This window comes from Hibiscus syriacus, unplaced genomic scaffold, assembly GCF_006381635.1.
Source record: "Hibiscus syriacus cultivar Baekdansim isolate YM2019G1 unplaced genomic scaffold, ASM638163v2 tig00112043_pilon, whole genome shotgun sequence".
NCBI classification, from domain to species: domain Eukaryota; kingdom Viridiplantae; phylum Streptophyta; class Magnoliopsida; order Malvales; family Malvaceae; genus Hibiscus; species Hibiscus syriacus.
In genome coordinates, this window is record NW_024063241.1 from 12,004 (window position 1) to 156,182 (window position 144,179).

General features: G+C 32.5%; 13 protein-coding genes, 1 long non-coding RNA gene, 1 other non-coding gene and 3 pseudogenes across 15 annotated transcripts; 6 read left to right on the forward strand and 12 right to left on the reverse strand.

Moving 5' to 3' along the window:
* Positions 1 to 950: 950 nt before the first annotated feature.
* Positions 951 to 49,697, reverse strand: LOC120174218. The gene is made up of 16 exons (XM_039181145.1): positions 49,643 to 49,697; positions 46,507 to 49,360; positions 45,795 to 46,199; positions 44,489 to 44,893; positions 43,196 to 43,597; positions 42,631 to 43,032; positions 42,044 to 42,448; positions 8,103 to 8,507; positions 6,785 to 7,189; positions 6,220 to 6,621; positions 5,081 to 5,185; positions 4,783 to 5,031; positions 2,032 to 2,457; positions 1,690 to 1,796; positions 1,301 to 1,500; positions 951 to 1,211 (listed from the first exon to the last, which is right to left on the reverse strand). Exons 2-14 carry the CDS (start codon positions 49,051 to 49,053, stop codon positions 1,746 to 1,748), a joined length of 6,609 nt encoding a protein of 2,202 aa, XP_039037076.1. The 5' UTR covers positions 49,054 to 49,360; positions 49,643 to 49,697; the 3' UTR covers positions 951 to 1,211; positions 1,301 to 1,500; positions 1,690 to 1,745.
* On the reverse strand, positions 9,315 to 11,699 carry LOC120174210 (probable disease resistance protein At4g27220). Its single transcript, XM_039181140.1, has one exon. It carries the CDS (start codon positions 11,630 to 11,632, stop codon positions 9,455 to 9,457), a length of 2,178 nt encoding a protein of 725 aa, XP_039037071.1. The 5' UTR covers positions 11,633 to 11,699; the 3' UTR covers positions 9,315 to 9,454.
* Positions 15,429 to 16,212, forward strand: LOC120174217. Its single transcript, XR_005521148.1, has 3 exons — positions 15,429 to 15,617; positions 15,773 to 15,892; positions 16,006 to 16,212. It is a non-coding gene; the product is annotated as an uncharacterized LOC120174217 (long non-coding RNA).
* LOC120174215 (probable ribose-5-phosphate isomerase 3, chloroplastic) lies at positions 26,274 to 27,097 on the forward strand. The gene is given in 2 exon segments (XM_039181144.1): positions 26,274 to 26,455; positions 26,458 to 27,097. Coding segments are annotated over 2 exon segments (639 nt in total). The 5' UTR covers positions 26,274 to 26,391; the 3' UTR covers positions 27,033 to 27,097.
* A 6,345-nt stretch (positions 49,698 to 56,042) lies between the features above and the next one.
* On the reverse strand, positions 56,043 to 56,115 carry TRNAK-CUU. The gene has a single exon. It is a non-coding gene; the product is annotated as a tRNA-Lys (tRNA).
* Positions 56,116 to 61,250: 5,135 nt separating this feature from the next.
* LOC120174212 (pentatricopeptide repeat-containing protein At1g05600-like) lies at positions 61,251 to 63,001 on the forward strand. The gene is given in 3 exon segments (XM_039181141.1): positions 61,251 to 62,024; positions 62,026 to 62,673; positions 62,675 to 63,001. Coding segments are annotated over 3 exon segments (1,497 nt in total). The 5' UTR covers positions 61,251 to 61,466; the 3' UTR covers positions 62,966 to 63,001.
* Positions 63,002 to 66,040: 3,039 nt separating this feature from the next.
* Positions 66,041 to 67,036, reverse strand: LOC120174220 (disease resistance protein SUMM2-like). The gene has a single exon (XM_039181146.1). The coding sequence runs from the start codon at positions 66,677 to 66,679 to the stop codon at positions 66,041 to 66,043; it is 639 nt and encodes a 212-aa protein (XP_039037077.1). The 5' UTR covers positions 66,680 to 67,036.
* Positions 67,037 to 71,648: 4,612 nt separating this feature from the next.
* LOC120174213 (5'-3' exoribonuclease 4-like) lies at positions 71,649 to 73,650 on the forward strand. The gene is made up of 6 exons (XM_039181142.1): positions 71,649 to 71,969; positions 72,544 to 72,646; positions 72,730 to 72,806; positions 72,885 to 73,076; positions 73,232 to 73,351; positions 73,465 to 73,650. Exons 1-6 carry the CDS (start codon positions 71,766 to 71,768, stop codon positions 73,501 to 73,503), a joined length of 735 nt encoding a protein of 244 aa, XP_039037073.1. The 5' UTR covers positions 71,649 to 71,765; the 3' UTR covers positions 73,504 to 73,650.
* On the reverse strand, positions 73,476 to 75,121 carry LOC120174214 (PITH domain-containing protein At3g04780-like). The gene is made up of 7 exons (XM_039181143.1): positions 74,984 to 75,121; positions 74,634 to 74,720; positions 74,384 to 74,507; positions 74,155 to 74,203; positions 74,009 to 74,066; positions 73,847 to 73,893; positions 73,476 to 73,756 (listed from the first exon to the last, which is right to left on the reverse strand). The coding sequence occupies exons 1-7, from the start codon at positions 75,023 to 75,025 to the stop codon at positions 73,675 to 73,677; spliced, it is 489 nt and encodes a 162-aa protein (XP_039037074.1). The 5' UTR covers positions 75,026 to 75,121; the 3' UTR covers positions 73,476 to 73,674.
* A 484-nt stretch (positions 75,122 to 75,605) lies between these two features.
* On the forward strand, positions 75,606 to 76,388 carry LOC120174216 (annotated as a pseudogene).
* A 1,869-nt stretch (positions 76,389 to 78,257) lies between these two features.
* On the reverse strand, positions 78,258 to 85,334 carry LOC120174221. The gene is made up of 9 exons (XM_039181147.1): positions 84,078 to 85,334; positions 83,366 to 83,770; positions 82,799 to 83,200; positions 81,397 to 81,801; positions 80,147 to 80,443; positions 80,031 to 80,056; positions 79,420 to 79,582; positions 78,563 to 78,988; positions 78,258 to 78,329 (listed from the first exon to the last, which is right to left on the reverse strand). The coding sequence occupies exons 1-9, from the start codon at positions 85,332 to 85,334 to the stop codon at positions 78,258 to 78,260; spliced, it is 3,453 nt and encodes a 1,150-aa protein (XP_039037078.1).
* Positions 85,335 to 85,396: 62 nt separating this feature from the next.
* LOC120174222 (probable disease resistance protein At4g27220) lies at positions 85,397 to 86,890 on the reverse strand. Its single transcript, XM_039181148.1, has one exon. It carries the CDS (start codon positions 86,888 to 86,890, stop codon positions 85,397 to 85,399), a length of 1,494 nt encoding a protein of 497 aa, XP_039037079.1.
* Positions 86,891 to 91,419: 4,529 nt separating this feature from the next.
* On the forward strand, positions 91,420 to 100,129 carry LOC120174226 (annotated as a pseudogene).
* Positions 100,130 to 100,290: 161 nt separating this feature from the next.
* Positions 100,291 to 101,030, reverse strand: LOC120174229 (rubredoxin-like). Its single transcript, XM_039181151.1, has one exon. The coding sequence runs from the start codon at positions 100,945 to 100,947 to the stop codon at positions 100,357 to 100,359; it is 591 nt and encodes a 196-aa protein (XP_039037082.1). The 5' UTR covers positions 100,948 to 101,030; the 3' UTR covers positions 100,291 to 100,356.
* A 7,803-nt stretch (positions 101,031 to 108,833) lies between these two features.
* On the reverse strand, positions 108,834 to 111,330 carry LOC120174208 (guanosine deaminase-like). The gene is made up of 5 exons (XM_039181139.1): positions 111,208 to 111,330; positions 110,784 to 110,843; positions 109,829 to 110,019; positions 109,201 to 109,305; positions 108,834 to 109,070 (listed from the first exon to the last, which is right to left on the reverse strand). Exons 1-5 carry the CDS (start codon positions 111,221 to 111,223, stop codon positions 108,882 to 108,884), a joined length of 561 nt encoding a protein of 186 aa, XP_039037070.1. The 5' UTR covers positions 111,224 to 111,330; the 3' UTR covers positions 108,834 to 108,881.
* Positions 111,331 to 113,741: 2,411 nt separating this feature from the next.
* Positions 113,742 to 116,103, reverse strand: LOC120174206 (40S ribosomal protein S24-1-like). Its single transcript, XM_039181138.1, has 5 exons — positions 115,863 to 116,103; positions 115,385 to 115,426; positions 115,104 to 115,274; positions 113,986 to 114,072; positions 113,742 to 113,884 (listed from the first exon to the last, which is right to left on the reverse strand). Exons 1-5 carry the CDS (start codon positions 115,932 to 115,934, stop codon positions 113,852 to 113,854), a joined length of 405 nt encoding a protein of 134 aa, XP_039037069.1. The 5' UTR covers positions 115,935 to 116,103; the 3' UTR covers positions 113,742 to 113,851.
* A 5,378-nt stretch (positions 116,104 to 121,481) lies between these two features.
* Positions 121,482 to 124,641, reverse strand: LOC120174228 (annotated as a pseudogene).
* A 14,242-nt stretch (positions 124,642 to 138,883) lies between these two features.
* LOC120174223 lies at positions 138,884 to 139,471 on the reverse strand. The gene has a single exon (XM_039181149.1). It carries the CDS (start codon positions 139,469 to 139,471, stop codon positions 138,884 to 138,886), a length of 588 nt encoding a protein of 195 aa, XP_039037080.1.
* Between the last annotated feature and the right edge of the window lie 4,708 nt (positions 139,472 to 144,179).

Here is a 144,179-nt window from a genome sequence, read left to right on the forward strand (position 1 = left end):
TTTTTAACCAAAATCAGATGGCTTACATGTGTAAATAACTTTGTTTGCTCTTTTACTATCCACTGCCACCAATCTTTTACAATGTACATTTTGATGTTCAATTTGGTACTTAAAATTTATTTTTGTTAAATTTAGATACTAAATTGAACTTTAAAATTAAGTTCAAGTACCAAAATGAATATTTTCCCTTGAAGATAACTTTGTATGTTTCAAACTCAAGATTTTTAAAGGCAGGATCAATTCCAAGAGTAAAAGATCCTATGGAAAACAAATCAGATGAACTGAAAGACTCAAACTTAATTTTCCTTCATCTCCTTTCAGGCTCAATGTTCCTCTATCTTCTTCAACCCCTTCATGTCTGTCGTTTCCACCCTGCGTTACAAACAATATATCAACAGATTTTACACTCAATATATATGTCTGTGTGTATATAATGGAAGTCGGATCTCATAACCGCTGCAACAATGAGAGAAAAAGCAAATGCTATATACTCTAAGCCAATCATTATTTTCCTCAAGGACAATAAATTATACGTTTAGTACATAAACAATTAATTTTGATCTATTTTAGCACTTAAATTTTTATTTTTTTAAATTATACATAATGTTTAGTTTTTGTTTCATTTTAGTACCCCGCCGTTAGAAACTAATCGGATGAGCTCGTGCCGTGTCTATAGTCATCGGTCATCCATCCGTCAATCAATGAAACCCAAACTTTCCAACCCACACCTTTTCGACTCCAGGGAAACGCCTCAATATCTCCAAATCGACGGACTCTTCTATTTCTTAATTCTTCGATCTCCACCGTTCTGATTAGTCATTCGTCCATCGAAACTATGCCATGTCATCCTGTTCGTTAATTTTTAACGGATGGATATTAAAATGAAACAAAAACTAAATGTTATGCATAATTTTAAAAGAAAACGAAAGTTTGTGTACTAAAACTGATAATTTAAGTAGTAGTTTACCCTTAAAATTATTGGTCTAGTATGTATTTCAAATGATATTTACACCAACAATATTTCAAACACTAGCTGATTGTAATAACCAAAGTGAATACAATAATCAAGCAAACTTGATTGTTTCATTCCGGTTGTAAGAAACCCTCCATGGCCATCTTCATTGCTTGAACTTAGCAATATTTGTATCCATTACACCAGGATCAGCACACGAAAACAAAGCAGACCTGAAATAGATTGTTTAACCTGAAATCTGACAAGAAAAGAAAATCTGGTTTTACCACACATGGCTAATATAAAACAATCCCATCGTCAAAAGCTTTAATCTAGTGAAGGGATCACCTTTTAACACTCCATCATTTCACCTTCAAACACAGATTCATTACTCGAAAGCCATCAAGCCGATCAGCATTTTTAATCAAGACAAAAAGGGGGATCCAAGCAACGCATCACAGCATATGAGAAGAGTAGGAAGGCAGCATTGGCATTGACTGTCAAACTTTAGGCTTAAGCTAATCATCTCTACCAATTTCATTAATGTCCTACAGCAAATTAACTGTCAAGACTAAGAAGTAAGAAATGTATATCTTCACAATTATTTTATATCCATTAACCCACTAAATTCAATCTTACAGATTCTTAGACTAATATAGTCTTTCTCTAAAAAGATTAATATTAGTCATGAAAGAGAAGAGAAAAGCAATAAGAAATTAGGATGAGTATAAGCTTACTTGGGCATTAGAAGTTGAATGATTTCTTTGTTCTTCAGTGATCTTAGATTCTTCTATTATGTCATTCTATCATTCTTCAGAGTGTTGTATTCTTCTGTCATGTCATTCTGTAATGATTAATAAGTGTGAAGAAGTAATTATAATTTATCAAATAATATATAATAGCATCTTCCAATATAAACAAATATAGTTCTATCATCATTATTCTTTTATATCCATTAAATAGAACCTTTAGAAGTCGTTCTTCTCATTGTAATTCTTTGGTTTTGCTTGCACAACAGAGTTTAGAGTGAAGTGAAGAACCAATCGTTGATAAGGATATTTGGAAAAATATAAATTTACCTTTTCTCGAAAGAGCTGTTGTATGGTGTGATTAAGGCTGCCTTCCCAACGCCATTCATCTGGCCACTTATTTAGTGTAACTTTATGTAACATTGGGGTGTTTGAGTGTCCTCGAGAGAACGTCTTCATCTTTGGGCATTCATACACAAGTACAGTTTGTAAGGATGGAAACCCAAAGTTATAATTCCCTGATGAGCAGAAACTCTCCAGCTTTTGTAGATTTTCAAATCTCAAAATGTTGAGTTGGGGGAAACTGATTTCATCATCATCATTATCCCCACCTTGTATTACCTCTTCCATTTCATCACATTGTAAAATAAAAAGTTCTTTGATTTGGACAAAGGTTTTAACTGTAGATGAAGTAAATACATACTTCAACTTATCACAATACCATACCAGCAACTTCTCCAAGACAGGACATGAAATCTGCCAATAAAAATTAAATTAAGATTAGATTAGATAGGGTAAAATAAATTAAACCAAGAGTCAAGAATGAGTCGTGGAGAAAATGATTTCATAACACCACTGTTTGCCTTCTTGGAATTGAGATTCTGATTCAAATCTTATTTCTGAAATATTTCTATTCTTATTTTTATGTTGTATTATCACCGAAACCAATAATTATTTATAGAAAATTTTTAATTAATATTATTATTTGATTAAATATTCAAGTACTAATTTTTGTTTTCATGTAAACACCCAAGGTTCTTTTAGGTTATTTAAATATTTTTTTGTTGTTGCAAAAACCTTAGTAATATTCCATCTTAGAGTTTAATCATATATACACTAGTTTTTTTTATTAATACAATTTTTTGTTTTGTTTTTTTTGAACGAATTCTACCTATGAGGAGGGAAGGGGGAATTTTTTTTTATATTGAACCCACGACCTAGGGGAGAGGAAATGTGTCAACTGAGAGCTTTCATTCACTTGCTCTAGATATTGTTGACCAAAATTTCAAAGTTTAAATTTAAAATATAAATAAATCTAAGAAAAATTTTATAAGATTTATTTATAATATAAATTTTTATTATAAAGATTTATTTTTTATATGAATTTAAATATGAATATTTAAATATGAGTGCTATAATATTTTATAATGATAATCTATAATTAGTTTTCATAATAAATATATATATATATATATATATTCAAATAGGTACTAATTCTATGAAGTTGATTTTCCTATAAAAAATAATTTTTACAATATAATTATAAAATTTATGATTATCGAGTAAATTATCATAATTCAGTAGTTTGTTATAAATGGTTAAACTACAATTTATCCATAATTTATTCTAATATTATTAATTTATCATCTCCATCTTTTTAATTATTTTCTAGTATATTAATAAATTATAATGTTTTAATAAATTAAAGGTTTTAATTTAGAATTATTAAACATACATGTTGATAAGATTGTGAATTAACAATTACAATAACCTGCTACAAAACATTCAATGTTGGGATGTTTATTATTTGGACACTCTAGCCCACTCATCTAAAACACTAAGAGTCTGTTTGTTTAGCTGTAATTGGTTTTCCAGAAAATGAATTACTAGAATTTGAATTACTGGAATTTGAATTACTGGAAAATGAATTACTAGAATTTGAATTCTGGAAAATGAATTACATTTCTGTAAAATGAATTACATTTCTGGAAAATGAATTACATTTCTGGAAAACATCTGGAAAACGTTTTATGATGTTTGGAAGATGTTATTTAAACATTTTTTCGGTATATTTTAGTGAAATAAAATTTTATAAATTATATTAATTATTTATTAAAGTAATAGTACTATATTATATTTTAAAAATATTAATTAGTATATTTTAATATCTTTACTAAAATATTATTGAAATATATAAATAATATTATTCATTATTAAATATATAAAAAAATTTATTATATATTATTAAAATAAAAATATAATATCTTATATTATTATAATATAATTGATTATTTTATATAATATTAAAAATATAATATTATATTACTATAAATATTAATAAATATATTTTAAATATTTTAATAATTAATATTTTGATGAAAATGATATTAAATATTTTATTAATATTAAATTCATAAAATAAAATTATTTTGAGTATTTTTGCTTTGAAGTGAAAAGTTCGAAAAATGACTTACGGAAAATGAATCCGTAAGTCATTTTACAGAAAACACAAAGGAAATTCTGTTACTAGGAAAATGAATTACATTCCGGAAAACGAATTACGTGAAATAAACACGGGAAAACGTTTTCCGGAAAACGAATTACGTGAAACAAATACGGGAAAATATTTTCCGGAAAACGAATTACGTGAAACAAACACGGGAATTCGGGGAAAACCAATTCCGTAATTCCAATTACGGGAAACAAACAGACCCTAAATTGCATTGACTATTTATAAGATTAATTATTTAATAAGAAAGAAAATTTGTATAACAACAATCTTCTGAATGTTACCATCTTAAATAATATACTATTGCAACTTAATTATGAGTTACCATCTTAAATTACAACAATTTTAAAAATATTGGCAAACTATTTTAAAATTTAATGTTTAATTGTCGTTGTATCCACTAATGTTACCTTTTTTTCTTAGATTCTCACCAAAAATAAAATTTAAATTTTCAAAGATTAAATTATCATATTAATCGTTTTAAATTTTCAAAAATAATAATATTTATAATAAATATTGATCACCATAATTAGTTAGATGAGATTTAACTAAGATTGGATATTAATACATACCTTTTCATGGAAGAGATGTTGTGGCTGATCAAGTGAGATGTTACCGCTGCTCTTTCCATCAATATTTGTACTATTCCAATGGAAAATGTCCAAGCCACGACATTGTCGTATATCTAATTTTTTTAGAGAGGTAAATCCAATCGAAATATCAGTTCCACTGCAAAACCTTCTGAGTTTGGGAAGTTTGTCGAGGTTCAAGGAATCAAGTTTAGGAAACAGACTTATGCAGCTGCTAATCCTTTTCTTCTCCTAATACTCCTTGTATTGCCTCTTCCATTTCAACACAATCAGAAACTACAAGTTCTTTGAGTTGAACAAAGCTTTTAACCATAGATGAACTAAACACACACTTCAACTTATGGCATCCCATCACTCTCAATGTCTCCAAGGCAGGACATGAAACCTGCAAATGAAAAATATATTTATTTATGTATTATCACTGAAATCGATAATTATTTCTATCAATTTTTCTTTAATTATAATATTAAGTACTAGTTTTTGCTGTCATTGAAATATCCAAGATTCTTTTACGTTATTTAAATATTTTTGGCAACAACAAATTAAGTACATAAATTGTTCAGCTCAGTTGTGTGCTACTTATTCTTTCCAACCAATATATAATTTCAAAGTTTAAATTTAAAATATAAATAAATCTAAGAAAATTTTAAACCTTGATAGCAATAGAAATTTTTATTATAATTTTTTTATCTGAATTTAAATGAGTACTATAACATTCTATAATAATAATATTTAATTAGTTTTCATAATAAATATATATTTTTTCAAATATGTACTAATTCTATGAAGTTGATTTTTCTATAAAAAATAATTTTTACATGTTTATAATTTATCCATAATTTATTCTAATATTATTAATTTACCATCTCCATCTTTTTAATTATTTTCTAGTATATTAATAATTTATAATGTGTTAAAAAATTAAAGGTTTTAATTTAGAATTATGAAACATACATGTGTATAAGATTGTGAAGTAATAATTACAATAACTTGCTACAAAGCATTCACTTTTTGGATGTTCTTAAGTCGTTTTTATAATTATAATTATCAATTCGACTATTATATTTATTAATAAGTTTATTTTAATAACAAATTTTAATTTAAAAGAATGTATTATGAGGGTATGGTAGATAGCAGCAAACAAACTATCACAACTAAAAATAACAATATATAGATATACGTAAAAAACTAGTAGTTCATTATTTGCACACTATTAAAAAATTTCAACATCTATTAAAAGTCATACTTCTTTTTTACCTTTTTTTTATTGATTCTCACCAAAAATTAAATTTCAAATTTCAAAGCTTAAATTATCATATTAGTCGTTTTAAATTTTCAAAAATAATAATATTTATAATAAATACCAATCACCATAATTAGATAGATGAGATTTAACTAAGATTGGATATTAATACATACCTTTTCATGGAAGAGATGTTGTGGCTGATCAAGTGAGATGTTACCGCTGCTCTTTCCAACAACATCTGTACTATTCAAATGGAAAGTGCTCAAACCACTACATTCCCTTATACGTAAATACCTTAGAGAGGTAAATTCAATCGAATTATCAGTTCCACTGCAAAACCTTTTGAGCTTGGGAAGTTTATTGAGACCTAAGGAGCCGAGTTTAGGAAACAGACTTATGAAGCTGCTAATCCTTTCTTCTCCTAATACTCCTTGTATTACCTCTTCCAGTTCATCACAAAAAGAAACTTGAAGTTCTTTGAGTTGAACAAAGCTTTTAACCGTAGATGAAATAAATACATACTTCAGCTTATGCAATTCCAACACTTTCACAATCTCCAAGGCATGACATAAAACCTGCAAATGAAAAATATATTTATTTCTGTATTATCACAGAAAACGATACTTATTTATATCAATTTTTTTAATTAAAATAGTAAGTACTAGTTTTTACTATCATTGAAATATCCAAGATTCTTTTACGTTATTTAAATATCCAAGATTGGATTTTAATGCATACCTTTTCATTAAAGAGATGTTGTGGCTGATCAAGTGAGATGTTACCGCTACTCTTTCCAACAATATTTGTACTATTCAAATGGAAAGTGCTCAAACCACGACAACTCCATATATATAAATACCTTAGCGAGGTAAATTCAATCGAAATACCAGTTCCACTGCAAAACCTTCTGAGTTTGGGAAGTTGAACGAGCCGCAAGTAGACGAGCTTAGGAAACAGACTTATGCAGCTGCTAATCCTTTCTTCTTCTCCTAATATTCCTTGTATCACCTCTTCCAGTTCATCACAATAAAAAACTTCAAGTGTTTTGAGTTGAACAAAGCTTTTAACCATAGATGAAATAAATAAATACTTCAACTTATGGCATTCCTTCACTCTCATCGTCTCCAAGGCAGGACATGAAACCTGCAAAGAAAAATATATTTATTTTTGTATTATCACTGAAAACGATAATTATTTATATCAAATTTTCTTTAATTAAAATATTAAGTACTAGTTTTTGCTATCAATGAAATATCCAAGATTCTTTTATGTTATTTAAATATTTTTGGCAGCAACAAATTAAGTACATAAATTGTTCAGCTCAGTTGTGTGCTACTCATTCTTTCCAACCAATATATCTGAAGCCAATGTTAAGGCAAACATTTAAAACCAAAGCCACAATATATCTGAAGGTTTTAATTTAGAATTATTAAACATACATGTTGATAAGATTGTGAATTAACAATTACAATAACTTGCTACAAAACATTCAATGTTTGGATGTTTATTATTTGCACACTCTAACCCACACATCCAAAACACTAAATTGTATTGACTATTTATAAGATTAATTATTTAATAACAAAGAAAAATTGTATAACAAGAATCTTCTGAATGTTACCATCTTAAATATACTATTGCAACTTAATAATGAGTTACCATCTTAAATTACAACAATTTAAACAACAATTTTAAAACTTAATGTTTAATAGTCGTTGTATCCACTAATGTAAAATTATTTTATTATATATTCATTTGCTATAATTTTATTTACAAATTATTAATCATTTATAATTGTAAATTGTTGTTCGCTCACTTTTAAGTTTTTAAATTGTCTCATTCAAATTATCACTTTAAAAAACTCAACATCTATTAAAAGTTATAGTTCTTTTTTACATTTTTTCTTAGATTCTCACTAAAAATAAAATTTAAATTTGAAAGATTAAATTATCATATTAATCGTTTTAAATTTTCAAAAATAAAAATATTTATAATAAATACTTATCACCATAATTAGATAGATGAGATTTAACTAAGATTGGATATTAATACATACCTTTTCATGGAAGAGATATTGTGGCTGACCAAGTGAGATGTTACCGCTGCTCTTTCCAACAACATTTGTACTATTCAAATGAAAAGTGCTCAAACCACGACATCCCCTTATACGTAAATACCTTAGAGAGGTAAATTCAATCGAAATATCAGTTCCACTACAAAACCTTCTGAGTTTGGGAAGGTCGACGAGATCCAAGGAGTCGAGCTTAGGAAACAGACTTATGCAGCTACTAATCCTTTCTTCTCCTCCTAATATTCCTTGTATCACCTCTTCCATTTCATCGCAATCAGAAACTACAAGATCTTCGAGTTGAACAAAGCTTTTAACCATAGATGAAGTAAACACACTCTTCAACTTATGGCACCCCTCCACTCTCAACGTCTCCAAGGCAGGACATGAAACCTGCAAATGAAAAATATATTTACTTTTGTATTATCATTGAAAGCGATAATTATTTATATCAATTTTTCTTTAATTAAAATATTAAGTACTAGTTTTTGCTATCATTGAAATATCCAAGATTCTTTTACGTTATTTAAATATTTTTGGCAGCAACAAATTAAGTACATAAATTGTTCAGCTCAGTTGTGTGCTACTCATTCTTTCCAACCAATATATCTGAAGCCAATGTTAAGGCAAACATTTAAAACCAAAGCCACGATTCTCATGTAAATTGTAAAAAACCCAGAAATTATGAGTATAATGGATACCTTTGGGTTGAAGAGCGGAATGGGTTTAGATTCTGTATTACTATGGCTGGATGAAGAGGAAGCTGTTGTCTCCTGGGAATAAAAGCTTTTGAAATTTGGCAAATTGATCAGTTGCAAAGATTTTAAGCAACAAAACTCTAGGATGTCATTCTCGTCATTGTCTTCCATCCGTTCCCCTGCAACAATCTCCGTGATGTTCTCGCAATCATCTACAGTTATTTGTTGCAGTTGGTTGAGATTTCTGGCTATGGAGAACGGAAACAGGTTCTTCAGTCTATCACAACTGTGAATTGTTACGGTTGTTAGGTGGCTAAGTGACTCTGTTTTGATGAATTTACCATGGCATATCTTATCCAGATTACGCAGACCATAGAGAACCATTGTCTCTAAAGCAGGGAATACTTTACGCGGAGCCAATCCCATGGACATGGAGTTAATGATCCATTTAATCTCCGAGGACCCTTGCTCTCTAATAGTAAGATACTTGAGATATGGAAAACCGTCTGTATCTAATAACTCAAAAGACATATCCTTGGCACCTTTCAATCCCTCTATGCGTAACTCTTCAGCAATCTTTATCAACATTTCCATCCCTTTATCTAAGCCGTTGCCAATGTCTAACTCAAGTTGCAACGTTTTTTAAGCTTTACTCTTAGTAATGAAAATGGAACGCTCATGAAATTCTCCTATAACAATCTTGTATCTTTCCAACTTTCTCAAGAACAAGTCTTCTTTTGGCATAATTCTGGCATCCGGAATGGATACATCTAATGCTGACAAAGAAGATAAGTTATTCAACTCTTCAAGTCGAGCATTACCTCCAACATTCCATTCACGAAAGCTATTGCCAACAAGTAGCTCTTCTAATCTATACAATTTTGCTAGGACATTTTCTGGGATGACTTCAAGTTTAGAACATTCACTCAAATCTAATAACTTTAGTTGGGTCAATTGTGCAATCTCTATTGGCAATTTCGTAATGGTGGAACCTTGAAAGCTGAGTATATCTAATTTCTTCAGCTTCTCTACGATGGCTATCTCAGACAACTCGCATTCACATAAACGCAAAGTTTGAAGGTTTGTTAATGAACGAAAAGATGAAGGCAGAGAATATGGAAAACTCATACCAGTTACGCTTAACACCTTCAGCTTATACATATCTTTGAAAAAAGTTTCCGAGACTCTGAAAGATGGATCTTTATTCAGAAACATGAGTAACTCCAAATTCGAACAGTCCACATCAGAAAGGTCAGCCATGTTGCTGTGTGGCAACGAGATAGCTGTGCAACCATTGAGATTCCCCTTCTTCAACAATTCCTTCAGATGATTTGCATCCCTTATGACCCACATTCCCTTGTTTTTTGATGCAATTGAAATGGAAACATCTCGTATAAGATCATGCATTTTCACCCATTTGTAACCTTTTCCCTCAAGTAGTAAGCTAGAATCTTTGAGCTTATGAACTAGTGCATCTATCCTTTTTCTTGCTTCTTCCATCGTGTAGATGCCTTCCAAAAGATCTAGACCAAAGCTATATTGCAGCAAATCAAAGACACGGATATCAAAACTCTGAGGATGCAGGCCGCATATCAGGAACAAAGATTGTGCTTCCTCATTTCTCAGCCATTTGTAACTCAACTCGATGGTAGAATATACATTTTTTTGCATCCCCTCTATGTTTGATGGATTTGACCGTCGTAGCTGCAGCAAGGCATCATCCCAAGACGTGAGATCCTTACCTTTCAAAGCATTTGCAATTGCTAAGATAGCGACAGGCAACCCTTCACATTTTTTCACCAATTCATTCACTCTGCGTTCATAATCACCAGATATGTCACCCACTGTTTTTGCAAAAAGAATCATCGATTCTTCTTGTGATAAAATTTCAACTTTGAAACTCTTCTCAGCACGCATGATGCAAAGCACGTCAAATCTTCTGGAAGTCAGCAGTATTTTGCATCCTGCGATAGAAGATCCTTTAGCAGCTTGATCCTCAAACGAGATACCAACCTCTTCGAGGTCAAGTTTCTGCCATAGGTCATCCAAAACTATGAGGATCCTTTTGTCGGTCTTCAACCGCTCGCGTAGCTCCATTGCTCTTCCGCTAACAGTCTCCTTCTCATAATGCAGGCCTAACATGTCAGCAATTTCTCCTTGAATTTTTCTTATGTCTGGATTATGAGTGACAGTGGTCATTGCAAATTCGTCGAACAAGTGCTCCTCCTTTACTCTGGCAGCAACTTCTTCTTTGGCAAGCGTGGTCTTGCCTACGCCAGCCATCCCGTATATTCCAACAATTCGAACACTTGATTCATTTAAGGCCTCCATAATCCCCTTCAAGGTTGTTGTTCTCGATTCAAAGGCCTTGTAACCTTTGGTCACTATCCCCTCTATAGGAGGAGAATACGAAACTTTGTCGAATTTCCCTTGTTCCAGGAGTTCACTGATAGCATGCTTCTCGTCCACCGCTTTCTTGCTGACTAGGTAGCGAGACTTGACATTCGGACACAGAGCAAAGAAACATTTATTCTTTGCTTTCTCCTCATCTTCCTTCAATTTCTCCTCAACGTTTTCAGTCAACTTCTTATCAACGTTGGCCAACCATTTAAGGACATCCGCTTCAATCTTCTCTGCATTCCTTATGGCCCGATCGACAGAATGCTGCACTCTTTCTCGAGCATCTTCCAGCTTTCCAACTTGCTCCTTCAGATCCTGGACATTGCTGTCAACATATATTAAGTACCCAAACCCACGTTTGATGACACCAAACGTGTATTCGGCAACTGTACTGGCAGCACTGCTTACAATAGATTCCATTTTTTCTTCTTCTTTAAGCTAGAAGAGAAAGACAACTATGGAATAAGCCAAATGACAAAACACCTTCAAAAATATTCCTTTAAAAATAAACCTTTCTAATACTTCAAACACCTTAAATAGAACCTGGACAAATCAAATATACCTTTAAAAATCCAAATATTAATCAATCTAATCAAATCCCTTAAAAACTCATTTTACCAATTTATCATTAATTCACCAATCTCTTAATTTCTAATCATCTTTAAGCTTCCTTAAGCTTCTATACCACCCAAGAACTAGAACCCAACTCAAAAATGCAAGAAACAAACAACTTTAAAATCTCTTACCTTAGCGATGGTTTTCACGGTAGAAACTAGAAAGGAAGGAGAAGATGAAGATACTCTCTGACTTTTCTTTCCCTTACCTCTAATTCATTTCCTGCTAAAAGAGCATTATGTCCTTTTATCGTTTAATCTTTGATAATAAGTCTTAGACAAAATTTTCCAAATTAGTCCTTAAACAATTCACTTAATAAAAATTAAATCGCTAAATTTTAAATTATTACACTTTAGTTACTGATCAAATGTTTGAGGTATTCACTTGGGGCTTGGCTCTCGGCCTTTTCGACCGCATGAAGGAAAGAGGGAGATAATAGAGTGAGGGAGGTGGCTAAGTGATTAGTTTAGGTTACATTTTTACTTAGTTTTAGGTTTTTATTAAAGTTTAGGGTCTAATCGTGTTTAGGCCTCCGATGATTCGTCATATTTTTTCATCTTGGTCACTAATTTAGGGGCTATTTTGGTTTTATTTCGAATAGTAGGGTTTATTTGTGATATTTCTCCTTATTACTTGGTTCAGAATATGCTTAGGTTTGAAACCGGGTAAATCACGTTTTAGTCCCCTAGTTTAACCACATAATTACATGTTAGTCACTAAAGTCACATTTTAATTATCTTTTTTTATTTTGGGCATATTAATTTATTTTATTTTGTTTTGGTCACTTTTTACATTTTATTTATTTTAAAATTGACATGCTTGTTTCATTTCGCTTACCTAACCCAAAAGGTCTTTGGTGACTCCAAAACATTTCTTCACAAAATCGAATTTTTCACAAATAAGTCGAGACTCGTTCCGAACTTAAGGGACGATTACAACAGTTATAGATTTGATATATTACAACTGATTATTATTTTTTTAAAACTTTATATTAACCGATTATATTTTAAACTCCTCTAATATATACTTTTGTTAACATACACATACGGTGTTTTACCAATCAACTGTTCATTTCAAACCCGACAATATTACCAATGTTTTAGCAATTGTATTCTTAAATTAAACAAAAATAAAAAATCCATTAATGAATATGAAAAATAGCTTACTTCAGCGATGTCTTTGGATAATAAAGTAAATAATAGTTTGATATCAATTTTGTTTTCAGTTTAGGATAGGATTTGAAACAGACAAGAGTTTTCGAACCACATTAGTAGTTAAGAAATTTATTATTATCCCTTGAAATATAATATCGTACATACTAAAAATATAAGTGTTCATTATTAAAAGATTAAGAGTCTTTAAACAAATATTATTCTATATTCGTCCAGATTTATGAAAAAAAATAAGACTTTTTGAAGAAATAGAGGGGAGAAGAAATAGAGAAAGTGTTATATAATTAGGATTAAGTTTATATGATATTTAAATGACGTAAATTATTTTTTAGAATTAAAATTAAATTAACTTAAAATATAAAATTTAAGTATTAATTTTTTATGATGCCAAATTTAATAACTATCACCTTTCCTTTCTTCTTTTAATGAAAAAAGACCTTGTAACTTCAAACTAATTAGAGGGATCATTTTGTTTTTATTTATTATAGGGAGATTAAAATAAAAATGTGTTATAGTTTAGAGACTATATGAGTAGTTTACCCTTTAAAATTTTAAAACTATGTTTATTCTTTTCGGCCCAATTGAATAATGCCACCTTCCTCTTGTTCCCACCATATTGGATGGCAATTTAGTCATTTACAAGCCACGCTCATAAAATACATGCCTATTAAAGACCGTACAACTTCGCCGTCACACATAGGGCTGTAAATGAGACGAGACAGATCGCGAGTTATTCAAGATTGACTCTATCAAAGTTCGATAAATACTCGGATCGAATGGACTCGACTCGAACTCGAGCTCGACTCGAGTTCTTAACGAGCCGAAACGAGCTACTCGATATTCGACTCGAAAAGCTCGTGAGCAACTCGAAAATATAATATATTAAGATTTTATTTTTTTAGAAATAAATTATTAATAATATTAATATTTATGTATTGATTTTTTTATAAAAAAAATACAGTAAGATTTCTTGTATTTAAGGTTCATGTTCGAGTTTGAGTTTGAGGCTTCAATCGAGTTAAATTTAATAATTTTTTTTCATTTCGAGCCTTTTTGAGCTGCTCACGAGCTTCAGTTTAGGATTTCGAGTTCGAGTCGAGCTTGAAAATTTAAGCTCGCGAGTTTTCGAATCGAGTCGAGCTTCATTTCAAAGTTTTCGAGTCGAGTCGAGCTCAACAATACTAGAGCTCGACTCGGCTCGTTTACACCCCTAGTCACACACATATCTCGAATTCTCTAATTATTTCTATTTCCGATAGGGGGAAAAAGAAAAGCCCGAGACCTCAGTCGACCGGAGCAACCGCTTCACCGCGCAGCCATGGGAGTACCGGCGTTTTACAGGTGGTTAGCTGATCGGTACCCGCAATCGATCGTCGACATAATAGAGGAAGAGACGAAAGAATACGAAAATGGAAATCAAATACCGATCGACGTCTCTAAACCTAACCCTAACGGCCTCGAATTTGATAATCTTTATCTCGATATGAACGGGATCATTCATCCCTGTTTTCACCCCGAGGGCAAGGTATTTAGAAGAAGAAAAAACCTCTTTAGAATTTCCTTTCCTGTGGACTATTTTAATTGATTTATTTTGTTTGTTGTTAGTGAATTCATTATGAAAATTGAGTTCCGAGCTGTTTGGAAACGTGCTTTTTGAGTGTGTTTTAGTTTGCTAAGTGTAATCGCCTATCGGGTAAATTGACATTGCTTCAGAAGGGAATTATGATGCTAGAGTTAGCTTTTAGGAAGGAGAAGGTTGTAAGTGTGGTCTATTTTTGCAATGTGTATCAAAATACAAATTTTATTGAAAGCAAGTTTCCGGGTAATCAAGTGGTGGATTGACAGACTATTGTTATTGTATGATTTTGATGGTCGCAGCTGAAAATGCATTTGCCTTGAATGTGTTTCTTTGTGTGTCAGGAAGTTGTAATATGCTTTCCTTTCTTACTATGATCTAGATTACCATGGATCTGAAAGCATTGTCTTCGATGATTGGTGCATCAACCTTTTTTGTGGTCCATGAGTTGGAATATTGTTTTTATTTCTGGTCTGGCCCTGATTTTTAACGGATATCACTTGTTTTATTTATTTTGCATACAGCCGGCACCTGCCACTTATGATGATGTATTTAAATCAATCTTCGACTATATTGACCATCTCTTCTCATTGGTTCGTCCTAGAAAGCTTCTCTATATGGCAATCGGTAGGATTTATTCCATTTTTATTGCATTTTCTTTCTTATTTAGTTGTTTCTTTAATTCAATCTTGTATATTTAATTTTTGTAGATGGTAAAATGAACCAGCAACGTAGTCGACGCTTTAGAGCCGCAAAAGATGCTGCTGAGGCAGCAAGTCTTTGCATTATTTAGTGGATCCTAATTGTTGGGTTTATTTGATTTTTCTCTTGGTTGTTTATTGCATGATAGGCAGCTGAAGAAGAGAGATTGAGGAAAGAGTTCGAGGCTGAGGGGAAAGCTTTGTCCCCCAAGGAAAAACTTGAAACATGCGACTCAAATGTTATTACTCCTGGCACTTCATTTATGGCTGTGTTGTCTGTAGCTCTGCAGTATTATATACAATCTAGGTTGAATCACAATCCTGGCTGGCGAAATACAAAGGTGTGAAGGACATTATCCTTCTTTGGCTTCAGAGATTGGATGATTCCTTGCAAAATGGAGTTATCCTTTCAGTATAATTTCCCCATGCACGTTTTACTTTCTGGATACTTTGTCTCTAAATTTATTTATGGGGCTGCATTGGTGATTATTTGAAGGTTATTCTTTCTGATGCGAATGTTCCCGGTGAGGGAGAGCACAAGATTATGTCATAAATTCGGTTACAACGTAACCTTCCTGGCTTTAATCCAAACACGCGGCATTGTCTGTATGGTCTGGTGAGAGTCAATTCCAAAGCTAGCCCCTTGTACCAAGTACTTCTGATTTTTTACAGCTCTAATAAATATTTTGGTTGTAGTGCTAATTTAGGCATTTTATTTGTCATAATCAGGATGCTGATTTGATCATGTTGTCCTTAGCTCGGGTGTGACAGAGACAACACAATACAAAAGAAACACAATGTGACTAAAGCACAAGTTCATGGCTTGAACAATATGTTGATGCTGAGAAGGAACCAGTAAACTAGAATTTATTGAAGTCCAGCAACATTAAAGATGAAAATGACATCAAATAATGCAGAGAACGGCGATTAAGAATTATTAAGAACTTACGTTGATCCATATAAAGCGATCTTCTGAACTTTAGTGATTTCAGAACCCGATTGGTTGTCCTCGATAAATATCGTCAAGCTGATAAACATGATAAAGTAAAATTAACATTATTTTACTTGATGAAGATAAAACTAAACGCGGTACTTAGTGCATAAACTATAAACATACCTACGAACATTCTGAAACTTGACATACTTCACGACTACAGGTTTGCCCTGCACAAAAAAGAGAGAGAAAGAATGTTATAAGATTTATCGATTCACGACGAATTTGTAAAATACCCTTACTGCATTGTAGCTCCTGACAATGGAAAGACAGCCAGAGAAGAGCTACCTTCAGATTATCTGGCGATAAAACAGCAGTGTCGCTTGGAGGGAAGTCATTGATATTACTGCATTAAGTACAACGAAATACCATCAATGAAATGTTCTTAAACTTAATAAACCGATTCCGAGAATGTGATCATTCCTTGAAATGACCTAAACCCCATATGCTCCCTGTTTGTAAAAAGTTTCACCGTCTTAGGACCTGCAAAAGACAATCTTCATGGTGAAATACTATACCACAATCAACAACCTCTAAAGAAAAATTCGTAGGGCGCAATTTCGGACTGGTGTTCGTCATAAGCCATAGAACTTGGCTTCAACGAGATCGAATCCATGATCAGATATTCAGATGCATAAATGTACAAGTTAAAAGATACATTACCTTCCTCTTCGGATCCCTTAACGACAATGGAATGTAGTTTAACGACTTGAGTGAAAGGGATATATATCAAAAGTTGTTCGTCTGCATCACTCTCTAGATTCAAGCCTTCATCTTCTCTATAACCCTAATTCATGACCTTCAAACTAAATTATTTCATAGCCCCACAAAGTTTGACAAGATAAATACATTGGACAATAAAGTAAACCCTAAATAATTCAATACCAAACAAGAATTGCTAGAAGAGAGTTACCTGCTTGAGAGCATTGGTTAAGGCATTCGACTCCAGACCAATCAATGAAGTCCAAGAGATCAACCTAACCATAAAAAAATGTTTCCCAATCAAGTTCAAGGTTTCAAAGAATCTTTCTTACAATACACCCAAAAAAAACACATGTTATGAAAAGCTTCATGATACATAGTAACAAACGAATCTTTAAAAGGAAAACCATCCAAAAGATAATCAGTTGTCAAGATTCCTTGCTTTCCCACCAAACTTCTCAAGTTTTCTCAGAAACCAAACAAAGGGTATCCAGAAAGGCAGAAACTTTCAAGATTGCAATACTCACTTGGTTTCTTTGAATTGCAGTAGCTGATTCAGCAGTAGCCATGGTCTAAGAGGTTAATGAGATTGCTGATATAAAAATTGTCTTGACAAAGAAAAAGAAGCACCAAGAGAATAATTGGAGACAAAGTTAAAGACAAATCTTTATAGTGGTCAAGCTCTACGGAGAATTTTTAGAGAAGAAAGAAGGCTCTTTTATTTAGACATCTTCACTATATCCAACCCAAATTCCCAAACCCCAAGGCCCAATCCGACAAGCAAAGCAAGTCCCCACCAACCAAGAAAGAATTCATTTAACAAAGTAAACCAACCAAATCTCATCAACCCCTTTTCCCCTCTCCTTCAATCTTCAACTTTTTCACCAAACACCAAACAAACAAAGATTTTATAGATCATAGCAATACAATAACCACTGACCACAAACAATCCAAATTCCAAAAGCCACTTTTTTTCCACTGCTTTGGGTCTTTTCCTTTCCTTTTACCAAAAACAAAAACAAAAACAATGGTTTCCTTATCCCTCCACCTATCCTCACTCCACAGCTCCACCAACCCTCTTATCCTGTACCGCGGCTATTTGACCAAACTGACACGATTTTTCCTAATATTTACCTTTTTAGCACCGTTTGATATATATTTTCCGAAGTGGCATCCTTTCGGCTGAGCTGGCGAAAGGCGCATCCCCGGGGACGCGCCTTCACGGGATTCTGATGACTCGGCTGCCACGTGTGGAAGGCGCATCCCCGGGGACGCACCTTCCATTAAATACCATAAATACCCCTATCCGTTTTCCCCAACTACTCCTCATCCTCTCCTATATAAACCCCTCAACCCTTCCTCATTCTTCACACCAAAATCATATTCTCCTCTCTTCTATAACTCAAATTCTCCAACTATTTGAGTTTTAAATTTCTTATTAGTGGTAAGAAATTTATTTTTATGTTAGTATTTTTTTAAATAGTTATTATATTTTATATTAATATAATTATATAAATATTATTTTTTATTAAAATAATATTTATATAATTATAATTTATTTAGAATTATTAATTATTTTTTTGTGCTAATTATATTATTTTGTCTACAGTTATAATGGAAAACGAAATGCTACTGCGATTTGATGCTGACCATATCTCCAGACATTTTAGCAATATGGTAATATTTTTTATAATTAATGTTAATATTTAAATTTATTTTTAATTTGAAGTTATTATGAATTTATATTAATTTTAATTTTTTATAATGCATATTATTTAGGATATTGATCGTATTTTAGAGACTTTTATTAAAAATCCACGTATACCGACACCGGAACGTATTTTGCCATATTTGGCTTCTGTCGGGTTCGGGTATATTGCAACAATTATTGGAGGTTGCAAACTCGAACCTGTCCTAATTTCTGCACTGATTGAGAGGTGGAGGCCCGAGACACACACTTTTCACCTTCCATGTGGAGAGGCTACAATTACATTAGAGGATGTCTCTATGCATCTCGGACTTCCTGTCGACGGAAATATAATGTGTGGTGTGGCGGATGGTGATTGGCAGTCAATTTGCATGGAGTATCTTGGAGCTGCTCCGCCAGAGTTTAATGGAGGTAGAATAACTTTATCTTGGTTGAAAGCTAATTTTGAGGTTTTAAATGAAAATGCTTCAGAGGATCAAGTAAAGGCATGTGCTCGGGCATATATTCTACGAATAATTGGAGGAATTTTGATGCCCGACAAATCACGCAACCAGGTGCATTGTATGTGGTTGCGGCATTTGATCGATTTTGATGAAGCTGGGAGATATAGTTGGGGCGCTGCTGTTTTGCCATTTCTCTTTAGAGAAATGTGTCGGGCGATAAATTATAAGAAAACTGCTATCGGTGGATGTCTCATGCTTCTGCAATCATGGGCGTGGTTCCGCATGTCTTTCTTATGTCCGATCGTGAATGAACCATACGTATTCCCATTATTATTGAGGTAATTTTCGAAGTAAATTTTGATTTAAATATTTTTAACTAAATAGGGTGATATTTAGTTTATATTATATTTCATAGGTGGTCGATGAAAAGAAAGGACCATAAAAGTATACCTACTGGGTTAGAGGAAATTCGTTTACTTATTGATACGAAAGCTGGGTTTGAGGTATGTTTTTAAATCTGTTTAAATATTAATATTTTAATTTAAAATTCTAGATATAATTAGAATATTTTATTTATTTGAATTGTATATTTATATTTCAGTTTCAGTGGATACCTTATGCGAGCGATGAAGTGAAGGCTTGCATCCCACCCCACCTTAGTGGGTCATTAGAGGTTTGGATGTCGGTTACACCTCTTATATGTTATGCTATTATTGAGTGGCATCCAGTTGATCGCGTGCTCCGTTAGTATGCTTGTACGCAATATATTCCTGGAGCACCTAGGAATTTAGACGACGTGCATAACATCGATAGACGAGGAAAAAAAGATGTTAGCTTGGTGGTGAGACACAGAGATTGGATTGCGCTTTGGGAGAACCGGTATGCACAGTTGGTCCCTCGTCAATATTACGCTGAAACTGGTCATATGGTTACGGATAACTATATGAACTGGTTTAATGAAAATGGGAAGTCGTTTCTACTTTCGGCGGAAGCACGAGGGGTTAGCATTCCTAGGCGCCGAGAAAGACGTCAACCGTCTCAATATCATCGTCCCCCGACGCGTGGACGGAGAGAAGGCGCTACCGGTTCCGCATCAGTCCCACCACAACATCCTTATCCGCTGATGCCGCAGGGGTACATGCCCAGCCCTCCACTTCATATGCCAAGCCCACCAGTTCATATGCCATCTCCGCAGGGTTACATTCCGAGCCCGCAAGGTTACATTCCTAGCCCGCCAGGTTACATTCCGAGCCCGCAGGGTTACATTCCTAGCCCGCAGGGTTTTATACCATATGGAGGTGCATATACGACTATGTTTAATGATCCAGCATATGGTTCATATGCATCTTATTTGGTTGGTGGTGCTTCTCCACAGACACCTCAATCTTCATCTGGATCACAGACATCGATGTCAATGTTTCTACAGTTTTCACAATTCCCGGGGAGCGGTGGGATTGTTACTAGCACTCCTCCAGGGTCGTTATTTTATACAGGTCCTTCAGCCCCTTCAGCGTCATCTACACCAAATGAAGAAAATGATGATGATGATGATAGTGAAGATGAGGAGACTGAAGAACAAATTCCATGAAGAAATCCTCCGCGAAATAGACAACCACCGCCATGTGGAACTCATTCGAGAAGACGACATCGGTGATCCAGTTGTATTTTAATGTTATTTAAATAGTTATATTTCAGAATTTTATGTAATTTGGTTATGTTATTTAAATGTTTCATGGTTGATACATATTTTTAATGTTATTTTTTATTCACATTTAACATTAAATGTTTGATAAATGTTTTAAAAATACAAATTATATTATTCAAAATTTAAAATAAAAATAAAAATAATATTATTCGAAATTTAAAATTAAAATATAAATTATAGTATTCGAAATTTAACATTAAATTTCAACTTAATATTCCAATTGTATTCGAAATTAAAAGTTATATTCCAATTATAGTTCACAATACTTAAATTGAAATTAAATTTATCCATACATATGATTTTATCATTAACATATATATTAAAACGTATACATTAAAATCAACTTATCACTTCACATTTATTTGTAAAAACATCTCGATGCTCATTCCATACAATTTCAATGTCACAATCAACTTATCACTTCACATTTATTCAATTTATCCATAACATTTTATTTAATTTATTCAAACTTCACCTAACGTTTTAATTTAAGTTATGAACTTAAATTAATCTATATGTATAATTTTATTCTTAACTTGCTGAACTTTCAAAAAAAGTTAAATTTTGGTTATAATTTACCTGATTTCACAATCCATCTATAGTTCCCGGGGGACATAAGTGACATAATAGGCAATGATAACATATTCTCTGACAAAATAATGGAAGTCGCACCCCCGGGAACGCGCCTTCAAGTCCCCTGAGAAATAATAGGTACTGATATGAATAGTATCCCCGAAGGACATGAGTGACATAATAGGGCAATGATTACATATTCTCTGACAAAATAATGGAAAACGCACCCCCGAGTACGCGCCTTCAAGTCCCCTGAGAAATAATAGGTACTGATATGAATAGTGTCCCCGAAGGATATGAATGACATAATAGGGCAATGATAACATATTCTCTGACAAAATAATGGAAGGCGCACCCCCGGGAACGCGCCTTCAAGTCCCTTGAGAAATAATAGGTACTGATATGAATAGTGTCCCCGAAGGACATGAATGACATAATAGGGCAATGATAACATATTCTCTGACAAAATAATGGAAGGCGCACCCCCGGGAACGCGTCTTCAAGTCTCCTGAGAAATAATAGGTACTTATATGAATAGTGTCCCCGAGGGACATGAGTGACATAATAGGGCAATGATAACATATTCTCTGACAAAATAATGGAAGGCGCACCCCCGGGAACGTGCCTTCAAGTCCCCTGAGAAATAATAGGTACTGATATGAATAGTGTCCCCGAAGGACATGAATGTCATAATAGGGCAATGATAACATATTCTCTGACAAAATAATGGAAGGCGCACCCCCGGGAATGCGCCTTCAAGTCCCCTGAGAAATAATAGGTACTGATATGAATAGTGTCCCCGAGGGACATGAGTGACATAATAGGGCAATGATAACATATTCTCTGACAAAAAAAATGAAAGGCGCACCCCCGGGAACGCGCCTTCAAGTCCCCTGAGAAATAATAGGTACTGATATGAATAGTGTCCCCGAGGGACATGAGTGACATAATAGGGCAATGATAACATATTCTCTGACAGAATAATGGAAGTCGCACCCCCGGGAACGCGCCTTCAAGTGAATAATACCCCGAGTATAGACACTATTATATGCAACATATTATAAACTTTCAAAACAAACTTCAGTTCACAAGCTTTCAAATTCTCAAATTCCCAAACTCTAAATTCTCAAATTCTTTGAAAATGAGTCGTCTTTCTGCTGTTGTTTTGTATGATGGAGAAATTAAGGAAGCTGATGAGGGGGTTGTTTTTGAATCAGATCATTATATCCCCTTAACCTTGAAGAGAAACATCACAATTAAGGAGTTAATCACAAAAATTTCATTAAAGATTCGTGTAGCAGGCCAGAGAAGACTATCTTCACTTCAGTACAGATTTCCTACTGAACTTTTTCCGCTCACGTATACATCATTTCAGCTTTCAAACGATGATGATGTTTCTATGATGGTTGATGCTCATATGGGGAGTTCACAATCTCTTATTGAAATGTATGCCACTTTTATTGAGGTTCGTGCTTCTCGTGGTCTCTCATATTCCTCTCACTTTGGCATTGCATATCAAACTGATCAAGTTGATAGTCCAACACAACTGATCTGTACTGATTTCACATCATTAATGGCGGATCCAACTTCAATAGGAAGGCATTCATCTGCAACTGCTTATGATCTCAACCCACATGGCTTCACCAATAATCCATATGGCAACATCTCTTCTACTTCAAGGGGCAGACATTCATATGCCAATGTTTTCGACTTACATATGGAAATGCCAACGAGACGACAGTCTATTCACATCCCACATGATACAATGACCTCAAGTTCAAGGGGAGGACACGCAAGCGAGAACTTATTTGACCTCAACATTGGATTACCGGAGGAACCCTCATCTCCACCAGAAGAACCTCTTCGGGAGCCAGGTGCAGCTGGTGCTGAAACGGGATTATTCGTTGAACCTGACTCACCATAGTTTAACGTACATTCTGATGATGACGAGGATGACGTTTCGATAAATACAACACCAGCCGAACTTCCTGCACATATGTATGAGGCTGATTATGATGCAATGTATGAGCCTGAATTTCCAGAACTTCCTGATGTTGGCAACTATGGACTTCAATCATCAGTCAATGACGATAATTTACATATTGGAATGGAGTTCGCATCGAAGGAGGAAGCAATGTTGGCAATAAAGAGTTACAATATTCGTAACTCAGTTCAGTCCCGAGTTGATCGATCTAACACGGAGAAATATGTCTGCTACTGCGTCCAACGTGACAACGGATGTCAATGGATGGTCCGTGTATCAAAGAGGAAGAAGAAGAACAACTTATGGGAACTAACCAGATACAACGGTCCTCATACATGTTGTGCAAGAGGTATAAACCAGGATCATCCCAACTTGGACTCCAACATTATTTGCCAAGCAATCATGCTCATTGTGAAGCAAAGCTCTCATATAGCTGTTGCAGTGTTGATTTCTGCTATACAGTCACAATATGGGTACACCGTCTCATATAAAAAAGCGTGGTTGGCAAAACAGAATGCCATTTGCAAACTTCATGGCGAATGAGATTCCTCTTACAACGAGCTGCCCAGTTGGTTTCATGTTGTGCAAAGACTCAATCCCGGGACAATTGTTGAGTTCGAAACTCAACATCATTACGTGAATGATCGAATGGTTCGCGATCGCTGCCAATTTTACCGTGTCTTTTGGACTTACCCTCAGTGTATTAATGCAGTCAAGTACTGTAAACCAGTTGTCCAAATTGATGGTACTTTCTTGTATGGGAAATACAAGCAAGTTTTATTATTGGCTGTGGTCCAAGATGGAAACCGCAATATTCTTCCTGTTGCGTTTGCCCTCGTTCAAGGAGAAGACACTGTGTCTTGGGCTTTTTTCCTTAAAAATTTACGTTTACATGTTGTCACCAGGGAACGAGTATGCATTATTTCAGACCGAGGAGCCGGGATAAAAGCAGCAATGGACTCTTTGGGTACAATGTATAGACCTCCACATGTTCAACATCGTTATTGTGTCCGTCATATTGCTACAAACTATTACGGAAAATACAAGAAAAACGATGAACGTCAGTTAGTCGTGCGGATGGGTATGTTACTTTTCCCCAATTTTTCTATCAATTTCTTATTACTTATTTATACTTCATATTAATTATTACATATTCCTAATGGCTTAGGTTACGAACTCTTACCTCAAAGGTTTGAGTCGATGCTACAAGAGCTGTTTGGCAAAAATAAGAAGGAGTGCGAGTACATTATGGACATCAACAAAGAAATGTGGACAAATGCTTATGACGGAGGGTATCGCTATGGTCATATGACAACAAACTTGGCTGAAGCAATAAATTCAACCTTAAAGGGGGCGCGTCATTTACCAGTCACGGCGTTGGTTAAAACGACTTATTTTCGTTTGAGTCAACTCTTTGCAAAGCTCGGTGGACAAGCTCTTACTTGGATGCAAAACGACCATATTTACCACCCAAGACTAGTAGCTGATTTACAGAAAAAAGTGGCTGCATCAAATGGGATGTTAGTTACAAATTTTTCTCACACCCGTGAATTGTTTCGTGTAACCGAAATGCCACGTCCGCTGCAAGGGATTGAAGCTAACTCTTTCAGAGTTAATCTGCAAGAGAGGTGGTGCGATTGTGGTTTCTTTCAAGCACTCAAATATCCATGCTCTCATGCCATTGCAGCTTGCTCACATTCGCAATTGGACTACAAAAATTATGTTGATACCGTATACCAACTTTCACAAGTATTCAAGGTATATGAATTTGAGTTTCCGCCCATAGGAAACGAAAGAGACCCAAATGAGATTTAAACTTGGCTTACAATTGTACCAGATCCATTGTTATTGAGGGACTCAGGTCGTCCAAAATCTACTAGAATACATTGTGATATGGATATTCGGGAGAAGTCAACAGAACAAAAACGATGTGGGCATTGTAGAAACATCGGGCACAATAGAAAAAATTGTCCAGCTCTGTTATCATCATATAACCGTTAACTCTTATGTAATTAATATTTTATTTAAATGAATGTTTTTGTTTCTAATAATTTAATGTTATTGCATTTTATATAATTTCTCAATGTATGTACACCTAAATAATTTTTTTTAACTTTTAAATACATAAATATTTTCAATATATTTATTTAATATAATAATTAATATATTTATTCAATATATTTTCATGTTCTGATTGGAGGATTAAATTTATTAAATTAAATTTTCAATAAGACTAAATTCATATAATATGTAAGTCTTGAATATTAAATGTGTAATTATACTAATTTATTAACTTATGAATCAATATTTTCGTTAAATATTGATAAGAGATGACTAGATTGATAACATTTAAATATTTAACTCATAAAATTAATAGATCAATAATCAAAATAAAAAATAATAATACAAACATATGTGTAATATTATAATTTCATACATTTTTCCTATAACTACAATAAAATCAAAACTGGTTTTCATATATTGTTCTATCATATTAATGTAGATAATTCACTCCACCTTTAACACACACTAACAAAATACATTTGATAATTCTTACATTATAATCGAAACACTTTACATAATATATTACTAATTTATAATAATAATAAAAATAAAATATTTATTTATATTTATTATTAAACAAAATACCAGTGTGGCAGCCGAGTCATCAGAATCCCGTGAAGGCGCATCCCCGGGGACGCGCCTTCCACACGTGGCATCAAACTCAGCGAAAACTCGGGTAAAACGCGTCCCCGGGATGCGCCTTTCGCCAGCTCAGCCGAAAGGATGTCACTTCGAAAAATATATATCAAACGGTGCTAAAAAAATAAATATTATAAAAAACCGTGTCAGTTTGGTCAAATAGCCCTGCACCACACCCTTGTTAACCGACGCGCCCCAACCCAGAAACCATTCTCCGTTAGGTCCCAAGCCGCCCAGGTGCTTTCCCAAGATGAGCTCAAGAAACTCGCGGCCGACAAGGCAGTCGAGTCAGTCAAGTCCGGCATGATCCTCGGCCTTGGAACAGGTTCAACGGCAGCTTTCGTGGTCGACAAACTAGGCCAACTCCTTTCCACGGCCAACTTTCCAACATCATAGGAATCCCAACCTCGAAAAGAACACAAGAACAAGCTGCATCGCTCAACATTCCCTTATCAACCCTGGACTCTCATCCCCACATTGACCTCGCCATTGACGGCGCCGATGAAGTCGATCCCAACCTCGACCTGGTTAAAGGCCGAGGAGGTGCACTTTTGCGTGAGAAAATGGTTGAAGCAGCTTCGTCTTCGTTTATCGTCGTAGCCGATGATAGCAAGCTTGTTTCGGGGCTCGGAGGGAGCGGTTTAGCCATGCCTGTTGAAGTCGTGCAATTCTGCTGGAAATACAATCTGGTTAGACTCCAAGGGCTGTTTAAAGAACTGGGTTGTGAAGCAAAGTTGAGGTTAGATGGAAGTGAAAAGCCTTATGTGACTGATAATGGGAACTACATTGTGGATTTATATTTCCAGAATCCGATTAAAGATGGGTTTGGAGCTGGGAAAGAGATTTCTGCCTTGGAAGGTGTAGTGGAACATGGGTTGTTTCTGGGGATGGCTACCTCTGTTATCATTGCTGGGAAAACTGGTGTTGAGATCATGACCAAGTGATTTGTATAGGTAGAGATCTCTGGGTAATTTGTTGCAAAATGTTGAATAATCGTGGGGGATTTTGGAACTGAATTAAATGGTTAATGAATATGTAGTTTTATCATTCTTTTAGATGCAATATTGCGTTAAAATTCTGTTTTTTGGTATAACATAACAGCATTTAGTATGCTTTTCGTATATTTTCTTAACTCAATTGAGGGTACATGTACATTATCAATCTATTAAAAGAAATTATAAATAGATAATATATTATAATAATTTTAAATTATTAAAAAAATGTATATCATATAATTTTTTTTAACAATTCCTATCTTGATTAAACTCGAAACTTAAAAAAAAGAAAAATATTAATTAAGACTGAAAGCTTTTAAGTTTAACTACATATTTTAAAGATCGTTAATGTATATCATATAATTTATATAATTTTTAAGTATAATTTCAAATATAATAATGTATTCTATTCGAAATCATACTTAAAAATATAATATCATAACACTAACCGATAACACTATAATGACTTGGGTTCCATGTATTAGAAGTTAGGGTGCGTTTGGTTCACGGAATGTAAGATTACCAGTGGTAATAAAAGATTACCAAGGAATATAATTACTGGGAATGTTACATTATTGTGTTTGGTTGGTTTGGCAGGAATGTAAGATTACCGTGTTTGGTTGAAGGAATAAAAGATTATTGAAATGTATATTTTACCAAATTGTCATTGTTCTATATTTTTTAACAAGTAAAATTCTAAATATTTAAATAAAAATTATTTTAATAAAAATTTATCTGTTGATAATATATTACTTGAGTATTTAAGTATATCATATATTATTTTAATTTTAATTAATATTAAATTTTACATAATTTTTGTTAAAAATATATTAATGTTTACATTGTGTAAACTAGCTTCAGTTTATATGTGACGCATTCACTGGGAGGTTTCTTGTATTTTTCAATCGACAAGGATTACATTCTTCTATGTACAATAATTTATCATAGATATTCATAATAATAAAAAGATATAAATTATTTTTGTTATCTAAGATATAATATTTATTATATATTCTATATACAATAATTTATTTATTTATCTTTTATATTTATACTTAATTTTGCATACTTTATCATTATTATTTATCTCATGAATTTATATTACAAAAACATAATTCAAATAAGTAAGAAAATGTACAAGTTCTTTCGAGTAGTCAATCACATCATTCTTTTGACCTAATTAATTTTCTAGTAAAGTCGAAAGCAAGTAAAATGTAGGGTAAACCATCGGTTCACGTTATAACAATATGTATTACAATGTAACCCCCCTAGACCCAGCCTATGCATTTCGACTAAGACTAGCGGATTACATCCATGATTTTTAAAGACATTTTTCGAAACCCTTATTCGATCAATGTAAAATCACATTATAAATACATTTATAAAAGGATATAATAAATTATGATAAAACCTAACTCATGAATATAAAACTAAATAGTTAAAAATTTAATTTTTAAAACATGTCGTAAAAATTGGATCACCATAAACCAAATATCAGTAGCGGAAACAATGTTCATTTCTGAAACAAATACTTTAAATAAAGGCCCATGTTACTAAAATAAAGTCAACTTGAAATATAAAAACATTACAACTATATGTACTTCAAGATATATGTTGATCCTCCAAGTGCTTGATCTGGGGTATATAACCAACAGTATCTGAAAGGGAGAAAACATTTTCGAAAAGTGAGCTAGGCTCAGTGTGTCCCAATAGTACAATAAAATCATAGTAGGTACAATAAACGAGTAATGGTTCATAAAATCATCATAAAAATTTAACTTTTGAAACTCATAGTATAAAACCCTTCTCCTGTACACCATCCGCAGTTCCCCAGAACTGCATCCAATAGGGCTTTTCTTAAGCACACAGCAAAAAGGAAGCCAACCTAAAGATAGGCTTTGGGGCATGTATCCTTAAGTCCGTAAATCTATAGGGCTTACCCTAAGCACACAGCAAAGAGGGCCAACCTAATAGAGCATCTTGGGGCTCGTGAGCCTACCCAAGAGTCCATTAAGTCCGTAAGGTTTACCAGCTTGATCAGAGCTATACCTCTATAATTCAATCCAACCCAAAATCAGTATTTCAAAAATACTATTTATGCAGTAAGCATAATTTCCATAAATCAGTAAACACCGTTATCATATATCAGTCATTGTCCATAAACCATCAATAAACAGTAAAATCATAACTTTTAATGTACCATATTTCAAAACAGATAAAACAATTAAATAGTACTTAGGGAACACACCTCGATAATAGGTTCAAATAGTAGATCTAGTGATTGCTGGCCTCGCTACGCTCTGCTACAGTTTTCGAACCTAATACATAATAACACTATATTACTAATGGATAGCATAACTAATTTTTGAAATCATAAAAGTTACGAGTCATACGGGTGAATACTGGCACACGTGGTTTAACTGATATAGAGGAGCTGGGTCGAACTGTCGAGCGATCAGGATAGTCTCTTGTACCTTCAAATAATAATCATTTATCAGTCTCAAGTCTTACTTAATCATTCAAAGCTAAAACTCTTAAGTACATATGCACTTTTCGGGTTTGACTATCAATTTGGAGGCTTTAGCGTCTGAATTTGACCAAACTGATTGCGGAATCGGAATCAGGACGTCGAAAAACATAAAATATGACATTTCAAAAATTCGAATTCTTGGTCAAAGTCAAAGTCAACCACTTTGACTGATGATTTGGAGGCCTTCGGGTTCGAATTTGGCGAAACGGACTTCCGAAACGGATTCGGGACGTCGAAAACTGTCAAAATAGGTATACCCAGAAAAAGTTAACGGTCGTTTACTAGCCGGTTAAAGCTGGTCAAAGTTTTGGTCAAAGGTTCTCAAAAGTCCACAGTCAACTAATACGAAAATTACACCTTTTTCGAAATAATTTTCAAACTATCACCTTTTTCGAAATAATTCCCAAAATATCACTGTTTTAAAAATAATTACCAAAATATCACCGTTTTAACAATATTACCAAAATATCACCGTTTTAACAATAATTACCAAAATATCACCGTTTTAACAATAATTACGAAAATAGCACTCTTTTAAAATTAATTACGAAAATAGCACCTTTTTAAAACTATTTATCAAAAATCTAAACCAACACCCATTATAATATGTTTTCAATCTAAACACTGAAATATTATCCAAATTAAACGATATGACTTTACCTACGGCGGATGAACGAAACAAGACAGTTGTTGGAATGGCCGGAATCGACAAAACTTAAAACGACGATCGGGGTTTTAAGTGTCGATTTCCCTTCTCGATTTAGTCTATCTGTGACAGATTTCGGAACTGGGCTAGTCGGGGTTGGACCGATGGTCGCTGTTGAGACTAAAGAACACGACGATACACCACCCACCGATCGAAGGAGGCAGGCCGAAATGTGTCAAGGGCGAGCTTAATGAAAAATTTTCAGTTTTGGTTCACTGCACGGAGAGGGTATTATTGCAGAATTAATGGTTATATCCTAATATAAAACTAAACCACCATCTCATATTTTGAATAAAATATATACCACATGTGATGGTGGATAGGTCATTGTCTACCACTAAATATTTTTTTATTCTTAGTGCTATTATAATATTTATAGTGTTTATTATTTTATTTATAGTGCTTATTATTTTATCTATAGTGCTATTAGATATATTTTTTTTTCCTAGTGGAAAATTATGGGGCAGAGTGTGACAATTCTCCCCCTCTAAAAGAAATTTCGTCCTCGAAATTTACCTTATGAAAATAACTGAGGAAACTGAGCCTCCATTGACTCCAATGTCTCCCAAGTAGCTTCTGAGGGGCCTCGATTACTCCATTGAACTTTGACCATTGGGATACGCCTATTCCGAAGAACACGCTCATCCCTTTCTAAGATCTGAATGGGCTCTTCCTCATAGGATAAATCAGGTCTCAGCTCTACCTTTTCAACCTGAATGATGTGACCTGGATCTAGACGGTATCGCCTCAACATAGATACATGAAAGACATCATGAATACGACTGAGTTGGGGAGGCAACTCCAGCTGATATGGAACAGGTCATACCCTCTTCAATATACAAAATGATCCAATAAATCTTGGACTTAACTTACCCTTACGCCCAAATCTCAGTACTTTCTTCCACGGGGATACCTTTAAAAAGACATGATCTCCAACCTCAAATTGTATATCTTTCCTCCTTTGATCTGCATAAGACTTCTGCCTATCAAATGCTTCTTTCAAACGGTTACGAATCAATCTGACTGTGTCTTCCGTCTCACGCACTAACTCAGGTCCCAAAGTCTTCCGATCACGTAACTCAGTCCAACAGATCGGAGTGCGACATCTACGCCCATAGAGTGCTTCATAAGGTACCATGCGAATGCTGGTCTGGTAACTGTTATTGTAAGCAAATTCAGCCAACGGTAAAAAGTTCTCCCAGCTACCACGAAAATCAATTACACAGCCCCGTAACATATCCTCCAGATCTGAATCACTCTCTCAGATTGACAGTTTGTGGGTGGAATGATGTACTATAATTCAATCTCGCACCCAAAGCCGTATGTAGTGCCTTCCAAAACCTCGAAGTAAATCTCGGATCTTGATCTGAAATGATAGATAACGGAACACCATGCAATCTGACAATCTTCTAAATATACAACCTCGCCAGCTTGTCCAATGTATAGTTTACCCGCACAGGAATGAAGTGAGCTGACTTTGTAAGTCTGTCAACAATCACCCAAACTGAATCCTTTTTCGAAGGAGTCATAGGTAAACCAGTAACAAAATCCATAGTAATACGCTCCCATTTTCATTCAGGAATCTTAATAGGTTGTAACAAATCTGATGGATGTTGATGTTCTGCCTTAACTTGCTGACAAGTCAAACACCTAGCCATAAAATTTGAGATATCCTTCTTCATGCCGACCCAATGATACCTCTCTCTTAAATTCCGATACATCTTATCTCCACCGGGATGCATAGCATATGGACTACTATGAGCCTCAGTAAGGATAGTCTGCCTCAACTCAGCATCATCAGGCACATAATACCGACCTTTGAAGCATAAAACTTCATCCTGATCAAGGGCGTAATATGAGCTTGTCCCTTGCTCTACTTGCTCAAAGATGGAAAGCAATGAGCTATCAAGGGATTGCTTAACTTTGATTTCATCAACCAAGGTCGGCTTAACTTGCAATTCTGCTAACAGAGTTCCATCGTCATATAAATTCATCCTGGCCATTAAAGACCTCAACTCCGTTACCACCTTTCGACTCAAAGCATCCGCTACAATGTTAGCTTTATCGGGGTGATAATCAATCATGCAATCATAATCCTTTAGAAGCTCTAGCCATCGACGCTGTCTCAAATTAAGCTCCTTCTGGGTCAGAAGATATTTTAAGCTCTTATGATCCGTGAAAATGTAACACTTCTCTCCATAAAGATAGTGTCTCCAAATCTTCAAGGCAAAAATCACTGCTGCTAACTCCAAATCATGAGTAGGATAATTACACTCATGTGGTCGCAGCTGACGGGATGCATAAGCCACCACCTTACTTTCTTGCATTAGAACACAACCGAGTCCTGAGTGTGAAGCATCACTATACACTGTAAAATCCTTCTCGGACTCTGGTTGAATCAACACTGGTGCTTGAGTCAATACTGCCTTTAATTTCTCAAAGCACTCCTGTTGTGGCTCGCCCTAGTCAAACGGCACGTTCTTCCTTAACAGTTTTGTCAAAGGAGCAGCAATGATCGAGAAACCCTCGACAAAATGTCGATAATATCCAGCCAAGCCCAAGAAACTGCGGATCTCAGAGATGTTCTTGGGTCGTTTCCAATTCATAATAGCCTCGATCTTGCTTGGATCGACCTGAACACCTCGCGCAGAAATAATATGCCCCAAAAACGACACTTCTTGAAGCCAAAACTCACACTTGCTTAGTTTGGTATATAGACGATGCTCTCTCAAAGTCCGTAGAACGATCTTCAAATGCTCGTCATACTCTGACTCAGTATGAGAATAGATCAGAATATCATCGATGAAGACGACCACAAATTGATCCAAATATGGCCGGAACACACGATTCATAAAATCCATGAAAGCTGCAGGAGCGTTCGTCAAACCAAAAGGCATTACTAAGAATTCATAATGACCATATCTAGTGCGAATGGCCGTCTTTGCAACATCGGATCCTTTAACTTTCAGTTGATAATACCCCGAACAAAGATCAATCTTAGAGAATACAGTAGCTCCTCGCAATTGATCAAATAAGTCATCAATCCTCGGTAGTGGGTACTTAATCTTGATCGTCATCTTGTTCAACTTTCGATAATCAATACATAGCCTTAACGACACATCCTTCTTTTTCACGAACAAAACTGGAGCTCCCCACGGTGAGGTACTATGCCAAATAAATCCTCGATCGAATAATTCTTGCAATTGAACCTTCAACTCCTTAAGTTCCTTTGGAGTCATGCGATAAGGTGCCATAAAAATAGGTGCAGATCCTGGATAAGTCTCAATCTCGAACTCTACCTCTCTATCAGGAGGTAACCCAGGCAACTCCTCCGGAAAGACATCAGGAAACTCGCTAACTGTATGAATCTCCTCAATCGTGGACAAGGAACCTTTAGTGTTCAAAATACAGGCAATGAAAGTCTCATATCCCTTCCTGATCATACGATCAATTTCCATAGCTGAAACTATATTAGAGAGATAGCCACGTCGTTCACCAATTAACACAACAGTCCGACCATCCAAAGTCTTCAGAGTAGCTCTCTTGTATTCGCAATCCAGATTTACTTTGTGTTCATTCAACCAATCCATCCCAAGAATTAAATCAAACTCCTCTAAAGGAAACTCCATAAGATCAGGGAGAAAAATTTCTCCCTGAACCTCCAGTGGACAACGCCGAAATACTTTATTCACTAATATTGACTGTCCTACTGGACTCGTAACCGTAACAGTATTATCAGTGTTCTCAATCGGAATCTGAAGGTTTCGAGATACTGAACTCGATATATAGGAGTGTGTCGAGCCATTTTCCAGTAATGCAAAGTATGGAATAGAATAAATAGTAAATGTACCTGCAATAACCTCAGGCTCATCTCTATCATCCCAACGTCTGGTGGCGTAAACCAAAGCTGGTTGTCTAGCCTCAGAAACTATTAGCTCTCTATTCTGCTGAGGTCGGACTCTACTATCTGCTCTGGATACTGATCCGGAAGGTCTTCCCTGACTACGACCTCTGGCTGGAGTCTGAACTGATGCCTGGGAACGTGCAGGAGTCTGAGTAGCAGTCCGCTCAGACGAAGCTAGTTATGGACAATCCCTCAGGAAATGACCACTAGATCCACACTGATAACAAAGACCCATCTTCTTACGACACTCTCCTCTGTTTCGACTACCACAATACTCACAGAGGGGCCCTTGATAAAACGATGAGGAACCACCTCGACTGACAACTGAAGGTGAAGATACTGCAGGCCTAGAAATGATATTGCTTCTCAAAGGACCCGAAGTACGAGTCTTCTTTCCAGGACGTGCGAAGAACTCGTTCGGGCCCAAAAATCTCCCAGGCCGCTCTCGATCAACACAGTCTCTTGCTGGAGCCAAGGTCTCTACCTCCTCAGCATCCTTCGCTCTGCCTACCAGTACGTCAAAAATCTCATCCTGATGGGTCACAACCTGCTTACGCAGCTCGTATCTGAGTCAAAGGGCAAATTTACGGCATCGATCTCTCTCAGTGGGTACCATACTGAATCCATACTTCAGTAACTTCAAGAACTCAATCTCATACTCAGAAACAATCATGACTCCCTGAACCAGATCCTGAAACTGCTGTCGTCTCTGAGCTAAATAATGCTCTCCCAGAAAACGGCTCCGAAAGCGCTCCTTAAAGAAATCCCAGGTCAAACAATCAGCCGAAACACTACTGACCACTGACTCTCACCAGGTGTGGGCATTGTCATCTAACATCGCAACTGCACCCAGATATCTCTTAGTTGGGTCTAAACCCAACTGATCCATGCATCTCTCAGTATCCTAGAGCCAATCTTCCGCTTCAGTAGGAGCTCCACCAATCTGTCCCCCAAAAGTTCTAACTCCATTAGCAATCAGAGTCTGTGAAATAGGAACCTCGGAAACAACACCAACAGCTCTTACCGCTCCATGTATCAACTGTAGAAATTGTCTGCCAAAATTCTCATCCAAAGCAACTCCGGTAGACTCGGGCTCAGTATTTGTCGCTCCTATGATGTGTAGTCATGCTAATACCAGCGGTAGGAGGCAGATTTGTCGGGGTCGTAGGAGCAGGATCACCTGTCGGAGGTGAGGGATCTACACGAATCTCATCGATTGGGTCTGCGAATCTAGCCACTCGACCTCGCCCACGACTAGTTCGACGTCCACGTCTAGTACTCATTTTGGTGGATCTCGTGTTTACTACAGAAGATGAAACCTAGGGTTAGATAAGCACTTGGAGTCTCTAACACAATTTAAATCATAAAAACTTTGTGACATGGCCTTAATAATTTGTTTTGTAAAATATTTCAAAGCCGTATTTTTAATTTGGACTCATACACAGTCCGAGGTTTAAAAACCAAAAGCTCTGATACCAATTAAATGTAACCCCCTAGACCCAGCCTATGCATTTCGACTAAGACTAGCGGATTACATCCATGATTTTTAAAGACATTTTCCAAAACCCTTATTCGATCAATGTAAAATCACATTATAAATACATTTATAAAAGGATATAATAAATTATGATAAAACCTAACTCATGAATATAAAACTAAATAGTTAAAAAATTAATTTTTAAAACATGCGTAAAAATTGGATCACCATAAACCAAATATCAGTAGCGGAAACAATGTTCATTTATGAAACAAATACTTCAAATAAAGGTCCATGTTACCAAAATAAAGTCAACTTGAAATATAAAAACATTACAACTATATGTACTTCAAGATATATGTTATCCTTCAAGTGCTTGATCCAGGGTATCTAACCAACAGTATCTGGAAGGGGGAAAATATTTTCGAAAAGTGAGCTAGGCTCAGTGTGTCCCAATAGTACAATAAAATCATAGTAGGTACAATAAACGAGTAATGGTTCATAAAATCATTATAAAATTTAACTTTTAAAACTCGTAGTATAAAACCCTTCTCCTGTACACCATCCGCAGTTCCCCAGAACTGCGTCCAATAGGGTTTTCCTTAAGCACACAACAAAAAGGAAGACAACCTAAGGATAGGCTTTGGGGCCTGTATCCTTAAGTCCGTAAATCTATAGGGCTTACCCTAAGCACACAGCAAAGAGGGCCAACCTAATAGAGCATCTTGGGGCTCGTGAGCCTACCCAAGAGTCCATTAAGTCCGTAAGGTTTACCAGCTTGATCAGAGCTATACCTCCATAATTCAATCCAACCCAAAATCAGTATTTCAAAAATACTATTTATGCACTAAGCATAATTTCCATAAATTAGTAAACACTGTTATCATATATCAGTCATTGTCCATAAACCATCAATAAACAGTAAATCATAGCTTTTAATGTACCATATTTCAAAACAGATAAAACAATTAAATAGTACTTAGGGAACACACCTCGATATTAGGTTCAAATATTAGGTCTAGTGATTGCTGGCCTCGTTACGCTCTGCTACAGTTTTCGAACCTAATACATAATAACATTATATTACTAATGGATAACATAACTAATTTTTGAAATCATAAAAGTTACGAGTCATACGGGTGAATACTGGCACACGTGGTTTAACTGATATAGAGGAGCTGGGTCGAGCTGTCGAGCGATCAGGATAGTCTCTTGTACCTTCAAACAATAATCATTTATCAGTCTCAAGTTTTACTTAATCATTCAAAGCTAAAACTCTTAAGTACATATGCACTTTTCAGGTTTGACTATCAAGTTGGAGGCTTTAGCGTTTGAATTTGACTAAACCGATTATGGAATCGGAATCAGGACGTCGAAAAACATAAAATATGACCTTTCAAAAATTCGAATTCTTGGTCAAAGTCAAAGTCAACCACTTTGAATGACGATTTGGAGGCCTTCGGGTTCAAATTTGGCAAAACGGACTTCGGAAACGAATTCGGGACGTCGAAAAATGTCAAAATAGGTATACCCGGAAAAAGTCAACGGTCGTTTACTAGCCGGTTAAAGCCGGTCAAAGTTTTGGTCAAAAGTTCTCAAAAGTCCACAGTCAACTAATACGAAAATTACACTTTTTCGAAATAATTCCCAAACTATCACTTTTTTGAAATAATTTCCAAAATATCACATTTTTTGAAATAATTCCCAAAATATCACTTTTTCGAAATAATTCTCAAAATATCATTGTTTTAAAAATAATTACCAAAATATCACCGTTTTAACAAGAATTACCAAAATATCACCGTTTTAACAATAATTACCAAAATATCACCGTTTTAACAATAATTACCAAAATATCACCGTTTTAACAATAATTACCAAAATATCACCGTTTTAACAATAATTACCAAAATATCACCGTTTTAACAATAATTACCAAAATATCACCATTTTAACAATAATTACAAAAAATAGCACTCTTTTAAAATTAATTACAAAAATAGCACATTTTTAAAATTAATTACAAAAATAGCACCTTTTTAAAACTATTTATCAAAAATCTAAACCAACACCCATTATAATATGTTTTCAATCTAAACACTGAAATATTATCCAAATTAAACGATCTGACTTTACCTACGGCGGATGGACGAAACAAGACAGTTGTTGGAATGGCCGGAATCGACAAAACTTAAAACGACGATCGGGGTTTTAAGTGTCGATTTCCCTTCTCGATTCAGTCTATCTGTGACAGATTTTGGAACTGGGCTAGTCGGGGTTGGACCGATGGTCGCTGTTGAGACTGAAGGACACGACGATACTCCACCCACCGATCGAAGGAGGCAGGCCTAAATGTGTCAAGGGCGAGCTTAATGAAAAATTTTCAGTTTTGGTTCACTGCACGGGGAGGGTATTATTGCAGAATTAATGGTTATATCCTAATATAAAACTAAACCACCATCTAATGTTTTGAATAAAAAATATACCACATGTGATGGTGGATAGGCCATTGTCTACCACTAAATATTTTTTTTATTTTTAGTGCTATTATAATATTTATAGTGTTTATTATTTTATTTATAGTGCTTATTATTTTATCTATAGTGCTATTAGATATATTTTTTTCCTAGTGAAAAATTATGGGGTAGAGTGTGACATACGATGACAATATTATTCAACCGTTTGAAAGATTATGTCAATGTTGACCATTTAGCCATTAAAACCAATTCAAACATTTTTTGTCCAATTTTTTTGTTCTATTTCAGATTATATGTTACCTTTTGGACCACTAATTTTCGATTTAATTTAGAGTGAACAAAACACATGAATCTAATTCAATAACATACAAATTATGATCGATAATATTCTGAAAATATTAAAAGTTTAGAAATCTAAAGTAGTCTAAATAGGATTTTATTTTTTAGAGTTCAGGATAACAATTTAGGGGCAATAAGAAATTGAATCACACAGCTAGTTCCGTTCGGAACCGGTATTTCCGAAAACCGCCGATCAGTTCACTATTATTTGATAAAATGTTGAGTTCAATTTTCGCAGATAAAATCCAATTTTCAGCATTCCGGTGGGTATAATATGTATGATTCTTGAAGCATTGCTGAAGTTACCAGCCTTCACATCCTGCTTTTGACAGACAGTTCATGTTGTATTTAGTCCCTCAAGACTCTCCTAAGCAATTTGTTAGATGCAGTTCTGGGAAACTCTGGGATGATCTTCACACTGTTCACCTGTGATCAATCAACTATCAATATGTCTCTCTTAATGCAAACCACAAATATCCCTAGTCAACATATTTATTTATGTAGAAACATATTCAAAAACAAACCACAATACACCTAAATGGGTATGAGCCTATAACTGAACAACAATGTTATTGCAGTGAAATTCTAATTTACAATGAATCCGAAATAGCTTGACCATCCCAATTTTTTGTCAAAGTAAAAGGCAATTGCATAAATGTAAATAAGAAACTCTAAAACATCCTCACGTTACATCTGTCTGTAAATCTTGTTTAACATTAAAATCAATACGATCTGAAGCTTTCAATTTAATAATTCAATCCAATTAGAAATCTGCATTAAGAACTCAAAATAAACATCTGATTGGATTTAATGCAAGTTATCAATGATTGGAACTTACAAAAGCTTAAACTTAATACATGGAGAAATATCACATAGCCACATCTATGTACAATCTCAAAGAGACCCAAAGATCACCCAATTAAAATTATATTGCCCCGAAACAACCATTTCTATGATATAAAATAGTTTGCATCACAAGCAGGTTCTACTTTTTCTGTTCTATATTACTACAGCTATTGCTTCTCTAAATTTGAAATATTCAATCATTTGAAGTTAATTGTTCTTATCCCACAACAAATCCATCAAATAAGTTGTCAAAATGCCAATTCAGCTAAATATAGACATGGTAGTAAACACATAAATATAGTCAAAATTGTCATCAGATTCATTCATATGGGACCAGTTCTCTAGACATGGTAGTAAACACATAAATATAGTCAAAATTATCATCAGATTCATTCATATGGGACCAGATTAAGAGTATTCAAAGCACTAATGACTAACCATCCATGGTATGGGACAAGAAGAATGAAGAGGATGACCAGTAACACTGTTTAATGCCATGTTGTTGGAGAAACTACTATGTCCATTGAAAAGAGGAAAAAACAACAAAACCAAAAACACATAAATCAATGTCCAAATTGAAGGAAAAAATCAAAAACATCAATGTCGGCCAGGTTGAAAAGAGGCGGCACAACAAGATCAAATCCACCATCATCTTCTTCTTCTTCAACCCCATTAATGGTCTCAACAACCTTCAAATGAGCACTCACATTCAAAGAACCCACAAAGCTCCTCTTTCTACACCAAGTGGAGACCTTGAATGGAGAAGAACCAGGTAAAGTTCTGACCTTTAGGCCATTGTTGTTGGTGTTTGAAGGAATTGAAGGTAGGGGTTTTGAATAGAATATGATTATAGGGAAGGGTCTTAAGCCGTATTCTGACAAAACCCAACTGGCCATTGTTTGCTGCGAGTCCTCAAAGATTGTGAGGGCTAATGCCAAAAAGTTTCAACCTTTAAAAAGGGCATCAGATAAGAACAAAGAGATATACATGGAAAGAAATAAAGCAGATAACGAATAATGTGGTTTTTGAAGTCAGAAGAGGAATTGAACTCTGTGAGCTTTTGTCGCCAATTCGAAGAAGATGATTGTTTTCCTTCACAACAACAAGCTAACTGGGAGAAGAATATGAGAAAGGGTATTTTAGCCCTTAAGCACGGCAATTTTTAACGGATGGATATTAAAATGAAACAAAAACTAAATGTTATGCATAATTTTAAAAGAAAACGAAAGTTTGTGTACTAAAACTGATAATTTAAGTAGTAGTTTACCCTTAAAATTATTGGTCTAGTATGTATTTCAAATGATATTTACACCAACAATATTTCAAACACTACATGATTGTCATAACCAAATTGAATACAATAATCAAGCAAACTTGATTGTTTCATTCCGGTTGTAAGAAACCCTCCATGGCCATCTTCATTGCTTGAACTTAGCAATATTTTGTATCCATTACACCAGGATCAGCACACGAAAACAAAGCAGACCTGAAATAGATTGTTTAACCTGACATCTGACAAGAAAAGAAAATCTCTAGTTTTACCACACACTGGCTACTATAAAACAATCCCATCGTCATAAGCTTTAATCTAGTGAAGGGATCACCTTTTAACACTCCATCGATTCACCTTCAAACACTGATTCATTACTCGAAAGCCATCTGTAATGATTAATAAGTGAGAAGAAGTAAATATAATTTATCAAATAATATATCATAGCATCTTCCAATATAAACAAATATATTTCTATCATCATTATTCTTTTATATCCATTAAATAGAACCTTAGAAGTCGTTCTTCTCATTGTAATTCTTTGGTTTTGCTTTCACAACAGAGTTTAGAGTGAAATGAAGAACCAATTATTGATAAGGATATTTGGAAAATATAAATTTACCTTTTCTCGGAAGAGCTGTTGTATGGTGTGATTAAGGTTGCCTTCCCAAGGCCCTTCATCTAGCGACAAATTTAGTGTAACTTTATGTAACATTGGGGTGTTTGAGTGTCCTCGAGAGAACGTCTTCATCTCTGGGCATTCATACACAAGTACAGTTTGTAAGGATGGAAACCCAAAGTTATAATTCTCTGATGAGCAGAAACTCTCCAGTTTTGGTAGATGTTTAAGTTCCAAAATGTTGAGTTGGGGGAAACTGATTTCGTCGTCGTCGTCATCATCCCCACCTTGTATTACCTCTTCCATTTCATCACATCGATAAATTTCAAGTGTTTTGAGCTGGACAAAGCTTTTAACTGTAGATGAAGTAAACACACACTTCAACTTATCACAATTCCACAAGAACAACTCCTCCAAGACAGGACATGAAATCTGCCAATAAAAATTAAATTAAGATTAGATAGGGAAAAATAAATTAAACCAAGAGTCAAGAATGAGTCTTCATACATCACTGTTTGCCGTCTTGGAATTGAGATTCTGATTCAAATCTTATTTCTGAAATATTTTTATGTTGTATTATCACTGAAACCAATAATTATTTATAGCAACTTTTAATTAATATTCTTATTTGATTAAATATTCAAGTACTAATTTTTGCTTTCATGTAAACACCCAAGATTAAATTATCATATTAATCGTTTTAAATTTTCAAAAATAATAATATTTATAATAAATATTGATCACCATAATTAGATAGATGAGATTTAACTAAGATTGGATATTAATACATACCTTTTCATGGAAGAGATGTTGTGGCTGATCAAGTGAGATGTTACCGCTGCTCTTTCCAGCAACATTTGTACTATTCCAATGAAAAATGTCCAAACCACGACATTGTCGTATATCTAATTTTTTTAGAGAGGTAAATTCAATCGAAATATCAGTTCCACTGCAAAACCTTCTGAGTTTGGGAAGTTTGTCGAGGTTCAAGGAATCAAGTTTAGGAAACAGACTTATGCAGCTGCTAATCCTTTCTTCTTCTCCTAATACTCCTTGTATTGCCTCTTCCATTTCAACACAATCAGAAACTACAAGTTCTTTGAGTTGAACAAAGCTTTTAACCATAGATGAACTAAACACACACTTCAACTTATGGCATCCCATCACTCTCAACGTCTCCAAGGCAGGACATGAAACCTGCAAATGAAAAATAAATTTATTTCTGTATGATCACTGAAATCGATAATTATTTATATCAATTTTTCCTTAATTATCATATTAGTCGTTTTAAATTTTCAAAAATAATAATATTTATAATAAATACCGATCACCATAATTAGATAGAAGAGATTTAACTAAGATTGGATATTAATACATACCTTTTCATGGAAGAGATGTTGTGGCTGATCAAGTGAGATGTTACCACTGCTCTTTCCAACAACATCTGTACTATTCAAATGGAAAGTGCTCAAACCACTACAGTCCCATATACGTAAATACCTTAGAGAGGTAAATTCAATCGAAATATCAGTTCCACTGCAAAACCTTTTGAGCTTGGGAAGTTTATTGAGACCTAAGGAGCCGAGTTTAGGAAACAGACTTATGAAGCTGCTAATCCTTTCTTCTCCTAATACTCCTTGTATTACCTCTTCCAGTTCATCACAAAAAGAAACTTCAAGTTCTTTGAGTTGAACAAAGCTTTTAACCGTAGATGAAATAAATACATACTTCAACTTATGCAATTCCAACACTTTCAAAATCTCCAAGGCAGGACATAAAACCTGCAAATGAAAAATATATTTATTTCTGTATTATCACTGAAAACGATACTTATTTATATCAATTTTTTTAATTAAAATATTAAGTACTATTTTTTACTATCATTGAAATATCCAAGATTCTTTTACGTTATTTAAATATCCAAGATTGGATTTTAATACATACCTTTTCATTAAAGAGATGTTGTGGCTGATCAAGTGAGATGTTACCGCTACTCTTTCCAACAATATTTGTACTATTCAAATGGAAAGTGCTCAAACCACGACAACTCCATATATATAAATACCTTAGCGAGGTAAATTCAATCGAAATATCAGTTCCACTGCAAAACATTCTGAGTTTGGGAAGTTGAACGAGCCGCAAGTAGATGAGCTTAGGAAACAGACTTATGAAGCTGCTAATCCTTTCTTCTCCTAATACTCCTTGTATTACCTCTTGTAGTTCATCACAATAAGTAACATCAAGTTCTTTGAGTTGAACAAAGCTTTTAACCGTAGATGAACTAAACACACACTTCAACTTATGGCATTTCTCCACTCTCAACGTCTCTAAGGCAGGACATGAAACCTGCAAATGAAAAATATATTTATTTCTATATTATCACTGAAAACGATAATTATTTATATCAATTTTCTTTAATTAAAATATGTATTAGTTTTTACTATCATTGAAATATCCAAGATTCTTTTACGTTATTTAAATATTTTTGGCAGCAACAAATTAAGTACATAAATTGTTCAGCTCAATCGTGTGCTACTCATTCTTTCCAACCAATATATCTGAAGCCAATGTTAAGGCAAACATTTAAAACCAAAGCCACAATATATCTGAAGGTTTTAATTTAGAATTATTAAACATACACGTTGATAAGATTGTGAATTAAAATGTAAGTAATAATTACAATAACTTGCTACAAAACATTCAATGTTTGGATGTTTATTATTTGCACACTCTAACCCACACATACAAAACACTAAATTGTATTGACTATTTATAAGATTAATTATTTAATAACAAAGAAAAATTGTATAACAAGAATCTTCTAAATGTTACCATCTTAAATATACTATTGCAACTTAATTATGAGTTACCATATTAAATTGCAACAATTTAAACAACTATTTTATTATATCCACTAATGTAAAATTATTTTATTATATATTCATATGCTATAATTTTATTCATAAATTATTAATCATTTATGATTGTAAATTGTTGTTCGCTCACTTTTGAGTTTTTAAATTGTCTCATTCAAATTATCACTTTAAAAAATTGAACATCTATTAAAAGTCATACTTCTTTTTTACCTTTTTTTCTTAGATTCTCACCAAAAATAAAATTTAAATTTGAAAGATTAAATTATCATATTGATCGTTTTAAATTTTCATATTGATAATAAATACTGATCACCATAATTAGATAGATGAGATTTAACTAAGATTGGATATTAATACATACCTTTTCATGGAAGAGATGTTGTGACTGATCAAGTGAGATGTTACTGCTGCTCTTTCCAACAACATTTGTACTATTCAAATGAAAAGTGCTCAAACCATGACATCTCCATATATATAAATACCTTAGAGAGGTAAATTCAATCGAAATATCAGTTCCACTGCAAAACCTTCCGAGTTTGGGAAGATATTTGAGCTCCAAGGAGTCGAGCTTAGGAAACAGACTTATGCAGCTGCTAATCCTTTCTTCTTCTCCTAATATTCCTTGTATCACCTCTTCCAGTTCATCACAATAAAAAACTTCAAGTGTTTTGAGTTGAACAAAGCTTTTAACCATAGATGAAATAAATACATACTTCAACTTATGGCATTCCTTCACTCTCATCGTCTCCAAGGCAGGACATGAAACCTGCAAAGAAAAATATATTTATTTCTGTACTATCACTGAAATCGATAATTATTTATATCAATTTTTTCTTTAATTAAAATATTAAGTACTAGTTTTTGCTATCATTGAAATATACAAAATTCTTTTACGTTATTTAAATATTTTTGACAGCAACAAATTAAGTACATAAATTGTTCAGCTCAATCGTGTGCTACTCATTCTTTCCAACCAATATATCTGAAGCCAATGCTAAGGCAAACATTTAAAACCAAAGCCACAATATATCTGAAGGTTTTAATTTAGAATTATGAAACATACATGTTGATAAGATTGTGAATTAACAATTACAATAACTTGCTACAAAACATTCAATGTTTGGATGTTTATTATTTGCACACTCTAACCCACACATCCAAAACACTAAATTGTATTGACTATTTATAAGATTAATTATTTAATAACAAAGAAAATTTGTATAACAAGAATCTTCTAAATGTTACCATCTTAAATATACTATTGCACCTTAATTATGAGTTACCATCTTAAATAATATACTATTGCAACAATTTAAACAACTATTTTAAAATTTAATGTTTAATAGTCGTTGTATCCACTAATGTAAAATTATTTTATTATATATTCATTTGCTATAATTTTATTTCTAAATTATTAATCATTTATAATTGTAAATTGTTGTTCGCTCATTCAAATTATCACTTTAAAAAACTCAACATCTATTAAAAGTTATAGTTCTTTTTTACATTTTTTTCTTAGACTCTCACTAAAAATAAAATTTAAATTTGAAAGATTAAATTGTCATATTAATCGTTTTAAATTTTCAAAAATAATAATATTTATAATAAATACTTATCACCATAATTAGATAGATGAGATTTAACTAAGATTGGATATTAATACATACCTTTTCATCGAAGAGATGTTGTGGCTGATCAAGTGAGATGTTACCGCTGCTCTTTCCAACAACATTTGTACTATTCAAATGAAAAGTGCTCAAACCACGACATCCCCTTATACGTAAATACCTTAGAGAGGTAAATTCAATCGAAATATCAGTTCCACTACAAAACCTTCTGAGTTTGGGAAGGTCGACGAGATCCAAGGAGTCGAGTTTAGGAAACAGACTTATGCAGCTACTAATCCTTTCTTCTCCTCCTAATATTCCTTGTATCACCTCTTCCATTTCATCGCAATCAGAAACTACAAGATCTTCGAGTTGAACAAAGCTTTTAACAATAGATGAAGTAAACACACTCTTCAACTTATGGCACCCCTCCACTTTCAACGTCTCCAAGGCAGGACATGAAACCTGCAAATGAAAATATATTTATTTCTGTATTATCACTGAAAGCGATAATTATTTATATCAATTTTTCTTTAATTAAAATATTAAGTACTAGTTTTTGCTATCATTGAAATATCCAAGATTCTTTTACGTTATTTAAATATTTTTGGCAGCAACAAATTAAGTACATAAATTGTTCAGCTCAGTTGTGTGCAACTCATTCTTTCCAACCAATATATCTGAAGCCAATGTTAAGGCAAACATTTAAAACCAAAGCCACGATTCTCATGTAAATTGTAAAAAACCCAGAAATTATGAGTATAATGAATACCTTTGGGTTGAAGAGCGGAATGGGTTTAGATTCTGTATTATTATGGTTGGATGAAGAGGAAGCTGTTGTCACCTGGGGATAAAAGCTTTTGAAATTTGGCAAATTGATCAGTTGCAAAGATTTTAAGCAACAAAACTCTAGGGTGTCATTCTCGTCATTGTCTTCCTTCCGTTCCCCTGCAACAATCTCTGTGATGTTCTCGCAATCATCTACAGTTATTTGTTGCAGTTGGTTGAAATTTCTGGCTATGGAGAACGGAAACAGGTTCTTCAGTCTATCACAACTGTGAATTGTTACGGTTGTTAGGTGGCTAAGTGACTCTGTTTTGATGAATTTACCATGGCATATCTTATCCAGATTACACAGACCATAGAGAACCATTGTCTCTAAAGCAGGGAATACTTTACGCGGAGCCAATCTCATGGACATGGAGTTAATGATCCAATTAATCTCCGAGGACCCTTGCTCTCTAATAGTAAGATACTTGAGATGCGGAAAACCGTCCGTATCTAATAACTCAAAAGACATATCCTTGGCACCTTTCAATCCCTCTATGCGTAACTCTTCAGCATGTTTTATCAACATTTCCATCCCTTTATCTAAGCCGTCGCCAATGTCTAACTCAAGTTGCAACGCTTTTGAAGCTTTACTCTTAGTAATGAAAATGGAACGCTCATGAAATTCTCCTATAACAATCTTGTATCTTTCCAACTTTCTCAAGAACAAGTCTTCTTTTGGCATAATTCTGGCATCCGGAATGGATACATCCAATGCTGACAAAGAAGATAAGTTATTCAACTCTTCAAGTCGAGCATTACCTCCAACATTCCATTCACGAAAGCTATTGCCAGCACGTAGCTCTTCTAATCTATACAATTTTGCTAGGACATTTTCTGGGATGACTTCAAGTTTAGAACATTCACTCAAATCTAATAACTTTAGTTGGGTCAATTGTGCAATCTCTATTGGCAATTCCGTAATGGTGGAACCTTGAAAGCTGAGCATATCTAATTTCTTCAGCTTCTCTACGATGGCTATCTCAGACAACTCGCATTCACATAAACGCAAAGTTTGAAGGTTCGTTAATGAACGAAAAGATGAAGGCAGAGAATATGGAAAACTCATACCAGTTACGCTTAACACCTTCAGCTTATACATATCTTTGAAAAAAGTTTCCGAGACTCTGAAAGATGGATCTTTATTCAGCAACATGAGTAACTCCAAATTCGAACAGTCCACATCAGAAAGGTCAGCCATGTTGCTGTGTGGCAACGAGATAGCTGTGCAACCATTGAGATTCCCCTTCTTCAACAATTCCTTCAGATGATTTGCATCCCTTATGACCCACATTCCCTTGTTTTTTGATGCAATTGAAATGGAAACATCGCGTATAAGATCATGCATTTTCACCCATTCGTAACCTTTTCCCTCAAGTAGTAAGCTAGAATCTTTGAGCTTATGAACTAGTGCATCTATCCTTTTTCTTGCTTCTTCCATCGTGTAGATGCCTTCCAAAAGATCTAGACCAAAGCTATATTGCAGCAAATCAAAGACAGGGATATCAAAACTCTGAGGATGCAGGCCGCATATCAGGAACAAAGATTGTGCTTCCTCATTTCTCAGCCATTTGTAACTCAACTCGATGGTAGAATATACATTTTTTTGCATCCCCTCTATGTTTGATGGATTTGACCGTCGTAGCTGCAGCAAGGCATCATCCCAAGACGTGAGATCCTTACCTTTCAAAGCATTTGCAATTGCTAAGATAGCGACAGGCAACCCTTCACATTTTTTCACCAATTCATTCGCTCTGCATTCATAATCACCAGATATGTCACCCACTGTTTTTGCAAAAAGAATCATCGATTCTTCTTGTGATAAAATTTCAACTTTGAAACTCTTCTCAGCACGCATGATGCAAAGCACGTCAAATCTTCTGGAAGTCAACAGTATTTTGCATCCTGCGATGGAAGATCCTTTAGCAGCTTGATCCTCAAACGAGATACCAACCTCTTCGAGGTCAAGTTTCTGCCATAGGTCATCCAAAACTATGAGGATCCTTTTGTTGGTCTTCAACCGCTCGCGTAGCTCCATTGCTCTTCCGCTAACAGTCTCCTTCTCATAATGCAGGCCTAACATGTCACCAATTTCTCCTTGAATTTTTCTTATGTCTGGATTATGAGTGACAGTGGTCATTGCAAATTCGTCGAACAAGTGCTCCTCCTTTACTCTGGCAGCAACTTCTTCTTTGGCAAGCGTGGTCTTGCCTACGCCAGCCATCCCGTATATTCCAACAATTCGAACACTTGATTCCTTTAAGGCCTCCATAATCCCCTTCAAGGTTGTTGTTCTCGATTCAAAGGCCTTGTAACCTTTGGTCACTATCCCCTCTATAGGAGGAGAATACGAAACTTTGTCGAATTTCCCTTGTTCCAGGAGTTCACTGATAGCATGCGCCTCGTCCACCGCTTTCTTGCTGACTAGGTAGCGAGACTTGACATTCGGACACAGAGCAAAGAAACATTTCTTCTTTTGCTTTCTCCTCATCTTCCTTCAATTTCTCCTCAACGTTTTCAGTCAACTTATTATTAACGTTGGCCAACCATTTATGGACATCCGCTTCAATCTTCTCTGCATTCCTTATGGCCCGATCGACAGAATGCTGCACTCTTTCTCGAGCATCTTCCAGCTTTCCAACTTGCTCCTTCAGATCCTGGACATTGCTGTCAACATATATTATGTACCCAATCCCACGTTTGATGACACCAAACGTGTATTCGGCAACTGTACTGGAAGCACTGCTTACAATAGATTCCATTTTTTCTTCTTCTTTAAGCTTAGATGAGAAAGACAACTATGGAATAAGCCAAATGACAAAACACCTTTAAAAATATACCTTTAAAAATATACCTTTCTAATACTTCAAATACCTTAAATAGACAATTGACAAATCAAAATATACCTTTAAAAATCCAAATATTAATCAATCTAATCAAATCCCTTGAAAACTCATTTTACCAATTTATAATTAATTCACCAATCTCTTAGTTTCTATTCATCTTTAAGTTTCTATACCACCCAAGAACTAAAACCCAACTCAAAAATGCAAGAAACAAACAACTTTAAAATCTCTTACCTTAGCAATGGTTTTCACGGTAGAAAGGAAGGATAAGATGAAGACACTCTCTAGACTTTTCTTTTCCCTTATCTCTAGTTCCTCACATGCTTAAATACCTTAAAAAAGAATTTTAAATTCATTTCCTACTAAAAGACCATTATACCCTTCATCATTTGATAATAAGTCCAGACAAAAATTTCATTATATATAAATTTTTATTCCCCAGCTACTTTCATTATATATATATGATTATTTTTATTCTCTTTATCATCGTAATTAATTACTGTAATTATAATATAAATTCATAGTTTAAATAGAGATCGATGTTTGCTTACTATATGTAGAAAGGACAGTGTTGATGAGTAGGGGTGTAAACGAGCCGAGTCGAGTTCGAGTATTGTCAAACTTGAGTCGAACTCGAAAACTTTATATGTAAGCTCGACTCGACTCGAAAACTCACGAGTTTAAAATTTTCAAGCTCGACTCGTAGTCGAAAAAAAATATTAAAACTCGACTCGAACTCGAAAAGACTCAAACTCAAAAAATTTTAAGAGCTCGATTCAAGCTCGAGACTCGAGCTCGGTTCAAGCTTGATTCAAGTTTGATTCAAGCTCAACAGATTTAACTTTCATTTGTTGAAACCCATCCCCTTTTATAGATTCGACTTTACCCTTTATTCTCCAAAAATCATCGATGTGGGATATAACTCACATGATCAAAGTTCAACGCTTTAGAGCATCTTAAGTCTAGGGGGATTTTAGAACAGGGGAATCTCGGCGTGTGAGATGTGTGATGGGGCGGCGCCAAATTTCAGGAGCAAGTTTGAGATATTAAATAATTAAAAATCATGTCTTGTTGCATGTGCTTTGCTTCTTCTTTTTTCTACCAACGTGAAAGAAAAGCGTGTCCGCCATTAAATCTGCCGATTCTCCTCGATCAACCTCTTAGACCCGTCGACACGTGAAAATCTGACTATAGGTATTAATATAATAAAACCCCGGGGTACCCTTTGTTCACACGTAACTAGGGTTCAAAAAGTCACTTTCGGTATTCTTTTTAGAAAGGCAATAAATAAAAACATTGTCAATTAATGTCTGCATTGGATACACGTGTATTATGGGACTTGAGGAGCCCTTTGTTTATTTTGGTTGGTCGTCCACTCTGACAATCGCGTTTGGCGGAGTTTCAGGCCTATTTGCCTTTGACCTTAGTGTAAAATTAATTTGATTTTAATTACTTACTATATATTTCTTGAGGTCTCTTTATATATATGAATTATAATTCTAATCTTAAGGAAGAGGAATAAGACTCTTAAAAAAATGAAAGTATGTAAATCTAAAATTCGTGATCTATAAAAATAAATAAATAAATATAAACAATTTGATCAATCAATCAAATGTATTTATTTAAAAATAGACAATTTTAAGAAAAAAATATTATAAAAATATTTGAACTACGACAACTGACATAATCATCTTATTCTCGTCACCAAGTCTAATTTTTAATCTCATCATATTATTTAAAAAGAATACTTAATTATCAAAATTTTAAAATATGTTTTATAAATGACCCGAATCCTGTGTTTTAGAAATGGAGTATTAGCATTTTAGAACCTGTTATATTTGTAATCTTCTGATTTCGTCATTAAGCAATGTTTACCTTCTTATGATTTGGGTTGTTAATTTTTTTTTTATTTTATGTTTTGATCACCATTTGTTTTGATAATGGACCTATTGATTGATTTGACCAATTGTGATTTATTAGTTTATTTACATATAAACCCTTGTTAATTTCATTAATTTCATTTTGCATAATTTGTATGTTATCTTCATGTGCATAACTTAACCAGTATCACATAATTGGGTTAAGGGTTTAGGGTTTAGGGTTTAGGGCTTATAGTTTAGGTTTAGGATTTAGGGTTTATAGTTTATAATCTAGGGTGTAATCTAACATGTGCTTAATTAAATGGGATTTTATTTTTCTTTTAGTGCTCTATCACATAATCAGATCAAGGGTTCAGATTTATGGCTTAGGGTTTGGATTTATGGTTTAGGGTTTGGATTTATGGTTTAGGGTTTATGATTTATAGTGTAGGGTTTATAGTTTAGAGTTTTAGGGTTTATGGTGTAATCTAACATGTGTTTAATTAAATGGACTTTTATTTTTCTTTTAGTAATATACAATGTAACAATTGGACTTGGGTTGCTTAATTAAAAAAATTAAAAATTGAGGGTAGTTGTATTATAGATATATTTTTAAAATTTTATAATTATTAATAATGTATTTTTAATAAATTTTTTATAATGTAATTTTAAAAAATCTAAAATTATAATATAACATTTTTTCGAGCTGCTCACGAACTTTTCGAGTTGAATATCGAGTAGCTCGTTTCGGCTCGTTAAGAACTCGAGTCGAGTTCGAGCTCGAGTCGAGTCCATTCGATCCGAATATTTATCGAGCCTTGATCGAGTCGATCTCGAGTAGCTTACTATCTGTCTCGTCTCATTTACAACCGTATTGATGAGGGCCGGGCAGTTCACTGTTTCATGCCAAATAAAATAAAAACAGCGCGGAAAGAAATGTGGGGAATCTTTTCAGGCAAGAAAATGAGGTTTTGTACATTAGTTGCTGGAAATTTTCAGAAACATGACAGATAGGGTTATATTTATTTGGTTCGATTTGATTTTTCAATAAAATATGAATTAATTTATATTTTGTAGGGTTTTAAAATTTAGAATCGAATGACATAAAAATCACGGTTTTTGGTTCGGATAGGTTTAATTTGATTACGTGGTTTTTCAATGTTCACTATTTTTTTTAAACTCAACATCTAAAGAAAATAAACTTGAAGCTTAAAACGAGTGTAAGTAACAAATTTAAATTCATAAAAAATTATTTGTTTTGGATAATTATTTTCTTTTATTATTTTAATTCGATTTGATCTGAAACAAATAGTTCTCATATAAAAAACCGAAACTAAAATCGAATCAAATTATATAATATATTTACATCGAACTAAAATCAAACCGTAAAGTGAAAAACTTAAATCGAATTAAATTATATACTTTAGTTCAGATAAATTATTTAATTTTCTCGATTTTATTGTTCAATTATAATGAGAGATAATATATTTATATATTCATAAATACTTACATTTTTACATTTTTTACATTTTAGTGTCTCCACTCTCAATATTATTAAGTAGGATTCATAGGACGAACAACATATTTAAGTAGTTAAGAGAATCGTTGTTATTCTCAGAAGTCATGAGTTTAAACACCAACAATTGTAAGGGTGATTGGGCGTTTATTGTCAATTGATTGAGGGTATTTAGAATTAATGATACATTGTAATCACCTTAGCTTGATTAAAAAAATTAAGTAGGATTCATAACGAGTCTGATTAAATCATTTTTTTATTAGTCATATTAGATTTAATAAATATATTTTATTTAATAAAAAATATATTTTATTTATCTGAATTTGATTTAATTTGAGTTTAATTTTTTTCTATCTAATTCAAAATTAAATTATGATTTTGAGATAAAAATTTACAGTCAATTCTATTGTATTTGTTATAAATATATAAAAAAATATTTTTATTTGATAAAATAGGGACTTAATTAAAAATATTATAGAGATATTATATCAATTATCCTTAATTATAATAAAAGTTATACTATTCATCTCGATTCAAATAAAAAAATTTAACACTAAAATCAAACTCAATTTCATCTTATTCTTTAATAAATTTGATCTATCTGAAATCAATTTTCTCAAGAAAAAAAGTTGCCATCCTATTCCTAAGTTCTAATAATTTAATTTGAATTCTAATAATTATTTTATTTTATTTTATTGTTGATATTCAAAAGCTATAATTATTTTTAATAATATTAATTTTAAAGTTTATTTTTTATTACAATCATTATATCATTAAACCCATTACTTATTTCTAATAGAATTATAAAAAATAAATTTTAATTTTTAAAAATATATATTTATATTTTATAGTTTTTAATAGTTAAACAAGATTTATTTCTTATGAAAATTGAATAGATAGATTCCATTGAACGTGACATCAACGTAGCCGGCTCTCATATGCAGCCAAGAAAAATGGGTTGGCACGTGCATCTTGTGGGGGCCCAATCATCAGATGGCTCAGAAATAATTTGATCTTCCCAAGGGTGAAGTCAACTTTATCAAATTTTGATCCCATCTAATTTCATATTTTCCTTCAAAAAAGAATTCACTTGGACTTTTTTTTTTTTGGTTTTTCTGCCTTGACAATTTTAAAATGAGATTTAAATTCGATGAATTTTTATTTGATTTAATCTTATTAGGTCAAGTTTTTTTTTAAAAAAATTAGATTTAATTTAAGTCGGATTCATATTTAGGGTAAAAAATACTTGACTTGACTTGAAAAATAATGTAATTATATCTTATATATTTAAGGATAATTACAATAATACATTCTCTATAATTTTTTCAGTTACATATTTATTTTATCGAATAAAATCAATATATTTTATAAATATATTTATTCCGGGTTGAATCGGATTCACATTTTATCTCAAAAGATGATCGAACTTTGTGTAATTTGAAATCACCATGTACTCAGGTTAAATCGAGTTTTGGATGGAGGATATATATATTTTTTGGGTCGGATTTGGTTGACCGAAAATCCGACTCATGTTCATTCCTAATTAAAATTATCTTTTGGTGGGGAGCTTTGAGTTAAGTAAGATAAGATAAAGTCGATAAAGTTATTAATTTAATTGGTTGAATTGTTGGTTTAATTATAATTAAATAAAAAGTTAAAATATTAGTGTAAAATGTCATATGTTAATTTAAAATATAAATATCAATATAGATTAAGTTTTAGGATAAATTAAAAATTTACTTATTGAACTTTACTTTCTCTTATTTCACTTAATCACTGAATTTTATACATTGAATTTTTTGTCACTCTGTCATTAAATAATGAACGGTACTATGACATGACAAGTTATACCAAAATGATGTAGTCTTGGATTTTTAAAAAATCAAATTTAGACTAAAATGATTTCTTTATGGTCTAAATAAAAAACTATATTTATTTTCATTTATTTATTTATTTATTTTCCTTCTTTTTTTTCTTGTTCCTCCTCCTCCCATTTCTCTCCATTTTATCTCCTCAACCTGAGAGAACTCAAACCCCGATTATCACGTCAATCGTTGTTATAACCACCGCCGGCCACCGTCTCCAATCTAACGGTTCAAGTATGAACGAACAAAGCTGCACAAGATTTGCATGAACAAAGTTGTTTGCAAGGTACAAAGACAACACGAGCTCTTGGAGTTGCAGTGAACTGGCTTTCCATTTCTACTCTTCTAAAGCATGCTTCAACCTCCACTAATTTCTTTGTTGCTCGTGCCATGTCTTCTCCACGCCGTATGCGGAACAGATAGCAGTAGAGGTTCAAGCCACTTTCTACCAGTATACGGAGCTCTATATCGGAAATGTGCGCCTGGAGAGCGGTTCTAAGATCACAAATCTGTCTACTTTGCTCTTCGATCCAATGCATGTATTCCATCTCAAATGCAGTAATCCCTGCCAAATTCACATGAAACTATTCTAAACAAGAAAGCAACATGCATACACTGGACATTTACATGAGAAAAAATGTGATATCGCGGATCAAATCCTCCATTGTCAAGCAATAACTTGGCTTTTATCTTTTACTTGAAAATCCCAGTCTTCAATTCTTCAATTTTTTTCAGCAAGATCTATGTGCGTTATCAATAGACTAAGAAAAATTATGTACAAATACTACCTTGTAAGCGTACTAAACTTGACAAACAATTTCGTTTTTGGGCATACCCATTTTATAAACAAAACTTGAATACTACAAACAATTTGTGCTATATAAATTATGTATAAGAAATCAGATCCAAATGGAGTATGTTTACACACTTCTCTTAAGTCAACTTCCTTGTGTTATTTTCGAATGATATGGCCCAAGAATTCGAACAGAGCCTTGATTACAGTATAGAAACTTCACCTTCCCTGGCCAGTTGTTATTGCAAATGGAATTGATGGTAAATGGAGCTTTTCATTGATCATGTGTAAATTTGAGTTAATGGGGCTAAGATGATGGAAGAAGGCTGTAGATGAGTAGTGTGCATTTGCAGATGGGATTCAGCATACCTGGCTGGCTTCCACATTTACCATAAATGGTATACATCAAAGCGTTTGAGTTTTCCTTTTCTTTTTTTTTGGAAGAACCAAAAAGAAAAGAAAGTAATGATCATGCACGACATCAAACCACCTACTCTTTTTTCTTATTCAAAAAGTAGAATCAAGTGAAACAACTCATCCAGTTCTGGTACTGAATCAAAGTACATACGAGTTCTGTGTGAAAAAAAACTTGAAAAACGGACGCCCACCGTGGGGCTCGAACCCACGACCACAAGGTTAAGAGCCTTGCGCTCTACCAACTGAGCTAGACGGGCCATTTGTCTATGTTCCGGTTTTTTTATTTAATAATCTAAAAAATAGCATCGAGAGACCCAATCCAGCCACAACGTATAGCATGTGAAGGCTTTAACGGAGCCATTGGATGCTTTCATTAATGTCCTGCAGCAAATTATTAACTGTCAAAACTTAGAAATAAGAAATGAATAGCTTCTAAATCATCACACTTCATTAAAGCAACCAAACATTACATTAGGTGAACAAGTATAATTTAAGGGGTAATAAGAAATAATTACCATACAAATAAAAATTAAAGGGTAATAAAAATAGTTACCACTCTTTAAAGAATCACTGTTAGATATACTGACACTGAGGGAGGAAATCACAACAGTGACTATGCTTCTATGAAAGGAACTTTTAGGGCCTGAAACATTTGAGTCAAAATGAAAGTGTAAGAGTTATTTTGATCATATAAGTAAAATATTGAGTTAACTAAAAAAGTTTATAAGGATTACCTTAATTTTCTTTAGTATTTCTTGGATCTTCAATTTCACAATCCATGAAAATCCACCCTTTCAAAAGTCATCTCATCCTTCAATTCAAAAAAAAAAAAGTATAGCATATGAAACTATCTCATTGAAGGTAAGAAATACCATTTGCATTATATGTATATAGGCTTACTTTGTTCAAGTCATTGGGTATTAGAAGTTGAGAAGTACTTTAGTGAATAAGTATAGCATATGAACTATCTTATTTAAGGTAAGCGATTCTACATACAAACATTCTCACAAATATTAATATTAATCATGAAAGAGAGAAGAATAATAGTATTGTAGTTTTTTTCCTAGCCGATTTCGAGCAGCGTCTGTAAGATATATGTGCATTATCAATAGACTAGGAAAAATTATGTACAAATATACCTTGTAGCATACTACTAAACTTGACAAACTATTTCGTTTTTGGGTATACCCATTTTATAAACAAAACTTGAATACTACAAACAATTTGTGCTATAAATTATGTATAAGAAATTAGATCCAAATGGAGTATGTTTACAACATCTCTTAAGTCAACTTCCTTGTGTATTTTCGAATGATATGGCCCAAGAATTCGAACAGAGCCTTGATTACAGTATAAACTTCACCTTCCCTGGCCAGTATAAATTATGTATAAGAAATTAGATCCAAATGGAGTATGTTTACATACATCTCTTAAGTCAACTTCCTTGTGTATTTTCGAATGATATGGCCCAAGAATTCGAACAGAGCCTTGATTACAGTATAAACTTCACCTTCCCTGGCCAGTGAATTCGAACAGAGCCTTGATTACAGTATAGAAACTTCACCTTCCCTGGCCAGTTGTTATTGCAAATGGAATTGATGGGAAATGGAGCTTTTCATTGATCATGTGTAAATTTGAGTTAATGGGGCTAAGATGATGGAAGAAGGCTGTAGATGAGTAGTGTGCATTTGCAGATGGCTTCCACATTTATCATAAATGGTATACATCAAAGGGTTTGAGTTATGTGTGACAAAACTTGAAGAGAAAGACGCCCACCATAGGACTCAAACCCACGACCACAAGGTTAAGAACCTTGCACTCTACCGACTGAGCTAGACGGGCCATTTGTCTGAATTCTGGTTTTTTCTTTAATAATATAAACAAAAGCATCGAGAGACCCAATCCAGCCACAATGTATATATCATGTGAAGGCTTTAACGGAGCCATTAGATGCTTTCAGCTATGTTAATTTTAGACATCCAATGCGATGTTAGCTTCCTGAGGTTCAGTGACTAAAGTTCTATCCACCCATGTATATATATATCTCTGTAAACGCTTCAAAGGTTGCAAACTCTAACCTTAAAGGAACAACTTTACACGTAACCGCTCAACTAAGAGACTTCGATATCGAGCCATTACCAGACGTAAAATATATTTGGAAAAACGATCCTAAAGAGATTTCTTTCAATTGAAAATCTACGTTTAAAATGGGTTCAGGAGTGTTGGAGCCTGGAGAATGTATTTCCAGCCTCAGTAGCTAGCCAGAGACCTCCCACGACTTAGTGATGTAGCAATAGCTTGCTGCGCAGTGGAGGATATTGTTTCCGAACTCGAAGAGGGATCGGATTCAGAAACGACTCTCACCTTCGAGTTCGATCAGCTATCCTCCCCTGCGCCTTTGGAGTGTACCGGAGCTCGAGTGTTATAGCAGGTAAGCATACCAAAAAGTGGCCTATGTTAAAAGAGTTGGCAGCATACGAGTGTGGGAAAATGAAGATGTTTGGTAGCTTATCACCACTAACAATGGACAACTTGACTCCTCACATCTTTTCTTGGTTGAAAAGGTATTTACTCTCCTACTCCCATTCAAATCTCAATATATTCCTCTGCTTTGATTTAGTTAAAATGTTTATTTTCTAAAGTAGGGTAACCTACACCAGATATCACTAAACTATCGGCAAAATGTACTGATTTGGCATCTAGGCATTTGTTAGATTTGTTTAGTTTGTAGAAAAAAACTTTCAATGTGTTCTCGGATTCTTTGTTAACATGACTAATATGAATGTAGTTTCAAAATTAATTTCAAACAATAAGATTAAAATTATCAGCGGATAAACCCGTCAAAATATTAAATATTGAAACAAGAATGAAGCAAAATTTACAAGGTTCAATAAAATATTGTCTGCTACTCGAATACCACCAACGAATAATAACTTTATTACCAACAAAAATTACAATAAATACAATTTCTTAGAATTCTCAAGATATCACAAAGTGGAAGAATAGGGAAAAAGATATATCTCAGAATCTCGTATCCTTTAACTTGCTATCACACATTGACATTACCAATAATAAATTCATGTGATATGCTATCCATTGTAATAAAATATTTATTTAGTTAATCAACATATAAATAGCCGTACTGATTTTATATATATATATATATATATATATATGAATGATATTTGTCATAACCATTTTTTTGGGTGAAACAATTATTTATTGTTTTAAAAAACAGTTATGACTTTAATTTTTGGAAAACTTGGTGATTTGAAATTAATTTGGAATTAAATTGAAAGGGAGTCACCATCGACCTTTATGTTAGGTAGGTTGAATACCCAAAAACATCTTTTTAAAACAATTTTAAGAAAAATTGTTTTTAAGACAAGTGATCTGCGTTTACCAAAGATTTGATTTAAAGGGTCCGGGAGTCGGTTACGCGTGGGGAATGATTAACACCCCCACAACGCCCAAAATTGATATTGTATTGCTTACACGATGTCGTAAATGGTGAAAATCATAAATCGAATATAAAGTTAAAATATGATGCGTTTATTGAATATTGATTAATTTGCTTTTCTTTTCTATTTTGGAATGTGTTTATTATCTATTCGATCCAAGTTGATTCGAATCAAACTCAAACTCGACTCAGTTAAAACTCGTTCAATGTTTGATCCGGGTTGATTCAAATCAAACTCGAGCTAGACTCAAGACTTTAACAAATTGAGTTGAGCAAATTCTAACTTGACTCTATAAGTTTGCGAACAATTTGTTATTTTTTATATAAATTTGTAGTAGTTAGCTTAAAAACTATTTCATTCCAAAATAGAAAAGAAAATCAAAATAATAATTATTAATTTACTAATAGATAATAAGTAATATGTTAAATTATTAATAAGATGGAAAAGGGGTGATGAAGGTGAAGATAGATTTGAGGAAAGATAGATGGATAAGTGTCCTGTGAACCTGAACTCTCAATAACTTAAAAGAAAAGAAGCTTCAAAGGAACAAAATGTTCCACGTTGTATTGAAAAGAATAAAACTTGATTACAATGGTGGGAGGAGCATCCTTTATATAGGAAAAATGAGTCTTGGTCCTAACATGATTAAGAAATAAAATAACAATAAAATAATAAATAAATTCTATCCTAATCCAAATGATGTGGGCTGCATCGATATGGACCCTTAATGTAGTGTTTGATCCGATGGTGGTGATGAAAACTAGGAGTTTGAATGCATGACTTGTTCCTGAACCGTTGGATGTGATGAATGATCCAGATTGATCTTCTAGAAGGTGGCGATGTGGAGAATAAGATGGGGACTGCTAGAGTTTTTTCATTACAAGCAAATTACCTTTATAATCTTGACTTAAACTATTCAAAATATAATATTAAAAATTCGTATTAATCCTGTATAGGGATTTCTGCTCGCGTTCACTAAAATGGGAATATCTTGAATTCTCGATATTGGATTGATGCGATTCAAGAATCGTTGGAAAGCTAAGAGATAGTCGGTCATATCTCTAGAAGACATGTCGACCGAATACAATTAGGATCCTATTCAAAAAGCAGTTGCAAGTCTGCTATTCTGATATTATTCTTTTCCAAGGTTTGTTCGTGTGGATCAATTGGAAGCGCTAGTCCATCTTCCTTTGATGTGAATCTTGTGATAAATGTATCAGTTTAGTTTTTATTTCATTTTAGTACCCAGCTGTTAAAAACTTTACGGACGGGCTGACGGGGCATAGCTCTAGTAGACAGACGACTAACCCGAACGACGGACCACGAGAGAATGATAAGTCAACCAACATAGTCAAGTTTCAGGTCCATCAGAAGATTGACAAAGGAGATCAGAGGATGAAGAATTTGAAGAGTCAATCATCGATTTGGGGAGATTGATGCATTTTCTGGTGAAACAGAGGTTGGAATCACGTTCATGGGTCGAAAAGGTGCGGGATGGAAAGTTTTGACTTCATCGGTCGGCTGATACGCGACCGATGGCTGTAGGCAGGGCGACTGGCGAGCCCGTTTGTTATGTTTTTAACGGTCGGATACTAAAATAAAATAAAAACTAAATGTTAAGTATGGTTTTGAAAAAATTGAAAGTTTAGATACTAAAATAGATCAAAATTGATAGTTTACTAAATGCGTAATTTACTCTTGTTTCTTTCATGTCACCAGTATTTGAAATGTTTTTCGATTTTATCTAAAAGTGTGGATATCAAAATTTCTCCCGGACTCAACCGATGTTTGATTCATTTTGGTTCAATTTTGAGAGCACGAAGTAACTCATTTATGGCATTTATTCGTATGTTTGAGCAAACGTTAATGGTAGTCGGGTTATTTAGGCTTCAAATATTCGGACTCTTTCTTTGAAATCTGATTGATTTTGAGGTCTGCCAAGTGCCAACCACCACACTCACACCGGCGTTTTCCGATTTCTGAAGCTCCGGCCGGAGTTATAGGGCGAGCTCCTCAGGGTGAGGTGAAAGCAAATGAAATACACGGAAAGCCCTCCAGCTGTTTGGTTAAACGTCTGACTGATATAAAAAGACTCAAATTGCAAACTTTGAACTGCAAAAACAACGTTGAAGATAGTTGTGCTGGCGATGGGAATCAGATGGCCTAGAATTTTAACCCCAACGCATCTCTCTCAAATTATATCAACCCAAAAGAACCCATTAACTGCGCTCCAAATCTTCAATCAAGCCCACCAAAAATACCCCAACTATCGTCACAATGGTTCCGTTTATGCTACCATGATCAACATTCTTGGCAACTCCGGTCGAATTCTGGAGATGAAACAAGTGATCGATCAAATGAAAGACGATTCCTGTGAGTGCAAAGATTCAGTTTTTGTTGGTGCTATCAGAACTTTTGCAAGTGCTGGAATGGTAAATGAGGCTTCGAATCTCTTTAACAGCATTCCTCAATTCAATTGTGTCAATTTTACTGAATCTTTTAATACCATTTTGGGGATAGTGCTGAAAGAGTCTAATTTCAAAGCTGCTTATCAACTCTTTTCGGACAATTGTTGGAGGTTGGAAGTGAAATCTAGGGTGAGATCATTGAATTTGTTAATGGAAGGGCTTTGTCGATTCAAAAAATCCGATCTTGCCTTGAATATTTTCCAAGAAATGGATTTTCAAGGTTGTTACCCTGATAGAGGAAAGTTACAGGATTTTAATGAAGGGTTTATGTGATGATGGGAGGTTAGAGGAAGCTATCCATTTGTTATATTCAATGTTTTGGAGGATTTCCCAAAAGGGTAGTGGTGAAGATATTGTCATTTATCGGATTTTATTGGATGCTTTGTGCGATGACGGGAAGGTTGAAGAAGCTTTAGAAATTCTTGGGAAGGTTTTGAGGAAGGGTTTAAAAGCTCCGAAGAGTCGTCGACAACGACTTGATTTAAGTCAATGCAGAGATGGGGAAGCTTCAGAAGCTACTAAACGCTTGATTAATGAAGCTTTAATAAGAGGTGGAGTTCCTAGTATGGATAGCTATATTGCTATGGCCATTGATTTATATAATGAAGGTAGAGTCGATGAGGGTGATAAAGTTCTCGATGAAATGCGTAAGAGAGGGTTCTTCCCATCGTTGCCGATGTACGAAGCAAAGGCAGAAGCTTTGAGTAAGAAAGGGAGAGTTAGTGAAGTAATCAAAGTAATCGAAGAGGATATCAAGGAAGGAACTTGTGTTCCGAGTGTCGGATTGTATAACACCATATTGAAATGTCTTTGTAATGCAGGGGATTCGGAATTAGCCATTGGATATTTGAAGAAGATGTCCAAGCAGGTCGGTTGTGTAGCCAACAAAAGAAACCTATAGCATTTTGGTTAATGGGTTGTGCAAAGAAGGTAAATATGTCGAAGCAAGTCGGGTTTTGGAGGAGATGCTGATCAAATCACATCGGCCGGTTGCCGAAACTTATAAAGGACTTATAAAAGGGCTTTGCTTAATAGGTAGGCAATATGAAGCAGTGATGTGGCTAGAAGAGATGGTAAGTCAGGGAATGCTGCCGGACCTTTCAATATGGAACTCATTGGTTGCATCTGTGTGTTGTAAAATGAGTGACATAGAGATGTTTAGTATGAGCTCATTCTAACCCTATCAATATATTTGTTATCTCCATTCCTAAGCTAAAATTTCAGCAATAACTTGGCTTTTATCCTTTTACTTGAAAATCACAGTCTTCAATTCTTCAATTATTTTTAGTTGTTTTATTTAAAATCACATCGAGTGGTCAAGTGATCAAAGAGAGTATTGTTTTTCAGAGATTTTGGGTTCGAGCAGTTGCATCTGTAGGATATGTGTACGTTGTTAATGATTAAGAAAGATTCTGAGCATATATCACCTTGTAATCACCGGAGAATCTATTCACATTGTATAAAACTTTTGATTGCGTCTTTTCGTTTTTATAAAATTAAAAGTAATTCTTGAACTGTCCACAGCCTTTCATTTTCCTTATATATAGCAAGGATGTTTTACTGAAGTTGTCGGCTGACTTCTTCAAAGAGCAACATATCTTAAAGTCTCAGACTTAACTTATATGCGGTTCTCTTCTTCTGGCACTTACATTCAATGGGGGAAAAAGCAGTGTTAGTCTTGTTGAATTGAATACGCTATGTAGTTTTTTCCTATAGGATCCGATTTCGAGCAGCGTCTGTAAGATCTATGTGCGTTATCAATAGACTAAGGAAAAATTATGTACAAATACTACCTTGTAAGCGTACTACTAAACTTGACAAACAATTTCGTTTTTGGGCATACCCATTTTATAAACAAAACTTGAATGCTACAAACAATTTGTGCTATATAAATTATGTATAAGAAATCAGATCCAAATGGAGTATGTTTACACACTTCTCTTAAGTCAACTTCCTTGTGTTATTTTCGAATGATATGGCCCAAGAATTCGAACAGAGCCTTGATTACAGTATAGAAACTTCACCTTCCCTGGCCAGTTGTTATTGCAAATGGAATTGATGGGAAACGGAGCTTTTCATTGATCATGTGTAAATTTGAGTTAATGGGGCTAAGATGGAGGAAGGGTGTAGATGAGTAGCGTGCATTTGCAAAAAGTAGAATCAAGTGAAACAACTCATCCAGTTCTGGTACTGAAACAAACTACATACACGAGTTCTGTGTGACAAAACTTGAAGAAAAGGACGCCATCGTGGGGCTTGAACCCACGACCACACTCATCCATCGATTCAATCCATCCTTCTCCTTTTCCAATCCCCTCTGTCCCCTCTTCACTGGATCCCACTGTCTTTTCATATTTCACTCTCATCAATCCTCAATTGTGTAACCCTATTTTTTTATATAAAAAAATTAACTCTTTTGTGTTATTAGTATCTATATTTGTATTAGATTTAAATGGAGCAGTCTTTTCTTTATTATTTTCAAATTTGAAATTTATTTTTTTATTTACTTTTATTAAAATTAAATATTTATATTATATTTATTTGAAAATTTTGATCCTCTTTTAATTTCTATTTAATTTTATTATTGTTTATTAACTTTAACAAATATAAGAAAATAGCAGAATAATTTTTCAGTCTCTTATATTTATAATTTTTATTAATTTAATTATTACATTTAAAAATAAAAAAATATTATTAATTGAACAATATAATTTTCCAAGTTTCATAAATTTCATTAAGCGATCTCAGTGATTAATAAAAAAGTATTGATATACATCCAAGTTTCATAATTTAAGTACTAAACGTGTAGTTTACCCTTAAAATTATTGGTCTAGTATGTATTTCAAATGATATTTACACCAACAATATTTCAAACACTTGCTGATTGTAATAACCAAATTGAATACAATAATCAAACAAACTTGATTGTTTCATTCCGGTTGTAATTGCTTGAACTTAGCAGTATTTGTATCCATTACACCAGGATCAGCACACGTAAGCAAAGCAGACCTGAAATAGGTTGTTTAACCTGACATCTGACAAGAAAAGAAAATCTCTGGTTTTACCACACACTGGCTAATATAAAACAATCCCATCGTCAAAAGCTTTAATCTAGTGAAGGGATCACCTTTTAACACTCCATCATTTCACCTTCGAACACTGATTCATTACTCGAAAGCCATCAAGCCGATCAGCATTTTTAATCAAGGCAAAAAAGGGGATCCAAGCAACGCATCACAGCATATGAGAAGAGTAGGAAGGCAGCATTGGCATTCACTGCCAAACTTTAGGCTTAAGCTAATCATCTCTACCAATCTCATTAATGTCCTGCAGCAAATTAACTGTCAAAACTTAGAAATAAGAAATGTATAGCTTCTAAATCATCATACTTCATTAAAACAACCAAACATTACATTAGGTGAAACAAGTAAAATTTAAGGGGTAATAAGAAATAATTACCATACAAATAAAAATTAAAGGGTAATAAAAAAAATAGTTACCACTCTTTAAAGAATCACTGTTAGATATATTAAGACTGAGGGGGGGGGGGGAAATCACCACAGTGACTATTCTTCTATGAAAGGAACTTTTAGGGCCTGAAACATTTGAGCCAAAATGAAAGTGTAGAGAGTTATTTTGACCATATAAGTAAAATATTGAGTTAACTCAAAAAGTTGATAAGGATTACCTTAATTTTCTTTAGTATTTCTTGGATCTTCAATTTCACAACCCATGAAAATCCACCCTTTCAAAAGTCATCTCATCCTTCAATTCAAAAAAAAAAGTATAGCATATGAAACTATCTCATTGAAGGTAAGAAATACCATTTGCATTATATGTATATATGGCTTACTTGGTTCAAGTCATTGGGTATTAGAGGTTGAAGAAGTACTTTAGTGAATAAGTATAGCATATGAAACTATCTTATTTAAGGTAAGTGATTCTACATACAAACATTCTCACAAAATATTAATATTAATCATGAAAGAGAAGAATAATAGTATATTAAAATGAATTTTCGCTTACTTGGATGCTAGAAGTTAAAGGATTGCTTTGATCTTCATCAGATATCTCATATTCTTCTGTCATGTCACTCTATCATGATCACCAATAATAATCTTAGTGAAGGAAGAGTTGATAACAATGATACGCTAAAATGAATTTAGGGTTAACTATGTTTTAGAAGATGAAGGATCGTTTACGTTTTGATCTTCTTCAGAGTTGTATTCTTCTTTCATACCATTCTGTAATGATTAATAAGTGAGAAGAAGTAAATATAATTTATCAAATAATATATAATAGCATCTTCCAATATAAACAAATATAGTTCTATCATCATGCAGGCCTAACATGTCAGCAATTTCTCCTTGAATTTTTCTTATGTCTGGATTATGAGTGACGATGGTCATTGCAACTTCGTCGAACAAGTGCTCCTCCTTCACTCTGGCAGCAACTTCTTTGGCAAGCGTGGTCTTGCCTACGCCAGCCATCCCGTGTATTCCAACAATCCGAACACTTGATTCCTTTAAGGCCTCCATAATCTCCTTCAAGGCTGTTGTTCTCGATTCAAAGGCCTTGTAACCTTTGGTCACTACCCCCTCTATGGGAGGAGAATACGAAACTTTGTCGAATTTCCCTTGTTCCAGGAGTTCACTGATAGCATGCGCCTCGTCCACCGCTTTCTTGCTGACTAGGTAGCGAGACTTGACATTCGGACACAGAGCAAAGAAACATTTCTTCTTTGCTTTCTCCTCATCTTCCTTCAATTTCTCCTCAACGTTTTCAGTCAACTTCTTATCATCGTTGGCCAACCATTTGAGGACATCCGCTTCAATCTTCTCTGCATTCCTTATGGCCCCGATCGACAGAATGCTGCACTCTTCCTCGAGCATCTTCCAGCTTTCCAACTTGCTCCTTCAGACCCTGGACATTGCTGTCAACATAAATTATGTACCCAATCCCACGTTTGATGACACCAAACGTGTATTCGGCAACTGTACTGGCAGCACTGCTTACAATAGATTGCATTTTTTCTTCTTCTTTAAGCTAGAAGAGAAAGACAACTATGGAATAAGCCAAATGACAAAACAGGAAACAACGACAGGTCTGCTTACAATGGGTTTTTTTTTGTGTGTGTGTGGAATTGGAAGTGAGAAAGGGAAATTTTGTGTATTTGGTTTGGTGTGGGGGGAAGAGAAACAATGGTTAATGACAAAATGAGAAGCTTTGAGAAAGAAAATAAAGAGCTGCTGGAAAAGTTAATTGTTGTAATATGACAAGACATCAAAGTGAAATGGGAAAGGATTGAGGAAGCTGTCATCTCTTCCTTCATGCTAAATAGTGGGGGAAAGTGATTGGAACATCCTTTTCCTCCTCCCCCATGCAAAGATTTGGATCATATTCTTTGCTTCTCAACTTACTTGTGCAATCAAACATACCATCAACCTTCTTAAAAACTCTTTAGGAAAATAACTAATTCATATTGGATTATGATATAATATAAGAGATTAAAACTAAAACAGGATTACTCTTTCGTCATGATTATTCTCTCACCATAAACAAATTACACTTCATTTTAATCAATGGAAGTCAAGTTGTTAGGTGAAAGTGTAGTTTTGAATTTCGTTTGTCTCTTTCTTTTGCTTTAATCAATGGTTATTCTGTGGACCTATATCACTTTAACTTTTTTGCTTTCTTGTGTCTCACACTTCAAGCATCAAGATAAGCTAAAGCACTTCATTCCTTTCTTTAGGACAAAGTATGCATGAAAGCATGATTACAGTAGTTACCATTTGCTTTGCTGCTTCAAGATCAAACCAGACGCTCTCCCCTAATAACCTTTACTGGCATGAATACATACAGAGACGAAACGAGAATTTTTATTAAGGGGTCAGAATGAATTTATAAATGTTCAGGGGAAACGTACAATTTTCTCATTGGACTAATTAGTTCTGTCAGACCAAATGGCTCAGGATCATGATGGAAATAATCCATCGAATGCATTGATAAATACTCGTCAAAGAAAGCATTGTAATTATGAGCCTATAACCATTTTAATTTTCTCATTGGACTAATTAGTTCTGTCAGACCAAATGGCTCAGGATCATGATGGAAATAATCCATCGAATGCATTGATAAATACTCGTCAAAGAAAGCATTGTAATTATGAGCCTATAACCATTTTCAGTTCCCAAGAATGCCAATCCGGTTAATGTATTAACAGTCGTTAGCTCGACCAGAATGGTCTTCATCATGGAGAAAGAATGAAATAAAAAATAACTTGAAAATCACCTTACCTCACCCGGTTCAATAATACCCTTCTCTTTTGTATCTGTAATCATACTATATGCAAGCCTGCAATGCTAAGATTATAAACTCTTAATAATGCTATTCTTCTTGGGATTTTTATGTTGGTGATTGTTCCTTGTCAATATATACTCTTATGAAATACTCTATTGGACAACAAAAGCAAGAGAGGATTGAAGCAATTTGCCCAAAATCTTTAACATTCCCTAACCATTCATGTCTCAAGCCAAGCCAAGCTAAGAGAATATTGAAAACAATACGGATGAAGTGGAATGAAATACATCTGTTATTGGTAGCCATGGGGAACATTTACCTTTCAGCTTAGATAAGATAATGATATAATGAGAGACTAAAAATAAACACTTTCCATGATTATTCTCTCACCATAAACAAATTACACTTTCATGTTTAATCTCTGGAAGAATGTAATATTCCAAACTAAGTTTAAGTTGTTTGGTGAAAATATAGTTTTGAATTTCCTTTGTTTCTTTCTTTTGCCTTAATCAATGATTATTCTGTGGACCTATATCACTTTAATTTATTTACTTTGTTGTGTCTCGCACTTTAAGGTAAGCTAAAGCACTTCATTCCTTTCGTTAGGACAAAGTATGTAAGCATGATTACAGTAGTTGCCATTTGCTTTGCTGCTTCAAGATCAAACCAGATGCTCTCCCTAATATTTAAGTATCCGTATGATTCCATCAAATTACTTTGATCTTACTGGCATGAGGACATATAGAGACAAAACCAGAATTTTTATTAAGGGGTCAGAATAAATTTATAAATGGTCAGGGGGAAAGTGCAATTTTCTCATTGGACTAATTTAAAAGTGCATAATTTCTTAAGGGATTAGAGAACAAGATTTTCATTTTAGGGGGGCAAGGCCACGTCTCTGGTCCAGTTAGTCTCATAATGGATTTAAAACAAGACATATTATCAAACATGACAATTTCCATGGTTTCAAAACACAGATGCATCATTGTCAAGGACCTCCACTCAGTTCCTTCCGGTCACAACCGAAGTCACACAGAAATAAAGTCATTTATCAAGAAACTAGGGAATACATATAATTCCATTCCATACGCCAAAGCATTATTAACAGAGGGAAAGAATCTGATACTTCGATCCATGTAACTCTGGGAATCAGATGGACATCTCTCAAGTTTAAAAGCTCACTATCTGCATATATTTTGAGAAACAAGAAGAAGCTTCCTGGGAATTTTATGTTGGTGATTGTGCCTTGTCAATATCTACACCTATGAAATACTGTCTTGGATTAGTTGGCTAAAAGAAAAAGAGGAGTGAAACAATTTGCCCAAACTCTCAACATTCTCTCACCATTCGTGTTCAAGGCGACCTATGCTTGGTCGTTTCCATGGACATTGAACTGCCTCACTGCAAAAAAAAAGAGAATGTTGATGAAAACAATACGGATGAACTGGAATGAAATCGATCTGTTCTTGGTAGCCATGGGGAACATTTACCTTTCAGCTTAGATGCTAAAAGACGGGCACACTTTGTTACTATTGAAGAATCGGGCAAAGATAATGAAAGAACACAAGAATTTTTAACGAGGTTCGGTAATGTGCTTACGTCCTCGGTGTCTAGGCGGCGCTAGAAGTTTTATGACTAACTCTATTGAGGAAAGCTTTTGCAGACTCTGAGATTTCACTTAGTTTATGACCATTCGGAAGAAGGAATGAAGCAGATTCTAATCTATTGAGTGCCATATATTCTTTGTAAAACCGACGTGGCTTCATTCAGCCTCACCAGTAGCAGGAAAAATTCATATCCAGGACTAATAGTGATAAAGCAGTAATCCCACGTTGATAAAGAAAGAGAAGGGAGCACGAGCGAGGCTAAATAAATAATAGACTGGGTCAATGGGTGATCAGCAAGGCAATTCGTCTTAAATTGAATATGCTTAAAAAAAATAAAAGGAAAAGTAAATGTTCTATTATTTATTTGTCGAAACAATTCGTCTAATTTTCATTCGGAATTTGGTTTCGATCCTTTTAAATAATTGAACATCTCTTGTCTTTTCTAATTAAATTTGTAATTTGGATTAATTGACTTTTTTATATTTGTTAAAATCAAATTATTTAATCTCGAATTTTTGGGAGAAATTATTATATTCTTTTTATTTCAGTTGGAAAAAGAAATATTAATTCTAAAGTATTTTAGATATTATTTTCTCTTCTATTGGAAATATTAGAATAATTTCTATTTATCCTTAGAATTTTTAGTTAAATAAAAATTGTCTGATTGAATTTGGAATAATAGGATCATAACTTAAATTTATATTCGAATTCTTAGATTTCTACTATTAGAGACAATTTATAATCGATGGGTACCAATTTTTGGCGTTGTGAGGATGTTTATCCTTCCTCACGCGTAATCGACCCCAAACCCTTTTTTACTTTATTCAAAAAATGAATTTCTGGTTACATGCAAACTTGTTTATCTTTTAAAATGATGTTTTTATTAAAAACTCTTTTAAAAGATAATTTTTAAGTATTCGACTTACCTAACTCAAAAGGTCTTTGGTGACTCCAAAACATTTCTTCACAAAATCGAATTTTTCACAAATAAGTCGAGACTCGTTCCGAGCTTAATGAACGATTACGACAATTATAGATTTGATAAATTTTATTATTACAACTGATTATTATTTTTTTAAAAACTTAATATTAACCGATTATATTTTAAACTCCTCTAATGTATAATTTTGTTAAGATACACATACGGTGTTTTACCAATCAACTGTTCATTTCAAACCCGACAATATTACCCATGTTTTAGCAATTGTTTTCTTAAATTAAATAAAAATAAAACCCATTAATGAATATGAAAAATAGCTTACTTCTGCGATATCTCTGGATAATAAAGTAAATAATAGTTTGATATCAATTTTGTTTTCAGTTTAGGTTAGGATTTGAAACAGATAAGAGTTTTCGAACCACTTCAGTAATTAAAGTATTTATTGTTATCCCTTAAAATATAATATTGTGTATACCAGAGATATAAGTGTTTATTATTAAAGGATTGAGAGTCTTTAAACAAATATTACTTTATATTCGTCATGATTTATGAAAAAAATAAGAATTTTTGAAGAAATAGAGGGGAGAAGAAATAGAGAAAGTGTTATATAATTAGGATTAAATTTATATGATATTTAAATGACGCAAATTATTTTTTAGAATTAAAATTAAATTAAATTAAAATATAAAAATTAAGTATTAATTTTTTATGATGCCAAATTTATTAACTATCAGCTTTCCTTGCTTTTTTTAATGAAAAAAGACCTTGTAACTTCATACTAATCAGAGGGATCATTTTGTTTTTTTTATTATAGGGATATTAAAATAAAAATATGTTATAGTTTAGAGACTATATGAGTAATTTACCCTTTAAAATTTTAAAACTAAGTATATTCTTTTCGGCCCAATTGAATAATGCCACCTTCCTCTTGTTTCTTCCCACCATATTGGATGGCAATTTAGTCATTTACAAGCCACGCTCATAAAATGCATGCCTATTAAAGACCGTACAACTTCGCCGTCACACACAAATCTCGAATTCTCTAATTATTTCTATTTCCGATAGGGGGGAAAAAGAAAAGCCCGAGACCTCGGATGACCGGAGCAACCGCCAATTCTTCACTGCGCAGCCATGGGAGTACCGGCGTTTTACAGGTGGATAGCTGATCGGTACCCGCAATCGATCGTCGACGTAATAGAGGAAGAGACGAAAGACGAAAATGGAAATCAAATACCGATCGATGTCTCTAAACCTAACCCTAACGGCTTCGAATTTGATAATCTTTATCTCGATATGAACGGGATCATTCATCCCTGTTTTCATCCCGAGGGCAAGGTATTTAGAAGAAAAAAAACCTCTGTAGAATTTCCTTTTCTTTGGACTATTTTAATTGATTTATATTGTTTGTTGTTAGTGAATTCATTATGAAAATTGAGTTCCGAGCTGTTTGGAAACGTGCTTTTTGAGTGTGTTTTAGTTTACTAAGTGTAATCGCCTATCGGGTAAATTGACATTGCTTCAGAAGGGAATTATGATGCTAGAGTTAGCTTTTAGGAAGAAGAAGTTTGTAAGTGTGGTCTATTCTTGCAATGTGTATCAAAATACAACTTTTATTGAAAGCAAGTTTCCGGGTAATCAAGTGGTGGATTGACAGACTATTGTTATTGTATGATTTTGATGGTCGCAGCTGAAAATGCATTTGCCTTGAATGTGTTTCTTTGTGTGTCAGGAAGTTGTAATATGCTTTCCTTTCTTACTACGATCTGGATTACCATGGATCTGAAAGCATTGTCTTCGATGATTGGTGCATCAACCTTTTTTGTGGTCCATGAGTTGGAATATTCTTTTTATTTCTGGTATGGCCCTGATTTTTAACGGATATCACTAGTTTTATTTATTTTGCATACAGCCGGCACCTGCCACTTATGATGATGTATTTAAATCAATCTTCGACTATATTGACCATCTCTTCTCATTGGTTCGTCCTAGAAAGCTTCTCTATATGGCAATCGGTAGGATTTATTCCATTTTTATTGCATTTTCTTTCTTATTTAGTTGTTTCTTTAATTCAATCTTGTATATTTAATTTTTGTAGATGGTGTTGCCCCTAGAGCTAAAATGAACCAGCAACGTAGTCGACGCTTTAGAGCCGCAAAAGATGCTGCTGAGGCAGTAAGTCTTTGCATTATTTAGTGGATCCTAATTGTTGGATTTAATTGATTTTTCTCTTGGTTGTTTATTGCATGATAGGCAGCTGAAGAAGAGAGATTGAGGAAAGAGTTCGAGGCTGAGGGGAAGGCTTTGTCCCCCAAGGAAAAACCTGAAGCATGTGACTCAAATGTTATTACTCCTGGCACTTCATTTATGGCTGTGTTGTCTGTAGCTCTTCAGTATTATATACAATCTAGGTTGAATCACAATCCTGGCTGGCGAAATACAAAGGTGTGAAGGACATTATCCTTCTTTGGCTTCAGAGATTGGATGATTCCTTGCAAAATGGAGTTATCCTTTCAGTATAATTTCCCCATGCACGTTTTACTTTCTGGATACTTTGTCTCTAAATTTATTTATGGGGCTGCATTGGTGATTATTTGAAGGTTATTCTTTCTGATGCGAATGTTCCCGGTGAGGGAGAGCACAAGATTATGTCATACATTCGGTTACAACGTAACCTTCATGGCTTTAATCCAAACACGCGGCATTGTCTGTATGGTCTGGTGAGAGTCAATTCCAAAACTAGCCCCTTGTACAAAGTACTTCTGATTTTTTACAGCTCTAATAAATACTTTGGTTGTAGTGCTAATTTAGGCATTTTATTTGTCATAATCAGGATGCTGATTTGATCATGTTGTCCTTAGCTCGGGTGTGACAGAGACAACACAATACAAAAGAAAGACAATGTGACTAAAGCACAAGTTCATGTCTTGAACAATATGTTGATGCTAAGAAGGAACCAGTAAACTAGAATTTATCCAGCAACATTAAAGATGAAAATGACATCAAATAATGCGGAGAACGGCGATTAAGAATTATTAAGAACTTACATTGATCCATATGAAGCGATCTTCTGAACTTTAGTGATTTCGGAACCCGATTGATTGTCCTCGATAAATATCGTCAAGCTGATAAACATGATAAAGTAAAATTAACATTATTTTACTTGATGAAGATGAAACTAAACGCGGTACTTTGTGCATAAACTATAAACATACCTACGAACATTCTGAAACTTGACATACTTCACGACTATAGGTTTGCCCTGCAAAAAAAGAGAGAAAGAATGTTATAAGATTTATCGATTCACGACGACTTTGTAAAATACCCTTACGACATTGTAGCTCCTGACAATGGAAAGACAGCCAGAGAGGAGCTACCTTCAGATTATCTAGCGATAAAACAGCAGCGTCGCTTGGAGTGAAGTCATTGACATTACTGCATTAAGTACAACAAAATACTATCAATGAAATGTTCTTAAATTTAATAAACCGATTCTGAGAATGTGATCATTCCTTGAAATGACCTAAACCCCATATGCTCCCTGTTTGTAAAAAGTTTCACCGTCTTAGGACCTGCAAAAGACAATCTTCATGGTGAAATACTATACCACAATCAACAACCTCTAAAGAAAATTTTGTAGGGCGCAATTTGGGACCGGTGTTCGTCATAAGCCATAGAACTTGGCTTCAACAAGATCGAATCCATGATCAGATATTCAGATGAATAAATGTACAAGTTAAAAGATACATTACCTTCCTCTTTGGATCCCTTAACGACAATGGAATGTAGTTTAACGACTTGAGTGAAAGGGATATATATCAAAAGTTGTTCGTCTGCATCACTCTCTAGATTCAAGCCTTCATCTTCTCTATAACCCTATTTCTTGACCTTCAAACTAAATTATTTCATAACCCCACAAAGTTTGACAAGATAAATACATTGGACAATAAAGTAAACCCTAAATAATTCAATACCAAACAAGAATTGCTAGAAGAGAGTTACCTGCTTGAGAGCATCGGCCAGAAGGTGACCAGAGCTTTGGTTATGGCATTCAACTCCAGAACAATCAATGAAGTCCAAGAGATCAACCTAACCATTAAAAAATGTTTCCCAATCAAGTTAAAGGTTTCAAATAATCTTTCTTACAATTACACCCAAAAAAACACCTGTTATGAAAAGCTTCATAATACATAGTAACAAACGAATCTTTTCAAGCTAAGAAAAAGGAAAACCATCCAAAAGATAATCAGTTGTCAAGATTCCTTGCTTTCCGACCAGACTTCTCAAGTTTTCTCAGAAACCAAACAAAGGGTATCCATAAAGGCAGAAACTTTTAAGATTGCAACACTCACTTGGTTTCTTTGAATTGCAGTAGCTGATTCAGCAACAGCCATGGTCTAAGAGGTTAATGAGATTGCTGATATAAAAATTGTCTTGACAAAGAAAAAGAAGCACCAAGAGAATAATTGGAGACAAAGTTAAAGACAAATCTTTATAGTGGTCAAGCTCTAGGGAGAATTTTTAGAGAAGAAAGAAGGCTCTTTTATTTAGACATCTTCACTATATCCGACCCAAATTCCCAAACCCCAAGGCCCAAGCCAAACAAGCAAAGCAAGTACCCACCAACCAAGAAAGAATTCATTTAACAAAGTAAACCAACCAAATATCATCAACCCCTTTTCCCCTATCCTTCAATCTTCAACCTTTTTCACCGAACACCAAACACCAAACACCAAACAAACAAAGATCATATAGATCAGAGCAATACAATAGGCACTGGCCACAAACAATCCAAATTCCAAAAGGCACTTTTTTTCCACTCTTTTGGGTATTTTTCCTTTCCATTCACCAAAAACGAAAACAATGGCTTCCTTATCCCTCCGCCTATCCTCACTCGACACCTCCACCAACCCTCTTATTCTGCACCGCACCCCTGTTAACCGACGCGCCCCAGCCCAGAAACCATTCTCCGTTAGGTCCCAACCGCCCCGGTGCTTTCCCAAGATGAGCTCAAGAAACTCGCGGCCGACAAGGCAGTCGAGTCAGTCAAGTCCGGCATGATCCTCGGCCTTGGAACAGGTTCCACGGCAGCTTTCGTGGTCGACAAACTAGGCCAACTCCTTTCCACGGGCCAACTTTCCAACATCATAGGAATCCCAACCTCGAAAAGAACACAAGAACAAGCTGCATCGCTCAACATTCCCTTATCAACCCTGGACTCTCATCCCCACATTGACCTCGCCATTGACGGCGCCGATGAAGTAGATCCCAACCTCGACCTGGTTAAAGGCCGAGGAGGTGCACTTTTGTGTGAGAAAATGGTTGAAGCAGCTTCGTCTTCGTTCATCATCGTAGCCGATGATAGCAAGCTTGTTTCGGGGCTCGGAGGGAGCGGTTTAGCCATGCCTGTTGAAGTCGTGCAATTCTGCTGGAAATACAATCTGGTTAGACTCCAAGGGCTGTTTAAAGAACTGGGTTGTGAAGCAAGTTGAGGTTAGATGGAAGTGAAAAGCCTTATGTGACTGATAATGGAACTGCATTGTGGATTTGTATTTCCAGAACCCGATTAAAGACGGGTTTGGAGCTGGGAAAGAGATTTCTGCCTTGGAAGGTGTAGTGGAACATGGGTTGTTTCTGGGGATGGCTACCTCTGTTATCATTGCTGGGAAAACTGGTGTTGAGATCATGACCAAGTGATTTGTATAGGTAGAGATCTCTGGGTAATTTGTTGCAAAATGTTGAATAATCAAGGTGGATTTTGGAACTGAATTGAATGGTTAATGAATGTGTAGTTTATCATTCTTTTAGATGCAATATTGCGTTAAAATTCTGTTTTTCGTATAACATAAGAGCATTTAGCATGTTTTCGGATATTTTTAACTCAATTGAGGGTACATGTACATTATCAATCGATTAAAGAAATTATAAATAGATAATACATTATAATAAATTTAAATTATTAAAAAATTATATATCATATAATTTTTTTAACAATGCCTATCTTGAAAAGAAAAATTTTATTCCTTATATGTATTAAACTCTAAACTTAAAGAAAAGAAAAATATTAATTAAGACTAAAACTTTTAACTACATGTTTTAAAGATCGTTAATATATCATATAATTTATAAAATTTTTAAGTATAATTTGAAATATAATAACATATTCTATTCGAAATCGTACTTAAAAGATAATGTCATAACACTACCCGATAACACTATAATGACCTGGGTTCCATGTACTAGAAGTCATCATCTTTATCAACGATATTTAAAATTAGGATAAATTATAAGTTTAGTACATAAATTATTAATTTTGATCTGTTGTAGTACTTAAATTTTTATTTTTTAAATCATACATAATATTTAGTTTTTATTTTATTTTAGTACCCCGCCGTTAAAAACTTAACGGATAAGCTCATCGGCCGCCGTGTCTATAGTCATCGGTCATCCATCCGTCAGTCGATGAAGCCCAAACTTTCTAGCCACACCTTTTCGACCCCCTAGACACGATTTCGACCTACGTTTCATCGGAAAACGCCTCAATATCCCCAAATCGACGAATGACTCTTCGATTTCTTCATCCTTCGATCTCCACTGTTCAGATTGGTCGTCTGTCCATCGGAGCTATGTCACGTCAGCCTGTTCGTTAAGTTTTTAACGGCGGGATACTAAAATGAAACAAAAACTAAATGTTAGGTATGATTTTGAAAAAATGAAAGTTTAGCTACTAAAACAAACTAAAATTGATCGACTAGGTACTAAACGTGTAGTTTACCCTTGAAATTATTGGTCTAGTATGTATTTCAAATGATATTTACACAACAATATTTCAAACACTAGCTGATTGTAATAACCAAAGTGAATACAATAATCAATCATTCCGGTTGTAAGAAACCCTCCATGGCCATCTTCGTTGCTTGAACTTAGCAATATTTGTATCCATTACACCAGGATCAGCACACGAAAACAAAGCAGAACAGAAATAGATTGTTTAACCTGAAATCTGACAAGAAAATAAAATCTCTGGTTTTACCACACTGGCTAATATAAAACAATCCCATCGTCAAAAGCTTTAATCTAGTGAAGGGATCACCTTTTAACACTCCATCATTTCACCTTCAAACACTGATTCATTACTCGAAAGCCAGCAAGCCGATCAGCATTTTTAATCAAGGCAAAAAGGGGGGATCCAAGCAACGCATCACAGCATATAAGAAGAGTAGGAAGGCAGCATTGGCATTGACTGTCAAACTTTAGGCTTAAGCTAATCATCTCTACCAATTTCATTAATGTCCTACAGCAAATTAACAGTCAAAACTAAGAAATAAGAAATGTATAGCTTCACAATTATTTTATATCCATTAACCCACTAAATTCAATCTTACAAATTCTTAGACTAATATAGTCTTTCTCTAAAATGATTAATATTAGTCATGAAAGATAAGAGAAAAGCAATAAGAAATTAGGATGAGCATAAGCTTACTTGGGCATTAGAAGTTGAATGATTTCTTTGTTCTTCAGTGATCTTAGATTCTTCTATTATGTCATTCTATCATGATCACCTGTAATAATCTTAGTGATGAAAGAGTTGATAACAAAGATACACTAAAATGAATTTAGGGTTAACTACGTTTTAGAAGATGAAGGATCGTTTACATTTTGATCTTCTTCAGAGTTGTATTCTTCTGTCATGCCATTCTGTAATGATTAATAAGTGAAAATAAGTAAATATAATTTATCAAATAATATATAATAGCATCTTCCTATATAAACAAATATATTTCTATCACCATTATTCTTTTATATCCATTAAATAGAACCTTAGAAGTCGTTCTTCTCATTGTAATTCTTTGGTTTTGCTTTCACAACAGAGTTTAGAGTGAAATGAAGAACCAATTATTGATAAGGATATTTGGAAAATATAAATTTACCTTTTCTCGGAAGAGCTGTTGTATGGTGTGATTAAGGCTGCCTTCCCAACGCCATTCATCTAGCCAGTCACTTAGTGTAACTTTATGTAACATTGGGGTGTTTGAATGTCCTCGAGAGAACGTCTTCATCTTTGGGCATTCATACACAAGTACAGTTTGTAAGGATGGGAACCCAAATGTATAATTCCCTGATGAGCAGAAACTCTCCAGCTTTGGTAGATAGTCAAGTTTCAAAATGTTGAGTTGGGGGAAACTGATTTCATCATCATCATCATCCCCACCTTGTATTACCCCTTCCATTTCACGACATCGAAAAATATCAAGTGTTTTGAGTTGGACAAAGTTTTTAACTGTAGATGAAGTAAACACACACTTCAGCTTATCACAACTCAGCACGCGTAATTCCACCAAGACAGGACATGAAATCTGCCAATAAAAATTAAAATAAGATTAGATAGGGTAAAATAAATTAAACCAAGAGTCAAGAATGAGTCGTGTAGAAAATGATTTCATAACACCACTGTTTGCCTTCTTGGAATTGAGATTCTGATTCAAATCTTATTTCTGAAATATTTGTATTCTTATTTTTATGTTGTATTATCACTGAAACCAATAATTAATTATAGCAACTTTTAGTTAATATTCTTGTTTGATTAAATATTCAAGTACTAATTGGTTGGTCTGGAAAAGGACTGCTGATTTAGCCATAGCATTTCAAAGTTGTACAAGAATCGAATATACAATTGCTCTAGCTGAGGAAGCATCACCTACATGCATAACACCAAAAATACCAGGTTCAGAGCATTGGAATTCTTTTGTTGTTTCTTCCTATACTAAGACCGAAGATTAGTAAATACCTTGTCATTAAAGAGATGTTGTAGCAGATCAAGTGAGATGTTGTCACTGGTATAATTCCCTGATGAGCAGAAACTCTCCAGCTTTGGTAGATAGTCAAGTTTCAAAATGTTGAGTTGGGGGAAACTGATTTCATCATCATCATCATCCCACCTTGTATTACCTCTTCCATTTCACGACATCGAAAAATATCAAGTGTTTTGAGTTGGACAAAGCTTTTAACTGTAGATGAAGTAAACACACACTTCAACTTATCACATCCCTCCAAGTTCAACTCCTCCAAGACAGGACATGAAATCTGCTAATAAAAATTAAAATAAGATTAGATAGGGTAAAATAAATTAAACCAAGAGTCAAGAATGAGTCGTGTAGAAAATGATTTCATAACACCACTGTTTGCCTTCTTGGAATTGAGATTCTGATTCAAATCTTATTTCTGAAATATTTGTATTCTTATTTTTATGTTGTATTATCACTGAAACCAATAATTAATTATAGCAACTTTTAGTTAATATTCTTGTTTGATTAAATATTCAAGTACTAATTGGTTGGTCTGGAAAAGGACTGCTGATTTAGCCATAGCATTTCAAAGTTGTACAAGAATCGAATATACAATTGCTCTAGCTGAGGAAGCATCACCTACATGCATAACACCAAAAATACCAGGTTCAGAGCATTGGAATTCTTTTGTTGTTTCTTCCTATACTAAGACCGAAGATTAGTAAATACCTTGTCATTAAAGAGATGTTGTAGCAGATCAAGTGAGATGTTGTCACTGGTATAATTCCCTGATGAGCAGAAACTCTCCAGCTTTGGTAGATAGTCAAGTTTCAAAATGTTGAGTTGGGGGAAACTGATTTCATCATCATCATCATCCCCACCTTGTATTACCTCTTCCATTTCACGACATCGAAAAATATCAAGTGTTTTGAGTTGGACAAAGCTTTTAACTGTAGATGAAGTAAACACACACTTCAACTTATCACATCCCTCCAAGTTCAACTCCTCCAAGACAGGACATGAAATCTGCTAATAAAAATTAAAATAAGATTAGATAGGGTAAAATAAATTAAACCAAGAGTCAAGAATGAGTCGTGTAGAAAATGATTTCATAACACCACTGTTTGCCTTCTTGGAATTGAGATTCTGATTCAAATCTTATTTCTGAAATATTTTTATTCTTATTTTTATGTTGTATTATCACTGAAACCAATAATTATTTATAACAATTTTAATTAATATTCTTATTGATTAAATACTCAAGTACTAATTTTGCTTTCATGTTAATAATTTATCCATAATTTATTCTAATATTATTAATTTACCATCTCCATCTTTTTAATTATTTTCTAGTATATTAATAATTTATATTGTTTTAATTTAGAATTATGAAACATACATGTTGATAAGATTGTGAATTAACAATCACAATAACTTGCTACAAAACATTCAATGTTTGGAAGTTTATTATTTGCACACTCTAACCCACACATCCAAAACACTAAATTGTATTGACTATTTATAAGATTAATTATTTAATAACAAAGAAAAATTGTATAACAAGAATCTTCTGAATGTTACCATCTTAAATTGCAACAATTTAAAAAACTCTTAAAATTTAATGTTTAATAGTCACTGTATCCACTAATGTAAAATTATTTTATTATATATTCATTTGCTATAATTTTATTTATAAATTATTAATCATTTATAATTGTAAATTGTTTGTTCGCTCACTTTTGAGTTTTTAAATTGTTTCATTCAAATTATCACTTTAAAAAATTCAACATCTATTAAAAGTCATACTTCTTTTTTACCTTTTTTTCGTAGATTCTCACCAAAAATAAAATTTAAATTTTCAAAGATTAAATTATCATATTAATCATTTTAAATTTTCAAAAATAATAATATTTATAATAAATATTGATCACCATAATTAGATAAATGAGATTTAACTAAGATTGGATATTAATACATACCTTTTCATGGAAGAGATGTTGTGGCTGATCAAGTGAGATGTTATCGCTGCTCTTTCCAACAACATTTGTACTATTCAAATGGAAAGTGCTCAAACCACGACAGTTCGTTATAAATAAATACCTTAGAGAGGTAAATTCAATCGAAATATCAGTTCCACTGCAAAACCTTCTGAGTTTGGGAAGTTCCATGAGATTCAATTTATCGAGTTTAGGAAACAGACTTATGCAGCTGCTAATCCTTTCTTCTTCTCCTAATATTCCTTGTATTGCCTCTTCCATTTCAACACAATCAGAAACTACAAGTTCTTTGAGTTGAACAAAGCTTTTAACAGTAGATGAACTAAACACACACTTCAACTTATGGCATTCCTCCACTCTCAACGTCTCCAAGGCAGGACATGAAACCTGCAAATGAAAAATGTATTTATTTTTGTATTATCACTTAAATCGATAATTATTTATATCAATTTTTCTTTAATGAAAATATTAAGTAAAAGTTTTTACTATCATTGAAATATCCAAGATTCTTTTACGTTATTTAAATATTTTTGGCATCAACAAATTATGTTCAGCTCAGTTGTGTGTTATTCTTTCCAACCAATATATAATTTCAAAGTTTAAATTTAAACTATAAATAAATCTAAGAAAAATTTAAACCTTGATAGCAATAGAAATTTTATTATAATTTTTTATCTGAATTTAAATACGAGTACTATAACATTTTATAACAATAATATATAATTAGTTTTCATAATAAATATATATATTTTCAAATAGGTACTAATTCTATGAAGTTGATTTTTATATAAAAAAATAATTTTTACATGTTTATAATTTATCCATAATTTATTCTAATATTATTAATTTACCATCTCCATCTTTTTAATTAATTTCTAGCATATTAATAATTTATAATGTTTTAATAAATTTAAGATTTTAATTTAGAATTATTAAACATAAATGTTATTAAGATTGCGAATTAACATATAAGTAATAATTACAATAACTTAGTACAAAATATTCAATATTTGGATGTTCTTAAGTCGTTTTTATAATTATAATTATCAATTCGACTACTATATATCCTCAATCATTTAATATTATCTATTAATAAGTTTATTTTAATAACAAATTTTAATTTAAAAGAATGTATTATGAGGGTATGGTAGATAACAGCAAACTATCACAACTAAAAATAACAATATATAGATATACGTAAAAATAACTTAAATAGTTCATTATTTGCACACTATTGAAAAATTCAACATCTATTAAAAGTCATACTTCTTTTTTATCTTTTTTTCTTAGATTCTCACCAAAAATAAAATTTAAATTTTCAAAGCTTAAATTATCATATTAATCGTTTTAAATTTTCAAAAATAATAATATTTATAATAAATACCTTTTCATGGAAGAGATGTTGTGGTTGATCAAGTGAGATGTTACCGTTGCTCTTTCCAACAACATTTGTACTATTCAAATGGAAAGTGCTCAAACCACGACAGTCCCATATAAATAAATACCTTAAAGAGGTAAATTCAATCGAAATATCAGTTCCACTGCAAAACCTTTTGAGTTTGGGAAGATATCTGAGTTCCAAGGAGTCGAGTTTAGGTAACAAACTTATGAAGCTGTTAATCCTTTCTTCTCCTAATACTCCTTGTATTACCTCTTCCAGTTCATCACAATTAGAAACTGCAAGTTCTTTGAGTTGAAAAAAGCTTTTAACCATGGATGAACTAAACACACACTTCGACTCATGGCATCCCGCCACTGTCAACGTCTCCAAGGCAGGACATGAAACCTACAAATGAAAAATATATTTATTTCTGTATTATCACTGAAATGGTTAATTATTTATAACAATTTTTCTTTAATTAAAATATTAAGTACTAGTTTTTACTATCATTGAAGTATCCAATATTCTTGTACGTTATTTAAATATCTAAGATTGGATATTAATACATACCTTTTCATTGAAGAGATGTTGTTGCTGATCAAGTGAGATGTTACCTCTGCTCTTTCCAACAATATTTGTACTATTCAAATGGAAAGTGCTCAAACCATGACAGTCACTTATATCTAATTCCCTTAGAGAGGTAAATTCAATCGAAATATCAATTCCACTGCAAAACCTTCCGAGTTTGGGAAGTTTGTTGAGGTTCAAGGAGTCAAGTTTAGGAAACAGACTTATGCAGTTGCTAATCCTTTCTTCTTCTCCTAATATTCCTTGTATCACCTCTTCCAGTTCATCACAATCAGAAACTACAAGATCTTCGAGTTGAACAAAGCTTTTAACTATAGATGAACTAAACACACACTTCAACTTATGACATTTCTGCACTCTCAACGTCTCCAAGGCAGGGCATGAAACCTGAAAATGAAAAATATATTTATTTTTGTATTATCATTGAAATCGATAATTATTTATATCAATTTTTCTTTAATTAAAATATTAATAGTTTTTGCTATCATTGAAATATCCAAGATTCTTTTACGTTATTTAAATATTTTTGGCTGCAACAAATTAAGTACATAAATTGTTCAGCTCAGTCGTGTTCTACTCATTCTTTCCAACCAATATCTCTGAAGCCAATGTTAAGGCAAACATTTAAAACCAAAGCCACAATTCTCATGTAAATTGTAAAAAAAAACCCAGAAATTATGAGTATAATGAATACCTTTAGGTTGAAGAGCGGAATAGCTTTAGATTCTGTATTACTATGGCTGGATGAAGAGTAAGCTGTTGTCTCCTGGGAATAAAAGCTTTTGAAATTTGGCAAATTGAATAGTTGCAAAGATCTTAAGCAACAAAACTCTAGGGTGTCATTCTCGTCATTGCCTTCCTTTCGTTCCCCTGCAACAATCTCTGTGATGTTCTTGCAATGTTGTACAGTTATTTGTTGCAGTTGGTTGAGATTTCTGGCTATGGAGAACGGAAACAGGTTCTTCAGTCTATCGCAACGGTAAATTGCCACGGTTGTTAGGTGGCTAAGTGACTCTGTTTTGATGAGTTCACCATGGCATATCTTCTCCAGATTACGCAGACCATAGAGAACCATTGTCTCTAAAGCAGGGAATACTTTACGCGGAGCCAATCTCATGGACATGGAGTTAATGATCCAACTAATCTCCGAGGACCCTTGCTCTCCAATAGTAAGATACTTGAGATGTGGAAAACCGTCCGTATCTAGTAACTCAAAAGACATATCCTTGGCACCTTTCAATCCCTCTACGCGTAACTCCTCAGCATTCTTTATCAACATTTCCATCCCTTTAACTAAGTCGTTGCCAATGTCTAACTCAAGTTGCAACGCTTTTGAAGCTTTACTCTTAGTAAAGAAAATGGAATGCACTTGAACTTCTCCTATAACAATCTTGTATCTTTCCAACTTTCTCAAGAACAAGTCTTCTTTTGGCATAATTCTGGCATCCGGAATGGATACATCTAATGCTGACAAAGAAGATAAGTTATTTAACTCTTCAAGTCGAGCATTACCTCCAACATTCCATTCTCGAAAGCTATTGCCAACAAGTAGCTCTTCTAATCTATACAATTTTGATAGGACATTTTCTGGGATGACTTCAAGTTGAGAACATTCACTCAAATCTAATAACTTTAGTTGGGTCAATTGTGCTATCCCTATTGGCAATTTTGTGATGGCGGAACCATGAAAGCTGAGTAAATCTAATTTCTTCAGCTTCTCTACAATGGCTATCTCAGACAACTTGCATTCACATAAACGCAAAGTTTGAAGGTTTGTTAAAGAACGAAAAGATGAAGGCAGAGAATATGGAAAACTCATACCAGTCACGCTTAACACCTTCAGCTTATACATATCTTTGAAAAAAGTTTCCGAGACTCTGAAAGATGGATCTTTATTCAGCAACATGAGTAACTCCAAATTCGAACAGTCCACATCAGAAAGGTCAGCCATGTTGCTGTGAGGCAAGGAGATAGCTGTGCAACCATTGAGATTCCCCTTCTTCAACAATTCCTTCAGATGATTGCATCCCTTATGACCCACATTCCCTTGTTTTTTGATGCAATTGAAATGGAAACATCGCGTATAAGATCATGCATTTTCACCCATTCGTAACCTTTTCCCTCAAGTAGTAAGCTAGAAGCTTTGAGCTTATGAACTAGTGCATCTATCCTTTTTCTTGCTTCTTCCATCGTGTAGATGCCTTCCAAAAGATCTAGACCAAAGCTATATTGCAGCAAATCAAAGACAGGGATATCAAAACTCTGAGGATGCAGGCCGCATATCAGGAACAAAGATTGTGCTTCCTCATTTCTCAGCCATTTGTAACTCAACTCAATGGTAGAATATACATTGTCTTGCATCCCCTCTATGTTTGATGGATTTGACCGTCGTAGCTGCAGCAAGGCATCATCCCAAGACGTGAGGTCCTTATCTTTCAAAGCATTTGAAATTGCTAAGATAGCGACAGGCAACCCTTCACATTTTTTCACCAATTCATTCGCTCTGCGTTCATAATCACCAGATATGTCACCCACTGTTTTTGCAAAAAGAATCATCGATTCTTCTTGTGATAAAATTTCAACTTTGAAACTCTTCTCAGCATGCATGAGGCGAAGCACATCGAGGCTTCTGGAAGTCAGCAGTATTTTGCATCCTGCTATAGAAGATCCTTTAGCGGCTTGATCCTCAAATGAGATACCAACCTCTTCGAGGTCAAGTTTCTGCCATAGGTCATCCAAAACTATGAGGATCTTTTTGTCGGTCTTCAACCGCTCGCGTAGCTCAATTGCTCTTCCGCTAACAGTCTCATTCTTATAATGCAGGCCTAACATGTCGGCAATTTCCCCTTGAATTTTTCTTATGTCTGGATTATGAGTGACAATGGTCATTGCAACTTCGTCGAACAAGTGCTCCTCCTTCACTCTGGCAGCAACTTCTTTGGCAAGCGTGGTCTTGCCTACGCCAGCCATCCCATATATTCCAACAATTCGAACACTTGATTCCTTTAAGGCCTCCATAATCCCCTTCAAGGCTGTTGTTCTCGATTCAAAGGCCTTGTAACCTTTGGTCACTACCCCCTCTATAGGAGGAGAATATGAAACTTTGTTGAATTTCCCTTGTTCCAGGAGTTCACTGATAGCATGCTTCTCTTCCACCGCTTTCTTGCTGACTTGGTAGCGAGACTTGACATTCGGACACAGGGCAAAGAAACATTTCTTCTTTGCTTTCTCCTCATCTTTCTTCAATTTCTCCTCAACGTTTTCAGTCAACTTCTTTTCAACGTTGGCCAACCATTTGAGGACATCCGCTTCAATCTTCTCTGCATTCCTTATGGCCCGATCGACAGAATGCTGCACTCTTCCTCGAGCATCTTCCAGGTTTCCAACTTGCTCCTTCAGATCCTGGACATTGCTGTCAACATATATTATGTACCCAATCCCACGTTTGATGACACCAAACGTGTAATCGGCAACTTTACTGGCAGCACTGCTTACAATAGATACCATTTTTCTTCTTCTTTAAGCTAGAAGAGAAAGACAACTATGGAAGAAGCCAAATGACAAAACAGGAAACAAAGACAGGTCTGCTTACGATGGTTTTTTTGTGTGTGTGTGTGGAATTGGCAGTGAGAAAGGGAAATTTTTTGTATTCGGTTTTGTGTGGGGGGAAGAGAAACAATGGTTAATGGCAAAATGAGATGCTTTGAGAAGGAAAATAAAGAGCTGCTGGAAACGTTAATTGTTGTAATATGACAAGAGATCAAAGTGAAACGGGAAAGGATTGAGGAAGCTGTCATCTCTTCATGCTAAATAGTTGGGGAAAGTGATTGGAACATTCTTTTCCTCCTCCCCCATGCAAAGCTTTGGATCATATTCTTTTCTTCTCAACTTACTTGTGCAATCAAACATGTCATCAACATTCTTAAAAACTCTTTAGGAAAAGAACTAATTCATATTGGATTATGATATAATATAGGAGATTAAAACTAAAACAATATTACTCTTTCTTAATGATTATTCTCTCACCATAAACAAATTACACTTTCATGTTTAATAAATGGAAGTCAAGTTGTTTGTGAAGTGTAGTTTTGAATTTCGTTTGTCTCCTTCTTTTGCTTTAATCAATGGTTATTCTGTGGACCTATATCACTTTAACTTATTTGCTTTGTTGTGTCTCACACTTCAAACATCAAGATAAGCTAAAGCACTTCATTCCTTTCTTTAGGACAAAGTATGCATGTAAGCATGATTACAGTAGTTACCATTTGCTTTGCTGCTTCAAGATCAAACCAGACGCTCTCCCCTAATAACCTTTACTGGCAGAATACATACAGAGACGAAACGAGAATTTTTATTAAGGGGTCAGAATGAATTTATAAATGTTATCCGAGCTGAGAAACAAGAAGAAGCTTCTTGGGAATTTTATGTCGGGGATTGTGCCTTTTCAATATCTACTCCTATGAAATACCGTCTTGGACAATTAGTTGGCTAAAAGCAAAGAGTGAAGCAATTTGCCCAAAGTCTCAACATTCTCTCACCATTAGTGTTCAAGCCAAGCCATGTTTGGTCGTTGCCATGGACATTGAACTGCGTCACTGCAAAAGAAAACAATTTGGATGATTTTTTAAATTCTCAGACTTAAAAATTTGTAACCATCCATGTTCAAGCCAAGCCAAGCTAAGAGAATATTGAAAACAATACGGTTGAAGTGGAATGAAATACATCTGTTATTGGTAGCCATGGGGAACATATACCTTTCAGCTTAGATAATGATAATGATATAATATGAGAGACTAAAAATAAAACACCTTCTCCATGATTATTCTCTCACCATAAACAAATTACACTTTCATGTTTAATCTCTGAAAGAATGTAATATTCCGAACTAAGTTGTTTGGTGAAAATATAGTTTTGAATTTCCTTTGTTTCTTTCTTTTGCCTTAATCAATGATTACTCTGTGGACCTATATCACTTTAATTTATTTACTTTGTTGTGTCTCACACTTTAAGGAAAGCTAAAGCACTTCATTCCTTTCGTTAGGACAAAGTATGTCAGCATAATTACAGTAGTTGCCATTTGCTTTGCTGCTTCAAGATCAAACCAGATGCTCTCCCATAATAATATTCAAGTATCCGTATGATTCCATCAAATTACTTTGATCTTTACTTTGATTTTTATTAAGGGGTCAGAATAAATTTATAAATGTTTAGGGGAAAGTGCAATTTTCTCATTGGTCTATTTTAAAAGTGCATAAGTTCTTAAGGGATTAGTGAACAAGATTTTCATTTTAGGGGGGCAAGGCCACGTCTCTGGTCCAGTTGTCTCATAATGGATTTAAAACAAGACATATTATCAAAAATGACACCTTTGGGTTGGTATTATTTTCAAACTGCAGAAGAATGTAAGAATTAGGAGTCTTTGCCATAATTTCCTCAGCCTTCTCAACTGCACCTTTCATGCCCGAGCTTTCAACTGCACTTTTTGCAGCGGCCAAAAATGCCAATCCGATTCCGGTATTACCACTCATTTGATGCATCATTGTCAAGACTCCACTCAGTTCCTTCCGGTCACAACCAAAGTGTCACACAGAAATAAAGTCATTTATCAAGAAACTAGGGAATACATAAAATTCCATTCCATACGCCAAAGCATTATTAACAGAGGGCAAGAATCTGATACTTCGATCCATGTAACTCTGGGAAACAGATGGACATCTCTCAAGTTTAAAAGCTCACTATCTGCATATATTTTGAGAAACAAGAAGAAGCTCACTATCTACACCTATTGAATACTGTCTTGGATTAGTTGGCTAAAAGAAAAAGAGGAGTGAAACAATTTGCCCAAAGTCTCGACATTCTCTCACCATTCGTGTTCAAGGCGACCTATGCTTGGTCGTTTCCATGGACATTGAACTGCCTCACTGCAAAAGAAAGAGAATATTGAAAACAATACGGATGAAATGGAATGAAATCGATCTGTTCTTGGTAGCCATGGGGAACATTTACCTTTCAGCTTAGGTGCTAAAAGACGGGCACACTTTGTTACAAAACCCCCCAACTCCATTGAGGAAAGCTTTTGCAGACTCTGAGATTTCACTTAGTTTATGACCATTCGGAAGAAGGAATGAAGCAGATTCTAATCTATTGAGTGTCATATATTCTTTGTAAAACCGCCGTAGCTTCATTCAGCCTCACCAGTACCAGGAAAAATTCATATCCAGGACTAGTGGTGATAAAGCAGTAATCCCACGTTGATAAAGAAAGAGAAGGGAGCACGAGCCAGGCTAAATACATAATAGACGGGGTCAATGGGTGATCAGCAAGGCAATTCGTCTTAAATTGAATATGCTTAAAATAAAAGGAAAATGGAAATGTTTCATTATTTAAATTTGTCGACACAATTAGTCTAATTTTCATTAGGGATTTGTTTTTTTACCCTTTTAAATAATTCAACATCCATTATATTTTCTAATTAAATTTGTAATTTGGATTATTTGATTTTTTTATTTTTGGTAAAATCAAATTATTTAATCTCGAATTTTTGGGAGAAATGATTATATTCTTTTTATTTCAGTTGGAAAGAGAAATATTCTTCTAAAGTATTTTAGAGATTATTTTCATTTCGATTGGAAATATTAGAATATTTTTTTATTTATCATTTGAATTTTCCGTTAAATAAATATTTTATGGTTGAATTGGGAATACTAGGATCGTAAGTTAAATCTATATTCGAATTCTTAGATTTTTACTATTAGAGACAATTTATAATCGATGGGTACCAATTTTGGATATTGTGAGGGTGTTTATCATTCCCCACGTGTAATAGACCCCGAACCATTTTTTATTTTATTCAAAAAATGAATTTATGGTTATATACAGACTTGTTTATCTTTTAAAATGATGTTTTCTTAAAAACTCTTTTAAAAGATAATTTTTAGGTATTCGACTTACCTAACCCAAAAGGTCTTTGGTGACTCCAAAACATTTTTTCACAAAATCGAATTTTTCACAAATAAGTTGAGACTCGTTCCGAGCTTAAGAGACGTTACGACAGTTATACATTTGATAAATTTTATTATTACAACTGATTATTGTTTTTTTAAAACTTTATATTAACCGATTATATTTTAAACTCATCTAATATATAATTTTGTTAAGGGTGTTTTACCAATCAGCTGTTCATTTCAAACCCGACAATATTACCAATGTTTTAGCAATTGTTTTCTTAAATTAAACAAAAATAAAAATCCATTAATGAATATGAAAAATAGCTTACTTCAGCGATGTCTTTGGATAATAAAGTAAATAATAGTTTGATATCAATTTTGTTTTCAGTTTAGGATAGGATTTGAAACAGACAAGAGTTTTCGAACCACATTAGTAGTTAAGAAATTTATTATTATCCCTTGAAATATAATATCGTACATACTAAAAATATAAGTGTTCATTATTAAAAGATTAAGAGTCTTTAAACAAATATTATTCTATATTCGTCCAGATTTATGAAAAAAAATAAGACTTTTTTGAAGAAATAGAGGGGAGAAGAAATAGAGAAAGTGTTATATAATTAGGATTAAGTTTATATGATATTTAAATGACGTAAATTATTTTTTAGAATTAAAATTAAATTAACTTAAAATATAAAATTTAAGTATTAATTTTTTATGATGCCAAATTTAATAACTATCACCTTTCCTTTCTTCTTTTAATGAAAAAAGACCTTGTAACTTCAAACTAATTAGAGGGATCATTTTGTTTTTATTTATTATAGGGAGATTAAAATAAAAATGTGTTATAGTTTAGAGACTATATAAATAATTTACCCTTTAAAATTTTAAAACTAAGTATATTCATTTCGGCCCAATTGAATAATGCCACCTTCCTCTTGTTTCTTCTCACCATGTTGGATGGCAATTTAGTCATTTACAAGCCACGCTTATAAAATGCATTGCCTAATACCGTTAAAGACCGTACAACTTCGCCGTCACACACAAATCTCGAATTCTCTAATTATTTCTATTTCCGATAGGGGAAAAAGAAAAGCCCGAGACCTCGGTTGAGCGGATCAACCGCCAATTCTTCACCGCGCAGCCATGGGAGTACCGGCGTTTTACAGGTGGTTAGCTGATCGGTACCCGCAATCGATCGTCGACGTAATAGAGGAAGAGACGAAAGAAGACGAAACTGGAAATCAAATACCGATCGACGTCTCTAAACCTAACCCTAACGGCCTCGAATTTGATAATCTTTATCTCGATATGAACGGGATCATTCATCCCTGTTTTCACCCCGAGGGCAAGGTATTTAGAAGGAAAAAAAAACCTCTTTAGAATTTCCTTTTCTTTGGACTATTTTAATTGATTTATATTGTTTGTTGTTAGTGAATTCATTATGAAAATTGAATTATGAGCTGTTTGGAAACGTGCTTTTTGAGTGTTTTTAGTTTGCTAAGTGTAATCGCCTATCGGGTAAATTGACATTGCTTCAGAAGGGAATTATGATGCTAGAGTTAGCTTTTAGGAAGGAGAAGGTTGTAAGTGTGGTCTATTTTTGTAATGTGTATCAAAATACAAATTTTATTGAAAGCAAGTTTCCGGGTAATCAAGTGGTGGATTGACAGACTATTGTTATTGTATGATTTTGATGGTCGCAGCTGAAAATGCATTTGCCTTGAATGTGTTTCTTTGTGTGTTAGGAAGTTGTAATATGCTTTCCTTTCTTACTATGATCTAGATTACCATGGATCTGAAAGCATTGTCTTCGTTGATTGGTGCATCAACCTTTTTTGTGGTCCATGAGTTGAAATATTGTTTTTATTTCTGGTCTGGCCCTGATTTTTAACGGATATCACTTGTTTTATTTATTTTTCATACAGCCGGCACCTGCCACTTATGATGATGTATTTAAATCAATCTTCGATTATATTGACCATCTCTTCTCATTGGTTCGTCCTAGAAAGCTTCTCTATATGGCAATCGGTAGGATTTATTCCATTTTTATTGCATTTTCTTTCTTATTTAGTTGTCTCTTTAATTCAATCTTGTATATTTAATTTTTGTAGATGGTGTTGCCCCTAGAGCTAAAATGAACCAGCAACGTAGTCGACGCTTTAGAGCCGCAAAAGATGCTGCTGAGGCAGTAAGTCTTTGCATTATTTAGTGGATCCTAATTATTGGATTTATTTGATTTTTCTCTTGGTTGTTTATTGCATGATAGGCAGCTGAAGAAGAGAGATTGAGGAAAGAGTTCGAGGCTGAGGGGAAAGCTTTGTCCCCCAAGGAAAAACCTGAAACATGTGACTCAAATGTTATTACTCCTGGCACTTCATTTATGGCTGTGTTGTCTGTAGCTCTTCAGTATTATATACAATCTAGGTTGAATCACAATCCTGGCTGGCGAAATACAAAGGTGTGAAGGACATTATCCTTCTTTGGCTTCAAAGATTGGATGATTCCTTGCAAAATGGAGTTATCCTTTCAGTATAATTTCCCCATGCACGTTTTACTTTCTGGATACTTTGTCTCTAAATTTATTTATGGGGCTGCATTGGGTGATTATTTGAAGGTTATTCTTTCTGATGCGAATGTTCCCGGTGAGGGAGAGCACAAGATTATGTCATACATTCGGTTACAACGTAACCTTCCTGGCTTTAATCCAAACACGCTGCATTGTCTGTATGGTCTGGTGAGAGTCAATTCTAAAACTAGCCCCTTGTACCAAGTACTTCTGATTTTTTACAGCTCTAATAAATATTTTGGTTGTAGTGCTAATTTAGGCATTTTATTTGTCATAATCAGGATGCTGATTTGATCATGTTGTCCTTAGCTACACATGAGATTCACTTTTCAATTTTAAGAGAGGTCGGTGACTCATTTTCGCAATGCCATTCTAAGTTTCAAACTATTTATTGCTAGTGGTTGGTTACTTGGTTTTTAATTCATTTACCATTGTTGTACAGGTGATTACTCTTCCTGGGCAACAGGAAAAGTGTTTTCTCTGTGGTCAGGTTGGTCATCTGGCAGCAGAGTGTAGTGGGAAGCCAGATAATGAAACCGGAGAATGGAATGCTGTGGATGATACACCTGTTCACAAAAAGAAATATCAGGTTCAGAAGCTAACTCTCTCCATTTAAGTGATACAACATAATTACATTGGTCCTTTCCTCTTTTTCTTGCTTGTTTATGCTTGTGCTGATTTGGCTAATTGTGTGGACAGTTTCTTAACATATGGGTGTTGCGAGAATATTTGGAATATGATTTGGAGATCCCCAACCCTCCATTTGAGATAAACTTTGAAAGAATAGTGGATGATTTTGTTTTCTTATGTTTCTTTGTTGGCAATGACTTCCTTCCACATATGCCAACATTAGAAATCAGGGAGGTATGCAATTGCCATAGCTTCAGTGCCTGATTTTTCTATATGCTTTATTATCACTCCAATTATGAATGTTTTTCTGTTTCAGGGTGCTATAAATCTTCTGATGCAAGTGTATAAAAGGGAATTTGCAGCCATGGGTGGTTATCTTACTGATGCTGGTGAGGTAACTTTCCCTTTCTTTCTATGTATCTAAACTCTTTGTCAAAAAATTCATTAAGATCTAAAGCAGATAAAAGTGCATTGATGGGATATCAAATTATTGACAGGAGTTTATTTCTTTATTTTAAAAATCAGTTAGAGTGGAGAACTTACTATTCTTTGACATGAAGTGTTTGTGGGAGATAATAATTTCCACTTTTATTTATTTAACTTAAAAATGTTGATTATGTCATCAAGAGGCGGCCGACGGGAATGGATTTCATCTCCAGGTCAAGTCAAACAGATATTTAATATAGAATTTTCTGTCTTGTCCTTTTCTTTTTTGATGGGTGGATGCGTTGGGCTGATGTTCCTGGCCACAGTATACAATCGAAATCAGAAGTCGATTCTTCCTTAACTATTGACCATTTCAAGATTCACATATCTAGAGAAGTATACTTTGCCCTCTATCCAAAATTATTCTGATTTCTAAGTAGTGGTCGGGTGCTGAATTGCGATACACGAGGTTTTAATTCTGAAGAGTAATAGAACGTAGTTGAACTGTTAAATTGTTTTTAAAATTTTAAGTAATGGATGCATATATTTTGTGACATTCTAGAAACAAACAGAGATATAGGGCGACCTTGTGAAGTACGTCCTCTTTATTAATAACTTATTCATTTATCACAACAGTATTGTGTTACATGAGATTAGAAGAAATTGTTGATTTTAGCTTCTTGTCCATTGTTTCTCATGGTTGCTGATATAATTTCCCTTCTCTGCAAGCACAGGTTTTGTTAGATAGAGTGGAGTGTTTTATTCAATCGGTTTCTGTTTATGAAGACCAAATATTTCAGAAGAGGACTCATATACAGCAGGTGAGTTACATCTTCCATGCTTTGATGTATATTTGTATCTCCTATCCAGTTGAAAGTCAAGACATGAACTTGGATGGGTATTAAATTTTGATATTATTATTGTGTTAGAGCTAGACTGCTTTTGTCTTGGAGCAATGCGTTAGATGCATTAAAATAAGTATTGGCTTTATCTTTTATTGTTTCTCTGAAGTAGCTTATCTAGGAAAATAATTGCTTGCTTAAGAGGGAAACAATCTTGGCCAAACGTTAAGAATCTTTTGTTCCTTCCAAACAACTGCAAACATGTATACAGAAATAAGTGTAAATGTTCAAAATTTTCTGCAACAAATAGTGACACACCCAACATATGAAAAAAGTGACTAATCAGGAGATTCTTACTTAAGTGCAAAGGAATCTCTTGAAGGCAAGAAGTGTATCCTTCAAGACTTGGTAATAGATTTGTAAATTTTTAAGTTAATTTTTATTTTATGAGAACTGTTTTACTCTGATTTTTTTCTTGTATTTATGAATATATTGGGGTTATGTGCAAATTGCATGCTTAAGTTTTGTGCTTAAGTTTTCTTTCCTTAGTGATTGATGGTTAACTGGTTTATCGTGCATATATTCCTTCAGTTCTTTTATTTCTTTTTAAGTTCTCATATCAGCCATAGATTTTTCCTTACGTTGGCGAATGACTGATTTTCAGGCAATTGAGAATAATGAACAGATGAAGCTTAAAGCAAGAGGAGAGTTTTCTGATGATGGACAGGCAACTGTTGTAGATAAGGTCTGTGTTATAAATCGTTTTTTAAATTACAGACCTGGGTTCAAGTAAATTGGCAGGTTTAGTGTCTCTACAGATGAAATTGCTTCAGTTGTGAATCAAAATGAGAATCCAGGTCGTCACTAATTCAAAGCCTATTAGAAAAACTCACATATACTTGAGATCTGCACCAAGTGATAATTAAAGTTTTGTTGATAAGTGTTGAAATCTTTTGGTGACAAGAAGTTCTAATTAACTTTTCTTGACATCCGTTAGAACGGATAGCTTAACCTTCCACTTTTAATCTTTTAACTGTAAAGTAGAGAAATGAATGAATGAAAGGGGTAGTTATGGTAAATTTGCTGTGAATTTTGTAGAATATCATTATCTCCAAACTTTACCGACAACCATTTGAACTGTGAGCTTAAGCTGTTCTGTTCTTTAGTCTTATATCATAATATAGAGAAGTGGAAGGGAAAGTCATGGTATGTAGAATCTCATGCAAGTCCTGGATGTCCTTTGAGCAACCGGAGAAGTGTGGTGGTATTTTGTGATCAGCTTCTTGCGGTGTAATAATTTAGTTGTTCTTTTTCCAGATTAAATTAGGGGAACCAGGATACAAAGAAAGATATTATGCTGAGAAATTTGAAATATCAAATTCTGCGGAGATTGAAGACATTAAAAAAGACATTGTAAGTTTAAATTCAAATATATTGGGATATTTTTTGCCACAATAAGTTGTGTATGTGTTATCCTGGTGGAATATCCGTAACAGTAGTCTCTACTCGCAGGTTTTGAAATACATTGAAGGGTTATGCTGGGTATGTCGCTATTACTACCAAGGTGTTTGCTCTTGGCAATGGTTAGTTTTGGTAGATGGGCAGAAAATGTTGTATCTACTTTTACCTACCATCTTTCATTTGATAAACTAAATAAGCTAATATTATATAGTCAAGTATAAGCTTACCTATATGCTCTTGGCAATGACTTATGCAATATGCATCCTTTCGCCTCATGCTTTTATTATTCCATTGTTGCATTTATCTTGTTAATTGAAAAAAGTAATAGTTTAGATTGCCATCATATCTATGCATGCATTACTATTAGATATCCGAAAGAGAGAGTCCTATCCATACAAAAGTCCACTTAGGCTTTGCTTGGTAAGGTGTAAAAGAAAATAGAAAAGGTGGAAAATGGAAAGATGGTGAAAGTGGATAGATAGTAAAATTTTTTTTATCCATTGGTGTGCTTGGCTGGAAAGATAGAAAAATAGAAAGAATAAGTCGTATTGCTTGGTAGAATTGAGAAAGGAAAGGAGGATATAAAAAAATGCATATTTTTTTAAAAATCAATTTCTCATATCATTCCAATTTGCAATAATTTTTCTATACATTATGATTAAAAATGGTTGTATTTGCTATTTTCTTTCACTTGTCTCGTCCCTTTCAGGCAGTGTAAAAAAACATCCCCACTTATACATTCTCCTCTTACCATCCTTCCATTTTTAAGCACACCTTTAATGCTTTAGGCTGTTATCTTTTTAAAGTGGAGTAGGATTTTTCAATTTAAAGGTTTAGGTTTTAATCATGGTCAAAGGGAGGGGTTTTGGTACCCGATACACTTTTTCTTCGGCTTCTGAATCATATACATGTCTAGTATAACTACCTAACAAGTAGTTCTAAATACGCTACATGTCTTGCGGTATGGGTTTATTATTTAGTTGGTCTAAAGTGGCATCCGCACTGTTTCCTTCAGGTTTTATCCATACCATTATGCTCCATTTGCGTCAGACCCTTAAGGATCTAGCTGATTTGGAAATAACATTTTTCATGGGAGAGCCATTTAAACCCTTTGACCAGCTCATGGGAACACTGCCAGCTGCCAGGTTATTTTTAGTTCTATATTGTTTGTGTACAAGTATATAGTATTTCAATTCAAATATTTCTTTTTGATTCCGGTTTACAGTTGCTTATGCTTTATGCTATTTTATCTCTATCATGTTACAGTTCTAATGCTTTGCCAGAAGAATATGGGAAACTGATGACTGATCCATCATCACCCATCTCTAATTTTTATCCCACTGGTAAAAAGTCGGTCAACTCTTGGTGTTCTGTTTATCTTTGGTAGTTTCCTCTCTTTTAATTTCACCAAGATTTCTCTCTGTGACAGATTTTGAGATTGACATGCATGGTAAACGCTTTGCATGGCAGGTAGATTCTTATATACGAAGTTAGCTTGTTTTTATTTATTTTCTTATCAATTTCCAAAAAAAAATTGAGCACTTAACCTTTTTCTTGTTTACTCAGGGTATTGTCAAATTGCCATTCATTGATGAGAAGAAGTTACTTTCTGCAACAAGAAAGCTTGAAGCTACTTTGACGGTCTGAATTGTTGTTTGAGACTAGCAAGCTAATTTCTGAATGATGTGCAAAATATCTCAGATTCTTCTTTTATGCAATTGCTTGTCATCAAAATGTTTTTAGTTAATTCATTATCTAACCCTTAAGATGATATTTGCAGGCTGAAGAGCAGATTCGTAACAGTGTGATGCTTGATCTGCTATATGTCCATCGCCTTCATCCCTTAGCTTCACAAGTTATTTCATATTATCAAATTAACTATCAACTACGCCCTCATGAAAGATTCTTATTGCCAATCGACACAAATGCTAGGTGGGTTAACTTCATTGTCCATCATTAACTGAGTGCATGCATTTGAATCCATTTCGGGAATATCTGTTGGTTTTACATCCTCATCTATTGTCCTTCACAGTGATGGAATGAATGGATTTCTTTGGTTATCCGAAAGGAATGGTTGGCACCATGTAGTTTCTTCCCCTGTCAAGGGGTTGCCAGATATAGAAGTTAACCAAGTTTTGTAAGTCTTCCATGGTTCTATACTTTTTTTTCCTCGAAAGCTCCTAGAATCCTAGTGATCCTAATTATTCATTTCATGATTTTCACTGTGCAGGAATATTACGTATCTTAATCCTTCAGATCATAAACATAAACACATTCCAAGACCTCCACAGGGTGTTGTGCTACCCAAAAAGGTATATAATTGTTGACATAGGCATTGCTTTGAATTTATTAGGTTTGATAAGGGAACTCAAGGATGCACAAGATTACCATTTACCTTTCTTCCATAATGCTTTCTTTTATTCTGAGAAACATTACAGAAGCATTGTGGATCGGTCACCCAAGTTTAATTTTAAACACATACATGTCACGCTTGCAGGTTCTGACACCATTGGACATCAAACCTTTTCCTGTACTTTGGCATGAAGACAATGGTGGTCGGCAGCAGCTAGCCAGAGATAGGTGAGAACACATTATCTTAGTTTCATGGAATATACAAGATTTTAGAGATCTTATGTATACTGTTTGCTGTTCAGAATGTCCTCAGAAATTATTCAAAGGCCTTGAAAACGGCCAGTGGTTCCATGATATTCTTTGTTGAATTTGTTTGACAGGGCACTAGTACCTGGTGCGATAATTGGGCCTCAGCTAGGAGAGACAGCTCATCGTCTTGTCAAGAGTGCTCTTAATGTAAAATCGAACAGGTCATCCTCTTCGTCAATGGAGCAACCACCATCTTTTAATATCTCAAGCAACTACAGCAGCATTAGACCAAGGCCTGCAGGACCACCGGGTTATGAAAGGGGCTTACTTGATGACCCAAATTACTATTATGTCAGCCAGCCACGTCCAGCCGGACCATCAAGTTATGGAAGGGGATATGGCAATGGTGCAAATTATTATGGCCAATACAATCATTCACAAGGGCTATTGGGCAACCCAAGACATCCATCATCAAATGGTATGCAAATCAGAAACAACTTAAGGTCACAGGATAGATTACAGAATAAGGAAAAATATTATGATTTGAGGGCTGGAATGTCTGCATTGACATTCGAGGGAAGTGGCATAGGTATTGCACATACGATGTCTTCGAAGATGCCAAATTCTGGATACTCACAGAGTTTAGATCTCTGGTCTGAGAACACTGGTACTCCTCCCACACCACCTAACACGCAGATCAATAAACCAGTGAATGTAAATAATTCCAGAAAACAAGAAAATACATCAAGTGGAGCTTATGAGAAGCAGAAAAAGAAGGCTTATCAGATTAAGTCTCATCCGTAGGGAGTGACTGCACCAGTTAACCAGCAGTGATCACTATATCGGATGGACTTGTTGCCTGTTTCTTTGACACGGGCATGTATGGTTTTATCAATGAACTTGTCATGTGAGCAACATTCGACCATATGGGCGAAGCAATGTTGCCGCAATGTTCATTTATAAAATCAAATGGAAATTGACTAGTGGTGGTACATTGCAACTTTTGAATGGTTTAGGTGATTAATCTTAGAATTGAACCATAAGAAGAGTCAGAGTCTGTAGTTCCGTCAGAGTTCAAAGGCCCGTGTATGTATTTAAAGTTCAAACCATAGGTTTCTCAGAACACACCATAGCTGCTTGTGTGACATCCAAAACTAGGACTGTTGTGTTTATAGCAGGAGGATTAATTGAACGTCTGTTGTTGTAAGCTGCTTAGGCTTATTCTTTTAAGTAGAAGTTGTACAACCGTAGAATGTCAATATCGAGCTATACAAACTGTTATTATTCTCAGTAATAGGAATCGGAACCGGCATAATGTTATTTATTAATCTAATGACACATATAACTTCTCAAAATATTTAAAAAATATTTCAAAGTTTTAGTAAAGTTGAACAAAGAATCATGTTTTCTTTTTTGGGGATTAATTTTACAATTTGCAAAATTTTCCACAGAAAAATATACTTTTAGAACAAAGAAGAATTACACAATGTTTGATAGCTATTGCAAAAAGTAGCCACTCAAGAAGAGCACGAAGAAGAAGAACAAACTTCCATAAATTAAGAGAGCTTTCTGACCAGAAGTAAGAGTATTGCCCCCCAAACCATACTGCTGATTCTGAGCAAACCCAGCAATCTCAACACTCTTACTCTGGAAGAAAGACTTTGCAGCCCCACAAGTTGGACACCTCCAATCATCCGGCAACTTATCGAACTGATACCCCGGCGGTATTGGATACGAAGGATCACCCACTGATTCATCATACTTGAACCCACATGATCTGCACTCATATATCCCCGTGTTCAGCACTGCAAACTTCTCCTCTAACCTCCGTTTATCCAACTTGCCTTCTTCACCACTCGTTTCTTCCGACTGGTTTTCTGGGTCTGAAGCTGGTGTTTCTTGGCTGTCTTCTTTCGAGACATCAATGGAATGAATGGTGAAATGGAGGTAGTGTTGGGTTCTTTGGGGTTTGATGTTTATTTTGGGGAGTTTGTGGGAGAGAGGAAGTAGGTGAGGTTTCTTGGGCTTTGTATTAGGTTGGGTTAAGTGGTGAAAGGAAAAACTAAGTCTTGTGGTTGCAGATGCCATTTCAATGGAGTTTCCTTCTGATTTGTTAAATGGTTTTTATGGGAGTGGGTGGAGGAGATATAAAAGGGATCCATTGAAGGGGCATATTCTCTTTGTTGTTTGAAAAAGAAATGAGTTTGGATAAGGTGAGGGAGGTGTCTCTGTGTGTGTCTACCAGTAGAATGTGGTAGATTCTTGTATTGTGCTATTTTTGGAAATAATAAAATTGATAAAAAAAATTATATAAAATATTATTATTTTTACATAAAATATTAATATTTTTTAACATTTTAGATAAAATGTCCAACAATAATAAAATCGATAGAAATAATAATGTTTTGGTAATTTTTTTATCGATTTTATTATTTAAATAATAACAAAACTGGTAACATTTTTTTAAACGTATATTAAGGCTATCGCACGTGATTATTTCCTGTTATTTTTTCTATTTGACTTGAGTTAGGTCCAAGTGCCCACTTCAATTTTATTGTTTCTTTATATAAATATTCAATATTTGGTTATTTTTTAATAGTTTTGGTTTCTTACAAAGTAGTACATGTTTATAATCTTTATTAATCATTGATAATGCACACCCACCTTACAAACTTAATCTAGGATTTTTCGAGATAACAACACTCCTCTTAACCACTAAGATCACTCGATGAGTTTAATATTCGGTTTTTTTAAATAGTTTTAAATGATTATAAAATATTATTTATTTGAAAATTTATTGGTCAGATTGATATTGCTTTTGAAAAATTATTTTAAAAGTGCGATGAAAAACTGTATTTTTGAAAAATGTAATTTAAAATATAATTGTTTGGAATAGTTATTAAAAAGTGACTTTAAAAAGATAAAATGTTCACATTATATTATAAATTGAAAATATAACATTTAGGGATAAAAATATAATTTCATCAAAAAAATGATTTTCCACGTCAAAAGCTAAAACTTTGAGCTATAACGAGATTAGGTTAAAAATTACTTTTTGAACCATGACTTTAAACCAATTTTTAGGTGTTTAGCATTGTTTATGTGGTGGAAAATCAATTTTCCATTACTAGAAGCATTCTCAAATTGGACACACCCTATAAAATTGTATACTCGAATCTAAATCCTCTAGAGAGAATATTGTTGAGTCAATCGATCAGATGAAATAACCAAGAGGGGGTGAATTGACAAATAAAATTTTGGTGGAAGCTTGACAGAAAAATAAAAATATTTGCATAGCGATTTAGAGTGGTTCGACTTTCTCAACCAAAGTCTACTATAACACCCTCAACCCGTATCCGACCCGGATACAAGTCTGAGGTGTCACATTGACTTTTCAAACTTTTTCTTTTAACGAAAACCAAGCATGGAAATTTAAAATTTTATTGAAATAGCATTGTTATTGTACACGTGTTAACCAAAACAAGACAAAACTGATCAGAGCATCTATAACTAACACTTTTCTTACATGCCAACACACTATACACCATCAAAATACATACTTTCACCGTTACTTCTGATCTGATCTTCTAGCAGTGTTGCTGTTTTTTCCACTCCTATTTTTGTTCTTCCCGATTCTTGGTACCTACGTGTAAATCACTTACACGCTAAGTCATAGACTTAGTGAGGCAATAAACATATAATGTAACTTTAACTAATAATCATACATACATATATGTCATTATCATTCATATCTCTTATCTCATATTCCTATGATCTTTTATATCCATATCATATATATCTTATAGATTTGTTATTATATCATTATGTCAATCAATTATACTCATTCATATATACCTTAACAAGTACTCACGTATCTCATATAACATATATATATATCATGTCATGTAAAACATATATCCTATCGTAAATCAAATACACACAAGCAACTATATCATCATCTCCATTCTTATCACTATTATTTAATTCCTTTTATCATATAATCTTATAATTTCCATTTGTACCCTCATATATCACACATAACATTTCACAAGGAAACAAACATATCATCATATCCAGTTTATTAATATTATCTCTTTATTAGCCCATGGTACACATGTGAGAACTGTGGATACGTGAGTCTATTGAGGTTGTGCACCACTATGCTGTCATCACAGCTCGTATAAATGTCCCGAAGGACATATCCAGAGGTCATAAAGTTCCTCGGTAACTGTCCATAGGTCACAAAGAACCTAGGTAAACTCTCCATATGTTCCTTAGAACATAGGTAAACCCTCGACTCTTGGCATGCCAACTATACCTCTAGCTCTCAATACACATAACATGGGCATTTTCACTTATACACTTTCATTTCTCTTATGATCATATTTTACTTTTCTTCTGTCACATATCACATGTGCATATAGTCACATAGTTTACTTTCATGTAATTCATGTCACTTTTCATATAAACATATGATTCACTTTCACGTATCACATATACTTTCTCTTTCATATAACTCATGTCTTGTGATCATGTAAACACATATCACATAAAATAAAATGTCAAACATATCACACAACTGATATAATATTCTCATATATTCATGTCGTTCAATATCACATATCATATGAATCATATAAATCAAATAACATTTTACGAGTTACTTATTACTATAGTAACTCCGTCACTAGCTCATCGCAAGCCAATGCTTATTCGATAACATAAGTACAATGAAATTGCACTCACCTTAGCCTTGCTTGCTTTGATTTGATTCTAATTCTTCAATTGTTCTGGAACAAGCTTTCATTCTATATCTACATAATAATAACACATTGATACATATCAATATACTAATTGATATATTCTAAGCTATCACTTCATAGGCTATAAGAAAGCCATTTTCATATTTTAATGAAGGCATGCATCGATGCACTACACCATGTATCGATGCATCCCTAGACAGGTGCATCGATGCACTATCCATGCATCGGTGCATAAATCCTATTCGATGTTTATATTTTAAGCATGTGCATCGATGCACTCCTTATGCATCGATGCACTTATTGCATTTGATGTTCATTTATTTGAGAGTGCATCGATGCACATTGAAGATGCATCGATGCACACAACCCAGAAATGATACTTTGAGCACGAAAATCCCTTCTTTATTCTCTCAACTTTTCATATTTCATCCCTTTTTCTATTCTTAACTCTTACACACCTATTTAAACTAATCTATACTCATTTATTTCATCTTAAACCCTAAAATTATATCCTCCTTATGAGGTTCAAGAATTATACCAACTTTGCAACATGATTTAATTCCACTTCTAACACTTCATATGTCTTAACTAGATTGATGACAAGTCAAATCCAACTTTCAATTCTAATTATCAACTCTATATCAAAATTTCATTCAAGAACTCAAAATCTTTAATCTTCCCTAACTCTTTTATCTTTTGATTTTAAGATAACTTAAGCTTCCCTTAAGCTTAGTTATCATCTAACGATCAAAACCCAAACTTTAAATTAACAAATAATCAACAGATCAGAAAGCTTACCTTTGCTTGGCTCTCTTTCACGTATAAAGAAGAAGAAGAAAAAAAGAAGAAAGCTCTGGAGAAATCTCTCCTTTCCCACGTGTATAAATCCTTACCATATCCCATTTTTAATTCATTTCTTGGTCAAATGACCCTTTTGCCCTTTAATACCTTTTATAATTACTAGCATCTTTAAGGTAATATTTCCAAATAAATCATTGAACTTTTCAACTAATTCCATTTTAAAACACCAAATCATGAAATATTACAATTTGGTCACTAACCCGATATTGAGGATGTTACATCTACGTCCACTACCTTAGCTATCCACACTAAGGATTTTCCACAAATTCACTAATATGTCTTTCTTTTGAGGACAAAGAGTAACCTTACAACTTCCTCAAGAATTACACCCCAAATTCTTGAGACACTCTCTCTCAAAGAGAAAATTAAAAAATTCGCAAACTTAGAAGAAAAACCTCACAAGGTAAGATTGTTTGCACAATTCTAGAACAAAGAAAGAACACTCAAGAATAAATACAATTGAGCACAAATGGTGTTCTTGAAAGCAAAATGAATATTGAATGGATGTTGGCTTAATTTGCTCAAACAATAAGTTTAAGGCTTTCTCTCTTTGAAATCTTTCTCAATACTTGTTTCTTGTTCTTCATCAATGGCTTCAAGACTTGTTTAAATACCCCTTGAATGAATTATGCACGTTGGGGATGATCATGGAGTCAATAGAGCCGTTGTTGTATGTTTTCTACTTCAAAAAGCTGTTGGGAGCGTATGGGTATCGATACTCCACTAAGGGGTATCGATACGACTTGTATAAAGTTTAAATATTTCGACCGTTGCAACTCAACTCAACGATATTGATACCTCTCAAGGAGTATTGATACTACTATGTAAAGTAGCATAGATACCGGTCATGGTATCGGTACCCGTTTTGCATTTGATGTTTATCTCGGAGTCAAAACCAAGGGAGTAGTATCGGTATCCATTATCATGGTATCGGTAACTATATGTAAGGGTATCGATACTGGTAGGGTATCGATACTGGGTAGGGTATCGGTACCCATTTTGCATTCGATGTTTGGGGATATCGATACTGATAAGACAATATCGGTACTACCCTATTGAAAATCCATTTTTGACTCGTTTATGGTTCGAAATACTTTGTAAAATTTATTTCAAAATTGATTTTAGAGTGAAACACAATTTTTCATTTAAGTAAGGACTAAAATATGACATTTTAAAACTTGGAGTAATATTTGTAATATTCTAATAATTAATTTGAATATAGCATTTGAAATCGAATATAAAATCTTAAAATTAATTAACACTTTATTTGTTATATCGAAATATCAAAATATTTTTAACAAATATTATTTCTTTTTAACACTTAGACCACTCAATGGATTCTTGAATAATTAATTAATTAACATTGGTTAATTTTTTTAAAAAAAAAGTACATATGTTCCAATTATAGACATTTTTTCTGATTAATTCAAAATGAGCATAATATAGTATATGTTTAAAATATTTCAATCATTTGACATGAAAATAAAAATAATATAAAATATATAAGAAATCAGGTTTCGAGTCAATGAGTACCCGATTAAGTATTATTTTGTGACTTGGACTCGACCCGAAAGCTCGTCAAAAATAACGGATCGTGTACTCAATTTATAAATTTGATATAAATATCAACTAAGTTTAGATCGAGTCGATAGGTCGACGGATTAGATCATCCGACTCGTGCATTTTATGTACATGGAATAAACACCCATTACCAATATGCTTTGATATTTAAGTAATACAAAGTAAAAGAGGTCGGTCATACCCTATTTGATCCCCATACCGAATGAGCCTCCAAATGTGGTTTCAATAATGTCTTTTGGGCCGCCAAGTGGACAACCATTTCCTTTTGAGGGTGGCGGTTCGGCCATTGGCCTAACAGGTTCTACTATAAACACTTTAAAATAAAAACTTTTTAACCTAAAATAAACATTGGGTCTAAAATGTTAAAAAATTAGGAAAATAACTATTTAGCTTGTTGTCCAAGGAAGTTATGCTATACGGCGATTAAAAATCGACTAAAAAATGACGTGATTGGTTAAACAAGTGATCGGTTCCATCTTTGGATTGCGGTGTCTCCACCATTGATGGGACAGTTAGCTAAGAACTTACAATTGTCATCTCAAAAGTGATTTTAAAAAGTGATTATAAAAATGTATACTCGAATGTGACCCTTAATGGATTCTTGAATAATTAATTAATTAACATTGGTTAAAATTTAAAAAAATATGTTCTAATTATAGACATTTTTTTATTAATCCAGAGTGAGCACAATATAATATATGTTTAAATACTTTCAATTATTTGATATAAACACACATACTTCTGGCATATATAGTGTTCAAACTCGGAATTTCAAAAAATAATAGTAATTCCTTAATCACTAAAATCGTTTGGTTCGTGCCCATAACAATATAATTCATATGTATTTAGATTTGAAGCAGTGAAAAATATTTACTAGATCTTTATATTATTAAATGGTTTAGTTTAATATTCGTGCTAGTAGAAAATATCAAATAATATCAAGCCTTTCTAGATTTAATATTTATTATTAAAAATGACATTAATATTTTATTTAAACTTGAGTTCCAAACAAAATATTTCATTTGCAAATTCATAAAAGTTATAAAATATTAAGTTTATTAAATAAGAATTAAACTTTTAAAATAATAATGTTAACTTTATTTAAAAAAAAAAGAGATATTGTTTGAAAAAAATTAGTATTACGGACTAAATTGGTTGTCCCTTTTTCCCATATATATGGGGTAAGGGAGAGGTAAGATAGTAGGTTATCCTCAACACCAGGTTGAGAGCATCTTCCGTAAGAGACCTCCGAATTATGAAATGCCCTCCGTGGGACTTGATCCCACGACCTCAATGTTAAGAACCTTGTGCTCTACCAACTGAGTTAGATGGTCATTTCTATTACGGACTAAATTGATCCATTTAATTACTAACTACATCAAGGGTTAGTAGAGTTTGAGTTAATATCTATTTGACAACTAAAGTTTAAAAAATTATAAAATAATCACTAATGTTATCCTTTTATAATAAAACAATCACTTAATTATATTTTATAAAATTATTAAAAAAAATCAAAAATCACAAATCATATTTTATAAAATTATTAAAAAATCACAAATCAATACCACATATTACGGGTGTTCAAAATCGGCTACATGAGATTTCTAGATATTAAAATATAGGCTCGTGTCTCATAAAATTAAATCGAGGTACCCGCAAGTCAAGTACCTGTTAAATCGAGGTACTTGTATTTTTAAATCACGAGTAGCTAGATTATATTTTTTTATTTTTTTTAAAATTATTATTTAAAAAACTCTCATAAAAATATATAATTTAAAAATCTATAATACATAATACACCCATAAAGTTTAAATATTTAAATTATTTAACTGAAAGATAAAATTTATTAAAAAATAAAATAAATTGCAATTAAATTTAAAATATTTTGAAGTTAAAATAAATAATATAAAATAACATAGAATGTTAGAAAAAATAATTTTAAAAATCAAGAAATTAGAATGTTATAGTAAAATAATTTAAGATATTAAAAATTTAGGATGTTAGAGTTAAATAATTTGAGAATTGAAAATTAAAATATAATATAAAATATATAAGAAATCAGGTACCGGGTCAACGAGTACCTGATTAAACATTATTTTGTGGCCCGGACTCCACCAAGAAACTCGTCAAAATAGCGGATCATGTACTCGATTCATAAATTCGAGTATTTTTATTATAAATATCAATTAAGTTTAGATCGAGTCGGTAGGTCGACGGATTAGATCATCCGACTCGTGCATTTTGAGTACATGGGATAAACACCCATTACCAATATGCTTTACCATATCTGAGTAATACAAAGTAAAAGAGGTCGGTCATACCCTATTTGATCCCCGTACCAAATGAGCCTCCAAATATAGCTTCAACTATGTCTTTTGGGCGGCCAAGTGGACAGCCATCTCCTTTTGGGTGTGGTGGTTCGGCCATTGGCCTAACAGGTTCAGCTACAATCTCACCGGGTGGCTCCACCATATGCTTTTTTGGTGGTTCTACGATAATCACTCTAAAATAAAAACTTTTTAACCTAAAATAAAACGTTGAGTCCAAAATGATAAAAAAAAATGCGAAAATAACCATTTAACCAACGTTAGAAGTATTTATTTTGACATTACTCTTGTAGTCCATCTTTGGATTGCCAGGTGCCTCCACCATTGATGGGACAATTAGCTAAGAACTTGCAATTGCCATCTCTTTTGTTTACATAGAAAAGCTTTGAAATCAAACAATGCATACTTATTATTCATAACTTTTTTTAAAAAAGGTCAGTTCTAACATAGACTTGAAGCTGTTTTTAGTTGTCAAAGGAACTGTGAGAAATTAGTACAAGGTAAACTTTTCCTTAGTCTTCTCAAATACTTGTTCTGCAATCACAGCACCTGTTCCATCAGCTTGCTTGATCTCCAGGTTAGCCTTCTGGTAAAAGCCAGTACCTCTCAATGCGTCGGCAATGAAATCATCAAATCCTATTGCTATGGCTGCCTCTGCTTTGGCTCCATAAACCAGCCTCTGTTCCAAAAAAAAAGGAAGATGAAAGAGAGTTCCGACTCTGCCCCCGTTTCTTTTTATCCTTAAAACGGTAGCCTCTTTAGCACGACATTAAGATCATATACGTTAAGAAATAGTTTTGGCGTCGCACCTTGATTCTCGATAGATGAATGGCACCGAAGCACATTGGGCAAGGCTCACAGGAAGCGTATATTTCACAGTCTGAGAGCTCAATCTGATTCAGCTTCTTGCATGCCTGACATAGATGCTCCAAGCATTGGTAAATGGAAAACATGGATTTCAACATCGATTATTTCAACCTTGAAGTATCTAAACATTCTTACATAGCAATGTTTAACCAACACCGATTATAATCGAGATGAATTAGTCCACGCATATAGTAATTTTCAGTTTTTACCATCTAATCTTGATGAACATATATGCAAAATTATTAACTATCACATGACTACTATGAATACAGAAAACTAATGATGATAAACTTTCACCAAATCGGAACAGATTATGAGATTGATATAAAAAGGGCAAACAAATCCCAGTAGGAATCACAGAATGATGGTAAAAAAGACCTGCACGTTAACATGTATATCTTCCGATGGTACTATCAATCTCTTACAATCAAGAAATGAAATGTAAGCTTTTTCACAGCGTTTCATGATCCCGGGGGTTGAAACTTTCAAACATTTTAAGTAAACATACGAATAAGATGAAGCAATTTGATTAATTTGGTTTGTTTGTTTGTTATGTTCTTTTATTCTGACCTCTCTAATAGCGGTAACCTCAGCGTGGGCAGTAGGGTCAGTGTTTTTCAAAACCATGTTGTGACAACTCACAACGACTTCATCATTGCGAACTACGACCGCACCAAATGGCCCTCCGTCTTTACATTCAACCCCTTTATATGCTTCTTCAATTGCTTGTGTTAAGAATTTATGGTCTCTATCTTGTACAGCTGGTTGGACAATAAACAGAAAAAACAGCACTTTTATATCCATCTAACAAACATCAAGCATGAAGGTCTTCCCAAGAAGTCTACATCGGCAATCAAGTATATACGAAACATTAACACCTAGGTAATACATACAGATATGCACTATGGGAATAGAGTAACACAACAAATCCAAGCAATATACTAGATCATCAATAATGAAAACCACCACTATGATCCAAAAACCATGCCATGAATTAAGAAACTACAATCAAATAACACTTAAGTTGACCGGAATCTTTGTTTTTCCTAAACCATGTCCATGTCTAACACCTATACAGACATGGACATGAACTCATCCTCAAGTCCGGGTAACATAGATTAACACTACATATCTAAGAAATACACCAGATCATCAATCCTGACAGCCATCAACATGATCAATAAGCTGTGACAAAACTAAAACCTACCATTAGATAACACCTACGTTATCCAGACTCTTCATTTTATCCTAAACCCGATTCCTAACCCACCATCGAGTCCGGACATATCCAAGGAATATTCCAGACCAAAACCATCAGTCTGATCTACAGACTGTGACACAGCTTAAAAAGTAAAAATCCAATCAGAATATTTATGGAAGTATGCTTTCGCCTTTTATGGAAGTAAATCTCCATTACCAAACAATAGGTAAAATTCAACGGAATAACTCTATTACCAGATACTATTAGGAGGTCAATTAATATTAGCTTTTTAACATTAAATCCTAGGAAAAAGTTGAGAATTACCTTCATGATGACCAGGAAAAGCAGAAGCAACAGCAATTGTTCCTTCTTTAGCTTCCAATACTATTAGAAAAACAAAAAAGAGCAAAATAAACATTAATATTGTAACCAAATATTTACAAATAAGATTGAAAATTCAGACAAATATTATTCTAAAATGTATGCATGAACCCTAAAAACTGGAATTTTTTCACCAAATTATGGAAAAAGTGAGTCCCTTTTTTTACTTCCACGCATTAACAAATTCAATTGATCTGTCTAATACTAAAACTAGAAATGCAAAGGCAAAGTGGGAAATTCAGTTAACCTAAATTCTGCCAAAGTAACACTGAAAATCCTCATGGAAGATCACAAAACAACAAAAAAGAGAAAGAAAGGATCTCAATGAAAGATAAAAAAAACCAAAAACCCAGAAAGAAAAACATACCCTTTGTCTCTTCCATGATGAAAGAGAAGAAGAAAATTAAGAACTTTGATTAATCAAAAGCAATGGGTAGTCAACGAACACTGGGAAAAGGAGAAGAAGATATAATGACAGAGAGATAGGCAGGAGAATAAGCAAGGCTTGTTCAGGTATATATATACACTCTTGGAGGAGAAAAAAGAAAGAAAAATGGAAATTAAATTAAGTTTAGAAAAACTTCAAACACATGCAAATAATAAAAAAAATTATTTTGAGGCTGATTCAGTTCATTTGTTTTCTTTTTCAATATCCCTTCTGTTTTTTTTTTTTTTTGGTTCCTTTCAATGTCTTTTAAATTATTTATATTTTCTCAAAGGGGTCTCTATGATGGTTGTTTCTGCCCTTTTCTCGACCACTAAATTTTAATTTTTTAAAAAGACCACTATATTATTTATGTTTATATTTTTAACTTAAAATATAATATTTTTTTATCAAATTAAGTACCTAAAATTATCATTTCAGTTAAAATAGATACTCCAAGTAATTTTAGCAAAATAGGTACCTAAAGTATTCAACTTTATTCATTTAAATTTAAAAAAGGTTGACTTGTAACATTAATTAAAAAATACTTTATATATTTATTTTGACAAAAAAAATTAAGTCTTTAATTACATCAAAAAGATCATTTCCGGTACTTACTTTAACAAAAAATTAAATACTCAAATGAAAAATTGATATACTTTAAATATTTATTTGTAATATAAGCCTATTTTTCAATTAATTTAATATTTATATTATTAAATATTATATTGTATAATATTTTATTTTTTTGGTATTACTGTTTAGAGCATTACACTTTTCGAATAAAAAATATAAATATGTAGTTTTTGAAAATATAAATATTAAATTGATAAAAAACACACAAGTGTTACATTTATAAAAGTTACAAATTTAAGTACTAAATTGATTAAAAAACACACCATATTTGCTAAAATTGTACAAAAGGCAACGCGAATATTTAATTAATATTATTTAAAAAATGAAATGTCTTATCCCACTATGAATTTAAATTTAGATTTATTTAGATACATATTACCATAAAAGAACTTATTTGGATAGAAAAAAACGAAATAAATATATAATGATACTTATCCACGAAAAAATAGGTTTTAAAAATTTAGCAATCTAAAAGCATAGGGTAAAATACACAAATGGTGTCTCGATTATAGGATGATATTTTGTTTAGTATCTTGACTATTAAAAGTTACAAAATGATATCCAACAATAGGATGTTGCTTTGTCGAGTCTACTGATTATTTAAAGTTACAAAATTGCCACCTAACTATTTATATGTTTCAAATTCATCATTTTTCATTAAAAATTGACGATATTTCAAGCTGGATATTAACTTATTGATTGAGATATTATAAAATCAGATCCAGAACCATTTGAAGTGTATTTTGTAGATCGAGTCTCTATTTACATTATATCGTCAACCCGGTGCTTAAAACATTATGTCATTGAGTTAATACTTAAAAGTAACAACGTTGCCCATAGAAATCATTAAAACATAATTTTATTTTATCTTAGTAGTAGGTTAATGTCCATCTAAAACGATTATTATTTTTAATAAAAAATGACGAGTTTAAACATATGAATAATCGGGTGACCATTTTGTAGCTTTTAATAGTCGAAGACTAAGGATGGCAACGGGTCTAGTTGGGTCAGAGTTTTGGTCAACCCAACCTGAAATATATATCCTCTACTCGAACCCAATCCGACCCGAAAAATATATATCTTCCATCCGACTCAACCCGACCCAAAGAGCATATTTCCTCCGCCCAAACCGTCCTTAATTTTTATAGTATAAATCTAACCTGACTCGACCCAACCCAATATAAAATAAAGATCTAATTTAAAAAGACAGAGAAAGGGATATTATGACAATTTTCTATAAATTTATAAAAAAAAATACACTATTACTCCTCGATTGAGTCGGAGATTTTTCACCCTCTACCCGAACTCGACCCAACCCGACTTCACCCCTATATAAAATTTAATCCGACTTGAACCCAATTTTTTTGTAAAAATTAATCGACCCTATCAAGTTTAATTGGGTCAGAATCCATCAATTTTAGATTAAATTATCATCCCATTGAAGACTCAACAAAATAATATCCTATAATCAATAAATCATTTAATAACTTTTTATAGTTGGAAGACTCAACAAAACAATGTCTATAGTCGAGGGACCATATATATATATATATATATATATATATATATATATATATATATGTGTGTGTGCCCCAAAAGAATACACATACCACGTTGATACTTTATTAATAAAACAGGAATATTGTTCTTTGCTTCCACGAAACATGTTAGAAATTTAGCGAAAACACCCAGATTCGTTTGTCTTTCTTTGAATTTAATTAATAATTTTACTGTTTGCACCGACACCAAGAATAGGGGAATCAAATTCCTCCCAAAATTTTCAAATTCTACTGCACTGGAACAAAAACACATAATAATATAAAACCAAAATCCACTTTGATTAAACAAAAAGGAAAACAGGTTCAACGACACTTGAGACTACCAAACAACAACTGTTGGAAAACATTGGCAATGAGACACAGATTTCATCTCTCCCTCCACCCCTCTTACCTCACTTCTTCTTTGATGCTTCGCTGGCCTTGGTCTAATAATATTAAACAAGCAAAATAGTCGGAAAATCAGAGCCCCGTCGGTCATTCATGTTTCGAAACAATAAGAGAAAAAGAAAGGATTTATCTATCTTACCTTCTTTACTCCACGGATCTTCTTAGCCCTGTTCTTCCTTTCCTTCATTTGCTTCCTTGATTTCTCCACCTTGGTATCCAATCCATTCTGAAATAACGCAAATTAATTAACGTCTAGTATCATGCCTCCATGGCCTTAAAAGAGAAGGGCTCTAATGATATTCATAACCAGCAATGAGAAGTCGAAAACAAGTTGGTTAACTGAAAGAAAAGGAATGCTAGAAAACTCGAAAGGATAAATAACATTACTTTTAAGTTAACACAACCTATTTCCGAATCAAACAACTCAACTTGGCATAAAACTGAAGCCCTGGTTCAATGTGTTGCATAACTACGTTACTTTAATAAAGTGCGAGTATCGGATACAAGTACATTCAAATATTTTCAATGCATTTGGAAGGTCCTTGGAAGGTCATATCTTCAAATTCATGTCTTAATATGTGTCGGTCCTGTCGGATATAGATGACAATCAAGGGTAACTAAAGAAAAATGAAAAGTTGCATGCTACATTTTAGGGTAATTTACTAAACTTAACATCAACTTTCATAAAAGTCGTAATCCTTTAATTTTATTAAATTATACCACTGAACTATTATTAACAAATTAGATCACCCCTGCTGACTCCATTTAAATAGTGATTTAATATAAAAGCAGTCTTAGCACGCATATGTGACATACTTTCTGAACAGAGTCAAAATTGGGATTTCGTGAACTAAATGAAAATTGATGCTACATTAAGTGACCTAAATGTGACATACTTTCTGAACAGAGTCAAAATTGGGATTTCGTGAACTAAATAAAAATTGATGCTACATTAAGTGACCTAAAATGTAAATCTATGTACATGTTTTCTTCATAAATAAGGTTGCAAGCACCAATACAAAGGCTCTACTTCTAAATCCAAATTGCAAGGCTTAAAAGACAAAGTTGCTTCCATGCTCAACAATGTCACCATTAGAACATGTCTAACCAACTAGGACTCCAGCAGTGCTTACAGCATGAAAGCAAACACCACAAACAAACATATTTCAAGAAATAAGGCTTCAACACATTAGTAATTAAACAATCACACTACTAACAAAATCCAGAGAAAATGCAAAGAAAATAAATGGAAATTACCCTGATCAGCCTGTATTTGGGCTCATACTTCTTAGCATTCTCAACAGTATCATATATCAAACCGAATCCAGTTGATTTTCCACCTCCAAAATGAGTCCTGAACTTGAACACAAAGATTGAATTTGGGTCCTTCACCTCATACATTCTACCAAGCTTCTCCTTCAGCTCAGCCTAACAATACATGATAAACAAACAAATCAGAAACGCATTAACACAAGCAGTCTAAATTTCCAGCAGTTAAGATTATACAACAGTGTTATTGAGAAACATTGAACATTTACCTTGGAAACATTGGGCCTCCCAGGATGCAAAACATCAATGATCTACAAAAATACAAATAAAAAGCCAAGTAAATAACAAGTTTCATTTTCCAAGTAAACAATTAAGTCATACAAATATAAGTTCATTTGAATTTTCAGTTTCCCAAAAAATCCATATTCACCCTATTGAAAGGCTTCATACTTCGTAAGCAAAAAGTCTATTATTCTCAAATGGAAAATCAAGATAAGTCCTAAAATAAGCATCTTATAAGCAAACTTACAAAAATCCAACACTATTTTCTATAAACTAACAAAAAAACCAATAATTTCTCTATTTTCTTTCTTTGACTTATCTATAACTTAAATTGAACCCTGCCAAAAGTATGCATTGGGAAAACAAAATCAAACATAACGAAATAATACACTGAAAGACTTAAATTTAACGTTGGCACATGTTTGGTTAACGAGAAAATGAGCCAAAAATGGAAACGAAGCTTACAAATTGTTTCCTGGAAAGCAACCTGTTCGTCATGAACTTCCTTGTCCTAATAGTCACTGCCTTGTCCGCCATGTTTAAGCAAAAAAAAATCTTTTTTTATTTGACGCAGTGGAAGCCCACAGTATTACAAACAGCGGCAGCAGCTCAAAGGAAGAGAGTGACCATCACGAAAAAACAAGCTTATATAGGGTCGCCAATGGGATCGGCTTTAAAGCCGATTAGGGTTTATTTTAGGCTTTGAATTGGGCTGCAATTTTTAACATTAATTTTGCTATCCGTAATAAGGCCCGTTAGCCTTGTTTTTTTTAATAATTTTTTAAATAAATGGCTAAATTTACCTTTTTAACCTATTTTAAAAAAGTTCACTCTTTATTTTTTTTTAAATTTCGCAATATCACATTGTTATTTATTTATTTTTCTACAAATAAAATAAAATTTGGATGAGAAATTATACAATTACTAGTCAATTAACTATCAATTTTTTATTAGTGTCGTGATAATTATTTTTTGAAATAAAACTAGGTTTTTATTAAATAAAAAGCAATGTAAAACAAAGGTCGTAAATGAGATGAAACATATCGTGAGTTATTTAACTTTGACTCAGTCAAAGTTTGGTTAACACTTTAATCGAATGGATTCGACTCGAGTTTTTAACGAGTTGAAGTAAGTTACTTAATACCCTACTCGAAAAACTCGCCACCAATTTTTTTTTAAATAATATATTAAAATTTTAATTTTTTAATTAAATTATTAAAAATATTACTATCTATATGTTGTTGTTTTTAAATACACCATAAGGCTTTCATGTACTTAATATTCAAGTTTGAACTTGGGTTCGAGCTTGAAATAAGCTCGAGTTTGAGCTTTAATCGAGCTAAATTAGAGAATGTTTCGAGTTCAATTTTTTGAGCTAGAGTCGAGCTTGAAAATTTTAAGGTCGCGAGCTTTAAAGTTGAGTTAAGCTTCAATTTTTTTAGTCAAGCTTAACAATTTTAAGCTCGCGAACTATCGAGTCGAGCTTAGCTTTAAACTTTTTGAGTCGAGTCAAGCTCAATAATAATCTAGCTCGAACATAGAAACCCAAAAAGCGTGAATAAAAATAAAATCAAAATCTTTATTTGAAAAAAATACTTCATCTTCCACAAAAATAGAGCAACAATGAATAATCCACACATCTCTACTTGAGACTACAATAAACATTGATGAAGGCATGGAGATTGAGATTATTCTGCGGACGATTATGAATGCATCGAAAAATTGTCGTAAAAAGGGATCTAATTATACGAGATCATCAACATTTCCTGATCATGAGATATACGGTGATGAATACAACACGAAAATGTCATATTATCATAATAACATATAAAATCATGTCATAAAAACAAAAAAAACTAACGCTTCAAGAATATGCGAGAAAAACAAATCAAAAGAAGATGGTATTTATTTAGTTATAAATAAAAATTAAATAAAAAATAAAATAAGAATAAAAGAGATGAAAACACTTAAACCGTCGCCTAAGATGGCATTTTGAAAACAAATTAGAGAACTTTATGTGACGTGATAATTTACATCTACAGGTTGATGATATAATATTTTAAAAATTACTAAATATTTGGTTAAACTATACATTTAATACCTAAATTATTATTTTTTGTTCCGATTTGGTATCTAAATTTTTTTTTTCAATATCATACCTAACGTTTAATTTAAGTAAAGTTTCATTTTGGGTACCTGCCATAAAAATTGAACGAAATTGTTGTAAGTGATATTTTTTACGGGTAAATTATATCATTCAATTATTTTCTCGCTCTTATTTTGGTCATTAAATTTTAAAAATTTCCAATTTAATTATTAAACTTTTAAATAATTCATGTTTTAATCACTTTAATTTATTTTATTAATGTATTTATGACATAACATTTTTATTGTTATTTTATTAATATATACTTAAATAAAAAAATAAAAATGATATCCAAACCCAAAAATTATACCACAAATCTTAAATCACAAACTCCTCATATACTAATAAAAATAAGTTAGTTAGAGTGATTAAAATATGAGAAATTTGAAAGTTAAGTAATTAAATTAACAAACTTTAAACTTTAGTGATCAAAATAGGAGTTAAAAGATAGTTGAATGATGAATGATGTAATTTACTCACAAAAATATTTTCATCGATCAAGATGAACTCTCTTTTTTATAGAACCAAAATCATTTATGATCGAGACAAAAGAAATAATAAATAATTTTGATTGAATAAAACAAGACATGAAGAGCATCTTTTAAATTTTTATTATAATCTTGTAGGTGATGTTGAAAAATTGCTAAATAAACGCTAATAACACCACAAGTTCATAAAAAATTAAAGAACAAAATAAAAGTAATATATGAAAATTCATGAAAAAAAACATGCATAAGAACATCAAGAACTTAAAATTTTAGTTAAGATACTCAATTACCTTCATGTTTTAAAAAGAATTCTTTGAATTTGAAAAGCACGAAATGAATATAAATAAACAAGAAAGAGACAACATCACATTATATAAGTTAGATTTTGAAGAGATAAAATCGTAGTTAAATTGAAAATTAAATAGGACTTTAATTAATTTAATTTTGATTAAATAGAATTATAATTAAATTTAATAAAATTATATAAAAATTACTTTTCCTCTTACCATGGGGCCATGACCTAAGTAGGCCCAGGCCTACCTCCGCCCCTGAGTATGCCTTGATACTCTTGAATCGTTGTAAAGAGTTATTATTACGAAAGACTTATCTTTCAAAATGTCCTCAAGCATTGTATAGGAAATGTATATTAATTCAACGATTATAGTTAATCATATACCTTAAATAGTGAAGAAGTATTTTATCGTACTATAATATCGTAAATTCATAATCTTACAACTTCATCAATTGCAATTTACAAGTCAAATAAGTACTAAGTTGGATCAATATCAAATCAAATTATATACAGGTTAAGTCAATTATAGATTAAGTAACAATAAATTATTTATCATATTAGTATCGGGTTAGGGTTCATATCAAGTCAAGTGCAAGTCTGATTCAATTATTACATTATCATGTTCAATTCGGATTCAGGTCGTTCTCAAATCAAGTGTAGGTCGAGTTCATATCTAAAATTACAAGGTCTAACTCAAGTTTAGGTCAACGCTAGTTCAGACTCGCATCAATTTCGAATCATCACCACCTCATTACAAGCAATTCTAATTGAAGTCGGTTTCAACCAGTTTTGCAGACCGAATTAATTTTTTTTACATCCCTATACTAAACATATAATTTACCCAAAATTTAATTATTAAAACATTAATGGTAGAAAAAGTTGTGAAAGTCTACAAACTCAATTAATTTTATAATGTAGGTATATTCTTCTGGGTATATATATTCTTTTCCTTTTCTGTTCCGACAAGGAATGCTTTTTTAATTACATGAATCAAATTATTCTAATGGTTAAAGAGATAATTATTATTTTTAAAAATTTTAAAATCGAGTACTAATAATTGTAAAAGTGTTTAAACTTACGTTATTAAACAATTAAGAATTTTTAAAACAAATATTATTGTTCGAATGAGTTACCAATTGAAGACAAAGGAACAATCAACCCTCGTTCACAACAATGCTTTTAAAACTTTGACCAAATCAACACGTAACTTTAGTGTTCAATTCCTAATAATTGTACTCAAATTTGTACAACATATGCAGCGTCCTATCCACCTAATGATTTGCTTCACATTATGCATCGTGACTCTTATGGACCCCCTTGTGTTCGCTTACTAAGCTGTTAGTGTACTGGCTTTTACCTTCATTTTATTAAAAAAATGAATTATTTGGCTTATCTTATAATATTAAATATTTTTAATTTTTGTTTAAAGATTAAACGTGTCCTCAAGTTTTTATAAAATAAATTAATGAAATCTTTAAATTTAAAAAGAAATATCAATTAAGCATCTTTGTCGTAACTGCTAAATCAACATATGTGGATTTATATTTAAAATTTTATTTAGATGTAAAAAAAGTAAATATTTTAATTATTTTTTTAAAAAATAAATTGTTTTAAACACTTGAGCCTTTAATTTAAAACATCACATATACTTATATATCACGGTGGAGTTAATTATTTGTCATAACTTTATTTATTTTATAATATTATATTAATGTCATGGTGGAATATATTTAAATTATATGAGAAGATGGCATCAAAGTTAGCTAAAATGATGTCATAATTTAATTGGAACATGATGGTCGTCACCTGTCAAAAAGATGAACATGCAATGCATGGGAACGGAACATGATTCCATGCTCCATTGGGGTCCCATCTAATTTACTTCCCTTTCCAACACACCCCAATCATTCAAACTATGAGGATATATCCAAATAATATCCATTTATAAGAAAATAATGAAATAATATGATATTTATATATATATATATATATATATATATATATATATATCATTTTAGTTAAAAAATAAGTATAATGTCAAAAAATAATTAAATAATTATTTTGATTCTTATTTTTGAAGTATTTTAGTCTTAATATTTTTATTTTGGGATAAAAATACTCATAACATTTGAATAAATAGTCAATTTAATCCCTTTTTTTTGTATTTTGGCATTCTAACATTTTATTTTAGGGTAAAAAAATCTTATTTTAGAGCTTTAACTATTTATTAACTAATGATTTTCATCAAGGGAATAGTCTTTTCTGTTCCATAATGAACCATTGAGATCAAATATTTGAAAAAAAATTGATTAAAATAATTATTTAATCCATTATTAGGGATCAATTTTTTATTATTATGCCAAAAAATATGCACTCAATCTTTAACAGTTCAACTTCTAGATATAAAAACAATACGAGTTAATTGCACCTTATGTACCTAAACTGTGATTCTTATTTTATGTTGAGTCATAACTTTTTGAATATTTTAATTTCATCCCCAGACTATGTTTTCATTTTAAATTAGTCCTCAAACATACCAAATTCATGCCCAAACTATAACCCTCATTCTATGTTGGTCCCCAAACTTTTAAATGTTCTAATTTCAACTTTGAAGTTTTGAATGATTTAGGGGGATTATTTGGATGTTCAAAAGTTTGGGGGCTAATTTAGAATAAGCGTCATAGCTTGAGTATGAATGTGGTATATTCAAAAGCTAGGGACCAATTTAGAATGGGAGTCATAGTTTAAAGATGAAATTAAAATGTTCAAAAGTATAATGACCAATTTAGAATAAGAGTCATAGCTTGGGGATGTATGTTACAATTAACTCGAAGAATCTTAAATAAAATTACAACTATGAAAACACTAAAAAGTGAATAAAAAAGGATAGGATTGCCACATCAAGGACTAAAGCTCCTAGAAATCTTTTCATTGGCCAGCTTCTTGGTCTTTTGCTTTTTGTTGAACATGAATGGTCTGGCCAGCTAGAAATGGCAATGCCTAATGATTCATCCACTCAATTCTAACAGATACGTCTAACTAAATATCATATATTAATTCAATCTATTGACAGTGTATCCAATATTAATTCGAATTATGACTTCCATTTTCATTTTCCAAATTCAATCTTTTATTAGGTTGTATAAGAGATATTGATGGACCAAAAAAGGGTTGATTTCATATTATTTCAGCCTCTAAAAATGTAAACTGTTCAAAGAATGCAGAGTCTCAAGATTATGTATCAACAGCATCAACTAGAAGGGAAGTTGTCCTTTGAAGAATCTCACCATGTCCTTTACTCTTGGAGATTTCACCGGTTGGGTTATCTGAATTGGAGTTGGAATGCTTGTTAGGGGGAAAGTCGATAATGAAGGAACCCCGTCGGTCCTGTTCTTGACTTTGTCACTGCAGTTTGAAGTCTGATACAATCCCTAATTGTTGATTTCTAAGTTCTCTTAATTCCCATCTGGTACTTTGCTTTTGAGCCATCTCAGTTCCTGTTGGACTTCATTCTTGAAATTGTCGAAGATATCGCGGTATAATATGATTGAGCTGTGGAGAATGAACGAGAACCTGTCAAATATTGGATTAGATTTCTTGTAGGGGATGATGCTTTCTTTCCTTCTCTAGCTTCTTTCTGGTCATTCGCCGAGAACGATTGATCAGTTTTTTCGAACTCTTCGTCTGAATGTCTGTGTCTAGAGCCCTCCAGGCTATGCTCATGGCTTTCTTGCTGATCCCATATTTCCTGGTAATGCAAATTGTCTGATTGGCTTGACTCATTCGGTGCACCATCCATCACGAAATGCTCGGATTCCTCGACTTGGAATGTAATCTCTTCAAACCGGCCATGCATCGAGGTACATCCGGTTCTACAACGCTGAAGAAGCCGTGAGTCATTGACACCCCCATTATGCGTCAAAAAATCTAAGAGGGAACCGGTAGATGTACGGTTCAAAGCGCAATTGTGACAGAAGTTCTGATTTGAAAAGCGAGGCGTTTCCTCGATTCCTGGCCCTCGTCTCCACTCAGGTACTAAGGAGGCGATTTCTCCATCAATCATGTCGGCTATTATAGTCGCATCTTGGTCGGTGATATCCAATTCTGCTACCATTTCAGTAGCAACGCTCAATGCTGTATCAGTTTCAACATCGAACGGGAAATATATATTTCTGATACGACCTGCACGTCGACAAAAAGAGAAAGTTCGAGTCAGATCACCCCAAATAAAAGGTTGAGAAGAACAGATGAATAAGTTCTTAACCTTCTTTATCCACAATCCGGAGTCTCAAAAAGATACCACCGTCATCTGCTCTCTTCCCCTTGATACTTATGTCTACATTTGCAGCATGTTCATCCTCCTGATACTCAAAAAGCTCGATTCCACACGGTTCAATTTCAGCAGGATGATACCCCCATTCCTTTTGTGTTTCGTAACCATAACCGTTTCTGTATCCGTTACAATATGAATTACTACTGTGATGAAGTTCGAGATACGGCAGCCTAACAAGGGAACCCATATCATCAAATTCCCTCCCATAAGCGTACTCTAGTTGTCTCAAATCAGATTCACAATCAGCAATATGGAGAAAAGGATCATTTAACAACTGTCTCGCAGAAAGCCTCAAAGACACCGTCGCCAAACATTTCTCAACAAATTGTCGAACTTCAGGATCCTTAACTTTATACAAAGCATCCGGTTTTCTACCCTAAAAAGAACAACACTCGTTAATGAAAATCCAGTCGTTTCAGCAGAAGAAAGAAAGCAAACAAGCAAGTCAAGCAAAGTGAAAATCCCTTACAGAGATAACTTTCTTGTAGATTTGAGCCGGACGCGTACATTCACTATAAGGATATTCAAAAGTAACCATTTCTAAAATGCACATTCCAAACGAATAAATGTCAACTAATTCATTGTAGGCTTCTTCGTAAACCTCGGGAGCCATAAACTCCGGTGTTCCTGGAGAAAAAGCAAGCCCCAAAAACCGGTGACTTCCACTTTATCGACTCAGTCCCCTCCCATTACACGAAAGGTCCAATATTTATCACACAATATGCCAAACAAAGTTCAGTTCAAGTAAACATGAAAATTGGCCAAGTTAAACATACCAACACAGTGATCAGCATGAGATTTCCGGAGGATCGCAGCAAGGCCGAGATCGCCGATCTTAACTTCTCCTTGGTTGCCATTGACAAAAATGTTATCACATTTAAGATCCCTATGAATCACTGGGGGGTCATGGCTATGGAGATAAAGAAGGCCTCTCAAGATCTGCCGACACCAATGCTTCACTGCCCTAATATTGACTCTCTTATGCTTTAACCTATACCTACCAGAGATAAACAAAAATCAAGGGAAACCAACACACACAAAAGATCAAACATCTAAACTACACCGAAAAAGAAAAATTTATACATAAAAATGAAAAGATCTTGACATGTTTTTGCTTACTGTCTTAAAGTTCCAGAAGTGAACATCTCAGTGACAAAGTTAATGTTCCTATTGGTAGTATCAACCCAGGAAGTATAGAACTTCATAATATTCCTGTGTTTCAATGTCTTGAGGAGATGAATCTCACAGTACAGCCTTTCAAGATCTTCAGAGCTTTGAAGAAAATCATAGAGTTTGACTTGATTCCAAGCAACTTCAATCCCTTCATACTCATCAAATGCTCTATAACTGCAACAAAGATCAACAAGCTGTGTTAAACCCCAAAAAGCCAGGAGGGAAAAAACTCAATGGAAATATCAAACGGAGCTCAAATTCTGTAAAAAAAAAAAAGATTCATAGAAACAAATTTAATGAAGAAATCTGAATTGGGTATTGAGAAAAAATGAAAAATATTGGAGTTTTGATTCATACACTGTCTTTGAAGCTCCCTTTCCAAGGATTTCATTGTACTGCAACAAAAGAAAAAGGATAAATGCACACACAAAAAAATAAAGCCTAAAAGTATAAAAAACTGCAACTCAAAGCCCTAAAAAAAGGGGATAAAGAAGAAAGAGTGAATTTATTCATACTCTGCCATATCTTCCAGTTGGATCAACTTCAACAAACTCAGAACAATCCGACTCTACAAGATGTAAAAGACCATTCATCCTTCAAAGTTCGATTTTTTCTTTAAAAAAATGTTTTTATTTTGCTAATGTTATCCTTGTTTCTTCCCTTTTCCTTGTTATAACAGAGGGTTCTCCTTGTAAACTGTGTAAGAAACAAGGGGGGAAATGGGGTTTTCTTCTTGCAAAATACAAAATAAATAAAACTAATTTATTATAGCTTTTTTTGGAGAGAGAGAGAGGAGAAACGGAAAAACAGATGAGAAATAAGCTTGAAAAAGGGAACAAAGAGAGTTTTGGAGTTAAAAGATTAAGTTTTTTTAGGCAAAACCTGCCACAATTTTTTTTGAGGGGATACAGAAGAAAATAAAGGAAAAAGAGAAACCGCCACATTGAAGAACATACAAACAGGAGAAGAAAAAAACTTAGAAAAATGTCAAAAAATAATATCAAGGGTAAATTTAATAGAAATACATGACCCCACCTTGAGTTTGATGCTATAAAACTATTCCATGTTCCAGGTTTTATTACATGTTACAATTTGGGCATAAAATAAACACAAAATAACTGCTGCTTTGTCAAAACTGTGTGGACAGTTATACGGTGCGACATTATAATATATAGTTAAAATAAAGTGTTATTAATTTTGTTATTATTTTAAATAATAAAATCTGTAAAAATAATTAAAATATTATTATTTTTATCCGTTCTAATTATCTATATATGTAAACGCGGTAGAAAAAACCGATAAAAATAATAATATTTTTGATATTTTTTTAATAATTTTATTATTTAAAATAATAACAAAATCAGTAACATCTTATTTTAACTGTATATTAAGTTACCGCACCATTTCCCAACCGTGTAAGATTTAACATTCTAAGTCTTTCCCCTGTCTCCTCTAAGAGTATAGGAACCTAACCAAACCAAAGAACTTTTATTCAATCTTCGGTTAAAAATTGATAAATTTTATACGTAACAGTAAATATGATAAAAATTATAACAATTTAGGATGAGTACATCTTAAAATATTATTTTTTTAATATTTTTGGTTGAACATAAAATATTGCGAAGAATGTTATATTTTCATTGCTAAATGAAAATATTATGAAAAATGTAATATTTTCGGTTTAACCGAAAATATTAGAAAAATTGTAACATTTTAAGTTACGCCTAACCTGAAATGTTATTATTTCTATCATATTTTCGGTTGTGCACAAGATCGTCATTTTTAACCTTAAATTAAGTTGTCGCTACTTAGACTTCCCCTTAAATATTTTCTTATTTTTAAAACAATTCCTACTTAGGAAAAGGGACGATATACTCTTAAATAGTATTAAACTCACAACGTATAAAAAAATAGAGATATCAACTAAAAACTTTTAATCACCTGCTCTAAAGATTGGTTACAATCAACTTCGATTTTTTAATAACAATGGAACATTTATAATTTTCGAAAGGATTAATGCACCATTTGCCTCTAAGATTTACATATTTTTTCATTTCAATAATTAACATTTTCCAATAATATACTTAAAAACATATAAAAATTATGATAAATTATACTATTACCACTTAACTATTAGGATAAATTGGGCATGCATTAATCGTTAAATCAATTATCATATTAAGTAATCAATTATACCATTTAATATATATATATATATATATTACAATTAATGGCATAAAAAAGAAGAGTAATAGTTTCAAAGTGAAGATTTTAATCTAGGCAAATTGAGAGGTACGAGAACACATGAAACACTAAAATAAATCTAATAAATGATTTATATTTGAATATATTTCATATAAAGTTTAAATAGTAATTAATATAAGATTTAAAATAAAAAATGAGTTTAAGATATAAAATTTAAATATATATATATATATATAACCTAATTAGGTGATGATATGTGTCACCATTTGATTGTAGATTATATTTATTTAATTAATTTAAAACTAAGATTAAATTGATAGAATATTTAAGTAATACGGATTAAATTTGTAATATCTCAAGTTTATTAACAGTAATGTCACATCCTCCATTAAATGTTAATGACAGGTGATTTGATTAAAAATAATTAAATAATAAGATAGACTGATTGATATAATTAAATATCGATGATCGAAATAAAAAAGGGAAATAGTTAAATGACCATATGTATATTTTATCCTAAACTTTTATTTATTCCACCTTTAATTATTATTAAAATTAAATTTTCTTGATTAATTAGAATGTATCGCATGCCACTTTTAATAAAAAGAATATATTGTTAGTTTTAATAAAAAATAATAAATTATATGTAAAATTTCTCAAACTTAATTTTTGTTTCTCTAAAAAAAATTTAGATCTTAAATTTAACTTTATTTATTTTTAAATTAAATATCAAGAAGAAAAATATATTCCAACTTGGTTTTTTAAACTAAGCCATATGAACTGTTTTTAGTTTTGTATGTGAGGCATATAGGATTAAATATTTTAAAAATAAAAGAAAATAAATAAATAAATAAATAACAAAAATGATAAAGGTTTGGTTGAAAGATTTTCTTGGTAGGTTTTATTTTTCGTGAAATTAATTTTTCATTTCCAGCCAAACAAGAAATTTATGAGTTGTGATATGATAGACACCTAACAATCAATATAAGCAAATAATTACCGAGAATTGATTTTAGTGGTACGTAGTTTTATATCGTTTAATGAAATTTTGTATATATATAAAATCTTCACTGAAAATCTCATATACCAAAATCAAGTATACGATCTGAATTAGTCCATTAAAAAGCTCATACATCAAAATTAAGTATGCATAATTATTCCAAATTAGTGAAGATAAAGCCTTGGAGAATCAAAAAAAAAAAACAACCATATATATATATATATATATATGTTCCCAATAGATAATTTTGTGTTGATAATTTTTAAAATTTAAGAAAAATAAAATTTTAAAATATATTTAAAAATAAATAAAAACTGACATGAGTATGATATATAGCTGAATTTGCCATTGGGCAATGACAACTTGGAGGGGTAGTTTTTCATAGGTTGGCTTGGCCTATTTACACCATAGCTTCCTATAGATCCTCTATAAGTTAGTTGCCCAAACCATCTAAATACGTCTCCATTTTATGTATTGAAAAACTATAATATTAATAATTAAATTCTGATTGTGTTTTTTTTTCAAATTATTAAAAAATAAAAAAATTAGGAAAGAGTCGCTTTTACTTCGTAGTACATCCAATTTATCATTTTCACCCCTATTATATTTTCATATCAATTTAACCCTTGAAGTTACCTAATTGCATCAATGTTTAAAATATTTATTATTGTTTAAGGTTGTAAGTTAGGGTTTATGTTTAAATGTTAGGGTTTATGTTTAAAGGTTATGAAGTTATGGTTTAAGGTTTAGAATTTAGGGTTTTAAGGTTTTGGTATAAGATGATGTAATTAAACAATTATAAGGACTAAATTGATGCGAAAATACGATAGAGGAAAAAATGATAAATTGAATCTATTACAAAGGAAAAAGTGATATTTTGCCAAAAAAATTATAAATATAATTATAATATTTTTATTTTTAACCATTTAACTATTTTTTTAATACCATGATTTTTACATATTTTTTTTAAAGAAAATATTAGGTTTTTCTTTAAATGTCATCACCGTTCACTTATCATCTATCATTATTCACGACGTGATTGACATTAAAACAATTTTTTTCTCTCTTCTTTTCAAAATATTTTCCTCAAAATATACTCAAAAATAATAAATGTTAAGTCTTCTATTGTCTCAATCTCAATCAGCGGTCGTCCAATGAATTGATTTTAAAATAGAAAAATTCTACGATATTCGTCGAGTGTCGAGCGTGGAATAGCACATGATGAACATCACTAAATTAATTTATAAAACATTAAATTATAAAATACTAAATGTATAGTTATAAATTGGTTATTAATATAAATATAATTTAATTAAAATATAATATTTATAAAACATTTGTTTTCCATCAATTTATTAAATTAAATAAAAATATGAAGAAGAAAAATTCAATCACACAGTGACACACGTCACCATCGGATTGAAGATTAAATTTATTAAATTAAATAAAAGTTATGACCAAATTAATAGAACGTGTAAGTAATGAGGACTAAATGTTTTATTAATTGCCACGTCATCTCCTCTGTTAATATTTAACGACATGTTGCTTGATTGACAATATTTAAGTAGTTAGGTGACCCGATTGACAAAATTCAAAAATCAGTGGTTAAAGTAAAAGGGGTAAATAATTAGGTGGTCAATGATATATTTTACCCTAAAAACTTATGTTTTATAAATATTGTATTTTAATTAAGTTACATTTAGATTTTCAACTAATTTATAATTATACGTTTAATAATTTATAATTTAACATTTTATAAATTAATTTACTGGCACTCAACATTAACGGTGTTCATTCGTACTCGTCGAACGTAACAACATCATCCTTTAAAATATGTTATCTTCTCACGAAAATAGTGAGGAGGGGGAGAACAATGTATCTTGATTTCACATAAATCAAATGACGAAAATTACACATCAAAATCATTTTCTTTAGATTTTATATTGAAGTTTTTGTGAGTTTTAAAGATATTTTAAGAAAATCTCAATCGAGAGTAGTAAAAGATGATGAAACGAATTCATTGATCTCTAAAACGACTAGAAAAATATTGGGGAATGATCAATCAAGTTATCCAAAGACAACTCGAAATAGAGGAAGAAAATCTTAGAGTAAAAAAAGAAAAGAAAAGAATATCATCAAGCCATTTCGGATATAATAGTGGAGTAATTGAAAAAAAAAACCTTAAAAATATAATGTTATAATCCAATGATCAAAATAAAAATATAGTCGAGATCCAGTGATCAGGTATGGATGTAAGCAGTGGTTGGTTCAAAAATATTTTTAGGTGCGTATATATATATTAATAATATAATTTTTTTTGTATGGAGTAGACACCAATAAAAATTCAAGGTAGGCACCATTAATAAAATGAACAACAAACATAAAGAAATTCAGATTTCAGGGTAGGCACATGCACACCCTAGAGTATATATGCATCAACCACTAGATGCAAGATCTTATGCTGGGAGGTGAATTTCTAAAATTATAGGGACAAAAACATATTATAAATTGAAAATACAAAAAAAAATTAAAATAAAAATTAATTTAATTTTTTTTAAGGGAACGACTATCCCACCAACCCCTTTAATCCATCCCTGATAATGACTACTAACATAATAACCTTTTATGTATGTGGTAAATATTTGATAGACTTAAGGTGAGATTTTTAACTCTAAAATCTAAATAGAATTGAGATGTTAATTTTAATTCCTTTTTAACTTATAAATCTAATAGCTTGAGCAAGCAAAATAAAGTTTAAACAAATTTTTTTTAAAAAAAATAAATCAAATTTTGATTTAATCCACATCTAATATTGAATCAATATTTGTAAAGAAATCTTACAATTATGTTGATATCAATTTTATTTTAAATGAATACAGAATTTATTAAAAGTAGGTAAAGATTGGCTTGCTTAAAAGTTGGTCATCATTTCATGTAAAATAAAAGGAAAAGTCGTCATTTTTCATTTGAATTACGTGCTTTAAGTGATTACAAATTAAGATTTAAATTGAGTACTTGGAAAGGAAGGACTCACGTATTTAATGAAAATTTGGTTTAGGTGTAGACCTTTTAATATCTTGCCCATACATAGGGATGGGTCAGAGCTTGACGAGGCTGTCTTTATGAAAATTTCATATATTTTAAAATATTTCTAATATTTTTATTAATAATTTATTATTTATATTTCAATATAAAATTATGCATTCGTCTTCTGTTAAAATATCTCAATTAGTCCTCAAAAGAATGTAGCAGGGCCACATGTACAACGAGGGGGTTAGGGCACAAACTGAAGACAACGGAGGTCTGAGATTCACGTGCAAACCCATGCAAACTTAATGCTGAAATATGTGTGGTCTCATTCTATGCCTTGCCCAAAACATTAGTTTTTGCTTTAAAGGGGTTTGTTTGGTAGTGACACTTGGAAATTACTGAATTAATAATAATAATAATAACAATAAATGTTGATATAACAAATTTGATGAACTTTAGTTTAAGTGGAGAATCATGATCGTTAAAAGAAGTGAATTACCATGAGGAAGAAGAAAGAGGGTTGAATGGCTATAGACTAGTAGTCTTTGGTAAGTGTCAGTCATAAGATCATCATGGCTAATTGTAAATCAGTATGCTAGGTAGATTTGTCGGTCAGATTTTGGATTTCACTCTAATTAATAACGAAACTTATCATAAGTCTTGTATGTGCATTGTAATTAATTTAAGAATATGTGCTCAGAGGACAACTTTTAAAGACTCCGATAAGTAGAGAAGTTTGTATAAGTTGACTTGTCTTAGAATTGTAATAATTATGACAATTCAAGACCATAATCACACCTGAGAAGATAAAACAAATCAGATTAAACTTCTTAATAAAAAATAACTTTAAAGAAAAATACTCTTTTATTAATTGATCTTTTAATCGGAAATAGTTGAGGCATGTCGCTATACAATTTTCTGATCTTTAGACATATTTTTTAAGAAAATAAAGCATCTTGAATTATGAGATATACAAAACTTGTTCTGATATTGTGAATAACCTAACATGTTAACTCAATATTTATAAAGAATTTTCAAGAGAGATTTACTTCAACTAAATATCTTTTAATATTCAAATTTAAACAAATAATAATATATTTTAATCTGAAATATTCAAAAGATAAAGTCACCTTTTACTATTTAAACTTAAATAAATATTATTTTAATTTGAAATATTCAAAAAGATATAATTATCTTTAATATTCAAAATTAAATAGGTAATACCTTTTAATTTGACATTCAAAGAATAATTATCCTACTAATATTCAAATTAAAAATTTGTAATATTCAAAAGGAACATGAATTTAATTTAAATATTAAATCCATCAATGAAATTCACAATAATTTTTTTTACCAAAAAGGGACGAGTTTGTAATATATGAATAGTCGAGTAATTATTTTGTAGCTTTTAGTAGTCGAGAAACTCAACAAAACAATGCCATATAATCGGAAGATCATTTTATAACTTCCAATAATCAGATGACTTAACAAAACAAACACCCTATAATCAGGATTGTTTATATACTTTACCTTATTATTAATTATCGAAAACGAATGTTTAATTTGGATTCATTTAAAAGACCTTTTTAAATATTTTAAAAAAATCAAAATCAAAGTTTAATGATAAATTTCAGTTTAGAAAATTAATAACAAAATGCAATAAAATTTAATAAAACCCTTGATTTTATTTTATTTTTCTGTTTAACTTAAGTTTGAGTAGAGAATTGAAACTAAGAAAAGTTAAATCGAGAGTAATTAGTGAGATTAATTTAGTATTGCAGAAGTTAGATATAGATTAAGACATTGTATTAATGGAAATTTAATCTTAATTTGTTTTTTTTGTAGGAAACATGTGACTAATAAAGAAACATAGCTATCGGTCACCAAACATTTGAATTAAATAAAGTTGGGTTTCCAATAATTTTATATATTTTGTTGTTTACTTTTAAATTTTATAAATTTACTTTAAAAATATTTGATATCATATGAACAGTGGATACTACTTATAAAATCATTTTTACTGATAATATATCAAATGATAATTCTTATTTTATATACATATATTAATTAAACATGTTTATAAATTAAATCCAATCAAGTTAAATTTATTTTGAACAATAGCAACTGATGCAAATGATCAACATCGAAAGAACCTAATAACTTTAATAAAAACTCATTATCTATGTCGAACGAAACACTTTACGAAGTGATAAAGGAGTAGTGAGCACACCAAACTATCTGACAGGCTGTTTTACTGCATAATTATGATTATATCTGCAAACAACCTTTTACCATACAGTGGATATGACTATATGTGATCACAAACAAACCAATCGTTGTGATAGTATTTGTGCGAACACCAAAATGACCGCAAAGGTATGCGAAAAACGTACCAAAAGCTATAAAGATCCTATCACAAGAGTAGAGAAAACATGTGCCACAAGAGCATAGAAAAATGTATCATAAAAACAATGATTATTATTCAAAATCAAAAAATAAAACCCAAGAAAAAAGAAAATAAAAGACAAAGCATGAAAAACAATAAAACTAATAATTTTCGATGATCGATAACTAATATAAAGATCGACGTCGCTTCTGACTAAACAAAAATTAAAGAGAAATAAGGAATGACACAAAAATATTGAGAAAAATTTAAGTTGAAAAGAGAGACGAAGACGATTGCAAATTTATTTAAAACCAAGTATCCATTTTTAAATATATACTTTACGTATTAAATGTTGTAATATTTATATATTTTTATTGATTATATAGTTAGGTAAAGCATATTAAATTGGAAATTTAGAATTAAGAAACTACTTTTTTAAGAAAATATATTTTAAGAAGTAAATGCTTTTTTTTTCAAAATTAATAATGACGATGACATATAACTTCTAGAAGAGAATTGAAGTTGAATAACGCGTTTTGCTTCAAGGATTGACAAAAAATATTATAATTTGCAGTCTATAAGGATTTCAATTGATACGAAGACACATTTATCAAACCTTTTATACTAATATATTGGCCTAATGTTTATTATTATTATTTTTGTTATCCTCCTAGTTTTAAGGTTTCATCTTGATTAATTCGGACCGACTCATGTTGCACTCCTAGCTTTAGTGGGTGAATCTCTCAGCAGGAATTTTCTGCATACACAATGACTTGAACTCGAGACGTTACTTAAGCGATATCAAGTTGTTCACCACTTGAACAAACCCCTATCGATAATATATTGACATAATGTTAAATAAGGCCTCTAATATTTATCAAAACTTCTATTTATTTTTTAATAGAAGCCACTAGTGTTATTAAAAAGTGAAAATATTCAAAAGTACAATAAGAGTTTACAACTATCATCGTAAACTAAATACATAATTTGAACATTTTCCTATAATATTGAAACTAGTCACTTTATATGATGTAAGGACATACATATGCCCATGGAAAAGGTTAAAAATTCTAATCAAAAGTCTCAAACAAAAAATAGATAGAAACAAATATGATTACATCGACAAACGAACCACAAAAGGAGATTAAGTTTTTGAAAGACCATTGAGAACCGCAAATCACAGTCGAGCGTCGTGAGAAACTATCCACGAACGTAAAATCACGTATTCAAATTCAATCTGAGGGTCCATAGCAGAGAAGATCAACTGAATTACAAATAAGCACCATCTTGATCAGTTGTGACGTTGTAAAATCAAACCCTGAGAAAACATAAAATAAAAAGAACGATCAAACGACTGAAAAAAAAAAAGACAAAAAATATGCCACAAAGACATAAAATAACATGTCATAAAGACATAGATAAATGTGCTACAAAAGTATAATTTTTCTTATTAAAAAATTAAAAAAAGAAACAAAGAGAGAATATAACTGATGGTCAGAAACCAACATTAAAATTAATACCGTCGTCGATTAAACAAAATAAAAAAATTAATCTATTTTTTTTAAAAAAAAAGTGGCTAGGGTTACTACGCTTTTCTAAAATAATAAACTTAAAAGTTAAAGAAGGCCAAATCTCTACTTCTATTTATTTATTTTTTTTAAAGATTTTCAACATTTTACCTATTATATTTTATGAGATTGGATCAAATTTTTAGTATTGTTACTTCTAAAGTTTGGACATATATATTTTTATTAAAATATAATATATTTTATTATTGTTTACAATTTATTGTACTAATGTATTTCATGAATTGATAATATTTACTTATAAGATATATTAACAGTAAAATATGTAATACTTTAATATATTACTTTTTATATTTAAAAAAATATTTTTAATATAAAAAACCCTTGATAAATAAACGAATTTCGTCACATTTATAATTATTAATTAGCACGAACCCAATGATCTCGATGGTAAAGGAATTATTGTTATTTTTTGAGTCCCGAATTCGAGCACTAGGAATATTATGGGTACAAACGTTCAATGTTAAATGATTAAGAATTATTTTTGAATATATATTACCAAAATTATAAAAAAAATATTAATTCATAAATTTGACCATCATTTTGGCCTATTATTTCTCTAAAATAAATATAAAAAAACTTGTCAAACAAGACCAATGAGCTTTCAATAGAGTCAAGATTGTGAATTCATACAAGCAAAAATTATCTTGTGAATAAAATATAAATTTAATTTCTACACATACATAATAAATATTTGACTTATAAGATCAAATGATGTATGTTGAAAATGGAAATCGTAACCGCAACTCATTAGAATAATAGGTTATGGGTTTTATAAAGTTATCTAATATGATATAAAATAATATAAAATAATATTTTATTATTACTTTGATATTTAATTATTTTTAATTAAATTTATTCTTAAATAATTTAACGTGATGCATGTTATATTATTTTATTTTTTGTTATAAAAGATTAATGACGCTCTATGGATGTGTTATGTGACATAAACTATATATTTACTAAAAATTATAAAAATCCTTACAGTGTCATATAACAAGGGATGTGGTTAGTATATACATATAGTTTGGGATGAAATTGGAATGTTCAAAAGTCTGAGGACTCATTTAGAATCATAGTCATAGTTTAGGGATGAAACTGGAACATTTAAAAGTTTAAGAATCAATTTAAAATGAGAGTCATACTTTGAGGACATGTGATGGAATTAACTCTTTATATTTTAGATTGATTAATTTTGTTTTTTATAAGTAGGATGTATTATATTTGTATTTGTTTGATAGTATAATTTTATTTATTTCTTGCACTCCTTAAAGATTTTGAATATTATAGTTTTATTTAAAATATTATATGCACTTTTTGAAAAATGATACTCTAGCAATTTAGGCATATAAATTTTGAAACAAGTGAATTCGCTATATTCTTATGAAATGTTATAGAAATCAACTGTGGTGAAATGAATAATAGACGGGGAAGACGATTGGATCACCTGACATCTTTGTGAAGACATCGAAAAAATCTAGGGAAGATTCAGCGTCTTTCCCATACTACATGCATTTGAAACATCAAGTCTAACGAAGTAATAATATAGAAGACGTTGAGTGATCCAGACGTCTTTCCAAAAATATCAAAGGATCCAAACGTCTTTTAAAAACACTATAATAAATATTTTATTTGTACAAATAATTTTTTCAACACTCTAAATCAACTAATTTTTTTGGCAGAAAATAATTTAAGAGGGAAAAAGGAAGTCCAATACTATACATAGCCCAAAGTTTGAGGCTTTGCTATTAGGACCGATCTATACTATGTTGTGTTAAATAGATTAAACGAAATGAAATTACGTACGAATTGTTACTTAATATCAGGTTAACTGTATAAATGGTTATTCAAGCATAAGTAAATTTTTTTTACTTTATTAAAGACTTAAAAGTAATAAGATGATGACTAACGTTATCGAAAAATAATAAAATGATCATTGTGCCGTTAAACGTTGTTATTCTTATCACGAAAAATTAAATAGTTTGGCTCAACCCTTCACTCTTTGCCTCAACATATTATCGGGGACTTAAATAGCATTTTGTTATCATAATAGCGGTCATAATATAAAAGTAAAAGTGTCATCCGAAATCATTATTGTACAACTGCAATACCTACAACGACCGTAATAACATCTGCTATTGTCACAATCGTAATAAATTAAACACAATGCAACTTAAAAAACCTCAATATTACATCATGACATGAACAATGAACCACTTCCCCCACACTCCAACAAATAACACCTTGGATAACCCAATCAACCTACATATTAGCCTAAAGAATAGCGCGATAAGCCTATGATAATTTGAGCCCAACTTAATATCTATAAAGTAATTTTTAAAGAAAAGTAACAAAAAGTCTTCGTATCCCTCCTCTCCAAACAAAAAAATAAATTCTTAGATTGGTTTGTTGAAGTGGTAAACAATTTGATATCACTTAAGCATGTCTCGAGTTGGAGATATTGTATATGCCAGAAGATTTCCGCTGGGATATTCACCCACCAAAACTAGGTGTACGACGCGAGTTAATCCGGATTAAATAAGATGAAATCCTAGAATAAGGAGGGCAACAATTCTTTTTTTAAAAAGCTATGGGATAGGGAAGATTTACTAGGTTGAGCAATAGTTGAACACTTAGGCTAGAAAAATGGGATTTTGTTGGATAAATGGAGAACAACCTCCTCTAATTGATCCAACAACTTTGGGAAGGGGAAGGCATGCAATTCACCAAATCATTGTTAAATATTGCTTTCAATTTTGTCCATCTCACCCCTACAAAAGGAGACAACGCTATCTATCATTATATATAAAATATAATTTATTTATTTATTTATTTACACACCCGAAAAAGCAAATCTTTTATCGACCAAATGAAATCTGTATTTAATGAAAATAAGAGGACAGGAAAAAAATTAATAGTGATGGAATAAATTCCTTTAATTCAAAATGTCATGTACATTGAACTTCTCACTCATAATATATGAATTTCCTTCATATGTCGTGTCCAAAATCAACATGAAATTTATAGTTGTTGTAATCTCGCTATTTAGAATTTTTATAGTAAAAAATCAAAATTTTAAAGAAATTAAGGAAGGTACATTTACAAGTTAAAAAAACTTTTTATGAATTAAACAGTAAAAAAATCTTGAATTATGAATTAAAAATTAAACTATATTTTCCCTTATATCACAATAAACAATTGTTCATATCATGATTACACCAAGATATTTTCAATATTTCTAATAAGAAATAGCGTAAAGTATATAAGTGGTCCCGACTATAAGATATTATTTTATTGAATTCTTTGATTATTAAAAATTATAATATAGTCCCCAAGTTATGAAGAGTTATTTTATTGAGTCCCTTGACTATTGAAAGTTACAAAATGATCACATGACTATTCATTATGATCCAAACTCATCATTTTTTGTTAAAAAAAAATAATGATCGTCTGAATTGAACATTAACATACGGACTGAGATAGGATAGTTGTTTGAGATTATGAGATCCGATTTTATCATATTTCAATAAGTAGGTTAACGTTCAGCTCAGACTGCAGTCAATGTTTTAACAGAAAATTATGAGTTTGGAACATAATGAATAGTCAGGTAACCATTTTGTAGCTTTTAATAGTCGAGAGACTCAACAAAGTAACTTCCTATTGTTAGAGGACTATTTTGTAATTTTTAATAGTCGATGGACTTAATAAAATAATATTCTATAGTCAGGGGATCATTTGTGCAATTTACCCTAAGAAATAATATTAGACAACTTTTCATGTGATGACAATGATGATAATATATATAGACTGCATATATTATTCAAGTTTGCAGTGCATATATTTGATTGCTTCTTTTGCTTGCATTTGTTAAACATAATAATGAATGGTAAATATAATATATGAATTACTAATATTAAGTGTATATATATATATAATGTGTGTATATATATTTAGGGCTCTGATCTCCATTTCATATACAAAAAATAATAATATCATAATATATATTACCATCAACTGCGGTCCTTTCTAGATTTTACTGCTCTTTTTCTACTGCTTTACATGCTTTTCAAATGACAAATGATAAAAGAAAATTGACCATCTAGGGGGTGGATTGATTGCTTTTCGGGACTAAGGTAAAAAGAACTTATGTTTCTTTAACCTATAGTACAGCAAGGTGATGAATTGATAATGGTGGTGGGTGGAGGTGACTTTTGGGTTGTTCGAATGAGTTTAGATCGGATCAATTTGGAGTTTATATTATATTTGATTTAAATTCGATTTGGGTCAGATCTAATTTGAATTAATTTGAGTCTATGAAAGTCAGATCGAGTCAATATCAGATCAGATACTTTTTAGATCAAATCAATATCGAATCAATCAATTTTCAGATCAAACCAACATCAAATTGGTCAGTTTTTGGGTCAATAGATTTTCGGGTCGAGTTAATAACTGATTGATTAGTTTTTGGTTTGAGTCAATGTTTGAATATTTGAGTTAATTTAGGTTGAGTTGTGTATGATCAAACAAGTTAAAAAAAATAAATAATACAATATGTGGTAATTAACTTGTAGTATAATAATATTAAACTATTATCGAATGTGGTGGTTAAATATTAGTATAATAAGATTGAACCATTAACTATTATCAAATGTGGTGGTTATTTATCAGTATAATACAAAAAGAAAATAAAACATATATAATTTTTTTTTGGATAATTCCGCTTCATTACCCAAGAAAGCAGAAAACCTGCTACAGTTAACATCGTACAATAAATAACATAGATAAATCACCAGACAGTAACAACAAAACAACAAACACAGTGGAGGAACAAAACAAAAAACATCAGCTTAGGAAATGCCCCAGTTAGCGCAGAGGATTGCGTTTCTGGGGTCGTTTATATTGATAGCCTTACCCTCCATACGGACACGCAAAGCTTCTTTGATGTCCTGCAGAACATCATCCACTGACCGCGCTCTTCCTCCATAGAGTCTGTTGTTTCTCTCCTTCCAAATACCATAGATGTGGCTTGTCCAAGCAAGTCGAAGCACTCCCACAATGAATGACTTTCCCTTGAGGCAGCGAATTGCCCAAACTAACTCACCATCCCAGCAACTAACCCCTCGATAAAAATCACAAAGACCAAGAATAGCTCCCCATAAGCCTTTAGCAAAGATGCAACCAAAGAACAGATGGTCTCTACGCTCAGCCTCCATACCACACAATAAGCAATCAACATTCTCAATGTTTAAACCCATTCTTTGAAGTCTAACCCGAGTAGGGCTCCTGTCAAGAATGGCCATCCATGCTATGACACTATGTTTAAGGATACGCCCAGGGAACCAAACAATATGCTGCCAAGGAACCTTAGGAGCTCTAGTTCGCAAAGCTTCCCATATGCTTCTAGTGCTCAAGCTACGGTCCAGGCCAGCAAACATATATCATTTTATTATTTATCAAGTTGTTAAAAAATAGATAATAATAATAAATTATTCGTTTAGTTTAAATCAATTATATTGTTAAAATCGGATCAATGTTTGATTCTGTTCGGATCTAGGTAAATTAAATTTGAGCTTCTTTTGGTAAGGGTTACTTTCCATTTGAGTTATTTTTTTATTCGGTTTACTTTCAATTGGAGCTACTTTCGGTTTGGATTACTTTCAGTTCTGATTAATTTTAATTTGAGTTGTTTTTTTTATTCCAGTCAAACTGGATATGGGTCTATATTGATCTAGTTAAAATTTGAGTCGATTTTGACTTTCAAATTAAAGTTACATAATCACATTTAAATCTATATCGGATCTTAAATCAAATAAATTAATATAAATAATTGAATTCAAATGAAATTTACCAGTTCAATGGTGGATGCCTCTATCTCCACGATCATTTTGAATAGAATTTTTTTGATTAATTTGAGGTAAGTACAAGATAATAACTGTTCAAAAATAACTCTTAACCATTTGACATTGATTACTCATACTTTTGTCATTCTTGGTGCTTAAACCCGGGACATCAAGGAATAATAATAATTCATTTATCACTGAATTTGCTTGGTTCGCACATTTTAAATAGAAAAATTGAAATTTTAAAAAAATAAATGTTTATTCTAAATATATGGAATCTATAGATCAATTTGAATTAAATTTATGATAAATATTTTGTATAGCTTTTCCTAATAGAGTAATAGCAACTTTTTAAATTAATGATTTGAATTAAATATTGGATAAATAATTCTTGTATTTATTTAGTCTTTGACATGACCTTGTAACAAACCATAAGAAATAAATACGATAATAAACTAATTAGTCACAACAAATATGAGTTTTATACATTAACCCAAACCTATAGTTTCTTATTATATCAATATTTGTTATAACAACAACTCACATGTTTGGTAGTTACTCTAATATAAATATTCTAGAAATGAAGGTGGTGTGTTTTGCATGTGAATGTTATCCATCAAAATACTAAGATAAATGGTTGTCCCTTGTTCCCATATGTAATGGGGTAAGGGGGAGGTAAGATAGTAGGCTGCCCCCAACACTAGGTTGAGAACAGCTTCCGTAGGAGACATCCAAATTATGAAATGTCCTTCATGGGACTCGATCCCACGACCTCAAGGTTAAGAACTCACATGTTTGGTAGTTACTCTAATATAAATATTCTAGAAATGAAGTTGGAGTGTTTTGCATGTGAGTGTTATCCATCAAATTACTAAGATAGATTTATGTATTTTTAAAATATATAATAATATCTTCCAAGACGAATAAAAAATCATAAATATTTTGAAAATTAAATTTCTATAAGTTAAATATGATCTCTATTACGATTTATTTGAATTAAATTTTAGATTAAATTTTTTATTTAAAAAAATCTATACAATGTTGAAAATGAAGAAAGGAGGAACAAACAACCAGTTGGTCCAGTGAGATGAGGCACTAAATCCTTTAAGTTAGGTTAGAGGTTTGAATTTTGATGTTTGCGAATGAAACAAACTGGATTGAGAGGTTTATTTTGCCTTTGCAGTATCGGATCTGAATTAATTAATCAATAGATCGGATAACGATGATTTTAAAAGAAAGAATGAAGAAAGGGTTGAGAAACATGACTTCATTGTATATTATATTTTATTAGACTCAAGAAATTGTAGTTACATGTTTTTGTCATAACTCAATGATTCCTACATTGCTTATCCGACAACAATGAACATTCCCCTAAAGTTGAAATACTTCAAAACCCAACTTGGCTCACTCTCAAATCCTCTATCAAAACCTTACAGAAGTTGTTGAACCCACCTCTCTTTCCCAAGGCCCCGTCCCCGTTTGATTGAGGTTTGTAATATATACGAGTTAGAATCCCTTTAGTGAAATTTTCTTTTTTTAGTTTTATATATATTTAAAATCGTTGAATGATTAAAAATAGAAAGTTGATATTAACTTTTTTTTTCGGTGAATATCTTCTCATTTTCTATTGTTAACCTTAATTGTTTATTTGCACTTATCCAATGGTCTAAAATCTGTGTAAATTTTAAAAGTTTTACACTGTGTAATTGAATCCCTATATATATATATATATGATTATATGAGATTAAAACTATGATCAAATTGATAAAATATATAAGTAACAAAGAATAAATGTACTTGTAATATATTAAAAAAACTTGTCAAACAAGACCAATGAGCTTTCAATAGAGTCAAGATTGTGAATTCACACAAGCAAAAACAATTTTGTGAATAAAATATAAATTTAATGTCTACACATACATAATAAATATTTGACTTATAAGATCAAATGATGTATGTTGAAAATGGAAATCGTACCCGCAACTCATTAAAATAATAGGTTATGGGTTTTATAAGTTATCTAATATGATTTAAAATAAGATTAAATAATATTTTATTATTACTTTGATATTTAAATATTTTTAATTAAATTTATTAGACCACTTTTCATGTGATGGCAATGATGATAATATAAATAGACTGCATATATTATTCAAGTTTGCATCTGCATATTATTTGATTGCTTCTTTTTCTTGCATTTGTTAAACATAATAGTGAATGGTAAATATAATATATGAATTACTAATATTAAATATATATATAATGTATATATATATATATATATTTAGGGCTCTGATCTCCTTTTCATATACAAAAAATAATAATATCATATTATATATTACTATCAACTGCGGTCCTTTCTAGATTTTACTGCTCTTTTTCTACTGCCTTACAGGCTTTTCAAATGACGAATGATAAAAGAAAATTGACCATCTAGGTGTTGGGTTGATTGCTTTTTTAGACTAAGGTAAAAATAACTTATGTTTCTTTAACCTATAGTACAACAAGGCGATGAATTGATAATGGTGGTGGGTGGAAGTAACTTTTGGGTTGTTCAAATGAGTTTGATCGGGTCAATTTGAATTGAATCATTTCGAGTTTATATTATATTTAATTTAAATTCGATTTGGGTCAGATCTAATTTGAATTAATTTAAGTCTATGTAAAGTCAAATCGAGTCAATATCAGATCAATTAATTTTCAGATTAAATCAACATCAAATCAATTAATTTTCGTATCAAAACAACATTGAATTGCTTAATTTTTGGGCCAATAAATTTTTAGGGTCGAGTCAATATGTTATTGATTAATTTTTTGTTTGAGTCAATGTTTAAATATTCGAGTCAATTCAGGTTGAGTTGTGTATGATCAATCAAGTTAAACAAATAAATAATACAATAGGAGGTAATTAACTTGTAGTATAATAATATTAAACTATTATTGAATGTGGTGGTTAACTATTAGTATAATAAAATTGAACCATTAACTATTATCAAATGTAGTGGTTAATTATCAGTATAATACAAAAAGAGAATAAAACGTATATCAATTTATTATTTATCAACTTGTTAAAAATAGATAATAATAATAATAAATTGTTTGTTTAGTTCGAATCAATTATATTGTTAAAATCAAATCAATGTTTGATTCTGTTCGGATTTAGGTAAATTAAATTTGAGCTTCTTTTGGTTAGGGTTACTTTCCATTTGGGTTATTTTTTATTCAGTTTACTTTCAGTTCGAGCTAATTTCGGTTTGGATTACTTTCAGTTATGATTAATTTTAATTTGAGTTTTTTTATTCCAGTCGAACTGTATACGAGTCTATATTGATCTAGTTAAAATTTGAGTCGATTTTGACTTTCAAATTAAATTTACATAATCACATTTAAGTCTATATAAGATCTCAAATCAAATAAATTAATTTAAATAATCAAATTCAAATGAAATTTACCAGTTCAATGGTGATGCCTCAATATCCACGATCATTTTGAATAGATTTTTTTTTATTAATTTGAGGTAAGTATAAGACAATAACTGTTTAAAAATAACTCTCAATCATTTGACATTGATTACTCATACTTTTGTCATTCCTGGTGCTCAAACTCGGGACATCAATGAATAATAATAATAATTTTTTTCTGAATTCGCTTGGTCCGTACATTTTAAATAGAAAATTGAAATTTTAAAAATTAAATGTTTATTCTAAATATAAGGAATCTACATATTAAATTGAATTAGATTTATGATAAATAATTTGTATAGCTTTTCCTAATAGAGTAATAGCAACTTTTTAAAATTAATGATTTGAATTAAATATTGGATAAATAATTCTTGTATTTATTTAGTCTTTGACATGACCTTGTAACAAACCATAAGAAATACGTACGATAATAAACTAATTTGTCACAAGAAATATGAGTTTTGTGCATTAACCCAAACCTATAGTTTCTTATTATATCAACATTTGTCATAGCAACAACTCACATGTTTGGTAGTTATTCTAATATAAATATTCTAGAAATGAAGTTGGAGTGTTTTGCATGTGAGTGTTATCCATCAAATTACTAAGATAGATTTATGTATTTTTAAAATATGTAGTAATGTACTCCAAGACGAAGAAAAATTTCATAAATATTTTGAAAATTAAATTTATATACGTTAAATACGATATCTATTACGATTTAATTGAATTAAATTTTAGATTTAATATTTTATTTTTAAAAAAATATCTCTACAATGTTAAAAATAAGAAAGGAGGAATCAACAATCAGTTGGTCCAGTAAGATAAGACATTAAATCTCT

Bases quoted from the DNA above. Each gene is read 5' to 3' on its own strand.
- LOC120174213 (XM_039181142.1), top strand. From the start codon at position 71,766: ATGGGAGTACCGGCGTTTTACAGGTGGATAGCTGATCGGTACCCGCAA. The intron at 72,807-72,884 runs GTAAGTCTTTGC...ATTGCATGATAG, and splicing joins CAAAAGATGCTGCTGAGGCA to GCAGCTGAAGAAGAGAGATT. The intron at 73,077-73,231 runs GTGTGAAGGACA...GATTATTTGAAG, and splicing joins CTGGCTGGCGAAATACAAAG to GTTATTCTTTCTGATGCGAA.
- LOC120174210 (XM_039181140.1), bottom strand. From the start codon at position 11,632: ATGGAATCTATTGTAAGCAGTGCTGCCAGTACAGTTGCCGAATACACG.
- LOC120174208 (XM_039181139.1), bottom strand. The intron at 109,306-109,828 runs GTCAGAATAAAA...CATCTATGTCAG, and splicing joins AGGTTACCGCTATTAGAGAG to GCATGCAAGAAGCTGAATCA. The intron at 109,071-109,200 runs GTGCGACGCCAA...TTTTTGGAACAG, and splicing joins TTCATCTATCGAGAATCAAG to AGGCTGGTTTATGGAGCCAA.
- LOC120174206 (XM_039181138.1), bottom strand. From the start codon at position 115,934: ATGGCGGACAAGGCAGTGACTATTAGGACAAGGAAGTTCATGACGAAC. The intron at 115,275-115,384 runs GTAAATGTTCAA...ATGTATTGTTAG, and splicing joins GGAGGCCCAATGTTTCCAAG to GCTGAGCTGAAGGAGAAGCT. The intron at 113,885-113,985 runs GTAAGATAGATA...TAATATTATTAG, and splicing joins AGATCCGTGGAGTAAAGAAG to ACCAAGGCCAGCGAAGCATC.
- LOC120174214 (XM_039181143.1), bottom strand. From the start codon at position 75,025: ATGGCTGTTGCTGAATCAGCTACTGCAATTCAAAGAAACCAA. The intron at 74,508-74,633 runs GTAACTCTCTTC...GTCAAGAAATAG, and splicing joins TGGCCGATGCTCTCAAGCAG to GGTTATAGAGAAGATGAAGG. The intron at 74,067-74,154 runs GTCATTTCAAGG...TACTTAATGCAG, and splicing joins AGGGAGCATATGGGGTTTAG to TAATGTCAATGACTTCACTC.
- LOC120174221 (XM_039181147.1), bottom strand. From the start codon at position 85,334: ATGGCTGACCTTTCTGATGTGGACTGTTCGAATTTGGAGTTACTCATG. The intron at 81,802-82,798 runs GTATTTATTATA...TTTCATTTGCAG, and splicing joins AACATCTCTTCCATGAAAAG to GTTTCATGTCCTGCCTTGGA. The intron at 80,444-81,396 runs GTATGTATTAAT...TTTTATTAGCAG, and splicing joins AACATCTCTTCCATGAAAAG to ATTTCATGTCCTGTCTTGGA.
- LOC120174222 (XM_039181148.1), bottom strand. From the start codon at position 86,890: ATGGTATCTATTGTAAGCAGTGCTGCCAGTAAAGTTGCCGATTACACG.
- LOC120174220 (XM_039181146.1), bottom strand. From the start codon at position 66,679: ATGCTCGAGGAAGAGTGCAGCATTCTGTCGATCGGGGCCATAAGGAAT.
- LOC120174218 (XM_039181145.1), bottom strand. From the start codon at position 49,053: ATGAGGAGAAAGCAAAAGAAGAAATGTTTCTTTGCTCTGTGTCCGAAT. The intron at 43,033-43,195 runs GTATGTATTAAA...TTTCATTTGCAG, and splicing joins AACATCTCTTTAATGAAAAG to GTTTTATGTCCTGCCTTGGA. The intron at 7,190-8,102 runs GTATGTATTAAT...TTTTCTTTGCAG, and splicing joins AATATCTCTTCCATGAAAAG to GTTTCATGTCCTGCCTTGGA.
- LOC120174223 (XM_039181149.1), bottom strand. From the start codon at position 139,471: ATGTTTGCTGGCCTGGACCGTAGCTTGAGCACTAGAAGCATATGGGAA.
- LOC120174229 (XM_039181151.1), bottom strand. From the start codon at position 100,947: ATGGCATCTGCAACCACAAGACTTAGTTTTTCCTTTCACCACTTAACC.